At 38.2% G+C, this 144,179-nt stretch overlaps 1 protein-coding gene across 2 annotated transcripts; it reads left to right on the top strand.

Moving 5' to 3' along the window:
• The first annotated feature begins 70,811 nt into the window (after positions 1 to 70,811).
• Positions 70,812 to 109,877, top strand: LRIG3 (leucine rich repeats and immunoglobulin like domains 3). 2 transcript variants are annotated; one of them, XM_064701836.1, is made up of 19 exons: positions 70,812 to 71,235; positions 78,335 to 78,406; positions 78,678 to 78,752; positions 91,148 to 91,282; positions 91,887 to 92,045; positions 93,972 to 94,115; positions 94,431 to 94,574; positions 95,011 to 95,154; positions 96,395 to 96,475; positions 97,138 to 97,209; positions 97,603 to 97,674; positions 98,843 to 99,006; positions 101,903 to 102,223; positions 102,743 to 103,024; positions 103,496 to 103,948; positions 104,158 to 104,316; positions 105,410 to 105,553; positions 105,639 to 105,914; positions 108,473 to 109,877. In XM_064701836.1, the coding sequence occupies exons 1-19, from the start codon at positions 71,048 to 71,050 to the stop codon at positions 108,715 to 108,717; spliced, it is 3,330 nt and encodes a 1,109-aa protein (XP_064557906.1). In that variant the 5' UTR covers positions 70,812 to 71,047; the 3' UTR covers positions 108,718 to 109,877. The 2 variants fall into 2 exon arrangements, with proteins under 2 accessions (XP_064557906.1, XP_064557907.1); XM_064701837.1 differs by having other exon boundaries at positions 70,813 to 71,235; positions 91,902 to 92,045; positions 108,473 to 109,876.
• The last annotated feature ends 34,302 nt before the right edge of the window (positions 109,878 to 144,179 follow it).

The raw sequence follows: 144,179 nt of genomic DNA, 5'->3' as shown, positions 1-144,179 counted from the left end.
CCTGAAGAAAAATTGCCCTTCAGAAACATTATTATATAAGAAATGAAGTGCCTTATGCAGTGGTTGGGCTTGAGGTTTTCTCCTCATTTTTGTGAAGGATTAAGTCTATGTGATTATAACTGCTGACACTAGCTTGAGTAGGTAGATTCTTCTGATAAATTAAAATAATTTTTTTTGTCAAATAAGTAAAATGCTTGTACTTTATTTGTTTATGTTTATAGTTGAAAGATTTTAATACTTCCAAAATTACAAGTGATACAAAAGTCAAATGTGATTTTTACTTTGTTTCAATTATAAAAGCAATACATTTATTTCATATGAACTAAAAGGTCCATTAAACACCAGATAGTGTTTGATCCCTAATCAAAATGGTATAGCCAAGTAGCAACAGTAAAATGACTGTGAGGATGACAAATATATTTTTCATCTTTGATGCATTTTTCCAAGACATATTATGCACTGGGTTTTTTTCTCAAATTTTGGGGTTTTTTACATGTAAATCCTCACATTCTAAACTATTATTATGCCTTTCATAAATTAATAATAAAGGTAATTACCTTAATAAAATGAAAAGCACTTAACTGGAGTATTTCTTGGTTTGTGAGATTTTTCTGAACAGCGTGAGTGAATGTAAATAAAACAGAGGAAGAAACAACTATGAAGTAGAAAAACAATGTACAAAACATTACTGAGACGTGAACTGTACAGAAAAAACTCAAATCCTAAGCCTGACCTCCTGAAACTGATTGTGGCATTAATATTATCTTACAATTACTCATGAGAAGATAACAAACTTTAACAATTGACTTTCTGGGAGTTAACTGTTAAGTTTCTCAAAGTAACAGTGATATGTTACAGGATGCAACATGTGAGTGGATTTCTTACCTTCATGGAAGCCCAAGAATTCTTACTAAAAACCAGGCCTGACTTTTATGATCTGCTGGGACCTTATCATCTAGTGAGGAAAACACAAAGGATGAGCTGCTGACATTTACAGTTAGGCAAAATTCTTTCTTGCCCAATATTATTATCCAGCAATGACTCCAACACTGGCAAAATCAAAATTAAAGTGTTGCAATATCTCATATCTAAAATCAGAAAGCATTATTACTGCAAAATCAGATGAAAATGAAACTAATTAACAGACTTGGAGTTAAAGCACTGCAATGAGAGCCTATCATTACAGTTCTTCCTTTTCAGTGTTCTTCTCAGTCATTACAGAGCCCAGTCCAGATGAAGGTGATCACAGGTCTCATTAAGTAACTCCATTGCTAAATTAATCTTCAGTTGTCATCAGGAATATAATAAACCTTGCTCATTAGATTTTTATAGCCTTGAGACCCTCTTGAAAAGAGGTGTTCCCATACTTACCTGCAAGACCAGTTTGCATAGTGCAAATTTAATGATGTAAGATCGTTTGTGATTCAAAAGAGACAGAAAACCATATATAAAAATATCAAGGTGATTTTCATCTTTGAGGAAGAAGGAAATTAGAAAGCACTGAAGTGATTTCACATAGAATTTGTAGAAATTCTCATTTGAAATAAAATATAATGGGTTAAATTTTTGTATTAATTGACCTGAGTTTCTCCCCATTCACTTGCCAATTACTACCACTTGTAATTCCTATACTATTTCATGTATTTCCAACTGTCTTTTGATGCTAAACAGTATATGAAAAGGGAAGGTCCTGTTAGCACCATGTGCTCGTCTAGGTCTTCATGGACTGCAACAGGATGCACTACACACCACCAGCAACAAAGAGCTATGCTCTGAAAACAGATCTGCCTGAAATTGTTATTTTCTTTTATCACTGGAGCTTTCTTCACATGAGTTGTGCGGATTATCCATTTCAATCATGTAACACATCAGAAGTTGCTATATTGCTTTCATATTGCCTGTTCATGTCAATAAAATGTCAGTTTAGGCACTTTGTGTCCCATCTTCAGGGACTCCTGGGTATCTGCAAACAATGTTGATTCCAGCTGGAATCCTAGTTGTTCACCACTCTTCCTGCATCTCCATCAGTGCTGGCAACAATGGGAGTTCTAATGTAGACAAGCTGTTTGCCTTTTAATGACCAGTGCTTACTATACAGCAGTAAATCCGTATGGTGAAGTGGAACAGCTGCCAGGACTTTTTGCACGCTCAAGCTGATGTCACCACTAGCTCATGTTAGTCTAACAGTGGGAAATTCTGCTAAAAGGCTCGTTGTAGACATGCTTTTCAATACTGTACCTCTGCTCAATAGATCATTCATGAGCACCCAGCCCCCTCTCCAGAGAGCGTGTAGAGTCGAGTGGTGAGCAGGAAGGGTTGGAGACAAGGCCGAGTTTCTTACTTACAGCTCAGGCTTGGAGCTGTTTTATTGTCGCCATGGCTACAGGCCCCACATGCCTCCAGTCCCTGCTTTATGAAAAGAATGATGCAGTGTCTAGCCTTACAGCTGAATATATAAACTAAATTAGTCTACCATGCCTCTACCTGTTTTGCGGCTCACAATGAAAGAAGTAATGTATCAAGCAATCAGTCTTGTAGCAGTTATATTCTGTAAACACTAAGTCATTACACCCAGACTTTTTTATTTGCTCTTTAGAGCCCCTTCTCAGTATAATAAACTGCAGGTTTCAATAAGAAAGCTAATTCAGAATAGTCCTCTGTGATTTCTCAGAATTTCTGCAACATACCAGCTAAAAGTTACAATTCAAATCCCCTTTCACACTCCATTTTTGCATAGTCCCACTCACTAAACAAGATGCAGAAAGACAATGATGAATGTCTTTTCCAAACCTACAGTGCCAGCGTATTACTAGAATCAAACTATGCCTAATATAAGTAAAGAAGAGTTATATAGTCCTGCAGGGAACTATTTACTCTTCCTGAATACAGTAAGAGCCTCATATGGTCCCATCTCTGCTAGGAGATGAGGTAATCCCTGAATGGCATTGAGACAGGGCAGTGAGGGAAGGTGTGTCCTGTGGTACTGCTGTTGTCAGTGTTCTTTAGAAGAGGGGGAAAGAAGGGAAGAAAACTTTAGAAGTGTGGTCTCCATTGAAAGATAAATATATAAGATGTGGGGAAATGGGTACCAGAATAAAAATGTGTAAATCTCAGCATATGACAGTGTAGTTGGCATACTAAGGATTTGGAAAAAAAGGTGGTAAGAGGGAAAAGGGCTAGCATGAAGAGTAGGAAAGGTGCAAATTGTCTTTTATTTCCATTTCATTATACATTCTTTTTTCCCTAGCTTGTAAATTTCACCAGTTTTGATTCTCTACATGCTCATTTAGACTGTACGTGTCAGTAAATGGAGAAATGTAGTCACATGGTTCACCATCTTTTACATTCTATCCCTCTGTTTAGCAAAGCGGGCCTTATCCTCACCTCCAAAATTCCATTAAAGTATTTTGGCAGTGTGGGCTACAGGAGACATTTATAGCCAGGGAACTGTAAAGAGTTCTCAATGCAAATGAAGAACAGAAGAAGATGTTGTGTTTTTATGAAACTGAAGTATTTCTTAAACAAATAAAGACAGCTTTATTACCTATCAGGGAAGGAACAATGTAAAAATGCATAAATTGAACATAGTCCACCAAATTAAATTCACCCTGGCTACAGCAAATTGAAATTATATGAAACTTCAGCAAGGCACTTCTATTTTTCTCACATTGTCCAATCTTATTTACACAAAATGTTTAGTATTTGGGCAAGTGTTCAATAAATATCAGCCAATATGACCCAGTGCAGAAACTCCTATCTATAAGAGGTATGAATCCTGCTCTTTTGGCCTTCAAACAGGAAGTGGTTTAGACCCTCAAACCAGTACTGAGTTTCCTGTTAAAGCATCTCTTCTTTTGGACATTTTTTTTATTATTTAAAATGTGTTATTGTCATTTCATGCTGTAGAAGAAATTATAGTAACACATACTACAGTAAATAACAGTAAAACATTTGTCACGTAAATTTAATAAAAACAGAAAACTAAGACTATGTAACAAATGAGACAAACATATCAATATTCTATTTTACTGTTTCATTGTACAAATATTTATAATGCATATGTTGTATGGGGCAACATAATGTGAAAGCAGAATAGCTATTAAGTTTCAGAAACATTTAGCCTGTGTTCTAAAGATTAAGTGAAACAAATTCTTTGAAATTCTGTACTTTCAGAGGTTTCACATGCATTATATTATATTTTTCCTTTCTTTTACCAAAATGATTGAGGTATGATCTACGTACAGAAAAGAGATAACTTTGTAAGAAAAACTATACAAATAACTGCTAGTGGCTTGCCTAGTCTGTAGTTTTAAACACAGTTAAGACATTTAGATCATGTATTCCAACCTCCTGTATTCACATCCTCCCCTTCACAACCATTTTGCCCAAATAGCTTATGGTAAGGCTAACAAATTGAGTCAAACAAAAACATCTCATCAGTTTTGTGCTGAAGCAACTGCCTTCTCTCAGCAGCAAACAGCAAAGACCCAGGTTCCACCACAGCCCGGGGCTCCTTGACTAGCGCAGAGCTCATTAAGTAAGAAATGTTCCAAGGATCTGAAAGATATGAATCATAACCCATGACAAGGAAAATCATAAGTAAATAAACAACTTCTCATGGACAAACACAAACCAAGGAAACATTAAAAACCTAGTCCAGCCTGATCGTCAGAAAAGAAAATGTATTTTTGGTCTGATCAGTTTGAGCTCTGGCATATGGATAAATACCAACCCATGTCATACAATTAAGATTCTTTGTACCATTTTTGATCCCTTAACCTGACATATATTGAACTGTCTGCAGCTACAAAATAAGATCTAGCCAAACAAAGAATTTAAAAAATACATCTGTCACTCGTAAAGTGAAATTAAAAGTGATTAATTTGCTCTTGCACATAAGTGCCTAAAATAATCAGGCATATTATGTTTGATCATAGTAATTGCCATGTTTTTCTTGAGTCCAATGCAAAATGTATTGCATGAAAATAGCTTCTAAAGTATGTTCTCTTTTTTCTAGAGGAATGTAAAGTAGAGAAGACTTCCCCAAAATGGAAAATAAAATGTCAACATCAAGAAAAGAGTTGTGATCACATGACGCATCTCCATTTCTGTTTTCCTTCCAGTAGTTTGACTTCTTTTCCTTATGAAAGAACCACAATCTGGTTACAAAAACTACAAATGATGCTGTATATCCTGCCTTTCTACAGGTATTTCTGCATTTAACTTCTGTTATGAAAGCACCTTCCTTTATCATTCAGTTTGCCTGATTTGAGATACATTCACTAGAATTTTAAACATTTTTCCTCTCTGTTCATATCAAAGCTTTCCTCAGTATCACCTGAACACAGGGGCTGTCTTCTATAAAGAAAGAAATTTACAGAAACTGAGCTACTTTTAAGTTTATAATATAAAGCTTTATACTCTCAAGTTCATCTTCAGGACTGATTGAAATTTTTTATATATCGGCATTCTTTTCAAGTATAGATGATAGCACTGATGTGCTAATCTAGTATAACAGTGCTATTTATAGACGTAATATGGCTTGTCTTCTTCCATCTTGTGTCTTGGTTATCTCTTAAATAACTAAGATTCACAAGGATTCTTTTTGCCGTAGTCTTTCACTCATAATTTGCTCATGCCAAAAAATGTTAATCTCTCTGAACACTCAAATCTTACGTGCTTCATTGCTTTCCAAAATAGTTTTCTGTCCTCTTATGCTCACCTTTACTCTTGGTTTCCAGCTACACTACCTTGCCTTTGGATACTGAGAAAGCTCTTGGCTGAAGGACACCCACTTAAATTATATATAATTATCTGTAATCATAACTTGATCTCCCTCCTCATTATTTCTCCTCCCAAAAACTCTTTTGCACCTGCAAAGGTTGCCATGAAAAATATTATCACCTTCTTAATAACCAAAAAAATGCTGCATGACCTTTACAGCAAAATAGTTTGAATCCAAATGGATATGACCATTCATAGTATAGAGTGATGTGTAACTCCTGATTCTTGATCATAGCTGTATAAACCTGGATAAGTTCAAAGATATCAGTATGAAAGTAGAATTTGTCACCAAGCATGTACAAGAGCCTAATTGTACATCAAAACATAAAATCATAGAACCACAGAATGTTAACGGGCCTTAAAGAACATTTAGTCCCACTGACCTCTGTTATGGACAGGGACACCTCCACTAGATTAGGTTGCTCAAGATTGCGTAAAACTTAGCCTTGGAACACTCCCAGGGATGCGGCATCTGCAACTCCTCTGGGTAGATGTTCCAATGCCTCACCACCCTAACAATAAAGAATTTCTTCTGTACAGCTAGCCTAAATTTGCCCTGTTTCAGTTTGAGCCCATTATTCCTTGTCCTATCACCTCAATTCTGGATGGGGAGTGTCTGTCTGGCTTCCACATAGGCCCCTTCATGTCACAGCATATGTCACAGTCAAGACAGCCACGACACGTAGAGCATCATCATACGGTTTCAGATAGCTTCACCCCAACCAGAGTAACACCAAACCACTTCTAAAGGCTTCAGGCATCTGCCCATACAGACTAACACCACACCACTGCAGAAGGCTGCAAGTGTCTGCCCTTCTTGCTCTTCAGCCCAACCTTTTATGCCCCTCCTGTTGATGCACTGCCCCTGTGAGCCCTCTGTTCCCTTTGGTGGTGGGTCAGTGCCCTGGGCACTCCCTGGCTCATTGCTGTCAGTGCTGCTCACCTGCTGCTCACAGCTGCACCCACTGGGGATGGGGCTCAGCCACAGCCCCATCCCAATCACCACAGACGGTGTGCCTATACCCGTTCAGACACTGGAAGGTTGCTCTGAGGTTTCCATGCAGCCTTCTCTTCTGCAGGCTGAACAGCCCCAACTTTCTCAGCCTGTCATTGTAGGGGAGGTGCTGCAGCCCTTTTACCAATTTGACAGCCCTTTCTAGACTCACTCCACCAGTTCCATCTTCTTCTTATGCTGGGGGCACCAGACCTGGCTGCAGTACTGCAGGTGGGGTCCCAGGAGAGCAGAACAGAGGGGGAGAATGACCTCCCTTGACCCAGTGGCCATGGTCCCTGATGCAGCCCAGGATTTGGCTGGCTTGCTGGGCTGCTAGCACACACTGTCAGCTCATGGTGAGTTTTTTATCAACCATCATTCCCGGGTCCTTCTCCACATGGCTGCTCTCACACAGCCCTGTAGGTGTGTCTGGGACTGCCACATCCCAGGTGCAGGACTTTGCACTTCGCTGAACTTCATGCTTGACTACCCAGAAACTATATAAATAACTATATAAACAAATATTTCAGTTTTGAGATTCAGAAATAGAAAGGGAACTGCAATGAGGGAAAAGAAGGCAAAATCATTAAGTTTATTTAGGATCTCGGTGCCACACTTTACCTGAATTTCACAGAAAGGATTATATTATTGTAAATATTCTGAATATACACTCATCCTGAAGATCCTAACATTTTTCATAGTTTTTTTTTTTTTAAATCATCACCTGAATTTGCCATAGTAATATCCTCTTTGTGGCAGTAGAGAAAATTCTAGTAAAATTGTACTAAAATGTATTTTATACAAAGCCTATGCTGTTTCATTTTGCTTATTTTAGAAATGTTTATGCATGTTTCATCTCTTCAAAAAGGGATTGCAAAGACTGAATGAATGTACTTTGAACCCAGTGATCTCCTAGTAGAATGTAATGTTGCCTAGGTTTCCTGGGAATAAACCACAGGAACAGATGAAGATAATGTGGTTGCATATTATGTGATAATGAATATTCTGACTGATGTACTCACCCCAAGGTACACTGGAACATCTGTTAGTTTATTTAGGCGTGACTCATCATTCTTATTTTAAAGATATTTAAGTGGGTGAACATATCTCTCCTTAAAGACTATCAAATTGGGAAAAAATAACAAGAAGCTCATGGGATTATGTAGTAGTGATGGCACAGAACATGCATCCAGGTGAGATGTTCTTTAATTCTGTCACTGTTCATTGCCTTAGGAACTTAGGTCTATATTTGAGGAAGATGTTGGCCTGGCTTGTATTGATTACACAAAGCACTGATAACACATTAAGAGCAAGTTTTGTAGCTGTGAAGCCTTGCTCATTACTGCACATATTTAAAAACAAGGTTGATAGATCACCAGTAAAATACAGTACAGTAGGGGGTAGTATCTTCTCTAACATATCAAGCCTTAAAATCTGGTTTCAATGATTTTCTAAAATAGTGGACATCAAAAAAAATTATGTGCAATATGAAGTAAATTACATGGTGAAAGATTCTGTTCTGTGTTATACAGAAGCTAAAACTAAGGGACATAATGGTCCTCTTTCATTTGAAAGTACAGGATGTCTAAATCATTTAGGACTGCAAATCTACCCACTGCACTATAGGTAAATATAATGTTGGATCAAAGAAGTAGTACATGTGACAGTGTGAGTGGCTTCCTCGTATTCTGTGAATGACTCCAAATATAAACATTGTATTACACAAGCACCATGTTATCAGCTGATTCTGATTTCAGAATACTAGTGTCCTCAAAACTTTTCACCCACTAGTGGGAAGAGATTGAGTTTTCCATGTTAACCCAGTATTATTTAAGTCTGATTTTTCTGGACTTTAGCAAAGCCTTTCAAAATAAAGTTTAGGAAAATTGGAGACACACTGCTGTACTGAGTATTTTTATTTTATTTTGCTTGCTAGTTTTATTTTTGTCAATGTACAGTTACAGACACCAAGAAAAGAAAAAGGCTAAAACTGCTAACAAAGTCACATAGAATACTTACACCTTTCACAACATTTATGTACTGATCCAACCTTTGGGATGTACTAGACATAAAACATCCTGAGCAGGAAGTGAAAGGAAGTCTATCTTTAAAGATCTCCAGGGATGAAGATTAATTGAACAGTACTGGTCCCAGTAAAGATGCCCCCAGGGACACCACTTAACACTGATTTCCATCCAGACATTGAGTTGTGACCATTCAGCCAATTCCTTACCCACCAAAGAGTCCATCCATCAAATCCATATCTCTCCAGTTTGGAGAGAATGATATTACTGGGGATCATGTCATAGACCTTACAGTAGCCTAGACAGTGACATCCTTCTCTCTTCCCTTGCCCCCTAAGGTACTCACAGTTTCTTCCAGCCTCCAGCTAACACACATTTTTGCCCAAAGCACATGCAGCTGAAATTGAGCTCCCTGCACTATCTGTGCTGGGCTATAGTTATTTCCACTGCAATTCAGATGTATTATGGCTTTGAATCTACCTTCTGTGGTTTAAGGAGTTACTGTTCATGGTTGCCAATTCCACACCTTTTCCAGCAGGAACACTGCTGTAGCATGTTTGGCAGGTGACGATATGTCTGTGTCAACTGCTCTTTCAAAGTATATGCTGAACCAACATTTTGCTTTTAAATGAGCAACAGCGTCCACATACAAAAGCTCCCCACCACCACAAAGATTGTTTCACAAAACAATCTGTGCAAAGTTTTCGTAACCATCTTTTCAGCAGAATGTATCCTAACTCCATCTAACCTGCAATGTTGCAGCCTAAAAATTCAGTTAGCCTCCCATAGTCTAATAAAATGATCTGATGGATGTTGCTTCTCCATGATCCTCTCTTTCATCCTACCTTTTATTTAGGTGTTATATTAATTTTCATTCTCTCTTCTACAGCCTTTACCCTGATATTTGGGAAAACTTATATCCGGACAGGTGAATTTTTTGTATCCTTTTTATGATGTCAGTTAATAGGAGATGCTAAGGAAAGACTAAAAGATAAAGAGAAATATACAGTGATTTTTATCTCAGAATGGTAAAAATCCCTTTACAATGACAGTGATTTACACTTAGTTTCTCTAAAACTTCATTCATATATTAGCTGTTAACATTTTTCTGGACACTTGCTCACAAACTTCCCTCACACCTTCCATGGTGCTCAAAGTATCCCCAGGCATTACCAGTGTATTGGAGGCAGCTGATCTCTACAGCTGAGGGGAAGCTGAGAAAGATGTTCTCAGAAACCTTGCAAATACTATGTGTATGGAGAGCAAGAGCAATAAACTCCAAAGAGTCAGGGGTAGTAGAGATTACTTTGGAAGCTGGAGACAATGCAGAACTGTGAGCAGGAGTGCAGCTGGCTGGAAAGTTTTCTTTGCATATTAAAAGGGAAATACCAAAATTGCTTATGGCCACCCTCTGATTAAATTCCCAAAAACCAACTATAAGGTACGTGCCTAACACTTATGCAGACTGAACAATTCAGGGTGAAAAAAATGTACATTGAGATCAGTTTGCTGCTAATAAGAATTACATCAGACTGAAGCTGAGAGTCTATTTATTTTGTTGTTTCCACCAATGCTGTTTTTCAGCATATTTTATCACATTTTGAGCCATGTGCTGATGAAAGTGTTCATTTGTGCCTGGCAAAATCTCAAGCATCCACACACCCAGAGGACTAAACACCTGACTCCTAGTATTTGCTGACACATTTGGTTCAATACCTTGGGGCATTTTGACAGTTTTTACATATAGGTAGACAGGCCAAGCACTTAATGCAGGCTTGAATACACAGAAACAAATGTTTCTTAAATAAAGTCTTCTTTCTCTTGCCCCCATTTTCTTGCTTTTTCAGCCTCAGCTTTTCACTATGAGATTATTTTTTTATTTTTTGAGAAAACGAAGATTGCTTAAGAGCATATGGGGAAAATTTGTGGATATTTTAATTTGGTTTATTATATTTTGAAAAATACAGAAATGTCATTTGCTCAGACTTTGCAGAAACAGCAGAACTCACTCAAAACCTGAATGGTATTTTTAGAACTAATTTTTGGACTGAATTTCTATCCTCAAATACTTTTGAAATTATGCTTTGGAATAATATAAGGTGACTAATCTCTTACTATTTAAAGCATTGAAAGTATGTAAAATAATGGCATAATGATTACTGGTTGAAACTGAACCATCTCTTCTAGAGGTCATTACCTTGATCTGTAATGTCACTGCAACAAACCACAGTAGGTGAGTTTGGTTGAGTCTCCCTACATTCTTCTTTCATATAAAGGAAATAACAGCATGTTTCTGCTAGCCTAGTTTAATATATCACTTGAAAAAACAAACTACATGCAATATGAAGAAGGATAATATGACCTAAAGGAATACAGTAAAACACAGTCCAGATAAATAAAACCAGAATTGCCAGGGCTTAGCATGCCTAGGCATAGAAACTATACACTTATGCCTCTAGAGAATAGCTAATAAATTATTTTCAAGTTAAAACTTCAAGTTCATGCCAATACATGGAAGAAAGCCTAGTATTCAAAGTCAGGACTTAGTGTTAATGAAAAGATTTCCTTATCTAGCCAGAGAAAACTTGGAGATCAACATATTTAAGAAACTTAGAGTCATATACTATTACTTAGATATACTCTTAGAAACTTAGAGGCAGACACTCATATACTTCAGAGTCTTAAGTTAAGCTCAGCCTCTGCTTAGATTCAGCTTAAATGGCCATTATATGAAAAGTTTAGGTCTTGGCTGGTATCTTTGAAAGTCTGGTCAATCAGAGGCCGTTGCTTCTCATCACTGTTCAAAATCTTGTTTTCAGTTAAAGTTATGGAAGAAATGAGCTCTTCTGAAGGGCTCGTCTGAAGCAGCTGAGAAGTGCCTGTTAGCCAAAATCATCCTGAGGATCTTAGGCACTTCCTGTTGGCAGTATTCAAAACTTTGCTGTACATTCAACATTTGATGAATTTCTACAGGACTGAGAACATGGCACTGTGCACAGCCTCATGCATGCAGCAAAGGACAGAGACCGTTGGAGAAAACTGAAGTAACATACAAACCAGAAGCTGAGCATCATTTTTATTTATTTGTCCATGAAAGCAAACTTGACAACATTGTACAAAGGGGGGATGTGGGGCTTCTTTTGATGGTTTGTTGCTGGGGTTTTTTGTAGGGTTCTTGTTTATTTGTTTGTTTGTTTGTGGTGTGTTGTTTTCCCTCCGAAGCAGGTAATTCTTGCTTTCTAAAAGCTGAAACCTAAAAACTCTGACTTAGATGACCCTGATATATAACTCCAGCTTCTGGCCTAAGCTGAAATTAGTCTAAACCCTTAATAAAGCAAATTCAGGCAGAAATCTTGTGGCATCATTAATTAATTTCATAATTTTCAAAGCAGTTTGTGTTTATGAGGAAAGAAGCACAGAGGAATGTAACAATTAACAGTAGTTTCTGTAGCCAAAATAAGTGAAGGTCTGCAGCCAACAGTCTGCACCACGCATTCCCAGGCATGTTGATCATACTTTCAGAGTGGAAAAACAAGAACACTGTAATCAAAGAGGAGGAAGTTAAAGAGAAGTGGGAGAACAAGGGAAGATGGATGACAACAGGAAGAAAAGGGGAAAGTGAGTATCCCCTTCTTCACATATTTTGCAGCAAAGAGTAAAAAGTGGAAGATTCCCCTAGTATAACTCCTACTGTTCACTCCTCCCTCAACATCTTCAAATGTATTTGTATTCGAACAGTTGCAACACACTTCTCCAGCTCATTTGCTACATCATTGAGCTCTCTTGCATTTGGCCCTGATCAACTAAGCTCCCTAGTCATAAACTTTCTGACTCATTCTCACACAACAGCCTAGTTTCTATGGTGTAGAAACACCAAAGAACAAAAGCCTAAGGTGATAATCCCTCCTCTCCATACTTAAGTCCTCCATGAAACAAATTCCTTCAGCTCTGAATCTTTGTGCACCTTCTGACACACACAAATTTTATTTGAAATCATCATATATATATATATATATATATATATATATTTATGACCTTATTGAATTATGAAATCCCACCTTAATGTCAGAAACTCTGACATTTAGCACTAAGAGCCTCAGAAGATTTGAAATGCTGGATGTGAAAAAACAATAACAGAAAATGCCACTGTTTTGGTTCTGTGCACTAGAGTGAAAAAAAGCCTTCATATTAGTTTTTTTCTCTGATGCCAACAAATATTAAGCAGAGAAAACAATTTTTTAATGATTTTTTAGTGTTTTCCTTGTGGTCTTAGCATGAGAGGATGGAAAAAGCAGAAGGGCCAGTCAGCTGAAATGCAACTTCAAGGATTAAATATGCTATGGCATCATCTGTATTCTTTTCTGAAGATATACACTGTCATGAGAGCTGCAAGGAATATTGATTACATTATTTGTAGCCATTGTTTGTAAGTCTCATGTTTACTCTGGACTTTCTGAGTTATCAGAATAACTCTGACAAGCCTCAGCTCTGTCCTTGTGATCAACAAACCACTTGTGTAGTTAAAGGCTCGTTATTATGGAAGAAACAATAAAAACAGCTCCACATAGAAAGCAATTTTGGCTTTACCTAATCTCTTTTATGTAATGATGCTTGTTTTCAACCATGGGCAAATATTAATTCCTTCCAACGATCTAAAGTATCTAGCATAAAAAAACCCTAAGATCAATGAAACTTTGTGCAATTTTATCTTTAATTTAATTTCTTTGCACATGAATCATTTAAATTACTGATTAGAAAACACTTCCACTGAATGACGTGATAAACAAAACTTCAAAATCAGTCTGGCTTGTCCCAGCAGGAATGGTGGAAAAATGTCCACGTTAAGGGTTCAGAAGTATTAGGGAGGATATGGAACACAAAGATACACGTAATAGAAAATAGTCATGATATTTTTTTTCTTACTGACAAACTCTTCAAAACTCTTTCAGGTAATCCTAGAGTTTCAGTAAGCTCTATTGATTTAAAGAATGATTCACAGTTGGACTGGAAATGAAGGAGCTTTTAAAGTGCAATCACCAAACCCATACGGTTTATTTCACATCTCACCGCTCAACTTTAGAACGAATATAATTCAAATCACAATACAATGATGATTGATGTTTTTCATCAACACCCAATTATCATTCCATCATGGCACAAGACTTTAAAGTAGAGTTGTTTGAGCCAAGTAAAGCACAAAGTGAGCATCTGAAAATCCAGATCTGTGCTCTTGCAAAATTACTTACCAAACCACATTAATTATTTTCTAACATGTTAGGTCATGTTAGTTGTGTGTGGGTATACAAGATCAGGCATTAATTTTAATCTTATGTTCAGATATCTCATTTCACTCTTTTCTGAATTCTTCAAAGAAACTCCTGTTTTATTTTAAACCAGGCTAGAGCTGGAATACTTAGCTTTGGTGGGATCATATCTAATTTTTTTCAATTTCACTGGACTTCTCTAATTATTTGACACTGTGCATTCAAAGGCTATCTACATATTTTTCTGGGTACTTCAAGATGATTACAAATCCACTAAACTGTGGAGAATATAAATACATGCTTTACATATATATAGATATATATAGATAGAGATATAGCCTAGCACCTAACATGAAACAGAAAAAGAGCTGTCTTACGCCATCTGACATGACCTGACATGATTGTAGTTGAAAATTAAGTTCCATAATTCAGAAGCCGGTTGTTTGGGGTTGGGTTTTTTCCAGCACTGCACAGTAACAGCAACAAAATTACGGGAGGTTATGGGAATAGGAGGAAGTGTTTAAAAAATGCAAATACTTCGAAAATGTAGGTGCTAGAAGACCTACTAGTAATCTATGAAAATTGTTACAGTATCCTAGATTCTACATTTCTTTTAACCACAATAAGTATTATTTTATTTTCATACTACAGCTTATGTGTAAGCTGTACTTGGATCACAGTACACATTTTGTCCTCAAAGTTACATAATAAACACTTCAAATTTTGATAAAATGCTGTCACCTCAGGTGGGCATAAAAGCCCATACAAATGCTAAATGATTTTTTAAAATAACACATACCAATAAGAAAAAGATAGATAATACTTTTAAAAACCCTATAGTGTCTGTTAGCTAAGTGCAACATAGTAACCAAAATTGGATCTTTTCTTTTGCCTTACAGATACCTCAAAAAAGATAAGCATTTTTAAAATTTTCATCTGTGGAAAGGATCTTCGTTTCATCTTGCAGCTCAAAGTATGTTATCTCCCATACTGTACTTACTAATTCTGAATTTGTGGTATTGTGCTATAATAAGTGTTTGATGGTTTACAGATTCTTCAGGGAAGAAACAACAGACACATTCTAATGGAGCATGGGGGATGTCATTTTAATGCACTTGAACTTTGCAGCAATGACATCTAAAGTAAAATAAAAAAGTTGCTTTTTAAAGATGTCTTTCGATTTTCTTTGTAAAAATCCAACAAGTTTCAAAAAGCATTCATTTTTTTTTTGTTTAATTTACCATATGAACCATATTAGACTGATTCAAGAGTTATGTGTTTTTTTCAGAAGGAAAACTTATTTCATTCTCATTTTCATTGGAGCAGAAAGGGAAATGTGTTTTAACACATTTTCATTTTCCAGTGAAGCCCTTCTAAAAGAAATTATATGCCTCAGTCTAGAAGAAATAGAAGAATGAAATCATACGCAAAGATAAAATGCCTTCAGGCACATGCACTGTGATCGTAAGAACATACTATCACCACATCACCCCAGACATATGACACATACCTTCTACATTTAGTTGCCTGTTCTTTTCAGATAAACATTTCAAACAAAATAAAACCCACGAACACACTTTCATACAGAGGTTTACAACAACTTCCTTGACTAACTGCTTGAGTGACATTTTGATTCCAAATCTATCTTGATTTGATATTTGTTTCTGTTATACTTCCTATATTTTATCTTGAGGAAGAAATTATTAAAGATAATGCCTGTTAAGTTCGGCTTCCTATCTTATGAAGTCAATGTGAATATAGTGTATTTTCTCCTAAGATCTTTGGAAATTTCTTCAAGAATTTCCAAAGGCCCCTTTATCCCAGTCTGGCACTATAAACCTGATGTAAAGTGGATGCAAGAATATTAATTTCCTTTAAAGACAATTTGCATTGATTACACAAAATGTAAACGAGAACCATGTCCCAAAATTTTTGTTTCCAACAGATTTTTGTTATTTGTTCAAAATTTAATTCAAACAAAATCATTTATGTTTTGTTAGGAGTTTGTTTACCTCAAAGAGTTCTATAACATAACACTCTAATTTTTATAACTCTCTTTCACTTATGCACATTACCAGATGTCTGTTCACACTACAATCCTGTGGAAAATAACTTAATTATCTGCAGGTAACAATCCATCATTACTTACCAATTAGAAAATCATGAGAGACTGTGGAAAGACTCTACATTCAGTCTGGTTGCTTACAGTGTGTGAGGTCTGCCTTACAAAGAACAGTTCAGTGTCAGAGTTCTGTGCTGTGCTGCCATCCTGAATGACAACTCTTCTGTTGCAAATACTCACTCTCCTCTTTTGACATATATCCTAAAGTATTTAATTTGGGATCCCCAAATTGAAGGTTGTGGCACTTAAAAGAGGAGCTTACTATACCGATAGAAATTATTTTTTTTTTCTGCTCTTATGAGCATAGCAAATGACATTAGCTTATCTATCCATGCTTGGTTTGAGACCAACATGGGAAATGGCACCTCCTGGGTGAAGTTCATAACTGTAACTGGAAGTGATATCTTCTAAAAAATGTGATCTTCTAATTAACAGCAAAACAGATAAAGAGTGAGCAGTGAGGAGGAATAATTGCATGGTACTAAATTACTTTCAGGAAAATTGCTTTTCCTGCAATCTAGGAAAAAATGCAATATGGCCTCTTGAGAGATAAGTACAGTTCTTCTCAGTCTTTGGTCAATGAACCACAGGTGCTGATACCACTTCTTTTCATGGTCAAAAGTTAAGTGATGCGTTAACTATATATGCTGCTAATCATTTAGGCCAATGCCTTATGCATATATTAAGAAACCTCTTCTTTCACACTGAACAGTAATGGGTGTCAAATGTTGCAGAAGAAAGCAGACAGCGCTTTTGTGCCCTGTGTATTCAGGTGGGATACAGTTCATTCAGAGCCCAGGTCATTCCTAGGTGACAGTCATCCATGTGCCTCCTGGTGCCACAACCACAGGTCAGCCTTCATCTGCTCTTTTGAAGGTACTGCACTCTCTTACCCTGGTGCTTCAGCCAGTGTCAGACAGACACCAGCCTTCTCTAATTTTATGTGAACTAGTTAAGCAGGACAATATTTTGATTCTCAGGTAGGTCTAAAGATATCTTCACTTATTATATTTTCAGGGCTAGTGTGGGCGCTAATTTTTCAGCAAATGTTGATAAATGCCTTGATATTTATATTGCCACTGAGTGAACCTATTTTTAAGAGGGGCTTACATGCAAAGCTGTAGACAGGTAATGTGAATGATTACAAGATTACTGTATAGAAATGTGCATGATAACTTAAGTGCTGTCTGAATATGTTCAGGACAAGACAATTAACCCTAAGCAATGCAAATTTCAACACTGGATTGTGAATAGTTGCTATATTGTAAGAGAAGAAACCATGGTGTGTCCCCAAGCTGCCCACTGTTTGCACAGTGCACGAGCTGTGGTCAGGTATTAGCACATTAACACACTTTCTGTTCCAGGGCATATTTACGAAAAAACACAATGTATGATGGAGAACTTTCAAACTGCTCAGCTGCCAATCCCAGTCACAATTTCCTAAGACTATTCAGTTCATGATTGCAAGTGAAAACACAAAATTGAATATCAATACTGCCTAACTACATGTTTAACTCTAATGGCATGGTTAAGATACCCAGTTAAGTTTTAAAATTAGTGCAGCATTAATCAAGAAGCAGCTTTTCAATGCTGTATTTTACTCATTTTAAATTACTTCTAGAAAGCACAAATTTATATGCACAGTACGGTACACAGTACGGTACACTGTAAAAACATTTAAAACAATTTAGTAAATACACATTCACAGAGGGCCAAAATTAACAGACATATTTGACAATCTGTGTCTTGATTTTTGAAACCTTAGCAGTACGACTTTAATGTGCTGTTATTATGGTTTGTGTCTGATTGTTTGAAATAGTTTCTGGGTTTGTATTTTCTAAAGAAAAAAAATTCTGCTGTTGAATTGTGCAATCCATCAGCAAAAGTTTACACATTTCATAAATGAAGACAATATTATTTTCCTATATTATTATATTAATTTTTTTTTTTGCGGAAAATCAGTGGACCTGAGGACTGTAACTTTTATATCTAAGTAGATGTGAATTCAATGTGAATGGAAACATCTACTCATATATTGTTCATTATTGTGTTCAGTGGTTCAGTAGATATCTTCAAAGATAAATTATTTTGTGGCAGCCTTTGTTCCATATCTCTTTTGGTCTTGGAAATCTTGCCATTAATTTCAGCAATATTTGCTTTTTAAAGTGAAAATCAACAGATGTCCTCTACTCTCAAAAGCAGCAAAGTGCAAAAAATTTCTTTTGCTTCCAGGTGCCAATGGGAGGTAAAAAGCTGCCTTACAGAGTAATATTTGCAACACTCAGTACATAGCAAAATTAAACTCAACACTCAGTCTTTATCATCAATGTACTTTCTGTACTCATATTTGTCAGTATCTATGATAACTACTAATTCCAGGAACATTTATACGACAGAAAATATTACTTTTCCCATGTCTTCTCTTGGAAGTGGCAAAATGTTTTAAAACTAAAGAAAACAAAGAATACTTTATGGAAAATAAAAAGGTACAGAAAGTGGTATTTAAAAATAGTAGATGTTTGAATCAAATTGGGAAACTGACGCAAGCACAGAATCCAGTCTAATACCACTGGTGAATAAACTGTGACCAGAGGATTAATAGGACTTGTCTTTGTTTCTCTTCCTTGGACTTTGGGCTAATGGTTTCAATTACATGATTTAGCTGAACTATTACACTTATTTTAGAAATATAGCAAGTGCTGACTTTAAAACACAGGTTGAAGAGATGTCCACAAAACACTTAGTGAATTGGTTCCAGTGACTAATTGTCCTCATTCCTAACTATTGTGTCTATTGATTTTTCTTGGTTTTAGCTTGCTTCCACTGGATTGTACCATAACGTTTTGCCTGCACATGTGAATACAGACCCAGATAAGCAAATAGGAAGAAATTACTCACCTTAGACCAAGTTGTGACTCCTGAGGGATCTTGCTTTAGGAGTAACTGACAAAGAACAGCCTCATATTGTACATAATGTTTTAATCCATTCCTTAGACCTTGTATTTATCTTTTGTCATTTAAGCTTTTGGCTGAAACACAAAACTGTGATATCAAGCAATGTACTACAGAAGTCTAGTACAATGTAACACTGATTTGGACCAAACTTAAAATCTCAATAAAACAACTGGCTATTTTGACAAGATAACATTAAATGATCCTCTAAACATTCTTTTGATTGCTTATTGAGAATTACCCAGCATTGAGTGTATTATTTACCATGTCAGATGTCTAGCTGCTTAAGATTTAAGAAAATGTACCTAGAATAAGATGGCTCTTCACTCTCTTTTTTCAAAACTATCATTAGAAACATTAACTTTATTGCAATTTCTGAAAATGTTCATGGTTTCTCCCAAATTATTAGAAAGCAGCCCATGCAGATTGTAGATATGACTTTAAATGATCTAAAAGATCCGTATTATCGGAAAAACTCCTACCAGACAAAAGGTTATAATAGAACCTATTTAATAATGTACCTAGACACAGATGGGAATAATAAAAGAAAATAGTAATAGTCATATGGAAAATACATATAACCTATCTTTTTTGTCCAAATGCAGAAATGGATTATTTGTCAAACTTATCCCTAATTTTCACCCCACTCCAGTCAGGAAGAGCTAGGTTGTTTTCAGCAGATTATAAATGGACTTTTAGATAACATGGATCATTTTGACAGAGGATGAGGTGAGCATTGGGAACAGTAAACTGTGGAAAAGCATATGTGGTCCAGCCATAACCAGTGTTGACCCTGTGAGGTGCTGGCCTAGAGCTCCAAAAGCTGAACTTAGCCCATGACGTTTAGAAGCAAGGACAGGCTTTTCAATGAGCTCCCTAATTATAAATACACAGAGAAGGCAAAGAAGGGAAAAAAGATGTGAGTGCAATCAGACCAATTCCAGTTACAGCAATTCTTCTTAACATCTCAAAAAAGTCAGGGTGAGAGTGTTAGAAACAAAAGAAAATAACAACAGAGATTAAAGCAGCAAGCAGTTGAGTAACAGACATATAACTAAAAATATAAGTGATACTCATGACTAGAAGATGTCACATTCTGCTTTTGAAATACTGCCCCACATCATACAGGCCTTGTGAGTCATGTGAAACCTGTAATCAAATTCATAAGAATAGTAAATTCTCTTTTGTTTTTTTATCCCCTTAACTCATATGTATTTATTTAGGAGTTTTGGGTTTTTTTCCCCCAAATCAATCCATTTAGTAGGTGGAACAGCCCATCATTTTTTTTCTTTTTGTTTTTTTCCAGGGAGAATTAGGCTTTCTGAAGTGATCCAAGCTAAAGGGTCTCAAATCAGGCACACAACAAGTGAAATTAATGGTTTTAGGTTCAAATGAAATAAATATCTTTAGAGCTGGTGTTGGGGTTTCTTGGGTTTGGGTTTCTTGGGGTTTTTTTGGTGTTTTGTTGTTTTGTTTGGGGTTTTTTGGCATAGACCTGATAATGTTACAGAAAACAAAACAAGACATTCTGCTTTTGTTAAAATGGTTAGGCAAAATTTAAAGTATCTTGCGGGGAAAAAAAAAATCTACTGACAGTTACACACATTCACATTCGTCCTAGGGTGGAACATCCTTTGGGCAGATGTATGTTTTCAATATCTCTAATTTCTTCTGAAAAGATAAAAAATAGTAAAAGCAGCCAAATTCCTAATTTACAACCTACTAGTGGGGAAAACCTGATTAGAGAATAATTGCAGTTCACCATCCTTGCCCTGGCTACTGCTATGTTGGCATGACCTGAAAAGGAATGAAACCCATCTCAAGCATTGCTTCTGTTCTTTAACACAGAGGCTTTGGAAAAGAAAGAGCACATTGAAGAAATCATGACATGCAGTAAACAGGACATGCAATTACATTGCTAATGTGGCAATACATAAAATATATTCTAGAAATTAGATTAGGGGTTGGATTTTATGCTTCTGTGAAATTACTTGACTACTGGCTAGTCCAATGTTCTAGCAAGGCAGATTATTAATAATCAGGATGAAAACACCATGCCAGGTATTCATCCTTTTATCTCAAACATCAACAAAATCTTATTCCTTCATTTCAGGATTGTTTCATCTGATTGCCAGTTATGTAAACTAAGGTAAAGTGTGGTTGTTTTCTTGTGCACAGAAGCTTTTGAAATAAGTCCAACTTCATTCTCATTCTTGGTGGTCTTATTAGAAGAACAGCATTTTTAGTCACAAACTTTTCAGTTGTAAAACTGGCAGCACTTACTTGGAGGTACACTTACATTTGGATTTAGTAATTGAAAAGTATGGGGTGAGCATACATAATGGGATTTTCACTGCTAAACCCTTTTCCCATCAGTTTGCTCCTGCAAGTGGATACTAAAAATGCATATGGGGCATTTTACAGCAAATGGAAAGAGAGATTTCTGTGGTCTAGCTAATACTCTCCATTGACCGTATCATGAGCTTGGATACTTCACACAATCTTGATAGGCTCCTACTATTAAAAAGGTCCTGAACTAATTTCAAGACCATCATCTCATGTAAAAATGCTGGGAAGTCTGGGCCCAAGTTAGTTCTGTAAATGTCTCCTAGTACTTGTCTGCATCTTTAGATGGTGAAGTTTAGAAACAACTTCATTTCTGCATGCTGGTTTGAAAATCTGTAAATGTATTTAGAAATGTATTACATAAAAATGAATTTATTATTGATCAACAGGTCTTTTTTTCCCTTTTTTTATTCCTCAGATCTCTGCGGGCAGACCTTTTATTACTAAATTATATAATAAGGTGAGAGTTTGGGTTCACAGCAAGCAAGCACCTGAATCCTTATACACATGACACTCCCACTCTTACTCATGCTGGCATGTCCATGTATCAAATCAGCTCATGGCTTTTGTGTGTTCCAGAAACTTTTTAAGGTGTGAGACATTCAATGAGTTACTAACCTGGATGTTTTATCTTTCTATTCCAGTCTTTGTTGTTGTCCTGATGAATTGCTCACTTAATGTCTAGAAAAAATAAACCCATCAATATCAATAATAGTGCCAATGAACTGTGGCAAACTAAGATACCGCAGGTTAGCAATATTGCATGTCAGAGGCTTATGATATAATGATGATGATGATAATTGGAATACAAATTTACCTCTACAAAAATAATATTGTAAACAATTAGAATAAAAGATAACTTTCAATTATATGTAGCCTGTTTTATCCTTAGTGGAGTATTAACTATAAAGTTATAGATGAAAATACAAAGCACTGCAATTGTTTATTACACAGATGCAAGGTAAAACCCAAATTAAACTTCCCTGTGCTATTCATAAGTAATATATATTTTAAGCTACAATATATTTGATGTATAATACTGTAAAACTTGCACTCAATTTAAACAAACTTCATCCAACTAATGTTTGAAAACGAACAAGTTGAAGAAACGGGTTTACCAGTAAGATTATTTCTTTAATTTGGGAATTAATGCTATCAGTACCCTATCAGAACTGTCTTGTTTAAATCTTTTAAGAAATTTACCCCAGTGATGTGGTAAATACATTTTCATTTCTGCTGCTGATATAAAGAGGGAAACTGTCTTTTTGTCAACTTCTGCTTATTCAGTATACAAAAGATATTAAATTACTTCAATCTCTGTTCACATCATTGTATAGTCACTTTCCAGTCAAATGAAACCAAAGTTTGAAGCATGTGTTAGCACTCCCTTCTGCCACGCAGTAATTGGTCTAACCTCCCAAATGAAATTAAATTTACTTTTCTTTTGATGACTCAAGTCTGAAAGGAAATAAGCATACCCATATTCAAAGCTCCTATTTACTTTTCCCTTTGTCTTCTTAACAGAGATAATCTGGAGCTTTGTCCTAGCAATATAGATGCTAATTTTACTATCTGGGAAAATCACAACTTGTGACTCTATAAGACCACATAAAGACCACATTTCCTATTGTTGGCATCCGTAATAAAATTTTGTGAACAATTTTCTTTTTTTTCTCTCCCTCTGACTTTTCTACAATTCATATTAGTAAAGTTTTTCCTTCTCAGCACAAAGTAGAGAAAAATATATGAAAGCTGAAATGACTAGGAATCTGGAAAAGTTGCTTTATCTCTAAAAAAGACGTATGTATCAGGTGACCCTCTATTGAAGATGGAGGGAGAGACCTATCTTTCTTGATCAGCATCTGACTCCATTTATTCACTCAATCAATCACTTTTTATAACCGTGTTAATTAAGTTCATGCATATTGCAAACCCGAGCTCACAATAGGTCAGAGATAACACACCAACTCCTCCTTATGTTTCCAATACCAAGATTTGGGTTCTCAAAATTATTTTTGCTTTCCCAAAACAGCCAAAGATAGAATATCTACTTGTTATGAGAAAGCTGCCTGAGAACTCTGGTATGCAAGGTACTCAAGGCCTTCATGTTTGTCACTTTTACTTGTAATTAAAAACAACCTGAGAACTTCTGCTGTTTACAGAAACCGGTTGTGAGAATTTTACTCCTCACAACTGCCTTCTAAGCCATTTCTGAAAAAATCTCAAACAACCCCCCACCCGGTAAACATACTATAAGTTTTTTATCAAGAAGTCTTGTAACCTGGGAATTACAAACCCAAAAGTACACCCTTAGAATTTACTCCAGGATGATGCCTTCTTCTGAAATTGCTTAGTGAGATTCAGTGAGATTCAGTCTCGTCTCAGCAATGACTTTGCTGGCACACAGAACTGGCACTGCACTTTCCCTTCTAGGCAAAGTTAAGACTGAGCATATTTTTTTAGACACCTATTGCTCATTTGACCCCAAGCTCCATCTTTTAATTCCATTAGACCCATCAGATCCACCAAGATAAAGTGCTAATGTACTTCATTTCTAACTTACTTGGTCAAAAAGATCCAAGGCTTTTGGCACTTAATCTGTTAAAACTGATATGCGCATGGCTGAACTGGTTAAGGAGCAATTGCAGAAGCAATTGTGACAATAGATCAAGGGTGGCTGATGCACACCTCATACACACCAACCCATCCCAGTTCTTTCATTCTCCCTTCCCCAGGCTCCCCCTGGCCCTGGCAGAATTTGCTGCTGCTTCCAAGTCTGCAGAAGAAAGCCCCATGCAGGATCAGCCAAAGTTCAGGTCTGGTAAAAAGGAGGTGACAAGAAAAAGTACTCAAGAAGAAACAGGAAGGAGAGGAAAGGTTGAAGGAGAAAGCCAGAATCTGGGAGTAGCAGAGGCTGCTGGGGACAGGGACCTTCTCAACCTGCCTGGAGGCATTCAGGATAGCAGAGGTGACAGACTGCAGAGCATTTGTCCCTGCAGTCCCTAGTGCTTCTCCTGCCACTCTGAGGGGCATTTGGCAATAGTTTCAAGGAGACCAGATTTCAGCATGGAGTTCTGAAATAAAAGGAGGAACTTCCCACCTAAGGTATTTTTATCTTTGAACTCCCTCCTAAAATTAGGGCAAGAGCAGATGTTTTCTCTTTTCCCCAGCTGGAGATTCCTGCCCCAGGCCACCTGTAACTGACTGAGTCTGTGGGGCAACTCCCTACCTCACCCCAAGGAAATTCAACCAAGTTGATGCCAGGTGTCTGCACTGCTAGAGCTATTCTCTTTTGTTGTGCCTGAAGCAAATTAGTGTGTTTGGGCTGACAGCCTGGAGAAGGTAGGTATGAGCAGCTGCTGTGAGCCAGATCTGGCACCCCTGGACCCAGCAGAAAGCTTCTGTCCTTGATTGCAGGTCCCTAAACAGCCCCATTCTCACAAAACACAGGAGGAGGAGTGTAATTACCCCTCTCTTATTCTACAGTATAATGATTAAATCTCTCACCTCAGACTGGGACACAGACTTCTAATACTTTTCCTGTACAGGGTAATGTGCATCTGCATGTTTTGGATGTCCAGTTTTCAAAATTACTGAGCATTTCAGAGCATGGTAATTTGCCCTTCCCTCTGCAGTGAAATCTAAAGCAGGATACAAAAAACCCTTACCATCATCTAGTGAAATTCTTGTCATCTAGAGCTTGTTCAGCCAGAATAGGAAAGAGGAAGAGTCCAGGCTCCCTCCACCTCCCCTGTATAATTTGAACACAAGCCTCTTCCTGCTGCTTTAAAACACACCCCAGACAGCAGTAGTTTGACACAGCTCTCTGTCAGAATGAGCACCTCATCATCCACTTGCTGAGATAAGCACTCAAGCAGAGAAGGAAATTAACTACAGGATAATGCTGTAATGCTGTAACCACAAAAGTAAAAGGCATATTATGTCATCTGGTCTCACTTTAAATGAAGAGCAGAAATTAAGATTTGATCTGAGTCTGCTGGCTGGTTTAGGCCCTGCCAGCCAGCCAGGCAGAACGATGTCTGATTTATATATACCTCAAATATGCTTGAAACCTAAGCTAAAGGCGGTCACATGATGACCTTGGCAACTCCAATGTATGAGCAGTTGCAAACTTAGACATGGAAGAAATTTAACTGATAAAACCTTCAGTTCTTATAGTAATCAACCTCTGCAGAGTTAACTGACAGCCAAGGAGGCCCTTTGAGGCTATATATTTTAGGCTTTGCAAGCATAACAGCCACTCTGATACCTGAATCTATTTTGTACCTCAATAATAAAATATCCTGAAGCATGGTCTCACCACCTTAGAGGACCGTGCTAGTGTGACAGCAAGCCTCTGGCATGTGGTTTCAGGGAGGGCGGGAGTAAGGAGAGATCTGGGAGACCTTGCTGGTGCAGCTCCTCTCTGCCTTAGTCCTTCACCCCTCAACAGCCAGAACTTGAAGCTGCAGTGACCAAGAGAAGTCCCACCCTTTGAGGGTTGTGTGTGAGCAGCTTGTTTACTAAACCTCCAGTCCTGGCTTACTTTCTCCTGCCAGGAGTTTTAGGGTCTGTTTTCCACCAGCATTCATTAAGTTATCAAACAGTGTGCCAAGTTTCCAGCCCAGCAAAAACTTTTTCAGTTCCAAACCCTGTTTTCCTGATGGCAGTGCTCTACACTGTTAGACTTTCAGAGCTGTCTTGGCTAGAGAAATGTGCTCATGAAGTTTAGTTTTCCTAAGAAGCTGATGGGAACATACACACTCCAACAGGGCAGAAGATTACTGGCCACAGGGACTAGTGCTTTCTAAAATCAAAACTATGAGGGGAGAGCAGTTAAACATAAAAAGACAGCCACAAAAAAAGCCCCCAAACTGTAGACATATGTAGAATTTTGAACAGAGATGCCCAAGGCTTCAGGTCCTATAAATCCAAAGACTAATCCTAACACTGTGATCCTGAAATTGGTTTAGTTTTCCTGAGAATCAGGGAACTAAATCTCTCCAGGTCTTATTTGGAGATGAAACAGAAATCAGTAGCAATAAATGTAGCAAATAAAAATCTTTCCTGCCTGAAGGCGGAACTTCAATCGTTCTCAGCACATTCTGTGAGTATGCAGCTATCCAACTCCCAGTACAATTAACTAAGTCCTTAATTCCTGTCCACTGAAGTAAACAGAGGTGAAGTCATTGATTCAGCTGGGCTCTCAGCTTGCCTCAATCCACAGACTGCAAGGATGTGACTGTAATGACTAACTGCATTGCTAATACCTGCTTCTTTCTTCTGTGAAGGAAAAGCTGCTCAGAGGCTGTTCACTGGGACAAGGGAACTGCTCCAAGTAAAGCAGAATTTTGCAATTGTTTTTACTACACAGACGAGATCTAGAAATCTGCATCCTTTTTTTAACTACACAGCACAATTAATGACAGGTTTGGGTTTTTGGAAAGGGAGTTGGAATTACTTTATGAAATGGCACAGGATCTCAACAACAGAGCAATGAGAAGTAGTCATTGCGACAAGGATTTTTAAAAACCTTCCAAAAAGGATTAAGGAACTGCAGACTATGAAATCTTACATTCATATTAGGAAAACTAGTAGAAGCCTTCATAAAATATCCAGTGATCAAACAAAAATTGATAAATATTTTATAGTAAGGAAGAATGGACAGTACTATTGCAGAAAAAAGTTCTAACTTACAAATTTATCAGCAGTTTTGAAAGGTTCTCAAGAGCAGACAGACGTGGGAAATATGGGTTATGTAGTGAGTGTACACTTAAACCTTTTTACAGCATTCATTTCCAAGAAAAAGCTGGAATATAGCATGGAAGATCCCATGAAAAATTCAGATCTGATCTGAGTGTACAAGAAAAGAGTAGGAAAAACCAACTGATTTTACAAGAAAAGAAGATGCCCAGGATCTGTACTGAGGCTTGTGTTATTCAGTATAATAATAAATTATTTAGAAAAGGAAGATAATTTTACAGTTCCTGTCAACTCAAGGTTTTAAAAATGAATATTCATAATATTTTCTGGCTGGGTCAGGAATTGTCAGGGGAAATGTAATGCTTATAAATGCAGGATCATAACCAAAACCAGTTCTAATGAGATCTATATACTAGTGGGCTGAAAACTAATTTAACTACTATAGAAAGTGATCTTGGAGTTAGTGAATAAATTTGTAGAAATCTATTCAATGCTCAGTACTGGTTACAAAGGTAAACAGTAAAAGTCTTAGAATAAAGTAAAAAAAGCAAAATTATTGTTATGTGATTATTATAAATCTGTCAGGTTGTCATTCTGATTATTATTTTCTTGTTTGTGTCAAAAGAAATAGTGGCATAAAAACAGGTTCAAAGGCAACAATTATAATCAAAAGTACTGATTTCCTTTCATGTCAGCACAGGTTGACCAGAACTTGTGTATTTGGAAGAGAGGAGACTCAATGGATTATGCTAGAAGTCACTGGTGAAAGTCGAAAGTCAGTGAAGATGAAGACAATGTAGTTATTCAGACGTTTATAGACAAAACTAAGGGGCAACAAATGAAGTTATCAAGCACTAGTGTGCAAGGAAAAAGAAAGACCTGTGCATGCAGTGTGTTTAACTACTTAAATTAGAGAATTCACTGTAAAGAGTAGTAGAGAAGCCAAAATATGAACTGGTTAAAAAGTAATATAAAAATTATATCGTAAAATAATGCATCCATGGCCCTAAATTACAAAGACAGAGCTGTGATTTCAGGAAATCTGTGGACTGCAGAAAGCTGGAAAAAACAGGCAGGTGAAGAATCAAGCACAATGCCTTTTCACAAGGCATGAACTGCTTTCCTCAGGGAGAAACAAGGTGCTTCACTCTGACCCACTATTGATTGTTTTAATACTATGTGCCTTATTAAGCTGAATATCTGAGCTTCTGTGGGAATCACATAAAAAGTTATTTGCTTCTAACAATAAAACAAAACTTTGAAATCACAAGAAATGCCTCAAGTTGGAAATTTTTTTCCCAGGACACTTTCAGATAAATTTCTTTCCATTGAAAGCAATTGGAAAATGTCCAGTGATTTCAATGCCTAATTGTCCCTTTAGCATCTTTATCACACATATGTCCACAGTATTTTAAATAATACTGAATAGAGAAGACTCTCCCTGGAGCCTTTTACAAGTCAGAGACAAAATTCTCATTGATTGCTGCAGGTTCAAACATTGTTAATTCTGCAGGTTCAAACATTGTTAATTGTAATAGGAAGGGATTGGCTTTTTGACAATTGATTTAAAGGCAGGGAACTGGAATATGCAGGTGTTTATACTTCAGTGCTAGTTCTGGGAACCTATTATCATAACATTTTACTACATTGCTTTCTTATTACTAAGTGTGGGCAGGACTACAGTGTGTCTTAAGCGGCATGACACTTTCCCACAAAAAATTAGCATCACTGTTTTTCTTATCTGGGAGCTTTGCCACTGGTTACTGAGCTGATTACTCCACTGACCACCAGAGCACACTCTGTACACTGCTCTTATTAACCAAGGAGTAACATTTAAATAGGAAGTTTACTGGAATTAGTGCTTCAGTCCTGCCAACTTTACCAAATCTGGTCCAATTTTACCAGATCTGTGAAGAGGCCACCCCATATGGATGGGTATTCTCATGAAGTCTGCATAGGTGAGGAGACCACAGAATTTCAATGTTACTTTATGCTACAAGAATCAGACTTAAGAGCTTATAACAAATAACCTCTGTTCTACTACCTACCTAGCCAAGACTGAATAACAAAGAGCAATCTTGCTAAATGAAGATTCCTTTCCTATCATTTGAGTGATAACTTCTTACTCCTTGGGGCAGGCTACTACCTTCTATGCTGACAGCTGTGGAGAAAAATCTCAACACAGCTGTGTATCCAAGCTCTTTGAGTACCCACAGTGGACTGAAACTTTTCCTAGCCCTGCATGAGACCCCTGCTGCTATGCAAAGCTTGTTTTGAACTCTGGAATCTCATGTCCCAAGGAGTAAAGCACCACACACAGCAATGTCTGAATCAGCTAAAATCAGTAAGGTTAGTTGGTGTCTCTTAACAAAGGCATTGCTGTAAGGACTTCATGAGTGATATTGAAGAAGCTGATCCTTTGAGTTCACAGAAGAATCTTTGAAAGGATTTTGGAAAACATTGTAAACTCATTCATGTCCTATAAAAAGAAAAAAGAAGGAAAGAAAAAAAAAAAAAAAAAGAGGACTGGCTGAACACAATAGTCCCTGTAACTTAATTTATATTCTCATTATAAAGATTTAATAACACTATACTATACTGATCCGTGGTTATAAATTCAATGGACTTTACTTGGGTCTTTCACATAAGAGAGAGAATTAGGCAAAGTTGTAAAAGCCATGTGAATTGGATGGCAGCAGCTTATATTACTATATAATGAATGCAGCCAGTACCTTATAACTTCACTATACCTCTCTACAGAGATAGCAATGCTTCAACTGAATGCATCAAAGGAAACAAAATACTAGGCAGGAAAATACTTTATGATCCTGGAAAAGAAACCTAATCCATCAAAAGTCCTCCTTTGTAGTATTCTATTAAACATAAAGGTGTTTACAAAGTACTTAATCATACATATTGTACAAAGGCATGGTGATTTAGAAGACACTGAGGAATTCTCAGCTAAGACAGTAACTCTCATTTGGCAAAAGAAATGGGGAATTCAAAATAAAATTTTTCAAATACCATTCCTTCAGACAGGCCACACTGTGAATTCTGTGTATTAGAAAAGCTAGCAGATACTCAAAAGCTGTATGAATTACAGAAGGGCAAACAGAAAGAGTGGACTTGTATTAGAGAGCAGATCAACAGCTTCTACCAGTTCTTACTGCAGCTGGTTAAATTGTGGCTCCTGCCAGTCCTCTCCACTCCTCTGCTGCATGATGAAATGGCTGTTCCTCTTCTGACCAGATTTTCATGGTTTGTGTTCATCATCTAGTATTTATGACCAAGTTCAGTAGAATTACTCCTGTTCTCTCCCAGAGACCTTGGCATAGTGGATTGGCCACCATACAGCTTTCATGCTGGGGAGTGTCTCGTATCTCTAATTTTTGGACAAAGAGATATTAGAAAACAAGCCATGAGAGAGCCAATTGCACAAACCTTCAGTTTACTGTGTGTCAGTAGCTGTAAACACAAATTCATTAAACTGCTCTACTCTCTTTGCCTGTCCTCTCCATTCTGCTTCAGGCTGGGGTTCTCTCTCCTACTTATCTCATTAAAAAAAATTCTGTGTTTATCTGGCTTTATGAATCAGGGCACCTTTCCCAGAGGGTGGTGTTTTCCCAGGCTTGTTTACCTGTCTGAGGAATTTGCATTATACTCTAACTCCAGTGATCTGGGAATATTATACAAAGAACAGTGTTGAAAAGAGAACTTTTTTTTCTTGGGGGGGGGTGGGAGTGTTGAATTTTGTGAGGGTTTTATTTCTTTGGGTTTGTTTTTGGTTTTGTTTGGGTTTTTTCTTGGTTTGGTTGGGTTGGGTTTTTTTGTGTGTGGTTTTTTTTTTTTTTTTGGTTTGGTTTGGTTTTGGTTTTTTTTAGGGCTTTTTTTTGGGTTTTTTTTGAAGGGGGGTTGCATTTGCATTTGTATTTGCCAATATTCTAGCATACATCTCAGTATAACAGTTTTTGAAGTTTCCAGGTTTCCAGGATCTCAATCTGAAACAAGTTATCACTAATTAATATAGATAATATAGAAACACTTAAAGGCTGAGGAGAATTACATGAGAGTTCCTGTCTCACTACCTATTACTATCTGCTCTTTTGTGAGGAAGCAAGAGATACAGCCAGTGAACTAAATCCATAGATGTACAAAGATATAAATTCTAGCAGAAGTCTGAAGCTAAAATATTAAAATATCATAATATCACAGGTAACATACATTCATAAATCTTGGAGGAAAAATATAATATTGTTAATTATTTCCTCTGATTCTCTAAGACATACTTGCTCAGAACAAGTTCCATCTAAAATGTAAAATGGATGTCTAAATTTTGCCACAGAATCAGAGAAAAGTACAGCCTGTCTTAATTTCCAGGGCTGTCCCAAGTAAACTACGTAAATTCATTAGGTGACGCCCTTTTAGCTTAAAAACTTCTGAGGTATTTACCTTTAGTCTCCCACATATACTCAGAAGTGGAAAATGGATGCTTATTTCTCCCCAAGTCCTCTCCTCTAATGGTGAGTTGGATTGGTACTTGAACTCAGTTAAAGTCCCCAGAGAAGACCCAAATGTTAACTGTGGCCAGGACTACAATTAATCACATCCCATCCTGTGGTAGCAGAGAGTGCATAATTGCTTCGTTGCTAGAATACCCACCAGGAAGTTCTCTCAGGAAGTAAGAGAACTGAAATTCATTTCTGAGTTATCCCAAGGGAGTAAATGCACATCTCCAGCACAGCAGTGGCAAGGTACCAAGCAACAGGGTAGCTTGGAGAAGATCACATCCCCTGGGATGTGCAGACAGGAGTGACAAGGCTAGAAGAGCAGATTGGAGATGTCCTTGCTGCAGCCCACGTTTGAAGCTGGACCCTTGGGTTGGAGGGGCAGGGCTGGGCTTCTATCCTTGCCACCTGTGTTCACTAGAGAGTCACAGTTTAATATAAAACATCCACACATTTCAAGATTCAGCTGCATAATATCTGTTCTGAGCTGACCACTCTTAATGCATCCAGCACAATAATTTTTCATCTCTTCTTCGTAATATAGAAACAGGACATGAAATGGATAAGTGCCTAAGGTATCTCAGTTTAATTCAGTGGCAGAGCTCAAATTTAAATGAGATCAGAAATCAAACTTAAATTATGAACTCAGATCCACAACATAAATTAATGGCAAAAGTGAGTTAGAATAGATCAACTGTTGGCAGGATTTACACACACAAACCACTCATACTTCTGAGACATAACTCTGATTATGCAAAACAATGAAAATGTCATGGAATGATTGGGATCATTATAGTAATATTTCTAAAATGTAAAAAAAAAATCTGAAATTTATAGAGGCCAAATGCTTAAAATATGGGTAGGATGCTTTGCAAAGTGACAAAGGTTTGATTAATCCTGAAACACCAATGTCATCAGAATCCTGTTTCTTTTGTTTTACCTGTCATGTCCAACTGCAGCCATATTGTGCCACTAATACAAGGTCTGATATTTGTCCACTTCAGACCACAGAGGGAGCAGCATACCTCTCATTTTTTGTACTGTGTCACAGGCATCTTCTGTGCTGTGCAAACAGCAAAAAAAAAAAAAAAAAAAAAAAAACAAAACAGACAGAATCCTCTTACCTGCTTTTATATTTTCAATTTAAAATAGATATGAAGAATCCTACACTCAATATTAGCACTGAATTTCATAGAGGCTGTTTTTCAGATCTGGATTCAAGCACATAAAATATTTGGTGACAGCATGTAAATCCAAGGCTCTGTATCCAGAACCTGCTGCAAAAGCATCCTCTGTAGAGGTCATGCGACTGAGGTACTTGAGAGAGGACTTTCATAAGATGAGCATCCTTGATCACAGGACAGAGCAAAAGTGATACTCTACAAGAAACTATTTTGCAGGTATGTCCTTGAAGGTCCAGGGAAGCGTAAGTTTAGCTGCAGCCAAGGGAAGCATAAGTTTAGGTCCTCTGTTGAAGCAGGACTTGGTGCAGCAAGCATATTCCTGCAATGAAGCTGCAGCATTGGTGCTGGAACTAAGCTGTGAACATTGCAGTTGTCAGCACTGTGGCTGCACAAATCCTCATACAGACAGTCTAAATCTTGTTATTTAGTATAAAATAGATGAGTCAAAAGCCAGGATACCTCTTTCCATATGACTGACTAACCACCAGACTCTAAAGCCAGGTTTGTATGGCTCACTGGCTTGTGAAATTGCATGCTCCAGATCCACAAGAAGGGTCTGTGAGCACTTTGTGCGTCTCGCTGCTCTGCCCTTCATCCTCTGCCAGTGTGTGGCTCGGGGGTTCACATTTCCCTGGGAGGGAGGTGGCAGATATGCATATGAATTCTTTCAGGGTGAGAAGCAAAATTAATTAAGTGCTTCCTTTACAACTGGTATAATCCCCAGGCTTTTATGTAAAAAGGTCCTTGTCCAGTCAATAACTTTCAGAAGAAAAGCTGAATCCTGCTCAATTACTTAAGGGAATGGTTTCAAGTTTCTACTACAGGGGGAAGGAGAGCAAGTGGCAGGTCTCAAACAGACAGAAGCCCTTTTGGCAGACATTCATTGAGCACCTCAGTGTATGTCAGCTTAATATATATGTCTGACTTCTTTAGTGACCCTGAGCAGGTCTCTGCACAGTATAAGGATCTGGGGTTCCATGTGAAGTATCTATTTCCCCAGGCCTGTCAAGGGAAATTAACTGAAACTTCTGGATTCATTCTGCACTTTGGATACAAACCAGTTAAGAGCTATGGTGCCCCATTTATAAATAACTGCTGACTTTCTTCAACAGAGATATTCTTTTAGAGTATATCAAGCACAGTGATATATTTGAAAATAACAAACACTGATATTTTAGAGAATTAAAATAGAGGTCAGATAATATATATTACATATATTATATATATGTAATATATTATATTGTATTATTCATGGCAATTAACATGAAGTAGTTTGCCAAATCTTCCTTTTGTGAGAGATAGGGAGAGAGAAGATTAAGCCAGATGATATGAACTGTCTGTCAGTGCCATTCTCCATGTATTGCCCACCAATGCATAGGTTAATTCAAGGAAGCAGAATATACCACAGACTGATTTGTAGGTATAAAGTCATAGTTGGGATATGTTTGTGAACAGCTTATATTAAAAGCAGGTAGCTTTAAATAACATTGAATACATAGTAATCAACTTTTTGAATCAGAAAGCCAGAATCAACAATTTTCTCCTCTTTCAGCTGACTCTTAAGAGTCATTTGTCAAAGCAGACAAATCAATAAGAGAATCATGTTTTCCAAGTGAATTTGTTCTATTCACTTGGAGTACATTTTCTCAACAACCCTTCATCCTAATTACCTCAAGGCATTGTTTGACAATACAGTAAATCCAGATTAGGGATTTTAGTACCACATTCTAAAAATATCTTGGCTACAGAATAAAAAAAGCCCTCTAACATAGCCTGAACTCAATCTACTGCAAACTTGTTAAAACCAAACCAAAGCTGGGGTTCTTGTTATGCTGTCAGGCTTTATGCAGGATCAGGTATTGTTTGTCACTCCACTCTAACTTTGTGCCAGATCAGGTAGCATTTTGCAGCAGCTGCAACTGCCAGAAAGTCTGGATAGGGGCACAGTGTCAACATACTTTGTTTGTTGTGTGCTCTGGGTAATTCAGCATATATGTGATTGTTTGCACAAAACTAATCCATATCCTATTTGTACTGCAGAGTCACCTGGTAAAGCAGATGCCCTGTAAGAGTTATCATGGAAGCAAAATATTATTTACCCACCAAGGGAATGGCAAGGAAACACAACAGTGTATAAGCAAAATAGAAATTAATTATAAAACCTACAGGAGCTAAAGGATGCCAGCAATATCTTTTATGAACATGTAAACTCAGTGAGATTGCGCTTAACATACACCTGGTGCACACACTCATAGCCACTGCCTATAGCCAGAGAAGGTCCAAGGAATTGGTCTTGCCATGCAAGGATATCATGACTGTCTGATCCAGCATGTCTGGTACTGGACAAATCACATGCTGACTCTAAGGATCTTCTCAGAATAGCAGCCCAAGCATTTGCCCACAGGAGCCATCACTTGGAGGGCATCCTGCGAAATACCTGCATGATTTGCCCTTCACATTTGTGTATACGTGTGGTGAAAAGTCCTATTTCACTAAATCTAAATTGGAAGAACAATACCCTCTTCCTCTTTTTAAAAAAGGAGTTGGATGGAAAAAATTAAAAAAAACCACAACCACCTTTTCAGAATTATACACATTTAAGTATTGACTGCACACTGGTAGAGGGAATATGTTTTTTTCCTTATTCTTTGTGGCAGTCTTATTTAAAATGCTTTGGAGTCTTGGTCCATTCGGTACGAAAATCCCTTTTATTTTCTAATGAGGCTTCCTACTGTTGTAGGACAATATCTCATTTCCCTCATCTTTTTTGTCCTCTCTCTCCCAAATACATCCTAGAACATTTCTTCTTACCAGAGAGGCCAGTGCATTACTCCAGTACTAGTTTTTAATGTGCACAGCTGGGAAAGTGCCTTAGACTGGCACACTAGTGGATCTGTTCCCTTCTAGATGAAGCAAATCAAAGTGAGACAAACTTCAGTGCCCTGCTGCTTTGGCTTCTGATCATTCTTGTATTCACAGAAAAAAGAAAAAAAAACCAACCAACCAAAACCTCTGCTAGAAGCCAGTTGAAGTAACTCACTCAAAGAAAATATAGTTTTTTCCAGTGTGCTGAATTCATTTAAAGTTAGTGGTTAAATATAAAAGATTTGTATCAGAGTTTCCACTTAATGACAGTATTTGTGTGGATGATCTCTGTTTAGTTGCTGTTAGTAGGAATTTTACAAGATGTAATTTTCAACAAAGCAACAGACTACCTTATTGAGACTATTATCAAAATTTCTTTAAATTAGGGGTGTTGACTGTAATACAACATAACTGTCATTCCTAATTTCTTATGTTTTTTTCTGTGCTGGAAGAGGAATGTCTTACTGGAGAAACTAATACATCTGATGTTCCAAGAATACAAATTGAGTCTAATACCTGAATATCCTGTACATGTACAAAATAACTAACTATATAATCCCATCTCATGGATCTCATCTCTTTCTGTACATGTAATAATGTACAGAAATAAGAAAAGGGAGAAATCTTATGGGTTTTCTGTAATACATTTATTGTGGCATCATTAGAGGAGTCCAGACTTAACACAGTAGAGAAATGAGGAATTATGTAGACATCTCTTTTATATTCACAGGAATTACTCACATATACCAGTGTCTGAGCGTGCAACCCTGACTGTCAGGTGGAGTTTCTGCCTCCACACTCCTGTCAGGACCACAGTGCTTCCTCTCCTGTGCTTCCCAGGGAGTCATGCTGTTAACTTGAGGCTCTGCTTAAGCTGGTCCTGTTTAAGCCCCTTTAAGCCTCTTTAAGCCCACCATTGCCCATACTGCCCTCAGTCAGATTCTTTTCTTTGTATCCCTCCCAGGTTCTTGCATTGTCATAGCTCCAGCCTGTCACCTCTGCTTTCCCTTCTCTCTAAAGAAAAAAAAATGCCAAGAGGCAATTTATCTACAACAGCAATGAAGTATTTAATAGCAAGTGAAATTACAGGTTTGATAAAGGTAACAATGTAAATAAATCAAATATTATTTGACAGGACACCACACAATGTTATGAACAATAAACTAGAAAGCTGTAAAGTCAATAAAGCACAGAACACAGATTAAAAATCAGCAGCTCTTGAAATGCAACTATAAACATGGAGTAATTTTTGAGTAAAGTCCTACAGGAACAATCTTTGACCCTAATTTGCATATATATTTTAACTATCTAATTAAATGAGGGTAAAAAAACCCAAGTCAGATATCACTATGGTTTGCTTTTGGCACTTTTGTGAGAGGAGTGGTGGAAAAATGCAAAAGTGCAGCTTTGCTGGCATTGTTTTACGTCATTTGCTTGGGTAACCATATGATTTTTGTTATGATCAAAAGTTAAGTCATGTACTGAATCAGAAAGACTAACCAATTGTTATCCCTAGACTGGAGAAGGGGAACCAAGAGGAGGAGACTTCGACTGGGCCTGAGCCCCTGGCAAGTAAGACTTCCCGAAGTGATGGTTGCAAAAAAAGGACAATAGAGCTCAGTGAGATATACACAGGGGGATAATGGATTGAAGTGGGAAGATTCATCTGTGGTATGCTGCAGTTGAATCAGACTTGAAGAAGTAATTAATATACAGCAAACGAGATGCCTTTGTAATGTATGAGGTCAGATGAAGAGTCCCTTCTGGTCTTAAAATATATTAATTTATGTATAGGGGAAAAAATACCCTCACAAAGCTTTATGCAACCTGACAGAATCAGTGGAGTCCACATGGAATAGTAATTAATTTTCTAGTTATTATTTTAACAAGAAAATTGCAAAGCAAATCTTAACAAATTTTTAGATAACTCAAGGGTTTCCAAACCGGAAATACCAAGACTTCAACTATCTGAAGCTTTGTATTCCTGTCTTTTCCCTTTTCCCCTCCCTTTCACCAGTGAATGAATGATTCTCAGGGATTTCACTCCATTTCTAGTTCTCTTTCTCCCAAGCCCTTCTCTCTCTATTATTCTCAGGAATTTCTCATTTTTGAAAATGTTACGGAGCAGTTCTAGTAAAACTGGAAGTCTCCAGTGTCCAGCCCCTGGCTGTTTCAGCTCACTCTGAGCAGCCCTGCCTCCCACCAGCTGCCAAAACCCACACAGGGCAGCAGCCAGACACCCACAGCCCCACCGACACCTCCTGCCTCCCCTCTGCACCCTCCCTGTGGTGGCTGGCAAGAGCTCAGCTTAGGAGCAACCCCTGCAACCCACCACCACCTGCACTCTTCCCCAAGGAAAAGGATCTGGAAGTTTTATGGAGCGATTCAAAGTGGCTACAGCAGTCAGGAAAATCTGGGCATCTGCATTTCTCTCCTTTTTCCTGTCTTCAATGAGGTGTTATACGGCAAATGCAAATTGTCTTGAAGAGAAAACACAAATGAGGAACCTTGCAAGTGTTCATAGAGTGAAATCCAGACTGCCTGACAAAAGGACCAACAATAAGTTAATGAGTGCTACAAACCAGGACTTAATCATGTACTCACAGGTCATAAAAAAAAAAAAAAAAAATCAGTGTTGTCTTCAGACAATTTGCTAATTCTCAGTGTGCAAAGTTTTCTTTAGAGTTGTCTGGCAAGCGAATGGGGGAAATGCAGACTCACCATTAGAGACATTTAGGAGTAGTTTTATCAACAGCTGGATTATGAATGTGTGAAAATGTCTCTCCTATCCTTTCAAATTGCTATTTAATTGGTATTTAATAAAAACCAAGACATTTAAAAGATGAAGAGGTATCACAGAAAGAGTTTTCTTAAACTAGCACAATCTGGCATTGAGGAATTTGGAAGGTGTTTTATGTTATGAACAAAAATTCGGTTAATATTTTTTTGGTGAGAAAAAGTTACAAAAAGGCAGCCAGATCTCTGTCCCTGCCAAGCTTCTGCGTGTTTTGTTATTGTAATCACGGGTCGTGGTAGCTTATCACCCCTTTTGTATTGGTAAAGGCCCTGGCTGGGGTGGGGTGATGGCCCTTCCCCAAGGCTGTGCTCTTTTCCCAGCATAGTGAAGACACCTGAGGGGGGGGGGGGGGTTTATGCAAAGTGACTCCAAGACCAGAATGCTTTGTGGGACCCCGACTCCAAACCCACGGAAAAAACCCCAAAAACAACGAGCCACCCAAGAATTGAGAGACTAAAATGATGTCTGGACATGAGGAGCCGATGGCTGAGCCTGCAGAGATGCGGAGCCCCTCTCGCCCTGAGCAGGGAGTGGTTCCAACGCCGGGACTAGCCACCTGGGAAGCTCACAGGATCAACATCTGACGGGGACCTCACGCCCTAAAGCTCCCACGAGGACTGGATCCCCCGGCTCTGCCCCTAGTGGACGGAGCTGCGCTTATCCTCCTCCTCTGAGTCGCCCTGGGAGACGCGACGGGGACTGCAGCCCTGCCGAGCCGCCCAATCCTGAGCTGATCACTTTTAATAAAGGCATTATAAAGGAGAAGAAGTCTCCTGGCCCTGTTTATTTCAGCTGGGGGCGCTCGTCCGGAATAGCCACGCCGCAAGAAGACTCAAGACTGGCCATCTTGGACTTCAGGACAGCTGGCTACCAGGACCAGAGGGATCAGCTCAGGAGCAGCGACGCAGAGGAGCACCGGAACACCGGATTGGTGAGAAAGCCGGTGGCGGGAGCGGGAGACGTGTGCATGTGTGTGTGAATGAGACGAAGGCCGGCAGCCGGACCTTCGAAGCGAGAGCGGACCTCTCAGTACCGCGGTTCCGGACTCCTGCGAAGGGGCCGGCCGGGAACAGGGGGCGGAGCTTGGAATTAGCGTGAGTGAGTCGTCTCCCAAGGGGGAATAAAGGGCCCCCCCCCTCCGGGCGTGCGGAGGGAATATTTGTATGAGTGGCACGCACCCAAAATAGGCCCTGACAGAGGGAAGTCAGGCAGATTTGTCAGTCCCGAGAAGGATTCGGGTAGCAGTTGTAAGTCTCGAGAAGGATTCGCGTAAGATTTTGTCAGTCCCGAGAAGGATTCGGGTAGCTCATAAGCCCTGCAGGCAAAAGTAAGTCCTGGCACAGGAACCAGGCAAAAACCCCAGCGAAGGAGGCTGTGATTTGCTTTTAAGTCCTGATACGGTGAAGCCTAAAAATTGGTGGGTTAGGCAAACTAAAAATCAGGCAGTTGTTTTTCCTGACTGAGGGAGTCAGGCACGACCCGGATTCTTAGGCCGAGGTTTCGTGTGTTCAAGTCCCGATAGATGTAAGACCTGACGTGGGGAAAGTTAGGCAATCAAGAGATTGGGCAGTTGTTTCAGTATAAAGTCCTGAGCATCAGGCAGAAATTTGAAGTTTCAGTGGAGGAGGCTGAAGCTCCTCAAAGAAGGTTCTTTTTGAAATTACCGGTCAGTAAAGGCACCTTTGGGATTTTTTTACTATTGAGACCTGTAAAATGGGAGGGTGTAATAGTAGAAAGACCGGTAAGAGACTGAGGTATATTATTTTCTCCAGAAGAGGTTCAGATGATTAGGGAGGCTAGCATAAGAATTTGGGAGAAGGATAACCGTCCAGGACCCCAGGTGCCATCAGGTGAACAGAAATTGCCACTAACGGATCCCAGCTGGAACCCTAATCAGGAGGAGGGGAGGAAGGCCATGATGGAATATAGGTCTTTGATAATACGGGGGATCAAAGAGTCAGTTCCCAAAGGAACTAACACCCAATTGGCATTTGAGGGTACACAGGAGAAAGATGAAGCTCCTGCTGCCTGGCTTAATCGCCTAAGGCGGAACTTCCAGTTGTACTCTAGAATAGACCCAGACACCCCAGAAGGTCAAATGCTACTAAAAGTCCAATTTGTTACCAAATCTTGGCCTGATATAAGGAGGAAACTGGAAAAGATGGAAGAGTGGCAAGCGAAAGACATAAATGAGTTATTAAGAGAGGCATTGAAGGTGTATTTAAGGAGGGAGGAAGAAAAAGCAAAGGCCAAGGCTAAGATCATGGTTGCTGTAGCCAGAGAAAGTGCAGGGTGGGCAGGACCACCACCGGGAGGAGGCAAGGATAGGCCTCTTGTACTGTCAGATGCAAAAGGGATAGAGACACCTCAAGTCCCTTTGAGAGGACGGCAGTGTTATTACTGTGGAGAGCCAGGACACACCAGGAAGTTTTGTAGAAAGCTCAGTCTCGATGTGGCAATAGCCAGGGAACAAGATAATTTAGGAAGGATCCTTAGAGGTGATGAGTAGAGGGTCAGGGGCTTTATACTTTAGGGGACCCAATGCAACATCTAGAAGAGCCCTTGGTAAACTTTGAAGTGGGACCTTTAAATGAGGAATTTGAATTTTTGGTTGATACAGGAGCAGATAAGTCCTGTCTCAACAAAGTAACATCTGAAGTTAGAAAAAACAGCTAGGTAGAAAGGATATCCAATAGCACCAAAACTGGCCAGTAAAACTAAACTTGTAATAAGTGGTGTGAAAGTAAAAGGTACCTTATTGTTGTCTTGTTGTGTGTGTGAGAGTGAGTTACAAGCAAAGTCAGCCTCAACTTCCCGGGCAGGTGGGAAGGGGGCTGTGACCAAAGTGTGTGTGTGTGTGTGTGACCTGCAAACCAGGCTTGTGTCCCCCGGGTGGGTGGGGGCTGTGACCAAAGTGTGTGTGTGTGTGACCTGCAAGCCAGACTAGTGCTCCCCAGATGTGTGAGGGAGCCGTAGCTGTAAGAGCGTGAGTGACACGCAGGCAGCCTCACAGGTGAATGTGCACCAGAGGCAACCAGAGTCTGGGCCCTTCCAAGAGGCCCAGAGATACTGAGACCTGTGGGCCAACCCCAAGGTGGCGGGGGGGCTATAGGGACCTGTGATTTTCTAGCAATAAGTTTGTGTCTTAAAGGTGTGGAGTAGTGTGTGAGAGTGAATGAGAAATGAAAAAGTGAATATAGATGAGTTAGAATAGAGGTAATGTAGATTGTGCATTACAAGTTTTACCACATCTCCTTAGAAAGAAGTGTATTGTGCAAAAGAATGGTGTAAGGAAAAATTTAAGTGTAAGGGGGTTGAAAGAAATATTTAAGCTGTAAGTGAAAGTATGAAACAGAAGCAAGAGATAGATAAATAAGATCTTGAAAATAGAACAGAAAACCAGTGAATTAAATACACAGATATATAGGAGAATAAAAGTACTTTGAGAGTTAAGCTAGCTGAGAAATACAACTCCTTGCAAAATACAGAGTATGTAGAAGTTGATGAGAGAAACATACAAGCTATGGAAAAAGAGAAATTACTGATAACATTAAACAGAGAAGCTGAGTTTTGATAAAATCATTAACAGTAGACCATTAATGCCTGTGTTTGAAAGCCCGTTTCAGGTATTCTTCATTACTGAGACGGTTGGACTCACATCACTCTCACCCCTGGTATTGGACCAGGATTCAACACCAAGTTTTTCCCTCTGGCATTCTGGTATTGGACCAGACTCCACCCCTGTCTCCTGCTGGCATTGGGCCAGACTCCCAGTTTTTACGTCTGGCATTGGGCCAGACTCCCAGTTTCTCCTTGTGGCATTGGACTGGATTACACCCCTGTCTACTTCTGGCACTGGGCCAGACTCCCAGTTTTCCCCTCTGGCATTGAGCCAGAGTCCACGCCACTCACCTCTGGGCACTGGATAAGGATTCATCCACATCACAAGTTAATTCACCTGGGTATACTGTGATTTAAAGTTGACTCTCAGGAGGAAGAGTCAAAAAGACTGAACTGTATGGGAAAAATTAGTATCAGAGTTCTAATATTGCTTAAAATGTTTCAAAAATTGTTTTGTGTAAATTATGTTGGTAAAAAGTTTAAGGCTGTAAATAAGTAATTCTAGTTTAAGTTCCCCAATATACTTCTAAAGACTCCAGGTTAACCCTCTACAGAACACTCCCCTGGGGGGAAACTAAAATTTGTAGGGAACAGACCAAGAGAGGCTTAACCAGAGAAGCGGGTAGAAGGGACTCTAAAGAGCTTGGAAGCTTCTCCTCAGAAAAAATTCCCCAAGAGGCAAGGCCGGGTGGGCAGGCTGTGCAAGATGACCCATACCGGACTCTTGGGAAGGGTGGTACTGATGGCTCTGATTGCTGGTGGTGCTCAGGGAAGCCCAGCTGAGCCGTGCAGAGAGTGCTACCAACCCCTCTATGAGGAGGAAGTGAGCTCCTTGTCGAGAGTCCACATCAGTTCTAACCCTGATTGTGTTAACCTCTCCCAATTGGTCCTTTATCAGAAAAATAAGAGAGTGTATTGGATAGCCCAGAATACTGCCACTTTTAGGCAGCCACTCCTAGGAGAGTGCCCTATAGAGGAAGCCTGGCTGTGCTTTGAATGTGATGCTGCTGGAACAAGCTCAGCAGATCGAGTAAAAAGCAAAGAAATGGTGAAAATGGTAAGAAAAAAATTGTTTGTTACAAGTATTTATATGAGTGTACTGGAAAAGAGATAAACCCCTTTTGGAACACGTTTCAGGGGAGCTCTAAACCCCTAAGTTTGATCTCATCTGGCAACTGCATTGCTAGAGTGATAAAACCAATTTTCTTATTACCCAAAGAAACTGGATCAAGTTTGGGAGTTCCTATATATAATGATTTGGGAGAAATTAAACAAAACCGGGAAAGTGAAATAGAAATTGGGAAAATCCAAAATTGTAAAAGCCAAGTTCGGATCCCAAAATCTGTGTTGAACAAAGTCATCCGGCTCCAGGCTGTGTTAAAAATAAAGAATTCAATTATTAGGGACATTTCAAATGAAATAAAAAGATTGGCATGTGTAAATAATCAAGATCAAACTCCTACACTTGATCCCAGTGGGTGGGAGAATTTAGAGATTTTCAGAAAATATGTATGGGAAAAAGTGGTTTTTCTCGCTGTGTGTGTACTTGGAGGATTGCTCTTTTTACTATGCTTATTTGTCTGTTTTAGTAAAACAGTATTGGCTGTACAAACCAATCTGGAAAAACCAAGCAAAGTAACAAGGTTAAGTAAGCATGATTACCAAAGTGCACAAGAGATTTATAGTAGATTCAAAACAAAAAATTGTGAGTTGATGCGAGCTTAAGAATTTAAGCTCGATCAAAGAAAAAGAGGGGGGACTGTTATGAACAAAAATTCGGTTAATATTTTTTTGGTGAGAAAAAGTTACAAAAAGGCAGCCAGATCTCTGTCCCTGCCAAGCTTCTGCGTGTTTTGTTATTGTAATCACGGGTCGTGGTAGCTTATCACCCCTTTTGTATTGGTAAAGGCCCTGGCTGGGGTGGGGTGATGGCCCTTCCCCAAGGCTGTGCTCTTTTCCCAGCATAGTGAAGACACCTGAGAGGGGGGGGGGGTTTATGCAAAGTGACTCCAAGACCAGAATGCTTTGTGGGACCCCGACTCCAAACCCACGGAAAAAACCCCAAAAACAACGAGCCACCCAAGAATTGAGAGACTAAAATGATGTCTGGACATGAGGAGCCGATGGCTGAGCCTGCAGAGATGCGGAGCCCCTCTCGCCCTGAGCAGGGAGTGGTTCCAACGCCGGGACTAGCCACCTGGGAAGCTCACAGGATCAACATCTGACGGGGACCTCACGCCCTAAAGCTCCCACGAGGACTGGATCCCCCGGCTCTGCCCCTAGTGGACGGAGCTGCGCTTATCCTCCTCCTCTGAGTCGCCCTGGGAGACGCGACGGGGACTGCAGCCCTGCCGAGCCGCCCAATCCTGAGCTGATCACTTTTAATAAAGGCATTATAAAGGAGAAGAAGTCTCCTGGCCCTGTTTATTTCATTTTATATGGATTTTTGTGGGTTTTTAGCTGGGTGGCTAAAGTATACTACATTAATTTTCAGTCTGCACTTACAGACTGCAGCAGAGTGAAGACAAAACAATTAAGTTTGTTTGCTCTCTGAATTGTGATACTCTTGGCCTTTCATTGATTTAAAGGTATGTTGATCATATTTTATGCTTTGATAGCACCTGCCAATCCAAGATCTCAAATGCTTTATAGTAGTTAATTAGCAAAACCTACAGAATATTTCTGCCTCTTTAAGGCAGATACTGTAATGCTGAAAATGCAAATCCTTTAAATGCACTAATGAAAAAGAAAATGCATGATAGTGAAAAAAATCTTTTGCTGTGGCAGGTGTTAGGAATCCTATTTTGTTTACAGAGGGGAAAAAAAACAGTAGAAAAGTTGATAGTCACAGTCAGTTAACAAGAATGCAAACATGTGAAAACTGCAACCACTCTAGCAGTAACCACGGCTGGAATATGGATTTTGAGAGGTGCTCAGTACCCAGTAATTCCTGTGCTCCTTCAAGTAAATGCCCAAATAAAAACAACCAGAGCTGTAGCTCATATACATAGCCATCTGCTAGTTCCCTTCTTTACCTTCTAAGCAAGTTTCCTCCTAGTCAGAGATTACAAGATGTGAAAGGCTTGTTTCTGCTGTGATGGTAATGGGAAAAAGTGGTAAGGAGAGGCCAAGAGAGAGCATGTGCTGCTCCAGGCAATGCTAATGAGGGGGCCATTCATTAGCACAGTAGCCTCCCCTGACATAAATCTGCCCTGATCTGTTAACATTTGCTAATATGTAGTTTACTGTAATAAATTAGAATAAATTGTACCAGCTAAATTGCCTGTGAAGTTGCAGTTTCTCTTTGCAATACCTGAGCTGCCTGTTCGCTTCACTGGTGTGTTCATTTCTCTGCTCTGGGTGGCTCCCTGCACCACCAGCCTCAGCTCCCCCCTACAGATCCACATGCACCCAGGAGCTCTAAGTAAAACAGAATCCCAGCCCTTGAGTTTCACTTGGTTTCATTCTGAAATCATGCAAAACCAGGCATCTAATTTTTAGAGAAGGTATTGAATGAAGTTCACAAATGAGTTTTCCAAAAAGCTTCCAGACAACCTGGGCTGAGATTTGGAGCAGGTAGGTCCAGACTGAGATGTTAAGCCAAGACAGCACTGATCAGAAGACCAAACTCTTGTGCAAGTGGGTACAGTAAATTGTTGACTCATATGCTGCTATCAGCACTGTTGACCACAGAATCTAGTTGAATAAGTAGAAAAATTAAACAGTTGCTCGTTAACTTGTTCCTTTTTTTAGGATGAAGTCTGACATGGGAGACAACAAAAGGAAGGGGAAATTACTTTTTGCCATTGGCTGTGAATTTCCTTATACCACTGATGCACGTGATGCATGTGAGCAGATTTAAGAAGCTAAACAAAAAGAAAAATATAATTTTTTCCTTCCATGAGTTTAGTATGCTGATGATCCAGAAAGCTGAACCCAGTTCATGTAAGAGTAAGATAAGTCACTCAAGTGAACAAAACCATCAGTGATTGTGAAAGAGGAAGTGTGCTGCTCCCCTTTCATAGGAGCAGAAGGAACATAAGTTTAGAGGTCTTTCTGTAAAGCAAAACTCCACCCTCAAAGATCCTGCATATTATTTAAACCACTAACATCCTTACATAAAAATCATTAATAGAATCTAGATATAGTACCACAGAATGGCTGAGGTTGAAAGTCACTTGGTCACTTGGTCCAACCCTTCTGCTCAAGCAGGGATGCCTAGCGTTGGTTGTACACAACTTTCCTGAGGAAACTTCTGTCAGTGCTCTATCACCCTCACAGTAAAAAGTGCTGAAGTTCAGAGGGATCCTTCTGAGTTTCAGTTTGTGTCCATTGCCTCTGGTCCTGTCACTCAGCACTGCTGAAAAGGGACAGACTCCTTTTTCTTTGTACCTTTCCTTCAGATATTTTTACACATTAATGAGACCCCCCCCCCCCACCACCAGGATGAACAGTCCCAGCTGTCTTGGCCTTTACCCACATGAGAGATTGCTTACCAAATTCTTTGAGGAAAATTGTTTATATTCCTTCTCCTGTGAGGTCAGGTGATAGAAGACAGGATACAATGTGCATTGGAATCTATTTGATTATGTTGAACTGTCTCTCTTCATAATAACTTGAAATCTTGTGTGTGATCAACAGAATCTAAAGAGTGATTCATCCCATCTTAAAGTAACTGTCTAAAACAGGTGAGATGAACTATGCTCTAAAATTCCCTACTTCAGTAAAGAAGGCATAGTGCAATTATTCACAGTGAAGGAGAATGAGGTTAGACAAAATTGTCTCTTGTAAGTTACAGAGACCTCTAAAAAAGAATTTGCTGCAACATAAACTAAAAATACAACTGATGTGTTTATTCTGCACAGAAGATATGCAGGAGGTATTCTAATGTGCTAAATTAATACTATGGTCCCTAAAAATGACATTCAAATTAGTTTTAAAAAATCTGTTCTCAACAGCAGAAATCTTATGTCATTGACATAACAAGATACAGAATTTTCAATCTTTAGAAACAGTCCCTGGCAAACAAATCTACTACAAATATGCTATTATGTGGTTCATAGGGAAATATTACACAAGCTGGCCTAGACCACAAAGGTTTTTTTATCAGCTGCTGTTTCTGGGGCAATTTATAAAGCAGGATAGGACATGGGATAATTGCCATTGTAAGGAGGTATTTAATGTATTGGATATTGATCACATAGCAATTTGCTGTAAAAATTCAATTTCAGTACACTACTGTATTCTTTTTGTTTAATCAATAGCCTCAGGCTGGTCTGAAGCCTTTTGCATATGAAAGTATGTACAGTGGGAGAAAGGAGAAATTATGGATGAGCTTCAGAGGAGCTTTGATAGGATACAGATTCAGCTTCCTTTTAATCATCTGGATATCATCTGGACAGTCATCTGCTTCTTCACAAAAGAAAACAAACACCAGAGATTTTTGGCATGAGATTTAAGTTGGCTGGTATTAAACAGCAGCTGTAGATCACATTGCTCCATAATAAACCCTCCACCCCTCCCTCAAAAGTGATACTAATTTTAAATATTTAGGTTTCCATGTAGATGAGATTATGTACTTCTGGAGACATACTCATGCATTTGCTTATAGAAAAGGGGTTGAGATGAAATTAGGTGTGTTTTATTATTTGAAGACTTGTTATACTGTGCCTGTCAGGAGAGGTTTAGCACTGTAATTAATGTTTCCATGAATTAAACACAGAAGTCTGGTACATACAGTGACAGTATTTAAGTAAAATATATGGTTAGTCTATCATCTGTTTAACAGACTTTGTCAGTTCATAATTCATGTTTATTTTGAATATCAGTCAATCTCTGATTGTTCTTCCTCTAAAATACCATTGCTGCATTACATAGGAAGAAGCATAAATCTATAGTACTACAAAGAACAAGACAGTCTCTTCAATATTCTCCTGGTACTCAGAATATTGAGTTTAGGTACTGATATATATCTGGGGCAGCACCTCTGTATATGCCTTATTGGTCCTGAAAATATTTCCAAACACTGAGAACACTGAAAGTTGAAACAATACTTTATACATCCTATTTCACTTCAAAATGCTGCAAATAATATTTTAAATATTTTTGCCAGCTTACAAGAATATAAACTAATAAGCAAGTAGATAAACATGTTTTACTGGAATATCTGAATTCAGATTTTCAAAAACTTAAGGGTCTGAAAGGAAAAGAAGTTATCAAGATAGTTCAGATACCCACTTTCATTATTGTCAGTAAGGTCTTTGACAGGTGGGAAAATTTTAAAAGTCCCAGTACTTCAGTACCTATGGTAATGAGAACTGCTAGATGGATGTTTAGAAAATCCATTTGATAAAGTGAATGATCCCTCAGTCCAGCTGACAGTCAGTGCACACTGATCAGAAGGATAATTCCAGTTTGGCTTACTCTCACTTCTTCCATTATCCATCTGCAAATTGGGTATTGAAGAATTTGTGACTTCAATGTTTCTCTGACATTGGATCTGGAATAACTAAGAAACTTCATGAACTAAAATCTTTCACCCAAGTGAAGGGGACTGCAATCAGACATTATCTTTCAATATTCTGAAAGAAAACTCTGCAGCAGCTGAAAGCAAAAGGAATGCAGAGGAGCCCACAAGCATCACCCAGAAGGGAATGCATACAGAAGATGTCTTAAGAGGTCCTACCATTCAGAAGCTAACCACAATGTTATTTTCTTGATAGCAGATAAGTAAGAAGCATAGTAATGACATGCAGGAAGACAGGGTCATGAAGACATCAGGAGATGGATTTTGGGAAAGACAAATGCAGGAGAAATATGGTAGATTACAGACTAGCAATTAAGATAGAAAACCACTATAGAATATAAGGAGAGATTTCCTTATTTTACCATTTCAACATTTTTTAATGGTTCAAGTCCTTTACTCTGGTTCACAATGCAGGGTCCAGATAGTTTAAATGAGAGAGCTGAGTGTATCTCATCACAACTGCACTGCTCCTAAGATGAAGAATACAGGACTAGCTCCACAGACCATTCCTTAGGGTTATATCAAATAAAGGATGTTCAGAGATAAAGAATAAACCTATTTTATTCAGGGAGATGGAACTACTGTGCTTTGGAGTTTTTTAAGATTTTCATTTTCAGAGAAAATTATGTGACATGATACACTTAATATTTCTAAAGCTGCTTTCCAAAAGTTTACATGAACTCACACAAACCAGTTTTGCTACTTACATTTAGGTTTTTTTTTTTACGATTGAAGCTTTTAACTAACTAAACCCACATTAAATTAAGAAGCTGTAAAAAGATTTACACATCATTTATTTTGAAACACAAACTTAATTGGACATATGTTTTTACCTAGAGAGGAGCCTATTTGTTTACCTGTAAACACACAATGTGGTGAGATTGCCACATAAATGGAGCAAGTGAGTGATGAATTTGGTCTCCAATATTTCTGACTTCTCATTATATCAGTGAGGAAAATATAGAGATCAAAAGATAAATATATATACAGTATCAAGAGATATACAGTCAAGTGAACTTATTCCAGACAAAAACAAGTAATGAAAACTGGAATAAAACAGAGAAATAGGTGAAGATTTCAGAAGAGAGAATAAAAATAATTTCTTTACATCATTTATTCCTTACATTGGTTATGACTTTTTATACTAATTACTTTTCAAGGCCAATGTTTAACTCTCCCCATTTTAATCAGGAGAAATGTAAAAATCCCATGATTAAATAAATCAATCAGGTACCTTTTTAACTCTTTTTCTACCAGATCTACCACTGAACCTTCTACATGACAATAACGGGTCCCTTGAATTGCTGACCAGTTTTTTCTTAAATAGCCCATGGGGCAGTTTAGTATGTGCAGAATATTATTCACGCTGCATATGACTTAATCTTTCTAGCAACAGACTTTTCTGAACAATATTTTATAAACACAAGCCATTCTGTTATTACTCCAGAGGCAAAGAACCAGATATAGCTCTAGAATGTACAGGCAACTCTTCTCTTCTTTTGAAATGTGCAGAATCAACAAAAACTTGCACCCAAAAACCTGGAAATAGGGTTTTTCCCACTGTACAGTGTTATTGCATGGCTATGATCACACATGCTGAAGTTAGCACATTGTTATGCCCCATTCTGCCCAGTGAGTTTGGGGAAGGAATGTTTGGCTCACTCTGGGTGGTGTGCAGGAGAAACAAAATTCTTAGGAGGTTCAAAACCAAACTTTTATGTGCAAACTTTAGAACAGTAAGGCAGAATAAAGAACTAGACAAATTTAAAAATTTTCTTTGGTTAGAAGTGCAAAAATACAAAACCATAAAGATAACACTTCAGAAAATGTTTAAGGGTAAAGGAGGAAAGAGAAAGAAAGGTAAATAATCACCAGCCATGGGTCCTGCAGCAAGAGTTGGTTGTTGCAATTCCAATGTCTGCTGGTCGAAGTGATTGATGCAGTCTTGGTCTTTCGGGGGTGGAGGAAACACAAAGTCCAATGGGTAAATATATTTTCAAGTATAGGTGTGAACACCCAGGTACCTCTCCTGGGGTGGGGAATTTTGTACTGTATGGATATGTTCCCTGTATGGGAATAGAGGCTAATTTAAGTGATTTGAATAACTTTTTGAAGATATTGTATTAACTGTAACAAAGTTAGTCTTCTACTTTCAGTGCGTAGGTTTGAATCACACCCAAACTAGATACTTCAAATAGCCAAAGCTCTGCTCCAAAACACTCTGGGATCTCTTTTGGATGAAAAAAATTACAAATCTCGGACTTTTTATGCTGAAAAAGTCTCTTCCACAACATACCTGAAGACTGTTGACATTAGAATAATTCAGATTTATTCCATTATGGTAGCAATAATAGAATACTTATAATAAATGGACCTGAAATTTATTACCATAAAAATAATTTTAAAAATAAACTTGTTAAAATATTTTTAATTGGACTACATTAACATACCCTGTGTTTCTAGAGCAACTGCAGTGGAGGGATCAAAAAGGGGAAAATATCCAAATATTGAGAGTTTAACTACAACTGATTTGCCAGATGGTAGGTAGAATGAACACAGCAGAACCCTATTAAAAATTGCTTATAAACTGACTTGATTTAGCCACAAAGTGAGCCCCAAAAGGATATTTTACAATCATTTATTAAAGAAAAACCAGTGGTTTGCATTCACACTACATGAGCAATTGTTGTGGATGTGTAGAAGAAAACTGATGCTGTACATATTTCAGAGATTCATATTGGACTACCTCTGCTCTGATTCTATGGGCTGAATACCTATGTCTTTGTTAAAACTGATAGTAGGTCCAAAATGATAGGAGGTGATCATAGAGTGTCTGACTTGGAAGTTACCCAAAAGATCATTGAGTGAAACTCCTGGCCCCGCACAGGACAACCCTAATCCTTGATGACCTGACAGACAAAAATATGGAATGAATGCTCAGTCCTCTAAACTTCATTATCTTAGAAAAATGTAGAATAAAGTACCCAAAACATTACCAAAATCACTGCAGAAGTCTCAAAAAAGTATCTACTTAAAGTAAGAAATACACATTCTTTATATGCTTTGCAATCAAACCTCAGGCTGCCTCACCCAGCGTGTGAGCGCAATGGGACACTGCAGATGTTTTAGCTGGAGCCACTAGCTGTTAAGCAAATATCTTTCTTTCAAACTATTCACTTCCCTTTTGGTTTTAAGTTACAAGGGCAAACAGAGCTAAAAGAACGAGTTGAAGAAGAGAGGCACTGAAATTCTGCAAAGGAACCAATCAGAAAAAGGCATTACTTCATTTTCTCATATTCGCAGAAATGGAAATCTGAAAAGTGACATGCTAATGGTACTTTCAAAGTGTTGAGTATCTTGGGCAATTTAAATCCTTACTGCAGAGAGAAAGGCATTTCCACAGAGTTATTCTCTGCCAATATCAGAAATTCCCCTTTATTAAACAAGTTCAAGTAATAGCTCAGTGTTTCCAAACTTAAAGAAAATGTGAGCTGTTATGTTTTCCACAGAGCAAAAGAGACATATTTTCTTCTCTGGAATAAGTAATTTTACATTAAGTGAAACAACACAACCAGAAAAATATATTAAAAATAATAATAATAATAGTAATTAAAAAAAAGTTCCATGTGGAAACCACAGCTAACACCAGAAAGAGTAAAACCCTGGAAGCATATCCCACATGGAAAATGGAATTTTTACTGCTGTATGTGACAGTTTCATGTACCTCTGTAATGGCACTTCTGTTGCGTTCCTCTGGAACTAGAAAATATTTTACTCCATGATTCAAAAGTTTGATTGTATTTGGTATTCCTGACTTTTTATCAGAAACAGTTCCTATTCTAGAAGATAACAAAATATTTGTTATAAACACATCATTTATGTAAGAATATAGTATGGACCCATCTAGAAATGATGACATTAACAAATATGACTGGTTTGAAACAAGATAATTTCTTAATCTATCTAAGAAAATAACAGATTTTTTTAAATTAAGGGGCCAACTTTTTTACCTCAAATTCCAATTTGAAGTTATTCCTAGAGAACAAGCAAGGATAAAGAAATTCAAGAGAGAGACTGACTGCAAATGTCTTGGCTAGGATGGTATGATTCCATACTGTGGAACACAAACCAAAGATGGGAAAAAATTACCTATATTAAAAGTATGAAAATCAGAACTTCATTATATCTTAATATCATATTAAGAACTTAGAAAGCAGCAATGCATTCAGTGATGAGTTCACTGATAGACCTGATCCATGATTTTTTTAAATCTTTAGGATTTTTAGATGATTTTCAGAAAATATTATATAATTTCAGATCTTTGATGAGAGATAAAATGTTCCAAATGTACAGGGCAGCTAGAATTGCACTTTCTGGTGCAGTAGTACACTCCATGACAACCCAAGTTCATGTTCCCTGGAGAGGGATAAGTTACTTGGACGCATGGTCTCATCATCATTAACCATCACAAGGAAACCACCACATGCTACAATTCACTTTACTGAGATGCTACTGCCAGGATAAGGAACAATTCTCTAGCAGCATTACTAATGTCAGAGATAAACATCAAAGCATTTTTTCTGGAGACAAGCATCCTTACAGCTCTATAAAGCAGAAAATATCTGCAAAATAAAGTACTTTGTTTGTCTGTTAAGAGTGCTGAGAATGGATGAGTTTTCATACTCCAGAGGTAGCAATATCTCAGGAGAACGCCTCAGGAAGTTAGTCCCTATCATGGATAAGCCATAAGATGGAGTTTTGTTTAAAAAGGCAGGATAAAGCAGCAGCTCTAGAGGATTTGGAAGTTGGCACAAAAGCTTGCATCACATGTTTGAAATAAGCTGAGGCCCATCACCAGAAGAAATGCTAAATCAGTAGCATACACAGATTTATGAAAAATTGTTCATAGTCAAGAAATCAGCAGAACAAGGAGATCTGTGATGTATCTTTTATTTATTAAAAGTTACAGAAATTACAAGATAGCAGCAGATTAATACTCCATTTTCTATGAAGTGTACTGAATGGAGGGCAAAACTAAGGTCATAGGCAAAGATGTTTGTATTGCTTATAAAGCCTATCAGCTGGTTGCTCTGGTTGTGTTGTGACCTAACACCACTCTGACCAGGAGTTTCTTATTTCTTTCTTATTTCTTCTTTGCACTGCCCTATCATCATTTCTATTTGTGTGCACTGATTCTGGCTTACAAATTCAGGCAGAGACTCCTTTGATCTTTGAAAGATGTGTAACAAACCTGACTTGCTGAGACAACAGACCTCCATGCCCCACGGTAGAACACAAATCAGTCAGTGTCAATAGGGAACTTAAGCACAAATTATCATCTAATAGGTGCTTTGTGAGCAAATGAAGACAGACTTGCAGGACATTCTAGATTGTCACAGCGGTTACCAGGCATACAGTTAAAGACCTCAGAAAAGAAGGCATCAAATAACAATGTTTTTGTTTCACACTAGCAGGAGAATGAGCGACAGAACAAAAAAAGCAGTAAAATACAGGGATGATAATAATCCAAGGCCCATGTACTCAGGTTATCACATCTGAGAACAGTCCTCAAGAAGTACTTTTAAGTACTTTCAATTAAGAATGCAAAACCTAAACTGCATTGGAACAAACTGTATGGGTGACACGCAGTAGGCAAGGCAAGTAAGGAAGAGTTATCGTATGCAAGTTTGTTATCATAGCTGCAAGTTGTCATATGCAGCTATGTCATGTATATGCCAGGACCTGAACTTAACAGGACTATCATTGGTCATTGACACCCAGTGCTTCTGATTTTTCCACAAGATTTGCAAACAACATCAGCAGGAATTCAGAGATTACAATTAATAGAACTCAAACAATCACATAGAGAAGTTTAGTACAACCATAATGATGTGAAGTGACAGGATAGATTCCTGGAACATCTGTGCACTGTAAAGTCTGGCTCCAGAAGGCTTTCACAGAGAACACCAAGTAGTTACTAAAGGAACTTGTGCATACAGCTCAGATCAAGGGATATGGCCTGGAACTGTTCCTTAGTTACTTCCTAAGATGTGAACAGATGTTCCCTTATAACAAAGCTACTCATGAAGTACATGCTCACCTCATACTGTCTCAGTGGAGAGAAGTCATGAGCAATATGCAATGAAGACTTTATATTTTCTGAAAAAAGTATTAAGTTGTGCATTCTCCAAAACCATCATCTTGGAAACACCTCCAAACCAGACTTGGTGCTCTCTGTTAGTGCTAAGAGAGGATTTTCCCTGGGTCAGTCAATAATCCACCAGACTGCTCTGATGGTCATGTTGGAGGCAGCTAATACTTTTCCTTCATCACTTTTCATTCTTCATCCAAGGTGAAAACAAGTAGTATGAAAGCATCCCTTATTAAGACAGAGTAAGTTATTATATGTGTATTACAGTTTATGTTACATTGAATCAGATATATAGCAACCAAATTTGACTGATAAAACTGATAAAATCAGTGGACAGATACAGGGAGATGGCTAAGAAAGTCACTGCAAGTTTCTCAAATGTTGGCTGCAGATGTTTGTCTACAAGTAACTGTAGTCCTTAAGAATCTCTTAATCCTCACTTGGTGAATTAACTGCTTGCCAAAGAAGGAACTATTCTCTGCATGTTGCTCCAGGCAATGTGAAATGTGCACTAGGGAACCCCTGCAACCAAAACCCAGGCAGGATTTTGATAACAGTAGTCTCGGGATTAGGAACAATTTAAGGTACCTGACTGCTGCTATGGGCCCAAATCACTTACTCTACAGTATTTGAAGACAGTGGAAACTGAGTTTTCACTTATATGCTAGAATTTTCTGCTCAAGCTATCCTTCTGTGGCTGAATGGAAACTGAATTTACCAGGTTAATAATCTAGAAAATATATGTGGAACATTACCCTTGACCAACTTAACACAGAAATAAACTCTCTTTGTCTTTTTTTCTGAGAGTGATTTCATTCTATACATCACCTTTAAGTATGTGCTTTTTAATTGTTTTTCTTTTTCTTTTTCTTTTTCTTTTTCTTTTTCTTTTTCTTTTTTTTTCTTTTTCTTTTTCTTTTTCTTTTTCTTTTTCTTTTTCTTTTTCTTTTTCTTTCTTTTTTATTTTCTTTTTTCTTTTTCTTTTTTTTCTTTTTTCCTTTTTCTTTCCTTTTCAGCATTTTGGGAGAGAGAGGAAGGGAAGGAAGAGGAGGACACCAGTAGTTCCCTTTCCAAGTCATTTTCCAAATACAGATTTTATTTTTTTGTACATAAAATTTTGATCAACTTGTAGCATCCATTTTGCCTGATGCTGATAGTCCTTTCTGCTTATATAAGGGAGAAAACTGAGAATTATGGGATTTGTCTAGAGACAACTATAGTCCTTCTGTGACCTTATGTCTTTTCACTCTGCAGAAGCTCCTGGCTTTGGACAACACAATGTTTTGGAGCAGGAAAGCATAAGGAGATGGAGTCCATCTGCTAGTAACAACAGCTTCCTCTGACAAGCTCTAATATTTGCAATTGGAAATCCAAAGAAGAGTTAATGCCTGTCTCAAAGCCTGAGGCACAGATAACTTCACTTTCACTCTACCTGGCCACAAACCAGAGCTGCTGGCCTTCTCATTATGTGGCAGCCAGTCAGAATTGAGTCTAAAGTGGACCCTAGCTTTCCTCAATCCTGTGAAAGAAAGAATCACAAAATACTTACCTATGTCTACACACAAACAAAGCTTCTATTCTTATTGACATTTGACAACATTATTCCAAAAAAGAGCTCACATGTCCACAGGCAGTGTGATTCTCAGAGAGCTCCAATATCACTGCACTGAGAGACCTAATTTACTATATATAGTTATAAGGCAATTAATATGTATTTATTACTTATTATTTTATTATGTGTTTATTTTGGAAAGGCAATAAACTATCTGCAAGGCTCTTTTTAAAGATGTTTTATATCTTTGACTTGTCTTGGTTTGAAAATTACCAAATTACCAATTTTGCAGGCAAGGAGAGTGGGTCTTGTTTGGTTTGAAAAAAATAGTTCTCTTGTCTCAGGTACCAAATTCCAACTCAGGAACAGCAAAGGAAGTTACTTTTCCTACTTAGTTCATTAAGAAAGCAAAAGATATGTTTTGTCCAGCTTTGACAAGTTCCTATGAAATCAGACTATAAAGCTGTAGTCCTTCCATGAATTCCATTATGTAGTCACAAAACGTGCATGGAGTAAACGGGCATCTGCCTAGTCACAGTTCATAGCCCAAGCACAGGGGTTGGTTTATGATCTGCTTTCCATTTGTTTCACAGGCATTTCCCACTGCCTAATGGATAGGATATTGGGTCAAAAATCAAGGAAATAAACTAGTTAGAACTGAAGCACTGCAAGTTCCTGACTGGTACGCATTGTTGCATTTGCATTGAGGGTTTTGGTTTTTTGGTTGGTTGGTTGGTTGGAGTGGGGTGGGGTTTTTTGCTTTACTTAATTTTTGGGGTGGTTGTGAGTTTGTTTATTGGATTTTTTTTTGTATAAGCAATTCTGTTAACAAAAGTTTGGGCACTCTTTTTATTCATTGCTTAAATGCAAAGCCTTGTTCCCCTGAATAAAGTCCTTTCCATTTGAAGGTAGAGTGGTAAAAATTGAAACACTTGATTAATATATTCCTTGGCAATTTCCCACCAGCACAACCAGAGATACGATTGTTTTCCATAATAATCTTTTCCCTCAATAGCTCTTAGTAGAGGTTCCCTTTAAACCTTACCATGGCTGAGCCCTGGCAGTCCTCAAGAGCAGTTGGTTTTACCATGCTTCTTTAGGAATGTAAATGAAGTTGTTTAACTATATTTTGTTGTATTCCTTAAGAAAAAAAAATTAGAAGTTGACTGCTTGTAAAAATCCAAACAGTGACAACCATCCCATTGACTTCAAAAATTTTATGGGTCTAATTTTCTCATTCTATTTTATTTCAATATTTTGTAGCTATACTAAATTAATTTTTTAATGAAACAACATCTAAAAAGTGTTTAAAGGGTTTTTTCCCTCCCCTTTCTTTGGCAATAAACATCTTGAGACTTCACAATAGGTCTCTCGTTTTTTTTGTTAAAACAATCTTTATTACCTCTTTCAGCTAACATGAAAAGGTGCAAGCATTTCACTGTACTAAAAGCTTTTTGCTGTGCTGAGGTCAGAGGAATAAACAGACTTGAATGTAATAGTGATGCTCTTAAAAAGTAATTACCGAGGCGCTTTCTGGAAGGATTAGTGCCATTTAATATGCTGATTAATCAGCTCCTAAATCGTGAATTTGTAAAATCAAAAGCAGTTAATACCTGAAGCGTGCTTAATTGTACAAATAGAATTCTTTTCAGAAAGAAAAACGTGTTTGGTAACATCTTTACTGCCTACCTATCCTGTCTGGCCGAACATTTAATTTAAGGGTTTTCTTATTCTGTCAGTAACAGGCAATAAGCCCCACAGACTTCAGTGACACCCCAGGGACCGCGACACCAGGGATGGTGAGCAGGCTGGCACCGCACCTCGGGCACCCACCCAGGGAGTCAGAGCTAATCGGGCGGCTCTAATTCCTTCTGAGCATTGGAAAGGGCCCCTGAAAGCTTCTTAGGACATCTCAGTCGAAAGCAACCTCCAAAAGCAAACGAATAGCAGATAAATACCTTATAAATGCCCAGTTAGAATTATTATTCACTGTAACATAGGAGTGCTCTGCCTCTTTCTTAAAAGCAAACATAATTTGCAAATGCTTCTTAAGCGGCTTGTCACACCCACGTCTTCACATGAACTTAATCAAAGTGTCAAATGTCCCGTTGGGTGAAACAGATTCCAAACTTTCCCCTGTGCTGCAGCTAAAGCAGGGCACTTCTCTGGCCTGTCACTTCTACACCTACTTTAATCTGAATTTTCTTGCATGCTAAGTAGTCTCCTTTATGGCAATACAACTTTCAAAGTACACTTCACTATATATATGGATTTAACGTGTTGTGCAAATAATCTCCAGAAAACACTGTGCTCCTGTCTTTTGTGACTTCAGATATAGGAATAAACTGATGGAATTAAAAAATCCTCACACTCTTAAAATTAAACAGCTCTATAATTGTTTGAAGAATGGAGGCTTACCTTACTTCTTGTCTCTAATATCTACAAGTTGCATTTATTATTTGCTGTCCTTTGTTGTGTTTACAATCTTTACTATTTTTTTTTACCCATTCTTTAAGGCTGCAATTTAAAACAAAGAAGACAAGCCTTGGCATCAGGAGATGATCCTTGTGGGTCCCTTCCAACTCAGGATATTCTAATTCTATGATTCTACAGGACATCTTTCACCAGTGTCTCTTCAAACCCTTTGCTGTTCTTTACTGAAGTTTTCAGCTGAAAATTTGATACGTGACAAATCAGTTAGGGAAAAAAAAAAAAAAAACAAAAACAAACCGAATCACCACATCAGATGTAATGATACAGTGATATTGTCTATTGACCACTCTTGCTTAATTTACCAGAATGGACCAAATCTATTTCCAAAATAAATCACCAAATCCATAGCAGCTGTAGGACTGTGCTAGGGTCACTGGTAGACAATATGAGATAACACTATAAACTGTGGGACAGAACAGCATCTTTCTGTTGATGAGAAATGTGTACCCTTTTCTTTCATGTGGAGAAGTACCAGCCTTTTTAAAACCATGCAATAAAACACCCATTAGCTGCAATGTAATCCTCCTTACTTGACGGTTTGTTTGTTTTTGTTGTTGTGTTGTTTTTGTTTTTTTTTACTGTATGTGTGGCAATAACAATATTCCAAGTTTAGCATCAAAGAGACTCAAAGTTGCAGTTGTATAACAGTTTGGTGCATTTGGAAGAGTGAAGCAAAGGTTTCTCATCTGGGAACTTCTAACGCCTCAGCAAGGAGGATGTTTCTATCAACACTGCAAATCACAGAAATCCGTGGGGTGCAGCAGGATTTGCAGGTTTTCCTGCCAGGCTGTTGAGCCTGAGGCTGACAGAGACAGTCTCAGTTGAAAGCTGCACTAGCTGTGCTTGCAACCTACTGTACTTGTGACAAAAGCACACGCAGTACATGAAGTTAAATATCATCTGCAGAGAAGGTTAAGTTACATATAAAACATAATTATGTGTATATATGAATTTACAGGTGCAATATAAGAATGAGTGTCTGAGTATTCAAATCAAGAAACCAGGACAAAATTGTGCACTAAAGAACTGTAGCATGCATGGAAACTTTGTGACTTTAGACAAACAAATCTTAGACAGCACTAGAAATGGAAGAACTTAAAGTACAAGCCCTGATGCATGCTGTCAGGTTTGTTTTCAAGTATTTTTCAAATTTTGAGCCCCTACACATGATTTACTGGCATTATGAATACCCGCCAGGCTTATGAAAATGAGCTTGTTTTTCTTGTACTGTGGGTTCCATGATCATTTATACCACACCTGTGCATTACTGGAGTAAATGGAAATGCACATTGGAGATAGATCAGGTTTGAATACACAACTGCATTCCGCCAAACTGGACAGTAAGATTTTTAATTCTGTCTTTAGAATCTTATACTAGCTTTTTCTGAGCTACAGATCGATACATTCTGATCTTGCATAAAGCAAAAGCAAGGGAGACAACATTTGTGACAGCAAAGCTTCAAGATCAAAGATGTCTATGAAAAAAAACTGAATTAGTTTGAAGAGGCAGAGTGGAGTTTTTAAGTTCAAGGGACTGTTATGTTTCTAGACTCAGATTTGGTGCACAAAGACTGGATTTACCACCACAATAAATGGTACTCTTTAGGGCATAATGTATTTGACACACTCTTTTCAGAGGTAACAACCATTTAAGGTGCACCTAGGACCCCTAATGCCTTGCTACTGGTTCATATAATGGTAGCCAGCATCATTTGTGGGGCCAAATGACAAACCAAACAAATGAACAGAGGCGGGTTAAAATAACTCTAACAAAAAAAATAATGATCTGGCTTCATCTAAGGCACCACAGGCAGCTGTGCTCACACTGTGCAAAGGGTGGTTAGGGCAGGTCTGAGCAGGCAATGTGCTGGATGGGAAAATCTGAAGCCATCGCTGCTTGAGAAAATTGTGTGGGGAGCCATTCATAGGGATACTTATTCTGTTTGCTGTCCACTGCCTCAGCCTGTCAACCTGAAAACTTGTCTACAGGTATGGAAAGGTCCTCAGGCCACAGGCAAAAGGTTATTCAGGCACACCTGCTCTGCTGAGGGAGAAGTGCTAGAGACAGTTTAGGGAAACATGCTCAGAATGCTGGCAGCTATGATGATTTTCCCCATCGACTGTATTCAGCTTTGTTACAAGTCTAACACTCAAGTCTAGTTCAGAAAGGGTCCTCACCATCCATCTTACTGGGCTTAGAGTTCTGAGTCCAAACCTCCTTCTTAAATACATGCTCCAGGACTCTTTGAGTAAATGACATTTTTCAATAGTCCAGCTCTGGAAATCAGTGTATGCTCCTAAATAAAGATGACAACAAAGGATTGTTTGCATTTGCAAAGCAGCTTCTCTGGTAGAATTATTCATTTCTGTGAACTGCTTTTACATATTTTATAATTAATTATACACTTAATTTTATCTGTTTAAGAAAATTAGAGAATGAAGTATTTGGAAAGCAGTAGAATAAGTTCAAGAGATTTAAAATGCAAGAGAAGTCAGGCAGCTATACCCAAAAATTTTAAACAAAATTCTACCCTTTTATATTTAGCTGTTGACATTTTTTAGACAGTCACATTTAGTTTCAACTTTTAATGATTTCTTCTTGTTGATTTTATTTTAACATACTTTATGGTTTATTTCTTATGACATCCATTCATATATATGTGTAAAAAGAACATTTATTTATAATTGATATTAATTTATATACTGAAATATACACAAGGCTAAGTTTCTTCACTAGATCTCTTTTGATCTTATTTTTTAATAGTATTAGTTTACAAATAAGATGCTAGTCCAAGGGTTTAACATTGCCCCAGGAGAATTAGTCGCTGAGGAACACATTGCTCACAGCTGCAGTGAAATATCCATCACTGAAAATTTCAGCACTTTTAATTCCATCTCAGTGACATCAGTGGGATATCTGAAATATTACTCACATGTGGTACTCAGTAAGGGCATGTATGATTTTATGAAAATTCTAGACAAGTAATTTTGTGTTTATCATTAGCAATTTTTTCTAACAAAAAATCAGAGCAAAAAATATTACTGTTGTAACATGGTGCATTTGTGGTGGAATTTTTTTTTCCATTATGATTACAATAAGACGTAATTTTCCCAAAGTTTAAAATTATCAGCAAAAACCTCTTCCTGTTTACTTTAATTTATAGAAAATGATCAGCAAACCTCTTCCTGTTTACTTTAATTTATAGCTTCTTTCTTTTAATCTCCCCACAAAACTGGGAAATTCATACTGTAGCAGTAGCTTAGCCAACCTTATGGAGACTTACTGATAATTTCCCAGAATAACTAGGTTGGAAGACACTTTCAAGATCATTGAATCCAACCCAGCCCAGCCGTAACACCTCAAATAACCATGGCACTGAGTGCCACATCCAGTCTTCTTTTAAACACATAAGTCACTCAAAGGATAACTCAATTATTGAGCGCCTGCAATTCAGTGAAAGCCAAGGTTTCTTAATCACCACTGCCAGATTTGTGCCCAGCCTGACCATCCACATGTGAGATACCACCGCTTTAAGTTTGACACTGCACATGTGCACCAAGGTACACAATGTCCCACGGTGTGGCACTATGCCTTCTCATCCTCAGATCCTCATACCTCAGATGTGGTAGGATGCTGACAGTGTTGTTGATATCTTTCTAGAAAATTGTTTTTTCTAATGCTCAGGTCAGTTCTGTCCACGGAGAACCGTACACTAAACTATTTGTCTTGCGGCAATGCTAATGCATTGCACCCTTGCATCCTATTTATTTCCTCTCCACAAGCTGAACAGGAATAGAGAACACAAATGCAAGGACAGTCCCTGAATCAGATGTTCCTTCTCTGGAGATTACAGTACAGTACCAGGAAAGTATCTGAAGACTCGACATATACAACTCTCTGCCCTCCTAAATATTTTGTTTTATAGATTGAAGAGTGTAGAGATGTTAGTGTAGAAAGGGTGAAATCACTGAGACGAGATTACTAGGCTTCAAACATGCAAGGGAAAACAACAAAAGAAAAACTTCGCAACTGAAAACAATATGGGAAATGTATGCTGTTAGCTTAGCTTGCCCTAGCAAAAACCCACTTGATAAAGTTACTTAGAGTCAAAAGAAGAACCACGACCATAAGGAAACTGACAAACCTGAGTTTCCCTGTGTTCACTGGCAGGGGTATTTGAAAGTGACATCTCCATTTCAGAGACTTCCCAGACCGTGTTGCCTCAATGTCAGAGATGTTCAAGAGGCCACAGAAACGTTTGCTTGTACAAAGTTCTCCAAAAGGATTCATACCAGAATCCCTTGCAGTTTCTTCTGATTCCATATTAAGAAGATCAAAGTGAAGAGTGTGCTGCAGACCATTGTTCACCCATCTGGCCAGCTGGTGCACAGGACTGGTGTTTGTTGTAACTCCTGCTGGGATGTAGCTGGCACCCAGCCCATTCAGATGTACAGGCTGTGTGCTGCTGTTGGAACCAGCCTGCTCTTTGATGCTCCAGCTCAGAAAGTCAGACTTTATTGGCAAACACAGCTATTTCAAGTAACCACTTGAACAGCTGTGGTAGTGGTGCAATGTGTGTTTGGCCAACTCCTCACTGGGATAGTGCTTACTTATTTTGTTGCATATAATCATTGGGAAAGCAAGAGGCAATAGACAGCAGAAGGGGGGGACCAAGCCCAGATGACACTATAGTGGGCTATGACTCACTGGTTTCCCAATGATGGCCATGGGATAGCTTTGTGCAAAATATCAAGTGTTACTTGCTGTACTGCAACACTGGCTATTCATTTTGTGAGAGCTGGAAGCTCTGTCCTCCTGACCTTGCTCCCAACTTTTTGTAGCCTACTCCATTCCTCTCCTTTAATATGTGACTTCCAAATAGTACTTCATCTCAGTCCTCATCAGAACACTATTTCTTTCTCTCACATAGAAAGATCCAAGTGATATACCACAAAAAGTTTCCTTTATAGTTATTGTTGACACATACTTATTTAGTTTGAGATGCACTACTAATCTTCCATGTTTCCTCATTTTGTATTAGTACACGATACTTCATTTATACATAGCACTTCCCCTTTGGTTTACTAAGTCTTGTAAGATTTAACCTGTTTATAAATCCTTAGTAGAACTTGTTACATCAGCAGGAAACAAAGTAAACTATTACAAGGGCATAATAAAATTTAAAACTACAATTCATATTTGTGATAAATTTTGCTTACTATTGTTACAATGATATTTAAGGTACTGTCATGGGTTGATGGTGGCCAGATGCCAGGCAACCACCAAAGCCAGTTACTCACTCCCTTCTGTAGCTGAACAGAGGAGAAAAAATACTATATATGGGTTGAGATAAGGACCAGGAAAGAATCAGTCATCAAACACCATCATGGGCAAAACAGACTCAACTAACAAAATCAGAAAAGGATAATGAGAAGTAAAATAAACCCTAAAAAATGCCTTCCCCCTACCCCTCCCTCCTTGGAACTCTATCACCTACTCCAGTGGCTCAAGGAGGCAGAGAATGGGGTTATGGTCAGTTCACCACCTGAGGTTTCTCCTGCTGCTCAGGGAGAGGAGTTATTCTCTGGCTGCACCATGGGGTCCCTGCCATGGGAGACAGGTCTCCATGAACTTCTCCAATGTGAGTCCAACTCACGAGCAACAGCTCCCCACAAACTGAAGCAATGTTTGCCCACCGTATGGGCAATAGTCCTCCCAAAACTGCTGCAGCATGTGTCACTCTTCCATGGGGTGCAGTCCTTCAAGGACAGGCTGCTCCAGCATGGGAGCAGGGCTCCTCTCTCCATGGGGTCACAGCCTCCTCTTAAGCATCCACCTCTCTCGTGCAGGGGTCCTCTACAGGCTGCAGGTGGATCTCTGCGTCCCCATGGACCTCCATGGGCTGTAGCAGCACAGCTGCCTCACATGGTTATCACCAAGGCCGGCAGGAATCTCAGCTCCAGCACCTGGAGCACTCTGTCTCCTTCACTGACCTTGGTGTCTGCAGAGCTGTTCTTCTCACATATTATCACTCCGTTCTTCTCTTGCCAAAATAAAACTATGCCAATACCTTTTTAATCTTTCTTCTTAAATGCACAGAGGCATTATCAGCATTTCTGATTGGCCCAGCCTTTGCTAGTGGCATGTCCATTTCTTGAGCCACCAGGGACTGGTTCTGCTGGACACGGAAGAAGCTTCTAGAAGCTTCTCACAGAAGCCGCCCCCATAGCTTCCCCACTACCAAAACCAAGCCATACAAAACCAATATAGGTCCCCATTATAGAAAGATATTTGAGATATATGTTCCCATATTATTCTATTTAGCCTTATGTGTATACTTGAAGGAAGACACTCAGAATCATCTGAAAAAACAGGGTCTAGATTAAACTAGTCAAAAGGCTCTTTTTATACAGAAGGAGAAAATCTCCAGAGACTGATTCACTCTAAATTCCTTGATTGTCTATTTTAGAAAGGTAGTAATCACTTCCTGGATTTGTATTTTTCTACTGACTACAGAAGAAGCCAATACAAACACTTTAGAAGAGATACCAAACTTCCAAATTGCTAAAATTACACAAGATGAGTCCCAGCTGCAGCTCATTCTCCACCTAGAACAATCAGACATAAAGTCTTTAAAGATTTAGGGCCTAACTCCCATTGATTTCTTGCTGTGAGATTCTTTAAGCAGTTGACTTCAAGGAGAGCTACACACCTAAAGGTAGTGAATACTTAACACTGAGACTGCAAAATACTGATATAAATCTTAAAAATTGGCCTGTGACTATTTAAGCAGATAAAGCCTTCAAGCCCTTTTTCCTGAGGCAAAAACTTCCATCCCCATTGCAGAAAGGAACTTACGTTTGAACATCAGGTACCATAATCTCCCACGCCAGGGAAGGGCAGCAGGGAAGAGCCAAAGACATCACTGTCTGGAAGAGCCAGTGCTAGGTTCAACAGAGCACACTTTCAGATTCCCTTTTGGAGCACTTCTTGGCCTTTCTTACCACAAAATGTTTACTTATTTTAAAAGATTATTTAAAAACCCTCAACAAACTAAAACAACAGGTAGAACAGACCTTGCAGGTGTTTTATTACAGTAGCACCATCCTGAAATTACATCTACTTATTTTTATTCAAATTGAAAACATTTCAACTTGAGTGTTCCTTAATGACATAAAACTAAGTCATTTTTTTTTTCTCTTTGAAGTTACATCATTGTAGCTGTTGATTGTTTAATTGTCCTTCCAATCAAGCACTTAACTTCCTACTTAGCCCCACACAGGACATGACTTGAAGACATTAACAATCGTCACTAATGCGGATTGCCTTAGGATGTTTTAAGTTTATTTGTAATGGAGGCAAACACTCACTGTTTGGATGAATTCTATAAAAGCTGAACATTTTCTGCCCTAGGCAAAGTTTTCAGAAAGAGTTCATATGGTTTTTCTGGTTGTAATCAGTGCATTCAAATTATGTATAATTTGGTTTTCAGGGTTTCACTGTTGGATCACATAAAGTCAATTATAATTACTACCAAAAATAAATGTCTGTATGCACCTTGGAATATTCACTGTGGAGTTATGACACACTAGAAGGAGATTCACAATTACTGGGAAATTATTTAAGAATATTTTATTATTTTCCTCAAATGCAAATGAAATTGCAATGGTTAATCACAGGGTTTGAAATAAATGGTCATGAAGTCTTAGTGCTACTATAAACTAAAAGTAGTATCAATTGCAATACCAAATGGGCAGAAGTAAAGGAAGGCAGAAAAGCTCTTCATTTAGAGTAATTTCCATGAAAAATATTCCAAGATATTGGATGTGACACACAAGGAAGTGAAAAGGCTCTTCTGCATACAATACAGAGGTTTTGTGGGACTCTCCAGTAACTTCCAGACAGGTGCCTGAGGCAAAACGTTCTCTTGCCTATTGCAAGGTATTTCATGTAGGCAAGCAGCCTCCACAAAAAAGCATGTCCTGCTCCACGTTTGTTTTATAAGCAGGATGGGTCTCACTGGTTCATCTCTCCCTCCAGCTGTGGTTTTAGAAAAAAAAAAAATTGCTAGCCTTAAGATTATTATTTTAATGGACTAAGCTGGTGAATCTCCAAAAGACATAATGATCCTGAAAGCATGAACTCTTCATTTCCTTCTCTCAGATAGCCCTAAACATCTTCTTTGACAACAAATAAAACTGAACTGTGAAAGTTTAGGAATAAACAGACAGGACATTAATTCTGCCACTGCTCATACAGGGCCATTTACTGACAGGAAAGTAAACAGATGGGCCATTGGTTTCTATCTCACTCTATCAGAAGTTAGGTGTGTCAGAGTGTAAGCAATATTGTTCTGCTTTGCTTCTGCTTTTTGCTGCTGAACCCTACCCAAATCACTTCATTTACCCATGAAAACAGAAAAATCTGAAATGAATACCAGACACAGATTTGGATTACAAGGTGATCCAGGAGACATGGGGAGTACAGGAGACTCCAGTACATGGGGAGACTTTTAATTCCTGAGGTGGCCTTAGTGGACAACATCATTTAAAATTTAGTAGATGTAACTGTTCATTTCTTTTGACCTTCTGATATTAATCCTGCAGATCTAACTACACATAACTATATACAACTATATGTAATTGTCTGATGTAATGACTTGAGATTCCTTTGCAAAATGCATAAAAAACCTGTAATTAGATTAACTGAACTCTTACTAATATTATGAAAGATGTTCTAATTTGAATTCAGAACAGAAAATGTATAGTACCTTATTTAGTTTTGCTGAATTTAGCAATAGGTAAATTATTTTAATAATCTGCTAAACCCAGTTATATTTAGGGTTGACCTTTTCTGGAAGTAGATTATTTGAAAGTAGTGCCTGATTTCAGGGCATTAATGATATGCAAAAAAAATCATCATACTTACACAGCTTCTGGGTGTGTCTTTTGCCTGAAGTGAATACATATTTTAAACAACATATGTTTGAACTTGACTCTGATTTATAATCAAAGACTGAAAATGATACCATTAGAATCAAGCCATAACATTCAAAACAGGGGGTTATATCTCACTATACAATCCCCTGTCCTCCACTACCAACTCATCCACAGGACTATGCTTGGTAGTGTTGTGGAGGAAACCAATCTCGTTTGCCAAAGAGAGAGCTTGAGAATCTAGTTTTACAAGAATTTTTCTCTCCAGCCACGCTCCCCTCTCCTCAACATCATTCCCCCAGGCTGACCTGTATTCAGGCTGTCATGGAAAGGATGTGTCTTTGCATAACCACAAGGAAAGTCTCTTCCTTGTGCAGCTACATGGAAAACTGGATAAGGAAATTTATTCCAGCTCAGAATTAAAGAAAGTGTGTTTGTGTGGGGGGGGATGTTACTATTTTTAAGGGGTTTCAGACATATCAGTCCCTAATCCTGGTGAATCCACCATTATGTAATGCCAATGCCAAAGAATGGTCACCAGAAGTTCCTTGCTACATGTGGATATAACAGGGTAGATGAATGGGAGACCTTTTATTTTGATATAAGCTTACTTTTAAGCTTATCAGATATAGTCCAGCCAAACTTGTGAAGGAGTGACGTGTATTTGCTCATGCACAGTCACAGCGCACACTCAACCTAAAACCAGTGACGAAGACACTCCTGGAACTAAGGGTCACAAGAGCTTGCAGTGCTCATAGGAGGTGGAGAACCAGTCCCTGAAACTTCTGAAGAGAGCAAATCCCCCTGTGGGAAGAAAGACTTTCTGTCATGGACTCTGAAGTACACACACATATAAGTATATATAAGCATTGTAGGATTCATAATATTGATTATTTTGAGAAAAGAAGCTGCAAAGACAAATGAACTAATTTTCTGGATTGATTTACCTTGCTTAACTTAAACCAGCTTCATATATTACTAGCAGTAAATATGCATTAGGTTTTTCTAAGGACACAGTATTCCCTGTCTGCATGAGTGGTTTTCAAAATTACAAAACCAGAAGTTCCTGCCCTTTTCATCTCTTTTTTCCCCTGCTTTTGTTTCTCAGATTCTGTCTTGCTCCACCATTCACATAAGCACTATATATATTATTGACTGCTATGATAAATTAAGTTCATAATGCTTTGTTTCTAACTTTTCTTTTCCTTGGATGTTAAAACTGACAGCTTAATAATTCTCTTGCCACCTACTAGTGAATCACCACCCTCACCAACACTCAAGATAAGAGAAGCTCACTTTTCCCAGAGAAGTGAGGCCCTTCGCTGTGCACTCTGGGAACTATAATACAAAGCTTAGTTACTTTAAATCTATTTTAATTTTTTTAGATCCTTCAATAATTACCTGGAGCAACATAAAGATCCTTCCCTTGAATTTTTGATTACTTTGCAAAATTAGCAAGTATAGCATATCTTACCTATATCTAAATACAACATGTTCACTTTATCTTGGTGTTACAGTGTGAAACAATTGGACAGCTAGAACAAATGTTTGAACTTGAGAAAAGAAGCTTTCCCACTGACTACTATGGAAACAGGTACGGACTAATCATGGATAGCTTCAAAAATCCAAACTGGGCACTGTCCTGCTGTCTGTTTAGAACAGCCTCGTGTTTCACAGGCTTTGTTGATCTAATGTCACCCTAATGTTTTCCAAAGGAAGACTGGAAAAGAATCTGTAATACTGACGTGCCAATGGTACCAGGTCAGTTTTCATACACTTTAAATAAAAAACAACTTGTAAAGACATACTAAGCAATTTTTATCCTATATTTTGTTCTTTTGCTGGTTTGCTTGCTTTTATATGCAGAAAAAAGTGTGTTCCTGCAGCATTTGTTTGTTTTCCTATGGCAATTTCCTTAAGGAACACCAATGGTCAATGGAGCACAAGCTGACAAAACATTGCAGAGCTCTGCACACCCTATGCATCTGAAACAGTCATGCTGACAGTGGCACATGAATGTTTGTAGTTACTTAGGACTTGTCAGTCTTGCAAACTCATGACTTCTGGCTAAAATGTAGTTTTGTTCCTTTAACAAAAATCCCTATATCATGAGATATACATGGAAACAATAAAAAGCGGGACAAAGCTTCAGCCTTACAAATCTTGATACTGGAGCTGTCAAACTTCTTGAGGCTCCAAGTTCACAGTGTCTAAGATGTCTACCATCTTTCAGGTGCACCTATGAAGGTGGGAGGGAAAGCAGTGTTCCTGAGCAATTTGATGGCAGCTGCTCCTGCAGAGTAGGAGGGCGTGAAGCCTTCAGTAATTGAATCCTTTGCAGGGTCCGCGCTTACATATGGAACTTGAACAATAGGTATTTACTTACATTACATCGATTACCTCAGACATGTGGAATCTGTAGGTCCTGCCCACTTCCCTGAACCTTTGGAGCCAGGATCCTGTGGGGAACATAATGGGCTTAATTACGGTGTCTGGACTAGCCATGTAGGACCCGGAAGGCAGGAGTTAACCTCACCTCACCTTTTACATGCCAGTGACCCCAGGCTTGGCTGGGAAGCCTGGGGCCTCTAGAGCAGCTTCTGGATTACCACGATATACACTACCTGGTGTGATGACAAAGGGAAACCCCATGCGAGCACGGCCATGGTGCCCGTGCCATCTCACCTCGGCCCGGGCGTGGTGGGCGACGCTCGGGGCACACAGGGCCCGCTCCCCGCTCCCGCCCGCCCATGGAGAAGCCGAGGACGGCAGCAAAATCCCACAGTAGCGCCCGCCGTACTGCGGCGCGGAGGCCCGGGGCTGCCACCGCCAAGGCCTGGCAGCAATGGGGCACGATGCCGGCCCACCCTAGCTCGCCATCCCACACGGCAGCCCCGCGGGGCCCGACCGCGGCTGTCACATGGCACGGGGAGGGGGCTGCGGCGGGGCGGGCCGTGCTCGGGGCTCCCCCGGCCGCGCGGAGGCGGGCTGAGGTGGCGGAAAGTTTGCGGAGTGGCTGGCGGCGGTGGCGGCGCTGCGGTCCCCTCCCGCTTTCTTTACTTTTTTCTACACACCCGTCTCCCACCGCCTTCCCCCATCAGCGGTCGCTCCGGGGCATGAGCGGCAGCCGCCACCCGCGCTGAGAAGCAGGAGGTCGTGCCGCGCTCGGCTCTGTCAGTGGGGCGAACGCCAGGGACGGGAGCGCGGGCAGTGGCTCCGAGCCCGCCATGCTCCGCCGGCTCGGCTCGGCGCTCGCCGTCCTCCCGGTGCTGCTCCTGCTGCCGCTGCTGCTGGGCGGCCGCCCCGCCGCCGCCCGCTGCCCCGCGCCTTGCCGCTGCGCTGGGCACCTCGTCGCCTGCAGCCGCCTGGAGTCGAGCCGGCTGCCCGAGCGGCTGCCGCGGGGGGCGGTGCAGCTGTGAGTATCGGGGCGGCGGGCTCCGCGCCGGGCTGGGGGCACCGGTCTGCGTCCGCCCGCGCGCCATCTTCTGCCCCCGAGGCCGCGGACGGGCGGGCTTTGAGGGGAGCGCGGGTGTGGTGGCGGCAGCGAGGTCAGCACTGGGGCTGCGGCCGAGCTGTCAGCGGGACAGCGTCCCGTGGGGCGGGCTGCGGCCCCGGACGGTGGCGGCGATAAGCGCCCGGCTGAAATGGGCCCGGGAGCGCTGCTCAGTGTCGGAGAGGGCGAGGAAAAAGTTCTGTTGACTTTCTTAGACAACGTGCAGTAATCATCGCGTTAACGCTGATCGGTGTGTTGGGAAAGCTCCTATCGGTTTTCTTCGTGCAGCTCTTCATTCCTGGGCAGTTTCGGCGCTGGCGATGGTGCGGGCCCGCCTGGGCCGGTGCCGCGCAGTGACCGAACCCACGGCAGCGCGAACTCAAGTTCCAGCTGAGGAAAAGTTACTTGCAGTAACAAACTTATATAGAAAAAGCATAAATTAGGTCAGCTGTATAAAAGCTTGAAAATGGCCGAGGTACTTCTCACATTTGTTTTTAATAGCTTGTCACTGAAAGATCTTCTGTATTAGTCGTATTAATTTTCTCTTACATTTTCAAAGCAGATCGAGATAAGGGCTTTAAAGTAAACAGGAAGACTTTCAATTAGTTGTGGCTAATTCTGTTCAATTGCCTCGTCTGGAGGTCATGCTGCTTTACTCATGAAATGTGGATGGCTGTATTGACACCATATGGAACTGAACACAGGCATGGCTCTGGGAGTTGAATATTTCCAGGACTGGTATACGAAAGTGTGAGGGGAAAGAAACTTTTTTTTTTTCTTTCTTATGTGATTGAAACATACAGATCTACTACTGCATCTGCTTTACATTCAACAACTGGTTTTGTTTTCTATTATATTTCATTCCTCTGAGTTTTTGAAGTGTTTCAGTACGCCCCCTTAAGTTTTCTGAAAAAACCTAAGGATTTTGTTTTGATATAAAGTAAGCTTTATAGTTTAATTTCTTAGTTTAGCATACGTCAATGCTGTTGAAATTCAGATGAAGTAAATAAAAAGGGGAAAATCACAGAACTTTTCATTTTTTTAGAGTTGCCTTAAAATGCCTTAAAAAGCATTTTTCATTAGCAGTAATCCAAATTTGTTTTTTCCACTTATGTTCCTGAGAGACAATAAAACACATTGCAGGGCTTTTTTTGTTAGCAGGAGGGACATTTTTCTAATTAGAATTCCCTTGGTAGTGTAAATTGCCCTTATGTAAGTTCACATTCCTTTAAAAGTGTGAGAAAATAAGTTCCGCTTGTATAAATAAGCTTTGGTCTGTTGTGAGGAACCCTGCTGTGATTACTCATTGGACAGCTGTGTCCCTTGCTTTTAAACTCACAGAGGTACATCTTTGTAGGTGTCACCAAACCATGTGGTCTGGCCGCTTTTGTGTAAATATTTCTTTTGTTTGTGACAAATGCCTTAGAAGTACCCAGCTCTTTCTTCCTTCCCCTTTTAATAAGAACAAGGAAGAGTGTGGCATTGTCTGTTACCTCCAGCTACCCCAGTACTTGGACCTGGGATTGTGCAGTTTGGTAATTAATGAGTTCAGCTTTACATACGCAAAAAAAAGGTTTGACTAGTTTGGATTATTGTTGCAACAAACTGCGCATTACAAATTGTAAAAGTCTGTTTATGAATTTTATTGCTATATGTCTGCTCCGTTTTCCATGAAACTCTATAGTGGGTATAGCCAAAGGCTAGTAGTTAATTGCAGGCTTTCCAGTCCTCTTGAGAAAACAGCAACTTTTTTTACCACCTGATTAACATACACAGGCGAGACCCCCAAGCAGGAGAGTGGGAGCTCTTCTGCCTGAGAAGGTCTAGGCCCGTGTCAGGCTTTACACCTTCCTTTGCCCATCTGTGCTCACCCATGTGGAGAGCAGGTTTTTGAAACTCCTACTGCATACTTTCATGCCTTTTTTTGTTCACACTCGCTGCTGAAATAAGAGTTACCTCAGAATGGACAAAGAGAGGGGAAAAAATGAACCTGACTTATGTCCCCCTCTTCTTGGTGGCAGGTGTGAGTCTACTGTGTTGTATGGAAGTGTTTTCCAAAGTGGAGTGTAAACGGGCTTTAATTGCCTGCTTCACTGTGACTTTAGCTAAAAATGCCTTCTTCTATTACCTTGCCTTCATGAGAGGTAACAGTCTGCTGAAAACTGTTAAATATTTTTAATGGCTTTGTGTACAGATAGTTTTGAAGTTGGATTTCCGCTTAATTCCAGGATGTGTATCCTGATATTGCAAGAATGTGGGGTTGTTAGAGCTGGTGGAGGCGGAAGAGTGTTGGGCATTGGCCAGAGTCCTCCATGTGTGCAAACTCCCACTGGCACTGCAGAACCCTTTGCCAGGTTCACTCAGGAATGCTACAACTGTCGGTGGGGCAGGAGGGAAAGTCTGAAAAATGGTTTTCACTTGTGTTTGTATTACATCTTTAGTATTTACATTTTATAAATCCTCTAGTTCTCTACCAGAATTGCCAGAAAAAAAGCTGTATGGTTTTCACAGCTGTTTTTCAATATTTTCCAGACTAAAGCTTGAGCATAGCAAGCTGATTTATGAGTCACTTTGGATCAGTGTCTTAAAACAGCTACAGCCTGGCTTTTTGTTTTTCAGCTCTGCTGATTTCTGCTGAATTAGCAGCTCTATAGGCCCCAGTGGGACTGATTAAGGAACTGTTGCTGGATTTGCATTTTAAAATTTGACTTGGGGCTCAGGTTTCTGAGTTCTCTAAGGAAGAAGATGATAATTGTGACTAAGTGTTGTAAATTAAGTTAGAGTCTAAAAGTTATATCTATAAAATGTGTGAAGAAGCACTTACCTTCTCCCTCCATGCATTAGGCTTCCTTTCACTTTTTAATCACACAGGCATTGATGTTCAGGGTTCTTTCAGCTAATGTTGGGACTTGTGAGTTACAAAAGATGGTCACACAAGCATAATGGAAAAAGAAAATAGTTTTTTTCATAGAACAGGTTCTTTGAGGGTAAAAACTATGGCATGCTTTCTCAAGTAGAGACAATTCTACTTAAATGTCCAGTCACTTCTATTAGAAATGTGAGCTGAACAGGTATATATGCTTACTATTGCTATAAAGACTTTCTTAATATGTATCTGATTTCTGACTTTTCAGAGTATGTTCTATCTTCTATGACTTTTTAGATTCTAGTAGCAAAGGTAAGCACAGAGGGAAGCTTCTCCCCTCTTGTAATTTGGTTTTAACATACAAAGAAAATTCAGAAATGGAAAACACATAGTACTAATGTTTGAACAATGTCAGTTCCATTTCTGTGAAGGAAAAATAGAATTTAATTTTCCAACTTTTTCTTCATACATTTTTTAAGGTATGATGAGAAATGCATTGGACTAAAATAAACTTGTAGCTTTTCAACTGGGATGATAGATTTTTATGTTTCAGAAAAAATTGTGCCAATCCAATGCTTGTAACTTTGAAGAACTTCTACAGGCTCAAGCTTCACTTAGATTATTAGTAAAAGGCAAATATTTTAACTCTTGGTTCACTTCCAATGACTCTGATTGAACTTAAAATGTAACTTGCAAGGCTTTTTTTACCAAATTTTCATGAAGTTTCCTATGCCAGTAGTACTGAAGTAATGTTTAATAAAAATTTATAATATGTATTTAATGCAATTATTGGTAGACAAGCATATATACTGTATGAAATAGGCAATTCAGTATTGTCTGGAGGGTTGGGCATTTTTTGTTGGTTTTTTGCTTTGGAATTTTTTTTTTTTCATCTTGTGTTTGACAACCTGGTGTAAGTAAACCAGGCATAAGAAATTTCTGTGTATGTATTTTTTAAAGTAGGTGCTACTTGGAAAATGTGAATGTATCTTTAGTGTTAAAAAACAAACACCCAAAAAAGTAGTTTGAGACCTAGTGTTAGTTACGCTCACGGTTGCCTTGATAGACTCCAGATGGATGTGAGCTTAAGCTATGAGTGAAAGTGTCTGGCTCCAGTGTGGTGATCATGCACAGCAGTGGTTGTAATTGCAGGATTTTTATAGTTTAAGGACTCTGCCAGATTTTTTTTTTTTTTTAACATGTTTTAACTCCAGCAGAACAAATCTACTCACGTCTGTGACTGTCTGGTGGGTCCTTTAGGCAAACTTGCCTTAAATAAACCTTTTGCAGAGTTTTTAGATGAAATGAAGAAATTCAGGTTTTTAGCACTAATGTTGAAAGCTCTTTGTTGAAATAATTACTGATTCCTAAGTCTTGTCTGAAGCGTGAACAACAGTAACATGTTAGGCACTAACAGCCATAACTTAACTGAATTTTGGCTGTTTATTTGCATAGTTCTTATAATCCCTACAGACTAAAGCCAAATATTGAATTAAGTTTAAGGGCAAAAGCTGTCTCTACTCTGTCTTTAAGGACCAAGTTAGATTGCTGTCTAGATTTTTGTAGCAGCATACTTTTTCAGTATTTACACTTAAGAATGCAGTGTGAGAATTTCAAACCTGTGCAGCTAATGCCTTCAGATCTTAAACAAAGGGATTTTTCTCCAGTGTATGGTCTGGAGATTGTTTGCACTAGATTTTTAAGTAGTAAAAGATGCAGTCCTCTAACTTTAGTGTGCTTCACGTAATATACGGGAGAACTCAAAATCATAATAGTGGAACTAAAATTAGTGGGCTTTGGGAAACATTGACACTGTATTGGTTTTCCATTGTTACGAGGAAAGTATGTAGGGGTTTAGACACCTGAAAGTCAAGGCACAGATATATATTAGGTGCTTGAGTCCAGAGCTGAGTCTCTGAAAACATCCCGTTTGTGGCCACCTGGAGGTGGTGGAATGTGTTCCCTTCTGTAGGTGGCTCTCCCCCAGCCCTCAGCCCCTTCTTTTGTTCTGGAAAATGCCATTCACACCTGCAGCTCTGCCCTGTGCAGTCCTGGCTTGGGAAACCCAGCACATCTCTTTTCCCTGCCTGTGGCCCTGAACCAGGCTCTCATGCCACAGCTCAGCAACTCGCTGGGCATGGTCCAGTTGGCTGGCTCAGAGCACACCTGCAGCTGAGTACTGGTGATACCCCTCACAATACCCATGTGTGCCTGGGATTACTTTTTTTACTTAATTCTTATTATTACTGGGGGATTTTTTAATTGCCAGCTGTAGAAGAGGAGCAAAAGTGATGATGAAACTGTCCCAGCAACATTGAACAAGTCAGTTGGGAGAATCTAAACCAGAGTTTTACTATCCACATGTTCTGCTAAGGAAACCTAGCCTAGGTGCCTGTCTGGGTTGCAGAATTACACCTGTGTCTGAGGATGGATGCAGGGAAACTGGATTTCTCTGGATCTGTGGGTTTTCAGGGCTTAGTCACAGAGCAGAATGCCTAGCACAGACCCTGAACTTTGCTTTATTTAAGCCAGCTCTGGTCTGTGTGCAGCAGGGATATGCTGTTCATCAGCTTTCTTCACTTCTGGAACTTTGGATGGAGAGCAGACATGTCCATGGTGCTCAGCACAGATGACTCTGCTGAGTCATCTTACCCGGAAAAAGTGAGGAATCATGTAGTTTCTACATAGATTCAACTTGAAATGACACTTCATGCTTGTGTGACTTGATGAGGACCCCGGGTATGGTGGATGACTCTTAAGTGCTTAATTAGCGTGGGGAATAGTATCATGGAGTGTGAGCAATTTTTTTTCAAAAAAATGGAAAAAAACACCCTTTACCTGTTACTATAGCTGCTCGCTGCTGAGGTGCACTGATTCATTTTTTTATGTGTCTGCATTACAAACACGAGTGAATTTAAGAACTTACTAAAATAATGTAATTTTTGTTAGTTGGCTTGGATAAATGCAGTGTTTTAACTTGGGACAGATGCTTGCAGATGGCTGGATTGATGCTGGTGAGGTTGTGAGTCTGTAGTAGGGGAACAGAAAAGTGGACGTTTTGGTGGATGAGTGACTGAGAAGGGGGAGGCCTTCAACAGAGCTAGTCATGGTCACAAGATGAGTTGTGGGTCTGTACTACTTGTGCAGAGGTTAAAGTGCAGGTTTGAGTTCCTGCAGATAGCTTTTCTGTCTTTTAATTTACAGTAACTCTTACTTCTGTTATGTTTCCAAAACAGAAACATAAAGCTGAGGCTACAGCAAAAATTTCTTAGGCCTCTTGTATGATGTCAGGTGTTTGAGAGGGTAAAGATGCATGGCACTGTAAGAAAAAGTATTTCTTGTGGTCAAGAAGTGTTATATTTTTAGTACCTGGCTTGTTTTGTAACTAATGCTGCAAAGGTGTTAACAATTGTTTATAAGCTGCATCAATATATACTGGGATCTTCAACATGGCACAAGCTAAGGGTTCAAGCTACTTCTTCAAGGGTCATTAAGTGGTGTTAATATCACTAGTATACAGACATCTTAAAACTCAGAATTAGCCCTTGCTATGTCCGTTTTCTTCTGCTATTTTTTAAGATCTCTATTGAATTTGGTTATGTGGGAATGGTGTCTGGAATTTTGTGGAAGCATGAAAATACAGTTGTGATTTATGGGTGGTCCTCATTATGTATTTGTGAGCTATGCATTGCTTTTGAGATGCATGTGAAAAGAGTGAAGTATTATGATTAACCCAAGGAATCAGACTGCAATGACTATGGTTTTTGAATTTTCCTTGTTGAAGGAACCAAGAGGTTGTTATAGCCATATTTTTTGTTGTGAGAGTATGTGGGAAAGCAGTTGTTGGTTTATCTGAGTCAAAATCTTAAGATGTTTTCCATGGGTCCTATGAACATTCCAATGAACAGTTCTATATTGTTCAGAGATACTAGGAATTCCTTTGACACTGCTAGCAGTGATCAAGGTATTTGCATTTGTATTTGTATATTTATACCTTGTGCAAGCAAATGAGTTTCTATTCTAATTTTGCTAATAAAAAAAAATCCTTTTATGTACTTGGAGACAAGTGAGAACATAATTTGGATTGAAATTGCACTGCTTTACCTGATATCGTATGGCAAAACTGACAGGGTGTTTATTTTTGTAACCTCATAGGGACTTAAGTCACAACAAATTATCTTCAATCAAGACCAGTATCTTGGATCACCTTCATAGTCTTCAGGAAGTGTAAGTTAATTTGTCTTAATTAAAAACCATACCAAAACATAAACCCCAACCAAAAATACCCAACGTGTGTTTGTGTATGCTAATTGTATAGTTGTTTCTCTAGGGATGGTTGCTTGAGCAACAAAGAGTCTGGCTGTTCTGATATTTTACATTAAGTTAAACTGAAATTATTTTTTAATTTTGAGGTGACAGAGTTCAGCAGTTTAGCAAGTCCGATGTACATAGTTCTGATTAAAATTTAAGCTAACTTTCCCTTTTGTAATATTAATAGGAAGTTGAACAACAATGAACTGGAGATCATTCCAGATCTGGGACCAGTCTCAGCAAATATAACTCTTCTGTCTTTGTAAGTAAATCTTACTTTTGTCCCTGTTTAGTGGAGCTAACTCTACAGGGTTCATGGAAATATGTGTATTACAGAGATTAAAGTAAAATAATTGGAAATAGAGCAGCTTATGGTTAGGAAGTCGATTATGTCATATTGTTTAGTAGTTCTTTAAAATGTGTATAATTGAGCTTAATCCTTGTAGTTTTTGTGCTTCCCAAATACAAAGACAGCATTAGAATTAATTTATGTTGTGGTAGTACCCAGAAGCCTCAGTCCTGTTGTGCTAGGCACTGTATGAGCATCTGTAAATGTTACACAAACTTGTACAGTGCTGTCTTTAAAACAAGACTTATACTTCATCGTTATGCATCTTGGCTGAGATCCTGATGTGTTAAATCATGGCTGAATTCCATTAATTTCACTGGACAATACAGGGAAATCCTCTTGAGATGCAGCTTCAGCACAAGTATCTAGGTCAGAAGATGTTTTGCCAACGTTGTGAAAATTTTTTTTGAGCCCATTTTAATGTGTGGCACTTTTTTTTTACTGCAGTTAATACATAAAGTTATGACACATGATTGTGTCCATGTTCATTGCATTTCATGAAAGAAATGAGTAGGTTACTTGGTGTTCATGTGTAGTACGAGTATAATGTAAAAGGCATACAGAACCCATAATAAAAAAAGCTGATTTTAAAGGGAATCTTATTCCTGATGTTTTAATGATAAATTAGTTGGATTTCTTTTCTGTGATTTAGTTTCAATAAACTGTTGAAGGAAGATGTAGAAAAGTAGCTACTATTATACTGTTAGTTTAAAAAAAAAGACCTGATTTTCATGTGTGGGATTTGTGTTTTATCAGTGGGAATCTAAAGTGTATAAAGCTAATAATTTGTAGCCCTCTGGTCAAATCCTGTCCTTGAATACAAATTGCAAGTTACCTTTCTTGAAGAATCCTGAAGGGTTAAAACAATACAATAAACTTTGGAAAGCTGTTCAGTTAATTAAATTGATCACTATTCAATTGCTTACATCTGGTGATTTATAGGGGTTTGTTTTTACTCTAGGCCTAGGTCAGCCAAGTCAGCTGGTGCAGCCGCTGTGTCTGGGCTGCTCTGTTTGAATAAGAACTAAGTGACATTTGATACTGATGTGGTTTCTTACAGATCAGAATCAGAAAAGAATGAAAGAAAAAGCAGATGGTGTCTGACAAATAACTGTTGAATTTAAGTACTTATTTTATTTTGTAGTAGCTTTGACATTACTTTTACACTGGCATAGCATTCTGTAGTTCAAGCATCTAATTGATCTAAAAATTTTATTTCTTTTATATATATATATATGTATATATATATTTACCACCTTGCTAAAGTCCTTTTTACCACAAGGCTAGAAATATTAGCATAATAAAGTGATTTATGTAGTCTTGCTTTTTTTTTTGAATTCTTAGCATTTCTCCTTTTCATGGAAACTCAACAATTCTTGTTTAGAGGAAGCTAAAATCATTCTTTTGCAGCTGTGCAAAAATTTTGGCATTCCTTTGAGAGAATAAATAATTTTCAGTCACTGTTGAATTGTTTGTTCCATATCCTTATGTCCCTGGCTTGGGCCATTTACTCAGGAAGTCAAACATGGAAAAATCTTTGCTATACACTGTATATGCTAACACTTGAAAGAAAAATAAGTACTTTCTAAAAGCTTTTATCACACTACTAATGCAGTTAAAGTTGCTCTGGTTGGGTGTTAGCTGGTTTTCATTCTAATTCTGTGTGTGAGCAAGGAGATTACTGAATGTAACTGGGCTACACTTAAGGTTTAGTACCTATTCTACAACTACAGCAGAGATTCCTGGAGTTTAGTATGGCAGAAATAATTAATGTTTTGTGTTAACTTACAAATTCCAATCTACAGTAGTTGAGATAATTGTTTGTTCTGTATCAAAACAGATGAACATAGAACATAAAATTAAATTGTGTTGTATTGTATTGTCCAAAAATAATTCATCTTGTCTCTTTTACATGGCTTTTCTTTAAAACCTAGATAGAATCATAGAATCGTTTTAAGTTGAAAAAGACCTTTATGATCAAGTCCAACCATTAACTCAACACTGTCAAGGCCACCACTAAATCATGTCTGTAAAAGCCACATATGCACATCTTGTAAATACTTCCAGAGATGGTGGCTTAATCCCTTTCCCTTTGCAGCCTGTTCCAATGCTTCACCACCTTTACCATGATGAAATTTTAGAGACTAGTAAGGTCTCTCCTGAGCCTCCTGTTCTTACTGGTTGGATATTATTTATGTAAAGATACTAAATTTAATTTCATAGAAAATAGTATAAATAAAGAGAAATAAGCATATAACTGCTTGGCATAAAAAATATATAAGGTATTGTGATAGCATAAATGGACAAATAATCTAATGATACTTGGTTTTTTTAGATGTGAAAAAATATGTGCATTTGGTTTTTCTGTGGTGGATGTTTTTTGAAGAGAACTGATTTAATGTGTCTTAAGTCATGTGAAGAGAACACATATAGAACAATTAGAATATAAGTTTTAGAATCACTCTTTAGAGAAACATCTGATGACCTTCTCCAGGATTTTAAACTTCTATAAGAAAGGCGGTTGTGAAGCCTTTCCAAAGCAAACCACTGTTTCCATGTTGAGTCTTTGTTCTGGCTTTCAAATGATAGCAGAAAAGAGAGTGATAGTCTTCTAGCTTTGATTCCACTTCTTATGAGATACATATAAGTTGGTTCATTACTATCACTTGACAAACCCAGCTGGTTTTTTTCCAAGGAATGCTGTGGAAGCAATACCCTCTTTTCTTGTCAATATCTGCATTGTTGAAGGAACTCTATTATAATATTTTTTTCTTTCACTTCTGAAGAATTCTCACTGAACTGGGGAGCCTTAGACTCTTACCTCTTCTGAAAGAATTTTCTTGCCCTGCAGAGGAAATTACACTGCTGGTATGTCTCCACAGTAGCAGGTATCCCCACACAGCCATGTATGTCTGAATTCTTTGAAGGATATAAACAAGCATGGGTGGATTATCATGTTAGTCCAGTTTCCATTTCTGGAGCTACCTCATTTCTAGCTATCTAGTTGATATTTTATGTAAATGAGATATTTACGTACTAATGAATTATTCAGGATAAACATACCCAGAGCAGGAGATGATCCCAGTCTGTCTGTAACATGAAACAGCAGTGCTAACGTTTTGTTTTTACCAATGCCAGGTGAGGGTTGAGCATCTTGGGAATTCAGTATCAGGCAGGCGCGCCCCCTCACCACCACCCTGGGAGATGTGTCAGTGTGAAGGCACACTCTCATTACGTGGCTGGAGATGTATCTATGATTTTATTCATGTGATGATTCTATTCTTGTTAGAGCTTGTGAGCCTCCTGGGAATCTGGATACTACTGTGACCTATGTGGGTGGTAGTTTGGGGTATATCTGGTCAGGGGGCCTAGGTCAGGTCTCTGAAAATTAAATTGCAGGGTGTTCTTTTTGCACAGCCACCAAGCCCTTTTATGTACCTTCTATAAGAGAAGGCATGAAGAGAGCAGTATATGGAGGTGGAGGCAGGGAATTTCGGGTATTTGCCAGAGATTGTCAGCACAATAGCTCTAGCCAGGAGCTCAGGTCCCACATGTGCTGGCAACTCTCTTGAGGAGAGTATTGGATTTAACAGCTGCTTAAAACAGGTATATAATGTGCAGGCGGTACACCTAGTAGTGTATTTATCTATCCCTCAAAGTAAAATATGTTAGAAGTTTTCTAGTTTGCATTCCTGAAGTAAATGTAAAAACAGTTTAATTAATGGAGAACTGCTTCAAATTTTTGTAGTAGAGAATTATTCATTTCTTGGAGAAAAAACAGTTTACATTTTACTGCTCCAAGATAGGTGGATTGCTTTTGTATCAGGTACAAAATTGGGCACTAATGCCCTCATTCCAGGAGAACAAGTGGAAGTTCTGAGTATTGTTTCCATTCCCATGACATTGCTTATCCCAGATGTACCCGTTCTGTCCTTTTTATCCTAAAAATCTGCCTGAACCAGTGGTCTTGAGACATGAGAAGAAAACTAAATACTGCCTTTCAGGTCTATTGTAGTTGTAGTTGTAGTTTTCAACCTAGGGGAAAAATCCAGAAACAAATTGAAACCAAATGGTGTAAGTACAATAGCCTTGTCTAGAAGTCCTGTTTGGTGTTTTACCTACCAGCTACTATTTGCATAGGGGTTTTACTTAAAAATTCTTCTGAAAATGTTAACTACTTCTGATGTTACCAGTACTTTGTAAGGAAGAGACTGATTTGCAAATTCAGCAATGTTAGGTAAGATTTTGTATAAGGATATACAGTTTAAATAAGAAACCCATGCTACTTTTACTTGCAGAATTTGAAAAAATACGTATTTGTATACACTGTCCAACATCATCAGTGCACTGTATCCTTCAGTACTGTGAAGTATGGAAGGTAGCAGTGACTATGAAGAGACAGAAAAGCTTGGAGTATTGAAGTATCCTGTCTCTCCAACTAGAATTTATTGTTCTTATCAAAACATGTGTGTAGAACTAGTATTAAAGCCCCCATGTTTCTTATTACCCACATCCAGGAAATGTTCCATAGTAACGCACTTGTAATCAGTAGGAACTATAAGAGCTGTACATGCCCAAGTCTTTCGTGCATATAGTGAAATTCTAACATTAGACTAGATTTCAAGAATGGAGTGTTTTAAATAGCCATGTAATTTTGCATTTTATTGAATAGGAGACAGTTTATTTAAAGGCACTAGAGCATATGGTGTCGGTGATTCAAGTTGTTAGATTGGAAGGACAGATCATGTTAGTCTAGAACACAAATACTTGCTTGTAGTAAAGTCAGAGAGGAACATGTGGAAGTTAAAGGGTGCATGAATGATTCACAGTTCAGGAATGTTTTTCAAGTCTTACAGTAATGTGTGTTTTATATTAGGTTCCTGCTTCACTACTCTTTTAGAACGTGAAATCTTCTGTTTATGAGAGACATAACGAAAATGTGACATGGTAGAGATTTTTCTATGCTGTGCTGGGGGAATCCTCCAACTCTATGTGTACAGGAAGCCTTTAAGGCAGGGACTGTTGGACTGTTCACTTTTGAGTTCTGAGATACTTAAAAGTGCTGCCAAAACTGAGGCAGTTTTTTTGAAATGTGGCCATGTGTTTGTTAGACAATGAACAGAATCCACAAGCCACTTCTCTGAAGGTTTTGTATAGCCTTTAGTTTGTAAATGTCTTTCTGTCAATATGTGCTGAATTTAAATTTACTGGCTTTGAAGAAGTGTCTTGTCCTGGATGCTTAAAATGGTAAATGAACAAAAAGTACTAACAGGAAAGGTCAGGAGATAAAACAGGACAAACAAACTGTAAAGTAGCCAGTCCTAGGTGACTGCAAAGTTTTCATAGTAAGAAAAACTATTGTAGCTTTAAATTTAGCTTTCTAATCAGCCACTACAAAATTAGCCTGATGACTTATCTTACTTTATGCACAAACATAGTTACTGAAGAAAAGTGGCAGTTAATCCCTTCTACTATTGTGAAGGGATTTTTTTTTTTTTTTTTTTTTTTTTTTTTTTAGTATTGTGTGTCTCTTTCTGTTTAAAATGTAGAAGAGTGCATTTATGTATGTGATTTGATAATGGGCATCCCAGATCAGGCTTCAGATAGTTAAGATATTAAGAAATTAAGATATTAAGAAATAAAATTCAGCTAATTGAAGCAAACACTCAAAGTAAATCATGCATTTGTCCCGTCTGACAGTTTAGAATTAAGAGTGATAGTTTGCACTTTGTGGCAGTAACTTAAACCCTTGTGAAAGGCCTTCAGTAAAGACACAAGGATAGGTATGAGAAGTTTGCCTCTGTGTCATCTCACAGTGGTCTGGGAGTGAAAGCTGTTGTAAAATCCAGGAGAGCACTGTCTCAGGAGGCAGTTAGAAAGCTGCAGTTGCAAGAAAGATGTTTAGATGAAACTCCTGAAAATGAAAGCTTACATTCACTAGCAGCCTTTCCCCTCTATGCTTGCCAGAGAAAGTGGTATTGTTTGTTTATAAAGCTAGCAAACTAAACTGGAGTCTGGATCCCAGTATGAAGAAAACATTGGTCAAATATTTTACATCCTTGTCATCTCTTCAGCTACCACTTTATTATGGGAAGGATTAAGATTTGGATGCTGCCTGGAAGAGTTTGTTTTGAAGAAGGATTGAAAGAAGGGATAGAGGAATGCCATACTGGGCTTCAGCCATAAGGCTGCTTGGAGAATGTCCCAAAACTGGGAGTGGTGGTAAACCATGTCTGACTTGGTCTGAAGTTGTGAGCAAAAAGCTAGAGCAAGGAACTTGCTGGAATTAGTTCTTGCAGTCTTTGACATTTGGTGTGGAGACTTAAGATGAAGTAAATGAAAGAATTTGAAAAGAAACCTGACTTACTCAGGCTTACAGACATGGAAACTCAATTTTTATGACAGCAATTTAGGCTGAATGATGGGAAAGAGAAGTACATAGAAACCCATAGTTTGTTGTAGCAAAAATTGTGTGAGTGAGAGCCTAGATTAATGCTTTTGCAATGAGAATGGAAAAGAATGCAAATTTTATGAGCTATTTGCAGTGGATAAATCTGTCATGATTTTCTGATCAGAGTGGTAAAGGAAAAGGTAAATTAAAAAGAATCATAATGGACTACAAAAATAGAGAACACTGTTCTGATATGACAGTATGGAAGAGTGGCAGGAATTTTACAGAGGAGAGTGGCTTATGGAAAATGGAAGAAGTGAGAATGAAATTGAGAAGTCAGGCATAAGTTTGGATTTTAGAGAATTGGTGGTGGTGATTGCAATAGAGCTGTGAAATCACTTGTGCCTTGAGTGAAAGAAAAGTGGATGGGAGACCATTGCTCACCTTGAATGATTCAAGTTAGGGGTACGCCTAGGGGAGTGTGCAGTTCAATCTGCCTAGACTTTGGTCTTCACCCTCTAAAAGGGAGGATTGCTCTGTAATGATAAAAAATAGGTGTTTTTACTTAGGAGCTCTGTACATTAGATTAGAAAGATGAGGTATAATACTCTAGGGAACTATACTGATTTTATCTAGATCATATTTAAAGTTTTCCAAGATTTTAGTTTTAACTAACTGCCACACAGCTCACCAAGTCTGCAGTGGGCTATTCCTGTTGTCAGCTTTTGCCAAAGTAGCTATGCTTGAATTGCTTTTGTTTCAGTTGTTAAAATAAAGGGATGAACTTACACATTCACTTGCCTATCACATACTAGGTAACTGGTGATTATTTTGGAAAAGCTAGAAAACTAAATTGGAAACAGACATCAGGGTATTAAGAAGAGAGTTTGGAAGAAAAACTTAATTAGTTGCATATTGGTACTATGACTGGAATCAGAATTGTTATGGAAGTATCATGTGTTTGAAAGTTTGGATTTGTCTCTTCTTTTTAATGAGGAAAATGTATCTGATCACTGTTTCAGTCTGCATCTTTTCCCCTTTCCCAGTTTATGTTTGATTTGAGAACCAATAAACCTTTGGTTTCAAGTTTTGGACAGGGTATCAGTATCCTACAGAGTTCTGAGTTTTCATTTTCTGTTATGCCTGTGTAATATAAAAACACGAAATAGAAAAGCAGAGTCTTTCTGACATCTGGCTTGAAAGAGGAATGAGAGGCATGGATAATGAAATGGAGACCTTCAAAAGAAAGAACTGCTTGCCACAAGGAAGGCAAGAAGCTCATGTGTGAGAGAGGTATCAGACTTGTAAACTTACCAGTGGAACTGGAAGTGAGCCAGAATCTAGGCTCTATTTCTGCTGATTTTGTCTTGGAGAAAAACAGTTTCACTTGCAATACTTCTATGACTAACACTTACAAATATTAAAAAAAGAAAACCAACAACCCAGACTTTCTTAATTCAGTCCAGTTGGGTGTCTTAATTGTGAGAAGAGCATGTAGTCCCATTCATATCAGAGGCTGCTTTTTTGGTAAGGGTAGTGTTCAGCTTAAAAATTCAGTGTTTTAATAATGTAATTGTTCATTACAATGTTGCTCAGTATTCAAATGAGTAGAAATTGAAGAAAAAAGAACATTTTTGCTCTTCCTGAAGTAGTAGTTACTCAGGCTCTTCTAATAAGAGTTCCTTAAAGTTGTCCAGTCTTATCCTAAAAGCCATAAAGTATGTGTCTTCCAGCACTTCCAATTACAGTCTTGATTCTTTGTATTTAATATAATTTGTTTTTTCCTTTTGCTTCAGTTTTCTTCCACACAGTGTGTTTACATCATTGCTCCCAAAGGAATTTGGGAGGGGAGGAGGGGGACTGCAAGGAAGAATATGCCAGACATATGAATATGATGTCAGCTAGTGGATGAAGGGAAGAGCAGGTGAAAAACCCAGAAAAATTTAAAAGGAGGCTGTGAGTTGTAGTGGCATGCAGTGGAGACCACTCAGGACATGCTCAGATGTGGACAGTAATGTTGGTTTTGTAAGGACTCTGATATGGCTGCCTCCAAAAGCTCTACTCTAGTCAGACCATGCATCTATGAAATGCCATGTCTTGGCCTCAGCACTGGTCAGAAAGATGCATCCAGTCCTAGCAGAAGACACTTTTTTTCCTCTTTACTCTTGTTTTCCAATAGGGGATTCCACTATGGTTTAATTTGTCTTTTTGTAATTCAGATTATTCTGCTTCTCAAGGTTTAGTTGAAGGACAGGAGATACTGTATTGGTCCAGTTACACACATATGTTAAGACAGAACATATGTTACTTGTTATGCAGAGCAGGTTGCATGGACTCTTCTCCAAAATTGTCTGTGTTGTTCTTGTTCTTTACTAGCTTGCTTCACCTCCAGGCTCCTACACATACTCTTTGCCAGTATAGTAGGGTGAGATCCAACAAAGAAGTTTTCAAAACATTGCAGATCAGGATACAGCTGGAAGAAAAAGTTATACTGGAAGTGCAGGAGTGTTTTTTTGTGCTGAGATTTCAAAGAGAAACAAAAGATGAGACTTCAGGTCCTAATCTGTTCCTGCCTTGGATTTTCCATGTTACAGTGTGCACGATGAGTTATAACTCATCAGGACCATGAAGCTTAGGTGGATATTTTTCTTAGGTAGAAAACATTTCCTACTGACAATCTTAATCAAGAGACAGTATGACTGTCTCATATCTTTAAAAACTGGGGGGTGAAGGGGAGGGGGGGTGGATGTTGCAGCATTTAAGAGCTTTTATATCTGAAAGGCATTTAACTGGATGCTCAACAAAATGAATACAGAAGTTTCTGACCTGCTTTGTATTTCCCCGGAATAAGGAAAGTAAAAGTCATTATGTCATATACATGGCAGCTGGTTATATAGAATGAATCTTAAGATCAGGATTCAGAGGGCTGTTACAGGATTTCTGGCCTATTGGTACACTTAAAGTCATGAATGTTGAGAAGGAGAGCTAAGGTTTCTCATACCCATAATGAAAAACTGGTATTCTCTCTTAAGCTGGTACTCACACTTTTACTTCTGTAAAAGTAATTAAATCAGGCTGTATGCACTCCTGGTCGGTGGTTTGTGGGGTGTTTTGCTGCAAGTCAGGATATAGGCACTCAAATTGCAAAAGGCACGTTCAAATTCAAGTAGATATTTTTGGTGGGTTTATCTGCATTCCTTGGTGCTCCTGCTGCTTTAGCTGTAACAGGAGAAGTTGTAAGAAAGCTACAGCATGTTGCTGGTACTTCCACATGAAGAAATTGTTATCATATTGCTGCAGGTTTGTTTCTGGGCAAGCTTGATGTGCTGGTTTTCTTGTTGCAGGGAATCTCTCTTTCTCTCATCTTGCCTTGAGGGTCTGTGAAATTAAACCAGTGAGTGTATGCAGCTCCTTTTATCTGAACACAGCAGTAGTACCTTTCACAGGAAAGATTTTCTTTTGTCTTTTTTTACCCTCACCCTCCTCTCAGTGGAAGAACTTCTATGTCATTATGTCCACATTCGTGCTCTTTGATTCTGTCTTGACAGTTAGATAGGCTTATGTTTTCAAACATGTCCTTCTTGACTAATTTTGATGATGGTTTGGCAGTTATGAGGAGGGTGATACTGTTCTTTTCAATTTGCTTAAGTGAGGATTGTGAAGAAAAATCAAATTAAACTGTCTCATTTTAAATAAAGTTGGGTCCTGAAGTAGAATTATTTGGATATCTTCAGTGCTGAGGAATCTTCCAGGTGTGAATTATTATATTTACATTATTTTGAAGAGAAACTGGACTAGGGTGTTGAAGCAATAGAGAGTGAACCGTTCAACTATTTTGCAACTGAGTAACTTGTACAAATATGATTAAGCAGGAAGGTGCAGTGAGGGCTGGTTTGATTTCGATTGTGGTATGGAGTAGGACTACGATGTGTAGTGCAGTTTCAGTGAGCAAAAGAAGTTGCTCGTCACTCCTCAATATGGCCTTACCATCTCAAAAAAAGAAAAGTGTTCCTGAAGCAAACAAGCTGCAGGTTTTTTGTTTGGTTTTGTTGTAACTTGGTCTGTGTCAGGTAATTTACCAGTTGGTTTAAGTGCTACTCTGAAGATGGTGTAAGAGTTTTATTTGGTTCCATTAGGTCCAACTAAAGTTTGTAATACAGGGGCTATTATCCTGCCGGTTGTGAGGAATTTCTGTTTTATGGAGCAATGCTGACACAAAGACAGTACTGTGCAAGCCGTCTTATAACTGAACACTTTCACACTGCAATTTAGGAGGCGGGCAGTTCAGGAAATTGCTGGCTTCTGCTGGAGCACACTTTTACTGCAAGGAAAATTTTATTCGTCACTCAAGTAATTGGCAGTTTTAATACCTTGTTAGTAATTACCTTGTAAACAAACTAATGCATAAAGGCAAGGCTCTATGACCTGTTATGTTATCTAACTCACATTCTTATTTGGCCAGTGGAACTGACACAGGGTGGTGGTGTTTGTTGTTGTTTTTTATTAAAGTAATTTGTTTCCATTTATTATAAATACTTTCAGCTAAGAGTTAAAAAATGCAGTGTACCTATACCAGACAGCCTAAGGAATGAAACATGATACAAGCTCAGCATTGGAGGGGCTGCAGGATCACTTACCCATTCCCATATGTGGTCAGAAGGCCCATTAATCTCCCTTCTGGTTCAGTTTGTGAGTTAGGACTTTTTTGTCTTGAGCAGTAGTTCCCCCACACCCTTGAATACATGAGAGTTGTCCATGTTGTCCTAATGTGTGGCTTACTATTTGATCCAGAGCAAGTATTTCCATTAAAGGTAAACACTTTCCAGAATTAATATTCTTGTTGATAGTTTTCCTAAAATTGCTTTTACCTGCAATCTCTAGGATCTGGGAAAAGCTCCTAAATTTTGTTAATTATTGAACAAGGTATAGCGTGTACCACAGCTAGAATGACTTGAACTTACAAGGTAACAAGAATTATTTCAGGTTACATTGTTTAATTGTTTGGAATCTGCTTTCTCCTATGTAGTGGTAGCCCTGAACAATAATGCTGCTGATGTGTGGTGTATGATTCTGTACGTCATGCAGCTGAGGTGGAAAAACTGGTAGGTTGCTGGGTATGAACATGAAATAGGGTCACTGGAAAAAGTTCATGTGTGAAAGTGAAAGAAGGGGTGTTCCTCAGAACAGACTACATTACCCACATCTTCAGATTGTTACATACTTTTTGTTGTGGAATTGGGTGTGATGCTGAGCTGAAGTTTGACCAGATATGAAGTCCAAAACTCCTGTAATGACCTCTAATATGCAGAATTTTTGTTCTTTGCTAACTCATTAGAAAAATCTGTAGATTGGAATACTAGGTCTAATTTCACAATTACTGAATGTTTTTCAGGGGGCTGTGTTATCATCCATCCTTTATAATCTAGCTCTGTGTTTTTTTCTGGAAATTCAAATGGACTTCTGTGCCAAGGAAGCTTTCAAAAAACCCCAAGCACTGTGTTTAGCTACTATGATAATTATTTGCTTAAAATAGAAAACAGCTCTAACTTTATTTCATTAAAATGCTGTGGCATAAAGTTTCATGCAAGTGTCAGATATTTCTACTGTTCAGAAATAGGTGATTATAGTGTTTTGCATCTCTTTTTAAAAAGCCATGAATTGCAGTAATTTGATTATATTGCATTTTTTTTCATCATTTCCTGGAATTATATTTTAAAAAGTATTAACGAAAATTTATTTAGGCTATTTCAATTTGTGATTTTGGATTAATATTATGCATAGAGAACATACCTTATTGTTTTTCTGTAATTCAAAATTATTTTCAAGTAGAGGAATTATGAACTAATATTTGCCAGGGTTGTGTAGTTAAGATGTTTACTCTGGAAATGACATTTTGACTACTGCCCTTAAACTTCAGGACCAGTAACAAGATTGCCAACGTTTTGTCTGAACATCTGAAGCCGTTTCAGAGTCTAGAAACTTTGGACTTGAGCAACAACAACATATCAGAGCTAAAAGTTTCATCATTTCCATCGTTACAACTCAAGTATCTGTAAGTAAATTTTTTTCTTTTAGGTTACTTTCAAATATCTTGTTGGATAATTTAGATTGGCAGCTGTTTATTAAGTATTAAATCTTCTTTTAATTAGAATGACATTAATATTCCTACCTGCCTAGTTTAACATAAGCTACTAACTTGAATATATGAGTTGTTACAATGAAATGTTTTAATTCATTAAAAAAAAGCTAAGGCCATTATCTTGAGATGAAACAAATAGATGTGTCTCTTGAGAGAAATAATTATGTGATAAAATTAATTTAAGTTCCCCATGGATAGTCTAGTTTGTATTTATATGGAGCTGGATAGACTTGTTGTGAATACACTTCAATTCTTATTCAGGAATATTGGAATGCAAGATATACTGACTGATAAAACAGTAACAGGATTGCCACATATTATCTTCTTCCATTATCACACTCTGGCAGAGTAGACTAAAATGGTGGTGGTGAAATACTATTTGACTAGAGAAAAAGCTGTCAAGAGCTCAAATTAATATGAAAAAATCCATTTATAAATGAGTAAGCCCCACAAGAGCTTTGTGTTTCACTGTTTGGTGTTAAGAATTTATTAAATAACTGTAAATTTAACCTTCCAGACATTGTTTCAACAGGTATATTAACAGTAACCGAATAACCTCTATGGAGCCTGGTACCTTTGACAATTTGTCTACCACACTTCAAGTATTGAAACTGAACAGGAACAAAATTTCAGCAATTCCTCAAAAGATGTTTAAACTGTCCCATCTGCAGCACCTGTAAGTGTAACCTACAATTGACTAATTGTTTTCAGGTTTTCCAAAGCACTCGCAGTGCTTGAACTTTAGCCTTTAATTTAACCAGAGGCAGAGTGAGACAGACAGAGAACACATATTACTGCAACCCTTACTAACTGCAGCATTGTACTGAACAAAACTAGTCTTATATGTTGGTGAGATGTGAACAGTCTTTGTGTTTAAAATTGTGTTTGCCTATTAAAAGTAAAAAAAAAAAACAAAAAGGAGCAATATTTCTGTAAAAAAGCATCAGGAAAATAGTAAGTAAAGTAAACTTATATAGTTCACTGCAGCAGTCATTTACTTTGTGCTTTCACAGTGGAATGAAGGAAATTCATTTTCTTTCAAATGGCATGACAATAAGCAATATGCTTGAATAAATAGACCTTCAGCTTTACTGACACGTGCTGTCCATAAATGTTTTACCAAATAAATAATAAAGTTATATGAAGGAGACTGTGGGGCTTGTCTTAATTGGAAAACTTAGAAAGTGCAGAAAATGGACAAAAGAATGGGTTGCACTTTGTCAAATCCTGGATAATTACTTTCCATATTAGATAGTCAGAAGTTAAAAATTACAAAGTCTCTAAGGTTAGCCTTGAAAGTGATAGGTTATAAGAACGCTGAAATATTAGGGTGCTTGACACTTCTGGAAAGAATGACTGTTTCTTCTGTATAGGAGTGCTGGAACACTTTTAGTCAGGCCTCAGTAGAAGAGTCTGAAAACAGTCCTGCAAAGCTCAGGATTTGTTAATGATTTTGGTAGACTTTCTGATCTTCAGATTCACCTGAACTTTTGGATGTTGTTTATATCCTTGCCTAAAAATGTTCCCTTTGTTCACAGTTATTATGCTGACTGAGTTATGTTAGGTAGTTTATCTGCAAGGAAGCCCAAAAATTTGTGTTATCACCTGAAAGTATTCAAAGAAGAATCCTGAAAGTATTCAAAGAAGAATGAGGAAGAACTAAAGCCTGTTCATACTGAATGTTCTTCACTTTTTATTCATTATTTAAACACAGGATAAGAAGTAGGGCTCTCCTTCAGTTCTGTTATCCGGTAGATTTTGTGTCAGACTGCCTGTAGAGACAAACTGAATTCTTACAGGGTTGTGACTGTGAAAAATAAGGATGGTATAACTGTGGGGAGACGATTATTTACACCTTTACTTTGCATGAGGAAATGAGTTTTGAAATGAGAGATTCTTCCTAGTTTGGTAGACCTAAGACTTCCTTGAAGGGGCAGATGATCACTCCTTTTATTACCTTTTGGTAATATTGTCTAATCCTGTGACTGCATCTTGCCCTCCTGCTAGTTACACCCTACATCTCCCTCACAGGATACACATTGCTCCCAGTTTCTGACCTGCACAGGATGAGTGTCGTGGCAGAAGAGGAAGTGCCAAGACCACTTGAGAAAGAGGAAAGGCACTATGTGTAACTGGTTGTGGAGAAGGGAGAGATGTAATGAGTGCTTGACTACAGATACAGAAATAGATCACCCAGGATGTTCAATTTTGTCTCCTTATCACAACTAAAATGTAACTTTTTTTTTACTGTTTATTGACTGCAATTACAAACCAGCCTTAACATCTCCGCTGCTGGATAAACACCGCTCTCCATTTTGAATTTGGGAACAGGATTAACCCTGACATTCTAGGTCTGCAGGGATTCTTTAAGTCTGAAAATCAGGGAACTACCAAGTACTCGTTCTCAGTATCAGAAAGGCAGAACAGTATTAGCATGGTTGAACATAATGTGTTACAATAAAATATTTTATTTTTATTACTTCTTGTCTTTGTTTCATGTGCAAGAGAAATGTTTAGATAAAGTTGGTTCCAGAGAGGGAAGAAAGGTTGTTGGCATGTAGGTAAAATTACTGTGCTGTAACTGTAAATTCTATTGATGCAGGGAGCTGAATCGCAACAAAATCAAAAAAATAGATGGACTCACTTTCCAAGGACTTCCTGCTTTGAAATCATTAAAACTGCAGAGAAATGGGGTTACAAGGCTTATGGATGGTGCTTTCTGGGGTTTGACCAACATGGAAGTCTTGTAAGTATCAATATTTTGCTGATAGGTTCTACTGATAACATATTAAGTAGATTTCCACAAAATTAATAGAATTGTGTGATAAAAATTAAAGATGTTTATTAATTGAATTGTTTTGTTGTGATGTGGAAAGGAGCAAACAGTCAGTAGAGAATGTGTAGAGCAGCACATTTTAAATGCATGGATACAACTCAAGATTTATATGGAGGCTCCAGCTCTCTAGCCAGTGTTGTGAGGTCAGAGGTGGACCTGTGGCATAGCATGCATGCTGCTGAGTTTCTAAACCTTATGTCTTTTTCTGTTTGTGGGTGTTTGTAGGCAGCTGGACCACAACAACTTAACAGAGGTAACCAAAGGCTGGCTTTATGGCTTACTGATGCTGCAACAACTCCATCTCAGCCAAAATGCCATCAGCAGGATCAGTCCTGATGCCTGGGAATTTTGCCAAAAACTCAGTGAACTGTGAGTATCTTTATTCTCTTCCAGTTTCAAAAGCCAGGTACACAGCAAAACATGAGCTTCTTAGCACTGATCTGTGAATTTTTCATAGCAAAGTTTCCAAGATGACTACAACTTTGCTGTATAAGACAGTTATATCTTGTTGAAAGAATTTGGAAGTTAACTGAGATTGCTCCATTTCACTGTAGCAGTTGTACTAAAGCCGTAACACAGTAATTTTCAAATGAGAGAAATTTATTCTGCAGTAATTTGTGAATTGTTCAAAACAATGCGTAATGCTTTGTGGTCAGAAGTGGTATAGTGGGTTCTGTGATAATCATCAGGGAAAAACTGGTGCATCCCCCCAGAAAATTCACGTGGGTTGAACTAAGTTAAATAAGCACTGCAGCATGAACATTAAAATGCTTTCCTCCCCCCCCCCCCCCCCTTAAATTTGCAGAGATTTGACATTCAATCAGTTAGCAAGGTTAGATGATTCAAGCTTCATTGGTTTAAGCGTGCTGGTTGGACTGTACATCGGAAACAACAAAGTAAACTACATTGCTGATTGTGCCTTCAAGGGACTTTCCAGTCTACAGATTTTGTAAGTTAACAAACTCAATTTGTAAGGTTAAAACCTTAAGAAAAATCCTGTGTTTATAGGTTATTTCTTTCCTTTATGAAAGAGACAGGATAATTTTGTTAACTTCCCCTGATCAGTGTATGATTTTCTTAGGGTAAGATTTCTTTCCAGAATAATTGAGAAAGGGAAGAGTTCCTCTTTTGTTAAGGCCGTGCACAATGAATGGTGGTAACAGTGATGCAGACTTCCAGTAGCATTGCTGTGGGAGAGGCATATTTCTTGAAGGCAGCAAGCTGAGCACTGCTACCCACAGTTTTAGGGATCTGGATCATAGTTGTGTCTTAACTGAATCATTTTCTTTCACAGCAGAAATAAGAAGACAAAAATCATTGTCATGACTGGACAATTGCTTTAAGTATCAGAGTGTGTTTTTGAAATAGCATTTCTTAAAGGAAGGGAAAGAACTAATCTAAATACATTTCTCTTCATTAAAACCTTCCTGTTGCATATCACTGACCCATCTGTCAGCCAGATGAGCAAAGCCTCTAGGCTTTATTTTCAGGGGTTTGCTCACATACTCACACTTAGGGTATCTAGGAAAGATGCAAATTAGAGGAGTGTACACCATGTTTTTTAAGAATATAGAGAGTTGGAAATCATAAAGAAAGGAACTTAGAGAATTGTGACCTGTTTAGGTATTAAGTATTAGGCAATTTCTCCTAGATTTTTCTTTCTCCCTCTGCTCAACCCTGTAGATTGTTTGCAGACACACTATTCTGTACACAAATCTGTAATCTCTTTATGCTTCACAGATAATTAAACAAGTCTTTTGGGATGTTAAAATGACTCTCTGGGTGTTAAGGACTTAAAACAACATGAGGGGGTTCCGTTTCAAACGGACAACAGTTGCTCCTTTCCCTTCCTGCAGTGCATGTTTCCTTAAATAGTCCTGTATCTGAATACCTTTGGAGGGATATGTGGTTTAGTTTGCTCACAGTTCTAAAAATTGTTGAGTTTGTGATCTTTTCAATCAGTGGGAAAAATACTAACAGTCTTCCAAGTCTCTCAGTAAAAATTGAAGTGATAAAGTTAATCAGGAAAAGCTTCTCTTAACCCACAAAAACCAACTGAACCAAAATCCAACCAATCCAGCAGAAAGCTGTTTTAGATTTTTTTAAAGTGATACATGCTGTTGAAGAAGTATGTACCTTGTTCTTTTTAATAGCTTTTGTGATTTGATTTCCCCTCCCCTCTTAAACAGGGATCTGAAAAACAATGAAATATCATGGACTATTGAAGATATGAATGGTGCTTTCTCTGGCCTAGATAAACTTAAGAAGCTGTGAGTATTGCTTCAGTGTTTGTATCTCATCATGCCTGAAAGAAAAGAGCTTATTATGTGTCTTTCAAAGGACAAGGCCAACACTTAAGGATATTAAATTTTCCATAGCAGAGATGATTTTTTTCTCTCTTAACACTTTGTTCTCTATAACATCTTCCTTTTCAATAAAAGAAATTCAAGATTTTCCAAGTCAAACTAATCTGAAATACTTTAAGTATTGTTAATATTTATGGACATATTTATCAAAGAATTAAGTTTTTCCATACTAAAAAATAATAAGTGTATCATATGATAAAGGCATACTGGCAGGCTTAGTCTTCAGTAAGGTAAAGCAACATGCAGTGGAAGTGGCTCCATTGCATTGAAATTTTCAAATGCATATTTATGAAATTAAAAAGTGTTTATAGTTTTACATTTAGAATAATCCATATCACTTAACTGCATACCTTAAATGTCTTCTAAAGTCATTGTAAAATCTAGTTATTTATTCAAGGGGAATAAATTAGTATCTTTTAGATGTGATTCATTTTACTGCATTGGAAATGGGTGAGTGGTGAATACTAGTCAGAGTTGAAAAATAAATGCTAAAAATGCAATTATTCAGCTCAAAAATACTCCCATTTAATTTCATTTCTTTTGCATCATGTGCTTAAATTTTTCAGGATACTCCAAGGAAACAGGATTAGATCTATTACAAAGAAAGCATTTTCTGGTTTGGATGCACTTGAGCACTTGTAAGTAGTAGACATTTACATTTAACCCAAAATGGGAAAAAAATGAATTTTGATACTAGCTGAATTTAAAGGAGAGGTAACAAGCTTTATTTATGACTTGGGATGAAAGTCATAAATATTTGATTATTTGATTAACCTTACCATGGTTGCAACTGTGATCTTCAGAAGATTTTTCAGTTTTGAAGTTACACTGAGTGTGAATTTTGGAATTAATGCAGAAATTCTTACATATTAAACATGCTGTGAAACTCCTCATTTGCATCCCCTTTTATTTTGAGCTTAAGCACCCTTTGTATATCACTAAAATAGCAAATTACTGCTTGAGTCTTAAATCCATTCAGTTTAATAAATCTATTATTTTCTTCTAATCCTGTTTTTCTTTTTTCTTCCTAGAGATCTAAGTAACAATGCAATTATGTCAGTTCAAGGAAATGCATTTTCACAAATGAAGAAACTCAAAGAATTGTAAGTTCCTATCAAAAAACATAATCTCTATTAAGTATATAGATATTATCTATACATATAAATGTATAAATAAAAGCCTTGTAAGACATCACCTGCTGCAGTGATAAACCCCTGCTGTAATCTCTCTGAAATAACATAAAAAGTTTATGCCAGTATTTTGGGGTTTTTTTCTATTCTTATATGATGGGTGTATTTAAGTGAGAGAGTGTAGGCTGGCTACATTAAATTTCTGCTACATTTGTTGTCTCTAAATCCTTATTTTAAATTAGGTGATCTCTAACAGGTTTTAGATAAGGGAGACTATAATGTAGCTTGCTCTAAGACCAGCAGTGCTGGACCAGTGAAAAGCAGTGCTGTAATTCTTTTGCAAAGACCTGGTTGTCACTGCTTGTAATTGGCTCCTTCTCTCCTATAGCAGCAGAGAGACAGATCTTCAGAGAAGTCATGAAGTGGTAACTGCAAAAAATGTATTTTAGTGAGGATGAGTTTTTGTCCTCTCACTCTTTCTTTCTTGATCAATGCAGAGCAACACTGGCTCACGGGCTGGGTGCCGAGGGTTATACTGAAAGGGGTGACATCAAATTGGCAACCTGCCACTGCTGGGGTTCAGCAGGGCTCCATCATCAGCCCTGTGCTCTTCATCAGTGACTTGGACTTAGGACTCAAAGGGGATACTGAGCAAGTTCACAGGTGATGCAAAGCTGGGAGGAGCTGTTGACTCCCTGGAAGGCAGGGAGGCCCTGCAGAGTGACCTCAACAAATGAGAGGGCTGGGCAATCAGCAACTGTATGATGTCCAACAAGAGAAAGGGCTGGATTCTGCCTCTGGGGTAGGGCAGCCCTGGGTGTATGGACAGACTGGGAATGAGAGGCTGGAAAGCAGAGCTATGGAAAGGGACCTGGTGCCCTGGTCAGTGGCAAGTTGGATATGACTCACCAGTGCCCTGGCAGCCAGGAGGGCCACCCATGTCCTCGGGGGCCATCAGGCACAGCATCACCAGCTGGGCAAGGGAGGAGATTTCAGCTGAGCAATATTGCCATCATTCTCTTGTAATATGTGTGTTTAACAAAGAGCCTTAGTTTTGTTTTGAAAGTGTGCTCATACAGATCTGTATTACAAACAGAAAAGAGCAAACAAACAGGCTTTGATTTTAATTGCTTTTTCTTAGGCACTTCAACACATCAAGTCTCTTGTGTGACTGCCAGTTGAAATGGCTACCACAGTGGATGTCAGAGAACAACTTCCAGAGCTTTGTAAATGCCAGTTGTGCCCATCCTCAGCTGCTAAAAGGGAGAAGTATTTTTGCTGTCAGCCTGGATGGGTTTGTCTGTGGTGAGTGTAGCCTCTGTTTCTCATTCCATAAAACAAATACTGCTGTGTGCTTGGGATTTTTTTTGTGGTTCCTTGATATGTTGTGATTTCTATAACAAAATTGAAAGGATGTAATACTTAGTAACATTTTCTTCTGTTCCCAAACTGTGATGTAGATGCTTAAAGCTTGAGGGCTTTGTACAAGACAGGGAGTGATGATATTTTGACTTTTATACCAAGTACAGCTTGCTTTCATAGAACATACCATGTTCTATGCGTGCAAGCGAAAGCTCAGTACTTTGTGAAGGTAAATGTATGTGCCTCTAGATTTAAAAGATATTGTTTTGATCACTATTGTTTTTAAGTGAGACATACTTTGACAAAATTAAGATGTAGTTTTTGGGTTTGGTTATTTGTAAATTTTTTTTCATATTCCATTATTCTTGAGGTTATTCCATGGCTGATAAAATTTCAAGGTAAAAAAGCTATATTGGCCTCAGCTCTGATGTTTTTATATGTGCTTGTGGTGTGCTTTAAAAATTATTTGGAGTATTTAAATTACTGCCTTTTAAACTGTGTTTAAAAAATACGATTACCACAGTTATGATACTGGTATTTTTTATTTCAGTTTGCCAGAGAGTAAATGCTAGCAAAATATTTTTACTTTAGGACCTGAGAATTTGACGTGATAGCATCTGCTTTAAAAATAAAATTTTTCTATGTGTGTTTAGTAGCATTAATGAACACCTGTGTTAGGTTTTCTGTTTAAAGCAAAGTGAAGCTAAGCATTCAGGTAAGGACATGTTTGATTACTCTGATATATAAAGTAGAAACTTTGAAAATACCAGGAAATTTAAAAGCTGACTAACTGCATTTCATGTATTTTTGTTGAATAAGTTTTATTTTTCTTACTAAAGAAAATTCAAACATTGTATTCTTTGGAGACAAAAAGATAAGTGTCTTCTCAATAATTTTGTTTCATGGCAAATATAACTGGTTAATTTTTACTGTTGCTACCCTTTTCCAGTGGGAAAGCAAGTCCAGAATATAAAATAGTGTACCAAAATGTTGGTTGTTCCTTTCCTGTTAGCAGACAGATATTTAATAAATAATCAGCAGATTCTAGCTACTGCCGAGAGGCAGAGGTTCACATAATGCAGGGAATTAGAGCTTATTCAGTGGCTAGAGGAATATATATGAGGTAGGCGTCCTAATTTATGCGAAACACATTCTGTCAAAAAATTAACCTGGAGATTTAAATGTATGTCTTCCGTTTGTTAAATTGGAGGAATTGTGATCTTTCTTTGGGCTACTGAATGCTATTTTTAAGTATTTAGTTTTCAGCCATTTAAGATGTGTTAGCAAAAAGAAATGTACTGAATCAGTTTTTGTGCTTGATACTTAACACAATTGCCATGCAGAAATAACTAAAATCTCCTAGTAAAATCATTGAGTGTTTCAGTTACATCTGTAAAGTCTGTTATCAGTAGACGTTCCCGTGTACCCACCTTGCTTACAAGTTTACAAGGGCTGCTTTTGCTTTTATAGAATTTTTAAATGGAGTGTGTTGACTCCTGTCTGAAATTAAAAGGTGTGTATAAATGTGGATGTCTTTGTAATAATTCCTTCAAATATGCTCTTGAATTATTCTGTTCTGACAAAACATAATGCTAGTCTTATCCTAGTGTGTTCTGTATTCTGTACTGTATGCTTATTTGAGTGACCTTTGTATCACCCCTTTCTGTCAGGTAATTAAGATTGAAGTATGTTCTGCTGTCCTTTCACAAGGCTAATTTAAGTATTTAGAGTGTTTTACTTAGTTATTGCCATGCAAAGTCAGTGAATGTATTAACTCAATTTGCAAATGGCAAGGCACGGGTATGAAGCATGAAAAGCAAATAGCCTGGGATGTTCTTAAAGTCCATGCTTAGAGTCCCAGATCCATGTTGCCCTGTCACTGGAGCACGGCGTCATACCTGCAGGAGTTTTGCAGATGGTTCAAGGTTAGGCTATCTGCACATCCCATTTTCATTTGTAACAGAGTGGAGGTTCTTCAAGGAAGTCGCACCTTGACCCCATAGTTGTTCCCAGTCATTTGAGATGTAATAAGACAAACGTGCTAGGAGACAGTAGGATCTGCAGGGAGGAATTTTTGGGGCACAGGACTTTTCCTACAGTTCCTTTGTCCAGAGATTGGACACATCTTGAAAGTTGGGAATATACTAAGGCTTTTGGTTTTGGGAGACCAGGCATTTACTTTTCCACCTCTTTTGCACATGCAGTGTACACACAGTCCAATAAATAATTCAGAAGGCAGCTAATTCTGTAAACTCATAACATGGCACTTCGAAGGTAACATTCCTATAGTAAAGGGACCTCCAGGAATTCTTGAAATTCTTGTGTTCTGCCCTGCTTAACTGACCTTCCATCCCCTTTGGCCCAAACAGACGCACATCACTGGATCACTGACTTTTGTACATGATTTTTTTTGTGGGTTTGGGTGAAACTGTAGCTTGCAGTTTCTGATAGCAGAAGAACTATGCATTCAATAAAAACTCCCAGCAGCCTGAGGTGTTGTAAAGATGAGAGGTAGGCTTCATGATTGATGTTCAGAGTAGTTCTTATGGATGTCAGGGAGTAGTTCTTCTATCTTTAGTGCTGGTATTGAAGAAGCTATGCACACAGTCTGCTTTTAAATGTGCTTTCTTTTCAATAAGAGAAGGCTTGGCACAATAAACTCATAAATACGGCATCTTTAAATGCCCTAAGGCTAACAAAATTTAAAACAAAAGCATTGTGGATCCATTTAATAAATACCTATCTGACTCTTCTCTCAAACCTATAAAACAAGGCTTACTAACTCTCTGGAAAGAGTCCTCAGGCATCACATGTATTTTTTTTCTTTTCCTCTGTGCAGATGATTTTCCTAAACCACAGATCACTGTCCAGCCAGAAACCCAGTCAGCAATTAAAGGCTCCAATTTGAGTTTTGTGTGTTCAGCAGCCAGCAGCAGTGATTCCCCAATGACTTTTGCATGGAAGAAAGACAACGAATTACTGCAAGACGCTGAAATGGAGAATTATGCACACCTCCGGGCCCAGGGCGGAGAAGTGATGGAGTACACCACCATCCTTCGACTGCGGAATGTGGAATTCAGTAATGAGGGGAAATACCAGTGTGTTATTTCAAATCATTTCGGTTCATCCTACTCTGTCAAAGCCAAACTTACAGTAAACAGTAAGTACGTTTTGTTTTGCTTGTGGACTTTGAATGATTTTAATCAAGATAAGGATTCATAGATTTTTCATTCTTGTCATCTGCATCTTTTAGAAGATCCATAATACGAGATAATTTCATAAAATTTATCCATTTCCAAGGTCACTATTCAATTTTACCTCTGGTCCCAGTGTAATGAATCATAGTGTAGGAAAAAACAATATACCTAATTCATAGTAAATCTGGCAAAATCAATGTTACAAGATGGAAAAATGTTAACTTCTTCTCACAGGAGGTAAGTATATGCTCTGTTTCAAGATGCTATGGAAAGGTCACATAGGAGGCTGTTAGCAAAAATGAGATTTTGATCTACGTGGTCTCACATATTTCACAGTCCCCTCCCTTTCTGCTGGCTACTGATCAATTTAGCCTGTATGTTTCCCTAGTGTTTTTAGGCCCATGAGGGGTGTTCAAGGAAAGACTGTACAAAAGAGAAGTATGTTTCATGTATTGATTTTGGTATCACCAACTTTTCTTTAGTGCTGCCTTCATTTACAAAAATCCCCATGGACTTGACCATTCGAGCTGGGGCAATGGCACGTTTGGAATGTGCTGCAGTTGGGCATCCTGTCCCACAGATTGCTTGGCAGAAAGATGGTGGAACAGATTTTCCTGCAGCACGCAAGAGGCGCATGCATGTCATGCCTGAAGATGATGTATTCTTTATTGTTGATGTAAAGATCGAGGACACAGGTGTTTACAGCTGTACAGCTCAAAACACTGCTGGAAGCATTTCAGCTAATGCAACATTAACAGTACTAGGTAAGATATTGGCAAACTTTAACAGCACAATCAATATTATGACTCAAAATAATAAAAGTCAGTGTTTCTCAGTGTATACACATCTGGTACGCATGGGATGGAGGGAAGAAGCGGCTTCTGTTTTCATTTAGAGACTGTAGATTTGTTTAACTTTTGATTTCTTGAAATTTTGTTAATTGTTTTTATTGTAGTTCTCTGCATCTTAAGTATGTATGATGTAGCATTTTTACCCTGTAAAGTAATCAAGCATGTAAATTGGACCACTTGACAAGTAAATTGTAGGCTTTAAGTACAAATTCTTGAGTTTCTTCTTAGAATGAGAGTAAGCTTTATTAGGCCTTACTGATGCATTTAATTCAGCTTTTCCTCTTGAGCTGTGAAGGAAAGGGACACTTTCTTGCTTATTCTTGCTTATTCTTGCGAGGTCAGTAGGAAAAAACATAGAATATAAGGCTCGTGCTCTCTTTTCAGAAACACCATCATTTTTGCGGCCTTTGCTGGATCGAACTGTAACAAAAGGTGAAACTGCCGTCTTGCAGTGCATTGCTGGTGGTAGCCCTCCACCACGACTGAACTGGACTAAGGATGACAGCCCTCTCATGGTAACAGAAAGACACTTCTTTGCTGCAGGCAATCAGTTACTAATTATTGTGGATGCAGATGTAGAAGATGCCGGGAAGTACACTTGTGAAATGTCTAATACACTTGGAACAGAACGAGGCAACATCCGACTTAATGTAATTCCTACTCCCACCTGTGACTCTCCTCAAAACGTTGCCCCATCACTTGATGATGATGGATGGGCCACAGTTGGCATTGTGATCATAGCTGTGGTTTGCTGTGTGGTGGGCACTTCCTTGGTGTGGGTGGTCATCATCTACCACACCAGACGGAGAAATGAAGATTGCAGCATCACAAATACAGGTGCGTAAACTGAAGGTTTACCTTGGAATGGAAAACAAATGTTTGTGGTTGCCTTGCAGTGACTTTATTGTAGGAGCGTTTGTGTGCTTTGACTCAGAGGCAGAAAGGTGAATTATTTGTTGCTTTCAGTGCTTTGCTGACAAGTTTAAAAATGTTTCTACAAACTGAAGTGTGTTGATGACTTTTGTATGTGTTTTGCTCCCCCACAGATGAAACAAATTTGCCTGCTGACATTCCAAGTTACCTGTCATCCCAGGGGACACTGGCTGAAAGGCAGGATGGATATGGCTCATCTGAAAATGGCAGTCACCATCAGTTCCTCTCATCTTCTACAGGAGGGTATTTCCTGCAGCAGAGGGACAGTAATGGTAGGTAGAAAATGCTAAACAGATTTTTCATGTGACTTGAGGAGCTGCAGTTTGGCTATTGTCTTTCTAACTGATAAAAAGAACACTAAAGAAGCATCTTTACACAGTTTAATAGAGGACATGAAAATTATTGCTTGGGATTTTTCAACACGATAATAATTTGGTTCTGTTCATCCAGATGATGTTATGGTGTTTATTTAAATCAGGAAGTTTTTCTCTAGTCTCAAGGGTAAATTTAAACTGAAGAGGACATGTGCAGAACAAGAGCATCAAAAAGAAATTACCATGGCATGTCTTTTCTCTTACAGCTTGAAAAGGGTGCTTTTAGAGGAATGTAAAGCATGTGTAGTAATACCAGTGGAACTTTAGTATAACTCTTTAAACTTGCTGGTTAAAAAAAAATCATTACAGTCAGAGTCAATAAAGAATTTAAGGTGACTGCAAGTTAAAAGCTGCAGTACTTGACATTTCTACCTGTGGCCCCAAAGAATCCCGTTTATACTTGCACTAGGGAGGAAAAGGCACCTTTCTGGGAAAGGGCTTGGGGTTGAGACACTCAGGAGCTGGGACATGTGGGAATGGAGTGGTGGTGAGATAATTTTGCAGTTGTGGGGTAGTGAGAGGAACAGCCTCTTTGTGGATCAAGAACTGGAGACTGTGTGCAAAGCTTTCAGGAGCCATTGAACTAAAAATCTTTATAGCTGTTTAGGCAGCCAGTGATTCCCTCAGATTCTTTCAACCAGGACTTTGACATTGACATTCTGCTTTTGAAAGAGGCTGTGAGACAGATAATGAATTTGTCTAGTGTGCTTTGGAAGAAGGAAGTCCCTGGTTCTGATCCCTGTAATTGGTTTTGTTTTGTTTTGTTATTCAGGGATTGTACAGTGAAGTGACACATTCTCTGTCAAGCTAATTAATCGAACAGTTGCTGGAGTTAGGATTGTCATCCAAAAGTTAGGTTAAACCTAGGCAAACTCTAAACTACCCTATGAAATGTCATTGAAAAAGACGACATTCTTAAAACTTACTCAAGAAACTCTAAGCTGGAGATTCAAAAAAGACTGTGTGCTGACACATCAATTTTATTTTTAAGGCATTTGCCATCTAGATAACAGCAGTGAGACAGACTTGGAGGGTGTTGCGGATCCATTTCTTTGCCACTATCTGGGGACTTCGGGAACTTTGTATTTAAAAGGCAGCGCTTACAGTTCTGACGCATTTGAAGCATACGGTACAAGTAAGTTCACTGGGGAGAGGTTTTAGTCCTAACTCAGTCTTTGTTAAGATGAATCTATATAAAATGAATTTTTCATTTCCTTTAGGTTGCAGCCCTGACCAGAGAACAGCAGGCTTGGGCCTTTACGAGTCTGGATATTTAAAGAAAAAGGAATGCTGTCAATACTCACCTCCACAGGAAGATCCCTTTGACCAGTGTGTTGGCATTATTGGAACACAGGCTACAAGTAGCAGATTGATGAACTCTATTTATACTCAAAATGAAGGAACGGGACTGAAAAGCAGAAGTCTCAATTCAGACACATTTGACTTAAACAGAAGTTTGGAACCCTCATCTATTATGAGTAAAAGCACTTTCATGGGTATGTTCTAGCTGGTGTTTTTTATTTAAGCTGCCATTGTCTTTGCTGTCTTGTTTCCTGCCTACAACACCAAGCAAAACTGATTTCTCACCTTTTTCTTTCCCAAATGTTTGATGCTGAAGAACAGAAAAGTGACTATAGTAAAACTGTGTAATGAGGATATTTAGATTACCAGATCTTCATAGCTCACACTTATATAAAAATCTCATCAATTATGTGATTCCTATCTTCTGTCTTAATATAGCTGGCAAATTTCTGTAAACGTTAGCATAGATAGCTTAAATACACCTTAAGAAACTTCAGGCATACCAGAAGTTTTGCCCGACAGGCAAAAGGTATGTAAGGAGGGCTCAGTGCAGGTGGGGAGAATTGAACTTGTGTGCATATGTATTGTATAATACTGTCAGCCAGAACTATTTACCCTTCAAAATAAGGCAGTATGTAAAAATGCCCTCCTTTATTCCTCCTTTGTCATTTTCTCGTGATGTGCATGATAAAAGAATTCCCGAAGTTTAGTTTAGGGTTTACAATTTTAATCCAGATTGCAGGGAGAGGTGGGGGAAGGAGAAAAGCATTGCTTTTTCCTTGAAGCTCATTAAATTTTGGATGTTGGTTTGGTTGCTTGGTTTAAAATGCATACAAAACCACATATTGCTTTCATCTTTGTGATATCTTAGTGCCAAAACCAGCCCTAGTACCATGGATTGTCTCCCGGCTGGTGTGTCAGCACTGGCTGATCAAGATCTGGGTCTGCTGGCTCTGAAGGGGACTTGGGGGAATGTGCATCACTGGGCTCTTTGTTCTCAGGGGGTGGGGAGGGAGGCACAAGCTCTGAAGTTTTCCCCCTTCAAAAGCCAGATGTTTAAACTGTAAAATGTTGCAGATGCCAGGACATCTGGCAGAGACCCTGGGACTGCACACGGCCGGCCTCCTGGCTGCCTGCCACTATTGCTGTGGTGGGACCATGCAGATAGGGCTTTAGTATGTCTCCTGCAGAAAGCAGTCCAACTGTATGTTTGTATATCCATCAGTTAATGTCACCCCAAGGGTGCATAGGCCTCAGTCTGCCCTAAAAATCTCTGCAGAGTTACTTCTTTGATCAGTTCTCTGAGCATACTACCCCACTTATATTGCATTGTCATTGCCTTGGATGCTTCATAATCATTAGCACTCTTCCTTCAAAGAGCCTATGGCTAGATCTTGGATATGGTAGCTGTAGAAGAAGTTGTGATTGATTTCTTTAGTTGCTTCTTCAACATGGTCATCAAATTCAAGCCCCATTTTGCCTGTGCAATCATAGTGAAGTCGACAGCTGGCGTTAGCATCACAGTTGACGCACAAGCCAGAAAGTTCCTAGCTTGTATTTTTGTTTTTAAGACAGCTCATTTGTATCTTTGGTGCTGTGAGGAACATCCTTTCATACTGCATTAGGTCTAAGTTAATTTGTATCTTTGGTGCTGTGAGGAACATCCTTAGACCTTTCATTCTGCATTAGGTCTAAACTGCTCTACAAATCATTGATGGAAGTAGGAGTTTTGTCCAATTCCTTTTTTAGTAACTTCTGAGTTCAGAGTTTTACTTGAAACCTTTAGTTCTGACAAAAGTAGAAGTGTTGCATTTTGGGTTCAAAATTTATTTTGAAAGGTAGTGTTCAATTGTTAATAAAAACTTGAGTTCTTCAAAGTCAGCCTGTGATACCTTGTCCTCTGAAAATAAGTCCTTACAGACACTTTGACTTAGGATGGGTATGTCTTTACTCACTTGAAAAAGGAGGCCCTTCTTGTAGAGGTGTTGATGCTAACAGCTTCCCAGTGATGGAGAATGACACGAACTGATTGTTTACTGGCTAGTAAATACAGATAATTGTTAATTATAGTTGAACTGAAATGTGTAATTCTCTTTGGGTTGCTACTGTTCTCTTTGCCCACAACTGACTGGATGATCAGTGGTGAATGCAGCATGTGGCTGTCTGCATCTTTATTATTAATGGGAGATGCTAGCCAGAAGAAGATTCTGTTAGCATTCAGATTGCACTACGGGACAATATTGTATAATCTGATAGGGGTTGTGGGGTTATATTTTTTTTAAATTCCTAGTTCATTTTTTCTGAGCTGCATGGCAGATTGCATGTGCCATTCATTTATTGAAGAACAAAACAGGGAGTGACTTTTGCATTAGAAAGTGTCTTATGATGTGTTTGCAGGTTGATCCCTGTTCCTAACTCCCCCCTCACCACCCTCCCCAAAGAGAAATGGGTAAGAAGGTAGTCATGAAAACACAAGAAATGAAGTTGTAGGTGGCTGTGCAACTACTTGGAAATGTTTTTAATGTCTCTTGTGGCAGAATCTTGCCTTATGCTTGTTATCACATGGATGTTTTCTTTAAAATGGTGGAACAGCATTTAAGTAAAATCTCACTTTGGTGAATTTCCTGTCAACCTTGCATTTCAATGTCAATTTCTGTCAGTCTTGCCTTTCAATGTCACTTATGTACACTAGGGTGAGACACAAATCTTTTTACATCAATATTTCTGTGCTCACTCTTTTACTGTCTTTCAGGAACATTTGGAAAGCCTTTATGGAGGCCTCAGCTGGACTCTCTTTCAAGCTGTAGACAGCCTGCAAATTGCCAACCAAAAACCTCCCATAATAATCATCATGTCTCACTGGACTTTGATGCAGAGGCAGATGAAGAGGGAAAGGAAAGGACAGTTTCTAGAGGAGAAAATAGCTTTTATACTTGCAAACAGTCCTTTGAAAACTTTAGGACTTCTACTTTCCAATCCTCTGATTTGGATACGTAGCTCCTTTTGGAATTAATGATTTGTGGAACCAAAGAAATAATTTTACATACTACTACCTCAGTATGGAACTTTATTTAAAAAGGAAATAAGGAGAAGAAGGGAAGAAAGAAACCCCATGATGCTCTGAAATCAGAAGAAAAAATATATTTTTTTTTCCAATAAAGCATAATTTCCAAGATGCTCTACATTGGTTATACAGGAAAAAAATCCTATATTTGTAATTATTTTATAGCCTTTTTTAAATGCAAATAATATGTTTTGTAAATTAATGGTGTAAATAATACAATGTGTGTATTTCTATGTCAGACTTCATTTTCTTGAAATGAGTAGTAAGCATTCTAATTTTGTACTGTTTCTTGTACCTTTTTACAAATGGAAACTACATGCTGTTTGCATGTACCATGCATCTTATTTGCACATTACTTTAATAAAATATGCTGCCATGTGGTCTCTGATCCACATTAGTGTATGAAGAATGAAAAGTGTGAATTACGTTTGTAGGCAGTGTTGCAAATGTAGGTGCTTTCTGATGCGTGTTTGCACCTTCATTTGACTTAAACTTGCACCTTTAGATTTACTGTGTAAAATATGTTCATCTTCAGAGAGTGCGTGTGGTCCTGCCACAGCTACTGGTAGGTGGGTTGCAGCTATATGAACCAAAACAAGGCTGTAAATCCTCCAGTTTGTGAATTCCCCCTGTCAGATGTGCACACACATGCTCTAAGTTTTCATGCCTATGAGGCTGTAGTACCAGCAATTTCCCTGTGCCTTTGTTAGTGAGCCTGCATCTGGTGTAGGGATATACACACTAGATATACAAATTCATATCAAGCTATTTAGCAAAAGAAAAAAAAAAGGCACTGGATGTCTGCCTGGTAACCTAGCTTTTCTCCGAGTGGCTTAGTGTCAAGTGTTTGCCAAATACACAGTGCATGCCTGAATTCCTGCTTTCCCATACCCTTTCTCCCTCTTTTTTCCTTCTGCAGCCACTCCCTGCTTAACATGAGGAGGTAATCCAAGAACACAATACTGGGGGTTTTTTTGTTTAATTCATGCTTCTGTTCCTTACTTGGCTGCCCTTCTCTGGTTACAGATGAGATCTGTGCTTTATTTAATTGCTCAGTCAAGTTGAGAAATTGTAGACACTTGCTGGATTATATTTGTAGTAATGAACCCAGTATCTTTACCTATCCAAGACGGAGAGGATTGCAGATTGCTTACTATAAAACAGTAGTTAAACCTGAGTGAAAACAGTCTTTATTTTGTGTTTCCATGTACAGATGCCTGTTGTTTAAAAAAAGCTGTGAATCGTGTTGTCATCACTGCACTAAAACAGCAAGACTTCAAAATGGTTAATTCTGCAGGACATTGGCTTTTTAAATGTGCCTGCTTTGAAGGTGCAAACTTACATGGTTGCCAAATAGCTTCTTTTAAACTAAATTAAAAGCAGCTGTTAGAGTAGGCCATCACAGACATCAGGGCTAAAGTGGGAGCAAAGATTTTGTTGCCTGGTGTAGCTGAACTAAGGGCTTGTAGTTGTCTGCAGCCAGAAACCTGGTACCCAGATTGCAATGCAATTTCCCTTTAATTTAGGCACCAGTATTAGAGACAGGAAGTTAATCCATCCTTAGTCACTGGTGGTCTAAGCGTACAGAATGGATCTTGCGTGCTTTAGTTGATCATATTGCCAGATTTTTTGACTTATTGTTAATTTATCTTCATTGCTGCCAGATGTGCTGATGTGGTGAAAGACATTGGTATGGGTATTTGATTATAATTAAGTGCATTTGAAAGAGATTAATTTTTCCTCAGTTAAGCACAAACCTGTAGGTCAATAGGGCAAGAATCTGACATTTGATTCACTCAATATCTCTCCTTTTTCTCTCCCAAACCCCACTCCCCAGTGGCCCTGTTTTTAGGGAGAGGAGAGCTGTGATAGCTCCTGTTTATAACCAGACATTGCTTTCTGACATACTAAAAAATACCCAAGTTAAAAACAGCAACTCCAGATTTAGGGTTTATCCTTAAGAACTCTGTGTTAAAGGTCCATCATGAAAAACAAGTTTTAAATTCTGTAGTGGGTGAAGGTTGAGAACAGTGGCAATGTCATTCCTTTTTCATCTCCTTTGCAAAGATACTAATCTTCCAAAGGCTTGGATATCTGTACCTAAATAAATGTTCAGAGTCAATGGCCGAATTTTAAGTGTTTTTTATCAAGTTGCATTTAGCAATCTAGACATAGGAATTACTTAAAATTTTATTTCATGCTTTAAATGCCCAGAAATTGAAATGAAAGCTCCCAAGTCTTTTCTGCTAGTCTGACTTTTTATGTTTTATATGTGGATTGTGCTTAAATATACAGTGGGTATCTGTAAAGTGCAAGATATACTGTAAAGTTTCAATATCTTAGTAATTCTTTTCAAACCAATGATATTACCAAACGCCTATTTTAAAGGCTTGGAAGTTTGCTTATTTGTTTTTTTGTTTTTTTGGTTTTTTTTTTTTTTTTTTTTGTTTTTTTTTTTTTTCCCTCCCCTTTAAGATGCAGATGTTAGTGAACTGGTAGTTGGGTATTTACTCAGCTGAAAACTAAATCGTAAGTTGATGTGATGGGGAAATAAATTGCAGCCAACCCTGAGTAAAGCTTACACTGCATCTCAAGAGTTAGAATGAGAAACAAGTGTTGTGTTGCTGAATGACAAAACAGACATTTTTCTGTTTTATGACCAGGAGCAGCTGGAATCTTTCTGTTGGCTCATTTAAGACTTATAGAATGTTCTTTAAGGGCAGTAGCCACTTAATGCTTTACACAACAGAATGTTTTGGCTGTTGAATTCACACAAGCAGTTGCTGAGGTATAGTTTCTGCAAGACTTAAATAGTTTAGATAAATAGAGTTAATAATTTACCACAATTTCTCTGGCACAAGCATTTCCTAAATGAGTAACCTAAATGGTGTCTGAGATGACACTAGGGATACTTGCATACTGAAGGGTGTTACAACACAGCCTTACGAAGTACAGCTGTAATTCAGCAGCAAATGCTTTAATTTAGAATTCATAACTTAAGAGGATCTTGAAAAATGGCAAAGCTTTCTCCAACTGAGGGCTCATTAGTGTCACCAAACATTTCTTAGTTCAGTCTTGGGGAGCTCTTGAACACTTAAGCCTTATTCCTTGAGCCGCTTCAAGGAAGCTTGAAACTAAGATTTAGCTTTTTACTTCAAACACTTTTGTTCTGCCAGCCTTACAAATTAGGACTATAATTGGCCATTGTGTTTCTTCTTGAATATATACATAAGAAGAAATTCTATTAGCTACCTGCAAGATTTCTTCTTGGGGGTGTGGCACATCTCAGAGAATTATACTTTCTCCGTGAAATCTTGTTTTTTGCTCACTTTGTTTGTGTATTGCTTTGTCATAGAGAATGTGTCTTTACTAGTTGGATGTTAGTTTAGAAGTCTTGTGAAATTATTTCATTAAAAGAGCAGAGAGGGGAATCTCAGCCTGTTTAGTGAAGGGAAAAAACAAACATGTAGAACAAGATGTAGTTTGTGTACATACCATTTTACTTTGATTAAGAACTTTCCAGATACCTTCTGTTTTTATATTTCAGGGAACTGTTACAGGAAGGAATAAAATCTACAATGTCTTGACTCACTGATGTGTGGCAAACAGTGCTTTTTCTGTTTGTTGTGCTTAATTATTAAGGGCTCAGTTATTCCCCTGAAATAAATATATGCACACCTGATTTCTTACCAAAAGGCACAGGTGGCCTCTCCTGTTTCCCATGCTGCTCTTTTTCTCATAGCTCAATACTGCTCCCATGTCCTCAGGGGGACCCTCTTTGCTCACCTATGCTCCTCAGTTTCCAGTTTCTCTGCTTGCCCTGGCACTGTGGTGAGAGGCTGGGACAAATGGTCTCAGTTTAGAGAGCACAGTGCAATTGCAGGCAGTGAGCAGCACTTGTGTGCTAGAAGAGAGGAGGGGGAAGTGTTGGAGAGAGAGAGGCCCCAGCTTTAGGAAGAACTTGGTATGAGTGGGCAGAAAATGCATAATTCAGGAGACAGGGATTAAATATTTATAGGACAATGTTATAAGCATAATAAAGAGCATTTTTGTACTTTACAAGCTTTACAATGCTTTTTGTGTATTTAATTCCACTCACCCTCTATGCTTTCAAGTGCCAAAAGCAGCAGTGCACGAAAGAGCACATCATCTGGAGATTTACCTCTTACTGCATCTAAAATCTCCTTTTCTGGTAGACAAGAAACAAGATCCATTTGTTTTTCTGTGTTTGGGTTCAAGACTGAATATTGCTGGTGCAGTGCATAGTTTCCCAGTCATGTGGTCTGTGGGGTCCACTGTGTCAGAATATGTGTAATCACTCTGACTCAAGAATGCCATGGGACAGCAGGACCTGAGGGTGAAGTTGGTAGCAGTTCTAAATTCACTGCTTGTAAAACAAATTTAGGCCTTTTTTACTTCAGAAATTTTTTTCCCACACAGCAGAGAGCAGAACCATGAATTACTCTAGATTAGACTACTGGATAGCACTTCTACATGATCCCTGGACCTCAGTCATCAGCAAGGGCACTGCTGTTATTGCTATTCAGTTTGGCTGTTGACCGTGGGCTGTTGACCAGCAATTTCAGTGCAGGAGTTTGCAGTCTGAGTACCTCCATGTACTCTTTTCTGAAATTAATGGTGGCCAGTTTTAGGTGGCCATTTCAAATATGGCATTGGAAATTAAGATCTAATTTAGCTTACAGAGGTAGTAAGATCCTATGGATATAAAACAGGCTTTGGGATTTTGTAGGCCTGTACTTTGGAAGGCTGGTATGCAACATTGTCCAAAGACACACTCATTTGCCATAGCAATATGGGATGTTCTTATTTTCAACACTTCCTTTGTAGGTGTGCGTGGACAAGCCATGACTTATGATTTGGGTCTGCTGCTGGATTATCAAAATTCAGGTATTGATTATAGAGACATGTGAAATAACATCCTTTTAGACAGTGAAGCTTCAGATTCTTTTATCAAAATCATGCAAAGCTGCATCAGTTCCTATCCAGTTAAAGAAGTGACCTTTGGTAGTATTCCTGGTGTTCAGCTTACTTATTCTATGAATCACTGAAAAATACTGTCATGGAGAAAAAGGCATTGATGTCCTTTGGTTGCTTGCAAAATGTTTGCAAAATGCTTGCATTTTGTTTTGCTGTGACATGGAGAATTCGGGGCTCCATTCAGCCTCTGTTTATCAACAAATAATGGACTGCTTTCATCCTGATTTTCATAGATGTGCCACCACAGACATACCTAGTTCTGTGTTGGGCTGGCATGCTACATGTTAAGGGAGTAGTCAGAGCTACTGTAAGGCAGAGCTGCAGAGATACCATAAAAGGAATTCAGGAGAGGAGGGCAATAGTTCCCCTCTATGGAGGGGTTTTGAATAGTTCACTTGTTCCAAGGAAGTAACTTGTGCGGGTTTTAACATTTACTCCTTATAATTCTATAAGCTTATCAAGGAGTTAAAGCTGCCACTTTATTAGCCCTTGAATGGGGAAAGTGTACATTTTCTGCGAGACAAAGTACAATGGAGTTTTTGGAACTGCTTTTCAACTTCTTTGTGATTCTAGACCCTTAGAAGTAAGCAGAAGGACTTAGTACTTCCTTTGGCATGAGGAGATCCCTCGCGATGTGCCTTACTACATGCAGAAGAATTTTGCAGTCTGTTGAATAACCAGAGAGCTCACAAAAAAATTTGATTCACTGGTACCACATAATAATTTTTAACACATCTCCAAGTGAGTCTTTTGTTCTATATTTTTTAATCACTGTGGCTGACTGGCGCAGCAATGAAGAAGCTGCTGTTTGAGTAAGCATATATAATTAAGCTAACTCATACCTGAAACTAGCCACTCTCCTGGCTTAGAATAAACTGTATTTGTACTGCTACCTGCTGTGGGTCTGCACACCAGCAGCATCAAGAAAGCATCAGTGCTCCAGCAGCCAGCTGCCCATAGCCTGGCCTCTGCCACAGAGTGGTTGGATTCTTTATTAGTGTAAAGTTCTTTCTCTATTAACCTTCCCTCAGGAAAGGGGAAACATGGCCTCCATTGTAATTAGCTTACACAGCCTTCCATGTAAACTGAAGAATGGAAAGTGTCAGGGGTGCTTGCAGCAGCCTCGTGGGTATTTGCTGTTAGCAGGGAAAAGTTAATCTGCTCTCAGATTTTGGCAAGGACACAAAAACCCACGTGTAAAAATGTTCTTAGAATGAATTAAATTTCACATAAATGTGACCACACGGTAGGTAAAGTAGTAAAATGGTGGTGGTGATGGAAAATATGACTAATCAGAAAGCTGCATTAACTTAATGAATAAAATTATCCTTTAACATAAACCAAAGTGCCTTATTTTAAAAATGTGGTTGTTTATTGTTCTGTAGCTTGTAACAACTGTGTTATTTCAACTAGCAGCGCACTTTAGCAGTTTGGTCTGAAACAGCTTTTACAATCAGAGTATGGGGGTTTTCTTGAAAAGAAAAAACGATAACTCAAAAAGCAACTCTGTGACCCTGAGTCACTGAACTTGTTTTACTAAGTAGTTTAAATCAGAACATGAAAAAAGTGTGAAAAAATATAAATTATTCTGATTTTTCACTTTGAAATTACTTGTCTCAAAATTATTTTCATTTTTGTTTTTGAATTCTCCCTTTGCCATTTGGAACTGGAATACAAAGTGCAGACCTCCTTGGGTTATCAGGGCAACACAGACCAGGCACACAGCTGGAGCACGCAGATCTGTTGCTTGTTCTTTCCCTGCTGCACATCCCTCTTCCCAAATCCATTTGATCTGAGTTTGGCAGGTCCTTGTGGATTGATTCTCCTTCTTACCAGAGCATGTTTCTCTCCTTGATTTTTTCTTGAAAGTACTGACTCAACAAGTTTCTACAATCATAAAGAGTCAGGCCTGATATTTTTCTGTGTGATTAGAAATGTTCTGCTCCCTGTGCGCTTTGAGAGCTGTAGCAGGCTGGTCCCAGGGTGGATTCTGAGCAAGCCCCAATGGCCTCTCAGCGTGGCTGTGTGTGCTGTTGTCAGGGAAGTCACAGTGGCAGCCTTGCTCTCCACCATTCCTACCCTGGGGATGCCCTGTTCCAGCAGATCTCAAACAGCCCCTCAGATTCAGGAGCTGTGCAAGCAATGCCCAAATCATCTCTTCCGTTAAACTGAAGTGCAAATAAAAGGCTGCATCAGATAGTTATCTCTCAGACAGGGCAGCTGAGGGAACATCTTGGAGTCTGTAATATCTGGGCACTGATCAGGTGCAGAGGCTGAGGAGAGGGGTCTAGGAAAGGCCTTCCTACCTCTTTCCTCCATCCAAAGCTTTCCAGCTGTTCAGTAGTGTTGGGCCTCTTTTGTCCTCACAAAACATTCCTAAATGGAAAAGTAGGTATTTGCTTTTATTTGCTCTTATAGTTCACAGCAATTACAAAGTATATATAAGTTTGTGGGATTTATAAGTTTGGTGGGATTTTTTCTTTTTTCTTTTTTTTTTCTTAATGAGGTCTTTCACAAAGGAGTTTTAAGCTTATGCATGCTTCCTGCTCAAGCTTCATGTATTTGTCAGGAAAGAAAAAAAAAGGATCTGCTTTTTTGAGGGCCAGGTGTTTTATATGGCTAACTTAAGGCGTGCCTGAAAAGGCTGTGGTTATTTTCCTGTCTGAAAAGTTCTGTATTTATTTGGGTTTTTTTCCTTCCTTTTTGTAGCATTGAGTACATAACCGTTCAAACGTGCTGTTTATTTCTGTGTTTTCTGTTTGTGAATCCCCTATGACCATTAATTTCTTTGGAATGCTGGAATTGAAAGTGGACATTAATTTCCTCCTCTCCTCAAATATTCTTACAGATGTTGCTGTAAATCAATTGCAGGGCTGACATAGCATTTGGCTGCCTGACAAATGTGCCATAATAATGCTGCTCAGTAAAATGTGGAATTTCTGAGGTAGTTCTTGAAACTTTTTCGAAGCAGTTGTAAATTCTCATCCATGTCAGCACAGGTGGAAAGACAGTCACAAATAATGTGTGCACGTGTGTGCATAGGGGGTGGGGTGTAGAGGTTGCCTGTATTTATTCTTTCTTGAGTTCTCTAGGTGGTTCACCACTTCCATTATTTAATTCAGCCACTTGAAGCAAATTAGAGAAAGAAATACTCTCATTAAACTCGAAATGATCTTGCTAGCAAAGTTTTGGAGAGAGAATGTGTGCCTGAAAATTGAAGCAAGGGGTCTGTGGCAACTGAAGGTTGGAGCTGGGCCTGGTAAACCATGACAAACTTCACAGCAGCCCCTCAGGTAATGATAAAAGGGACATTTCAGGTACCCACCATGAGTTTTTGCTTCTGGGAGGGCTGAGCCAAGCTGCTCTTGGTCTTCAAGAGCTGGTAGTTCACAGCTCTGGGCAGTGAGCTGGTAGTTCACAGCTCTGGGCAGGGATGGGAATGTGTTGTCCCAAGACCTTTTGCTTTCCTGTTTCCTTGTGTGATCAGTTCCAAGAGGTGAGATGTTTGGATGTTGTTATTTTTTCACAGCTAATCCTACTGGATGGTCCATGTAGACAAGGCAGCCCCCATTCAGCCTTCCTGAATTCTGCCTACCTGGTGAGAACTTGCTTTTCATCTGAACACGTGCTGAGCCTGGCCATCCTTTCCCCAAAAATGAGAATTTTCTGTTTCCTTTGAGTAAGACTACTCAGGAGTTATTGCACAATAGCTGAGGGAAAAACATTTGGAAGAATCTTAGAATTTGATGAGCTGCTTCTGTTGAACTACTTGTGAGGAAGCTAGGCAGAAATTCTGGGAACACTGATTTTAGAAATATTGCCTCTTCTTACAATGAATGATAAGAAGTATATTTGCTTAAAAAATAAGTAATAATCTCACCTTAGAAACTTGTTTCTTAGCTATTATTTCAGTCATCACTACAGAAACATGATTTAGAACAGAGTTCCAGCTTACACTACATAATAATATTTGTAGAGCATTGAAACGGTGACGAACATCAAGCTGCACACAAAACTAGTGCTAAAAGAATATTTATTCTCATATCTAGAGACTTTAAAATCATGTGGTTTTAAAGGTAAAACTGAGTATTTGGCCTTGTCAAAGTCTTCATGAGCTGGCTATCTTTAGCTGCTTGGAAGCAAACAATTTTCTAAATCCAGTAATGTAGTAGGTATAAGGTGTTCTCACTTCTTATATTTTAAATATAGTCCACCACTAAATGCAACACAATTTTCAACAGAAAAGGAGTATTCGAATTCAAATTTGTGGAATAAATCAGATAGCATACTTGGAAGACTAACCAGTAAGTATTCTTTTTTTTTCTCTGGTTTATGATTATTAGTGTTTATACCAGCATTTCCCAAAAAAGACCATGTTTAAACCTAGGTGCTCTCATTCATCAAAGTATTTGATTTTACGGAAAATTTATTATTCTATTCTCAACAGACTTCAAAATCAGCCTACTTTTAAAAATTAATTTTACCCTGCATGTTGCAAATTAGGATACTTCTCGATCCCATATAATTTAAAACCAGTTGATCTGAAAGGTGACCCAAAATAATGTAATTTCCCTAAAGTGATAAAGTGATGGCTCCTTGTTACTGCTTCCTGGTCCTTTTCTTGTGTCAAAAGCCACAAAAGACACATCTTGTGATGAAAAGCCATACAAGACTGGCTTCCACTTGTTAACACTCCTGCCTTGGACGTCAGGCTTTCACAGAGAAGGCAAGGGCTAAAATAAGGATGTGGTGTTGTGAGGTAGCTTGTATGGTTTTATCCACAGCTTAAGGTGGAAAGATGAAACAGATGTGGAGGGAAGGAAATGCAGGAAAAGAGAGAGAGAGGAACTATGGTGTGGAGGGATATAAGGAGTAGACCATAGAGATATGCATGGACTGGGAGGAATAGGGATGATCAAGTACCTAAAAACTCTGAGGAAGTCCAAACAAACCAGCAGAAATGGTCTGACTGGCTCATCCCTGCAGCCATGTCTGTAGGCTGGTGGTTGGGTTGGGAGGAAGGAGAAGATAAAATTGAAGAGTTGCCACAAAGAGGACCTGCTCCTCACAGTATGAGCTATTCTGAACGAATTTAAATGTCTGTCCTGTCACAGATCGTTACAAAAATACTTCCACTGCCTTGTATTAGCACCACTCAAGCCACACACCTGAAAGATAATTCTCATCTTCAGGTGCACCATGAAAAGTCCTTTTTGTACAGTCTTCAAAGGAAGTTTTTTCTCACACAAGCAGATACGGGTGGTAGTTAGGGCTTGGGTTCTTCCTGATTTCTTTTAGCTGATGGAAGGCTGGGCCTGTAGCCTATGGTAGCTTCTTTGTTTCTTCAGGACTCAGGGGATATATGATAAGCATCTCAGGAGACACTTCTCCCCATGTCTTGGAAACCCATCTGAGAAGGAGCTGCACTGCTGTTCAAGGCTGCCCACAATTCCAATGACAACCTCAGAAAACAGATCTAGTTAAAAGCTTAACTTCTGGTCCGATAGGGATAGGTCAGTAAATCTTGTGCTATAACAATCTCTGTTACTCACTAGAAATGAGAAAAGAGAGTACAGTTCCGCTGACTTCAGAAAGCCCCAAATGATTTTATAGAAGCTGCGAACAAAAAAACCCCCAGATATTTAATTGTAATTTGTTACATCTGATGATGAATCTAAGCTAATTACCATGATACCCTTTTCTGCTGATTTTAAATGCTAATAATAGGAATGGAGTCTATTTTGAGAATACTATGACAAGCAAATTACTGCAGAAAGTGTTCCTTTGTAAAAGCCAACTGTGTTTCCTCCTTCAATCCACTTAGAAAGGTGCGCCAAAATTGACTTTCTCACAAAGGTAGGAGCCTCCTTCTGATTTTCAGCCCAAATTTACCCAGGACAGATATTTGCTCTTTGGAATAACAGCTTTCTGTTGCTGAAAGTGGATGGAACAGTATCGAATATGTAGATTCCAATGTTTTCATAAAGACCAAACATATTCCTTCTCTGCCTTCCTGGTCTAGAGAAGCCACATTTCTGTACTTTCCTTTGAATATCTTGTGTCTTTTCCTTAACATTTTGGGCATCTCTTTCCTCTAAATTTATAAATCAAATAAAGAATCACTGTAAATCAACAATGGCAATCATCTGAAAAATTAGCTTTACTCAAAACTTTGAGTTAAATGCTGACTAATGTAGCTCCAGGAAGGAAGAAATCAATTTCTGTTGAGCAGAATCACAAAAAGGTTCTGATTTCTTCTAAAATGGGATGAGTTACACAGGGTGTAAGTTGGCCTTGTTTGATGGCAATGGTAATATCCTTATTTAAATTAGGACTTTGTTAGTGTTCAACAGTTAAGAATAGGATGACTGAAGGGCTGGTTACAGTGATAGGGAATACTGGGTTTGTATCTTTCTATTAAAATTATCTAATCTCTCAATAATGCAAGAAGCAATTAATTGGCATTTGCAAGTATTGGAAATAAAACAATTTGTTCAAAATTCAAAATGTGCTACTTCTCAAAAACACGAATTTTAATGAAAAGCAAGAACATATTCTGACACTTAGCTTGTCTGATCTCCATTCTAATCGCACTAAAGGTTAGTTGCTTAAATCACTTGAATAATTTTAACTACACTGTACCAATTTATCATTCTGCATTTAAACTTGAAATTAAATACACAGAAGGCAGTGAAAGTAAAAAAGCAAAGTCTCAGCTTTCCTGAGCAAGTAACTAACTCAGCAAATGAAGTTCACCTTCAGACTGCTCACATGTTCAATATTATTGCAGCTCCCTTCAAAACTTAGTGGTTTTGGGTTTTTTCCTTATCTCTGTTTTGCTTTCAGCTGAGATGCACCATGAAAGAAATATGGACTTTTCTCTGAGTTTATTATTGCTTGAATTATAAGCTTCCTGTGGGAATGGCTACCATGCTGCTATGCTTAGGCATTTATGAAATGTCTCTGTTTCTGTCTGTGTCCTGACATGGGGCAAAGGCCAAGCAGGAAAAGCAGGTTATTCTTTAAAAGGGTCATTCCTTTGGTAAGCAGAGGGACCCTCACAGCTGCCTGCAGAGCATTCCCAGTTCTAACTTATTTTACCCCTCAAGACCAGCTTTGGGCACCAAATGCTTCTTTTTTTTCTGTGATTCTTCACACTCCTCATGATTTCACAAATCAGGCAGCTGACTTGGTTCTGCAGCTGCGGGATGAATCTGCATTAGCTCAAAATGCGCTTACTTCTAACTTTGGCTTGGGTTTGACTTGTGTGTATTTGCTAAAGGCTTTAAGTGTACCATACTCACCCATGCCTGGCAGAGACTGGCTGAGCCCATGGCCTGGACTGCCCTTGGGAAGTGCCTGTGTTTCCCTAATGACAGGAAAATGTACTTGTGGCAGAGGCCTTGGGAAACTTGGTTAGCAAGAATCACTCCTGAGCTTTTGCTTTGTGTTGCTCTCCTCACGCATGAGGGAGAGAGTACTTCATCACTAACACCCATTCAGAAATGCATTTGTGTATGAGGTTCTAACGGCAAGGATTTCATTATTAAGCTGGGTGGAACTGTAAAGTCTTTGTTTAAGAACAGAAATGTGAAAACAGGCACAATTTTTATCACACATTCCCCAAAGACCTAATATATACAGTCTTATTCTGAATCCTGAGAGGTGAGGCTGTAGAACATGAGGCAGTATTGTATTTAATTTACTGTTTTAGTATGAAATGATCCACCAGGTAGATATTTATTTTGTAACTTTGAATGGGAGAATTATATTTTGGTGCTGTAAAACTCTTATGATTTTATACTACCAGCAAGATAAATAAATAAAAGATATTATATTTCTTAAGATACAGAATAGAAAAAGAGATTAACAAATTTTTTCCAACAAAAATATTGTTCCATATCGATGCAATCCTGCAAAAAATGTTGACCTTGTGAAATAGCTGTAGACTGAAACAAAGTAATTTTATTTTATTTTTTCCAAGTTTGAATGTTTCAATTTTAGTTTCCTATAGAGAAATTTCAAAGGAGTTCCAAAGCAGTATCCTCAAGTTTTCAGAAATGTCCAAATGTCTTTACCAGTTTGCGTGATGAACCAGAAATATCTGATATTATGACACATCAAAAGCCTGTCTTTCTTATATCAGAAATATTCACTCTGTATCCAAAAACGTGCAAACGTGCACAGCAAAATGAGATTTCCCCTTTGGGGCCCGGCAGAAAGATGGGAATATCTTTATTGTCTTAACATCTCTGTTTCCCTGTTCAGGCGTTATCTTTTTTTTTTTTTTTTTTTTTTTTTTTTTTGAGTGAATCAGCCAGATCCTTCTGTAATTAAATTAATATGTGCTTCTGGGGACAACTGCATTTGAGTCTGTTCCCAGTGGTCAGCTGGGGAAGGAGGAGCAGTGGTGCCCCTGCAGAGCCTGTTCACATGCCTTCAAATCAGGGATTCCAAAACATTTTATGGGCTGTAGCACAGTCCTTACAACATTGCAGGGATTGTATGTTGAAATAAAAGGGGGAAGGAAGTGGCGGAAGTGGCGGAAGTGGCGGAAGTGGCGGAAGTGGCGGAAGTGGCGGAAGTGGCGGAAGTGGCGGAAGGAAGGAAGGAAGGAAGGAAGGAAGGAAGGTAGGTTGGTTCTCAAGAAATAATGATTTTGCAGAGGTGCCAAATGGAGCCTGGAGGTGACCCAGGCTTTTTGGAAGAGTCCAGGGCTTTGTAGCAGAATTTGTCCTAAGCAGTGTGCACACAAGCCACACGGTGTCATTTGATCTAGAGCCTAGTATTGGTCCCTTGAGAGGATGGCTCTGATGTCTCTGTGATGCAAAACAAGTACTGGCATCTTGAAAGTGCAGTTTAGGTCTTTGACTGTATGAATTCCCAGCCTGATCCCCTTTAGGAGCTATAACATCATCAGTGCAGGCAAGGAAGAAAGAAGAATACCTTTAGGAATACCTATCAGTTTGGGTTTATTTGGGGTGTTTGTGTGTGTTTCCACTTATTAAAGGGGCTTCTGAAGAAAGTATATGATTACACGCTATTTTTAATAAAGCTATGTTTATGAACTTTGTTTCCATAGTGAAGGCATGTGAAATGAGAAAAGGGAAGGAGAGAGCTGTGAAAGATCTTTTTAGGGGAAAAAAAGGGAGGCTTTCCCAGCCTTGGCTCCTCCCAATGCCTTGTGGACCCCAAACACTGATGCAGAAAAGGTCAAGATGATGTGAAAGGACTGCTCAGCAATAGATAAATCATTGATGTGTTACCGACATTGGTCCAGTCACAAATCCAAAACATATTGGTCCATTCAAACTATTATAAAGAAAGTGAAAACCAGTACAGGAGGAAGAGGCACAGATCATAATTGGGGAATATTTTTAATTTTTACCTGATAGCATTCTTTTTTACTTATTTTTAAAATGCCCTTTCTGTTTTATCCCATTACATTTTTAGTTACTTCCAAGACATGCAATATGGCTTCTTGTCCTTGCTAAAATAAACTAGCATTAGACAAGTCAGCATTTCACCTAGGAACTTCTAAGGAAAAAAATACTTGTACTAAAGTATAAAAAATATTTTTGCACGTAAACCCTAATTGGTGAATTTCCATAACCAATAGAATATGAATTGGGAAAGCAAGCTCTTTTAAAAATTAATCAGAACTTTTCAGAAAAAGAAATTTGCAGAAAAGGTCATAGTTTCAAAATTTGGAAAACAGCCATAAAGTCATCTAATCAGCATTCCTTGGGGAACACTTATTCAGGGCAAAATAAATCAGATTAACTGAAATAATTGCCTTCCAGAAATAATTTGATCAGCTCTCCATTTAACTTGACATTAATTTGACCAAAAAGACAAAAACAAAGTAATGTCTGGGCTGGAACCTTCTGTTTATTGTTCCTTCCTTGTTAAAAAGCTCACAGATAATTTTTATTGGTAGCAATTTGGTGTTAGTAGATAACCAACAATTTATTACTAGACTCATGCCATATTGCTTCTTCAACTTGCAAAAACCCATTTCTTTCATCGATAAAACACTTTTTAATTTATCACCTCTCGAGAGCACTTAAGCAACTGTGATTCAATTAAACCAGTGTTCAATGTCTGTGCCTGTGTTCCACACTTGGCTGATAAAAGAAAAAGATGGGGCCCATTATACCTATTGATGGACTATATCTTATTTATGGTTTTAACCTATAAGTCTTTAACAGTCACATGAATTTTGCATGTGTGTGTGTGGAGAGTGCTGAGCTGATAAACGAAATCTACAAATGCAACCTACACAGATGAAGGAGAAACATGTTTTAATGTTTTATCTGTTTATAAACTGAATGTCTAGCCCTTGGTTTTGTCTGTTCCAAAGGGCAATTTTTCCTCCTTACATGCACAACAGGGATGCCACAAGCAGTGCAACCTTTCTGAAACTGGAAGAGCCACCAACGCTATCTTAAGGGATTTTCACAAGGATTCAGTCTGTCATCCATACTGTTTGCTTCCTAAACTCCTGTAATAGGCTTTCTGGCAATGATGTAATTTCAGCTTGTAATGTTCATGCATCAGAGAAAGGAAAATAGTCTTTAAAAAATATGCGGGTGAGGAAACTGAATCAGAAAACTGTAAACTGGTTTGTCCAAGGTCATGAAGAAAAAGCCAACAAATATATTTTATATATAAATATACACACATATATATATTGAGAGAGATATAGATAGAGATAGATAGATAGATAGATAGATAGATAGATAGATAGATAGATAGATAGATAGATATAGGTCCAAGCCCAGTTTGAATCCAGAGGAGAGCACAAAACTTCACAGGCATCTAAGCTAAGGGAATGAAGAACACAAAAATGGATAAACCCCAATCTTTTAAAATGTAAAAGGAAGGAAAAAAAAGCATTATTTTACTGTTTTCAGTCTCTATTTAATCTGCCATATTTCTCTCACAGGGAAGCTTTGAAACAGAGAGAATCTCAGAACACAAATGGAAGGATAGATAGTGAAAGGTTGTTGAAACTCTTACCCTGATGTCTATTCCACAGACTCACCTAAATAATGCCTTTTGAAGCTGTTACATTGGAGGGGGTCAGAAGAACAAGGCAAAATGTTGTTTGTGTTTTTATTAATTCGTTTGTGCAAAATGCAGCTTTCAGGGACATTGTCTCGCAGGTATAACTGCCAAGATATTGCCTCAGAACTGAAACACAAAATCTTACTGACATGAAATTTGCATGAGGCTCCTTACTTAATGAAAGCTTAACAGGCCATGGAAAAGGCTGGGTGAATTTGAACTGCAAAAAAATATTCTTGTAAAGAGAGGTTTAAATGAGCATGAAAACAGTAAGTTGGAACTGGTGGAATATTTTTGTTTAAAATATTCTTTGGCATACAAAATCTTTTAACAAACTTTAATTCTTTTTTTTTCTGGAGCTCTGAGGTTTTCTATTTTTTCCTCTTTTATAAATGCCTGTTCTGTAAACATAGAAAGGCATTCATATCAGGTTTGTTGATAAGGAAGAAATTTCCTTTTTCCCAACAATTTCATTGTGTCCAGCAGGTAGTGATGATGATGATGATGACAACACAGCAAGGATGGCTGAGCTGTCAAGTGAAAGTGGGAACCAGCAGATCCCCAGGGAAGGTGCAGTATTCCCCCAGAGATTTCTGATAGGAGTTTTTCATGAAAGAGATGTGAGAATTAAAGATTATTAACAATTTGATTTTTGGTTTTTTTATGATTTTCTCAAACTTTTCATCACTGAAAAAGTATAAAGATGAGGGCTTTCTTTATTTTGCTTTCTTGTTTGTTTGTTGGGTCTGGGTTTTTTCCTCTCCTGACTCAAATGCTCTTCTGTGTTGTTGCTGCTCTGGTGTTGTTCCCAGTTTATTTAATCCAGCTGTTTGGGTAGGCATTCTGTTTTAGTTTGTGTTGAGCTGCTGATTTCTGACCATGGCTTTTACCTCTAATTTTGTACACAATGAACAAAATAGAAGAAAAACAAACAATAGCAAAATATGTCATGATCCTTTTCATATTTTCCATGGTTTTTGTTGATCATATGCACATCATTTGTCATGCTGCCAAGAGCATCTGAGCTTCAGTCAACTACCTTTGGGACTGTAATTCCTTTATGATCTATTCTCCTATTTATTTTGTTCTGAACCATTTAGCAGTGCAACTTGGAAAAGATACAGGCAAGGGCCTTTGGACTAAGTTTCTGTGGAATTAACATACCATTGGCTACGAGCATAATGCATTTTGGGCTGGCAATTGCCCTTGAGAATACAAATCAAATGAATTTATTTTCTTTTTCAACTCCTATCTACTTGGAGAAGCAGACAATTCTTATCACAAGTTAATGCTATACTAGCAACATATTACAACTGGAGAAGGGTAATGGATACAAGAAGTTAATTCATCTGTTTATCTTGATATTTATCCTACATATGTTAATAGAATGTCTGCTATGCAGAATTCATTGTATTTGCTTTCTTCTGCTTAGTTCTGGCATACAGAAATATAACTGTATTTTTAAAATTTTTTTCTTTTTCTTTTATTATCTTTCTTTTTTTTTTAATGAAGTGAGAGAAGAGGAAAATTATTTGCGTTATTCATGGAGAAAAAATATGGCCAAGTGGTAGTTCGGGCAAATTGAAGTAAATCATAGGGTAAATGGATTATTAAACCTAACTATCTAATGTACATAAGAGCCCTGTGTAGCTCTCTCTGGCTTATGTTTCAGAAGGTGCCTTTGCAGTCAGACAACAGTGGTAATTTTCAAAATGTCTCTAGTATAGGTATCTGTATTGAAGAAATCTATATCTAATGGTATTTCAGTCTCCTTTTTCAGACTGCTATGAGAAACAGCTATTCCTAGGAAACCTCATCTCACCCTGATTAAGAGACTTAAAATATAATAATAAATGTCAGATTTGGTATTGCCATTTGCTCTCCAATAAAAATAATCCGGCTGAGTAACCCAGATGCACCTGCCTTCTGCATCAGTCTGTTGAGATGAATGCCATTTACAATTTTTATCGAATTTGAAATCTTGCACTGTTTTTTGCTATTAGGATAATGTTATGTTCCAAAGCATGACATGCTTTATGATAGTAGATAGCATCCTTTAATTATGAAAATGGTATATATTGTGTATTCAGGATCCTTAATAATTCTGCAGTGAATTAGAATCAAATATTGATCAGTATGTTTCAATACAGAGATGAGATTTAATCATATGCTTGAGTACGATCATCAAATATTTATGCATGTGGATCAATAAAGATTAAGAATAAAGTTAGCATGATACATACAATTACTTAAAAGAAAAAATACAATTCTCTTATGAAGTAAAAATTAATAGTTAATGTAGCTATGTACCCTTGTGGATATATCTTAGATAGAGACTTGCATTTGTGACCCAGCAGGTGGTGAAAACATTGCAACTGCTCAAAAATATCAAGGGTTTGGCTATGTTGCTCCTGACCAAGTCAGCAGCTGAATTAAAATCCACTTACTTAAAAAAATTATATGAAAAATCTTGAACTGAAAATCCCTGTGTCCATCTAGCTGCAGAATCCTAGTTAAAGGAGCAGTTGAGGTAGAGAAATCATAAAATTGTACAGTATGAACCATCAATGCTGGGGAGTGAGCTTAGAGCAGAGTCAGCACAGCCAGTCTCTGCCATCTGCTCCTGCGGTTTCTTGACCAGGTTGCAGGGCAGGCAGTATTGTCCTTTTTGTGGTATTAAAAGTGCCATGTGCTGTCTTCTGCATCAAGGTGTTTGATCCAGTCCAAACTTCACACATTCTGAATGGAAATTCTTCAGAGCAGACTTGGACTTAGCCATAGGACTTTATCCTACACGAGTTGTCCACTGAAGCAATAAGCTCACTAAATGTAAACTCAGGGTAGGCAGTAACTAAGCTACAAGAACCAGTCCTAAATGAGCTAAAATGTGTACTGGAAGACAGGAATGAGTGTTTTTCCTCATAGTTTTGGATCCCACTAAAGAAACTCTCCTGAACCACGTCTCTAGGTTAGCTCATTTGAAGTTAACATGGATATTTCTGCAAGGCTTTGCCCTCCTCATGCATAGCCACACCTTCAGCGAGCTTGTCCAAACTACAGCAGAGAATGTTTTTATACATGTGAAATTACTGCATCAGAAATATACTCCATGGAGAAAAGACCAGCAAAAAGAAAAGAAAAGAAAAGAATTTAACTAACTATTTTGCTCTTTTCAGCATGACCTCTACCAAAATTAAAAAGCTTGATGATGTAATTTTTAAAATTAATTTTCTCAGTATTTCTATGTACATTCAGTATATCTGTGTATATTATTTCAAAATATAATTTCTTTTAAAGAAAACCATCATTTAAATATTTAAATGTTTTGCTAAAATATGAAAAACTGATTTTATTTTTTTTTCAGACCTATATCAGGGTCCAAACATTACTTAATTATCAGGTTTTTAATGCTAAAGATTACAGCCTCACAACAAAGCTTCCCATATCATGGAAAATATAATTTTGAGGAATTTGTACTTAGTGAATCTGTGCTCTGATATGCACAAGAAATACATATTTGAAAGAAATATTATTTAAACAAATGTGTATTATATTTATAATTATACATGATTATATATTAAGAATCTATATTATATTTATAATATGTTTAATCATGAAAAGGAAGATGATTTAGGAAATCTATTTGGTGAGAAGTTTCTGTTCTTTTCTTTTCTCTTTTTTACTCTTCATAGTCTTTTCAAAACTACAAGTATCAGTACCTTTTGTAAAGAACAGCAGAGGAGGTGTGAAGAGATGGAGAATCTAGGAGGGCTCATCACTGGCTGAGTGTTATTTTAAGGGAGCACAAGAAAATGGAGAACCTTGGTTACACAAAGACAGGTTCAGGGGATGACAATTCCATTAACAGTGTAGAGAAGAGAACTGAATGAATGAATCACACTCATAAAGGATCAGAGACTGAGGGTGAGGACTCAGCCAGCATCTGAAATGAGAGGTCTACATCAAGCAAATGGAAATACCTCAGCTGCAAGTACTTTATAGCCATCCTCCATTCTTTTATTATTTTCTTTGTTACTTTATTGCACCGGGAATTGTTCCTTGCTGTGAAAACCACAGCATCTTTCCTTAAAGAAATACAACTGGTTTTGTGATGTGGGTTTTTTAATTTCATAGCATATTATAAGACTATAATTTATTTTTAATTTACAAAATAGAACAAGATTTTCAACCTGGGACACAGAATCTCCTGTAGTGGAATCTGGATATTTCTTAGAGTCAATAAATCAAAAACATTTCAAATCTCTGATGCAAAAGAAGAAGGTATTTAAAATCTAAATATATGTAAAATAGTTTCAGGGAGAAAAAAAATCAAAACCAACTAGAGCACAATTGAATTAACTACCCCCCACAAATGTTATTAGCTGCTGATGTCCCTTGATGTAATATTGTAATATGCTTTTGTGATGGCAATGATTTCCCATGTTGTGTCATTCCTCTTGATGCTAACAGCCTTCTGACTTTGTAGGATAGGATTTCCAGTTGGTAAAATGTAATCAGTCTTTTTGACTTTGAATTGTCTCTTTAAAAAAAAGATGAGCCAAGCTAATTATTTGTATTCTGAAGGCACTTTCACCTTGTCCTCCACTTTTCAAAGGTGTATTCAACTTGGGGCAAACAAAGCAAAATTCATGATGCACTGTTAGAAAGTAACTCTTCCAATGCTGTGCAGTGGTACAAGTTCCTGAGGAAAAATTAGTTAAATTTTCTCTATTTTTAAGTGGGAGACATCCTCAAAAAAATCAACATTTGTGTTGTTAAACAAAGGAAGAGGTAAACAAGAAGTTAATGAATCACAAGGGGGAAAATCCAACCTGCTGAAATTCCACCAAATTTTCGGGCCAACATGCACTTTTTTTGTCAAAGACACCAAAGGTGAGGCTAGAACCCAATGTATAATGTCAGATTCTCTTCTATGTAAAAAAAGAACATTATGTTTCTTCAGGTGAACATTTCTTAAGGCCTCATGCAACACAGAAATACAGAACACTTCCTATGCACTAATTTTATGTCTCACATTTTATGTTACATCCTTTTCGCCCAATATTTAATAATATTACATATTTTTATATCAGTTTAATTTTTTTATTATCACAAGTTTGAAATTTATTTTCAGTTTCTCGATGGTCAATAACAGACCATTTTCAACTCAATAAGTGCAGCTATTTGTGTGTGTGTGTGTGTGTGTGTATACACACAGTGGAACAAAGTTGAGCCAGTCTGTATACACTCAATCCACTTGGGTCTTTGAATTAAGGCAGTGAAAGAAGGCAGCTGGGAAGGCCTGGTGGCAGCCAAGTCTTGAAATGTTAACAGAAGCAGCTAAAGAATCTCTGGCCAAGTCAGCAACACCACTCTCCCAACTGCATCCACAGCACTGAGTGCTGCCAGCAAAGCAGATTACAGGGTTTGGTTTATGAGTTCTTTGTCTGCCAGGCAGGCTCTGTGTGTGGCCACGTATGTGACAATTAGTCCTTGGTGAAGGAAGGATGGGTAGCTATGCTAGTGTGCAAGGAGGGAATGAGCAGGTGTTCAAAAGTGCGCTTCTCTTCCCTCAGACATCACTGTCTGCCCTCCACGAGCCAAAAATGACATTGCAAGGCTGGTCTGCTCTGTGTGGTCAGAGACTCAGTGTATGCAGTGGTCATTGAGCTCTGTAATTAATGTGGCTAAACTAAAGTGTCCAGCTGCTGGGTCCCCATTTTGCCCTCAGATGCATGTGTGTGGCTTCTGTGCTCCAGTGGGAACAGGGTGTGCATGGCTGGGGAGGGGATCTGGCTCTGTGTGCACGCACTGGAGCTTCTGTGTGTACAACAGTTTCAGGGAGAAAGAGAAATGGAGCTTCCTGAATTATAATGTTCATTAGCTTCCCATTTTCTTTCTGCACCAAATGTTACTATTTGCTCTCAGAGCTGTGGACTTTGATGTGCAGCAGTCTTCTTTGGCAAAGCATGTAGGTAATTTGGTGACCCAAATTACCCTGTTTCAACCAAAGCAAAGCTTATGTCCTAATCTCTAGCTGAACCACAGCCTGAGCTGTTTGGAGAGGAGAGGAGAGGAGAGGAGAGGAGAGGAGAGGAGAGGAGAGGAGAGGAGAGGAGAGGAGAGGAGAGGAGAGGAGAGGAGGAGGAGAGGAGAGGAGAGGAGAGGAGAGGAGAGGAGAGGAGAGGAGAGGAGAGGAGAGGAGAGGAGAGGAGAGGAGAGGAGAGGAGAGGAGAGGAAGGAGAGGAGAGGAGAGGAGAGGAGAGGAGAGGAGAGGAGAGGAGAGGAGAGGAGAGGAGAGGAGAGGAGAGGAGAGGAGAGGAGAGGAGAGGAGAGGAGAGGAGAGGTAAAAACCCAAATGTTCTGTTTGTGTCTGAAATGTGAAACAGCATTGCCAAAATATCCCAGGAAGTCTATTCTTGCTGTACTACTTACCCAGCCAAAACCAAGTGCTTCTGGAAATCCTTCAAGAAATCCTATTAGAGTTATTTCCAGTCTTGCTTCCAGACCAGAGAGGCTTGGATAAGACATTCAAAAGTTTGAATGTTTATCAGCAACTTCTTCCTTTTGCCTCTCCTATGTAAACAAGAGTCCAGATTCATCATCAGCTTTTCATGGATATGTCACTTCCTTCTGCAGACATCTCTGGCTGATTCTCCACCCATACAAGTCAGAAAGTTGAAACAACTGAATTTAGGTTTTCTAATCATAAAGGAAAAACCCTAAGACTGGCAAGTTATTAAGTAACATCCTATAACTGAGCAAGAGTTGATGGTCATATTGTCCTTCCTCTTGTGTTCCCATTTGTGCACTGAAATATTTTGAACATCAATAGGTGTCCTCTTTGACTCAATAATTGCAGTTTATTCATGGTTAGCAACATGATTAACCATTTGCCTCTGGCTGTAGATGTGGTGTTGCATTTCTCTCTGTGTATCTATGTGAAGCTGAGTTTGTATTTCAGGCAGCAGCTGTGACTGTTATTTTTACTTAATTTTTTCAGAGCAGAGCTAAGAATTTGAATTACTTGTTCTCTTTAAATTTAGCAATAATCTGTCCTGATTTCATTGTTCACATAAGCATCCCCATTTGATTGGAATCTGGGACAGAGGTGGTTTATTTCATATTCTAACTAAACAGTTTTTCTCATTCCTTATTATACCAAAGAATTAAGTGCTGGAAATAACTGGAAAAAAAAGTCAGTTTGACTAAGAATCAGAAAAGAACTATTCATAGCTATTCTGCTTCCTAAAACAAAATAAAAACAAAACAAAACAAAAAAAATATATATATACTATTTTTTTTTAAAGTATGCCATCCATAACTAAGCCTCCTTATTCTTTTAGTCTAACAAATCTTTCATTTTTCATTCCTGCTTGGTAGATCCTCTCCAGTCAAGATAAACCTTTTAAAATATGATCTCTTACAAAAGGCTCAAAAATGTAACCATCTATAGCGTTACTTTGAATTATTCGAATCCAATTTGTAATTCTGTTTGGTTTGTAATTAGTTGTATTGCATGACCCATAGGTTACACGTTCAAAAATGGACCGGTGTGGTCAACGACCTCAACCTGTGACACAGGACATCAGGCTAGCCTGACTTAGATATTACTGGAGCTAAATCATGACCTTTGGAACAACCTTTTATAGGTTTATTTCCTCACATTGGTCTAAGCAGGCCAAGATCACCTCATAACTTCAAAAGGTAAAGTGACTGGATTTTTTTGCTATGAGTCATGTTTTCTTATAATCTAATTATTCACACAAATCTTCTCTGAACTCTTTCCAAATATCTATCCTTGTACTTCAGGCAAAGGAATTTACTTGAGTATTCTAGTGAAGTTTACTTTGGAAGAAAGTATTCTAGTAAAGTTAACTTTGGAAGTTATTTACTCTTTACACTTGCTGAGTAACCCCTATTTGCTAAATTCAAGGGTCTTGTTAGCCTTTCAAAACACGACTTTCACTTGAAGCTCAGATCAGTTTAGAGTAGGACCATCCCAATGTTTTTTCCCAGAATTACTCTTTCATGTGTTAGCATCTCCTCTTCTGTTGGTATGATTTACATCCTTTCTACTTTAGTCTCCCTCTCTCTTCCTCTGCTTGTTCAAATCAAAACACATACTGTTTGCAAGCTTATAGCTTATCAAGCAATAAAGACTGCCCTTTGTCAATAACATTTCTTCTTTATTATTTGCCAGACTCTAGTTCTTCCTGGTAATTGCAAACTTTGTTAACGATATTCTTATGTTACCTTCCAGGTCATTGATAAAAACTCATTAAAATATATTATGCTGGCATTGCTTATGGGACCACACTAAAAGCACACCTGCTTGATGATAATTTCTCTGATGTCTGTCAATTAGTTAATGGATAATATATATAGTGTTCACTGTGTTAAATTTGTAGCGTTTTAGACTTTTAATCAAACCGTCTTTGATATGCAGTCAAAGTTTCGACTGAGCTTTGGTCACTTATACTGATATTACTTCCTTTGTCAACTCAGCTTTTAATTTCATTAAAAAAATATCATGTTTCCTTGAGAGAACCTGTTTAGCAGAAGACTAGTTTGATGTAATGAATCTATTTTACTATTTTGTTTAGGGTCAAGGTCAGCCTTGAAGATAGAATATCTTCAGGCAGTTCATCTAGTTTATCCCATTTAAATACTGGTGCAGCATTAAATTTCTTCCAGTTTCTGAAATTATTCCAGTATTTCTAGAGTTATTGACAATAGCAATAATAGCCTAAAGCCCTGTCAGACACCTCTTAGGATTCATAACTTTTGTAGTACTTAAGTCATAGTTCATGAATATGTGAATGCTCTTGAAAACCTTGCCCAAAGACCTGGGCTGCTGAGGCACAAACTATGATTAGTGTAGGTGTTATTAACAAAGAAAATATTGTGGCTTTTTATCTTTTTCACTTTATATTTTTTATTTTTTGTTCCATTCTCCTACGATGATAGGAAAAACCTTCAATATTATGACATATTTGAAAAGAAAAATATGTATGGTTAAGGCACTTTGCTTGGAAGGCACAGAAGAGGACACATAATTAAACATCCTAAGGTACGGGTAATAGCATTATTTATAATCTCAGCTAGAGGTCTCTCAGTGCGTGCTTGCCTAAATAATTTTGAATGTGTTAGATAACATCGTCTGAAAACAGACATCCTTTACCAGATCTCCCCTGACAAAATGGTGCCTTGCCCGTATAGATCCCAGTTTCAAAAATATTTTATTATTGGCAAAAAAGATCCTGAGGAATATTCACTATGAAACCGGGAAGAAGAGGGCAGTGAGGGCAGTCTGGCCATACTTTCACACTGCAGCTGAAGCAAAACTGGTCAAGCCTTGACTAAATGGCTGCTATCACCTACTCTTGTTCTCTCTTGTTGAATTTCATCTGTTTGTTCCATGAGCTATTTCTGCTTCTCCCCTGGCTTCTGTGGGGGTCAATTCAGCAGAAAGAGGCAGGATAAAAGTTTAAGATATGGAAAAGCAGAATAAATGAGGGATATTTTATTTGGAAATAGGCTGTTATATGTGGTTTACATGCTAAAAAAAAATTTATAAGACATCCAACAAAATAAGAACACATTAGCAGGATTTGAATACATGCTTTACATTTCTAGTTGAATCTGAACCATCATTTATTAACTACAGATTAGACTTAGACTAAGGATAGTCCAAGTTGCAACCTAAACATACATATTTAACTTTTTTTTGGTCACCACTTTGAGTAGAATGACCAATGTTTTTTTTTTATTGCCGGTAACAACGAAACAACAAGAAATATGATTTAATCTAGTAAGAATTCTAAACTGCAACAATTTACCCTATGAGAGCATCAATATGAAATGCAGGAGCTATGAAAATATTAATAAATCTAATATCTCAAGATGAGAATTTCTTTGTCTTTTATAACTCATTAGCACAATTAAAGCATGGATAAATTATAGAGCTAGATATGCTTCTAAGAGAGAAGTGTGCAGTATAACAAATAATTGAACTCAGCTAGAATAATGTTTCAGAAAAGCCACAAATAAAGTATTTGTTAAAAAGACTTAAAGGAAGCAATATATAGGACACTGCATATTGTCTGCCAACACAAACAAAACCACATAAATGCAAAACTAATTTGGAGAAGCAGTTTCTACACGGTAATTCCAATGGTGAAACCTGTGATTATGGCTGCAATCCTGCAATCCCCAGCAGTTGTACTGGGTTTGTTCAAGCCAGCAATTGAGTTGGACATTCCCACATTCTGACTGTTGCTAAATTCTTCTGATTCACCACACATAAAGAGCCTGAGAGCAGTGTTTTCTTTCTTCACAAGTCCATTGTTACCACTTTTTTAGTTCTGGATTTGATAACACCTACCAACTAATTTCTAAAACCATGCAGACAGTTTTATATTGTTTGTCATAGTTTTATCATCTCTAAATGTTTTTTTCCTACTTTGATTCTTTCTCAAGGTAATGCCCTTTACAATCCCACCTTTCTGGTTTCTATGATAATGTTATCAAACCCTGGCTTAATTCGTATTTTCTACATATGACATGGTTTGCATGACTGCTTATTCGGCCCCTAAATAATGATCTGTATAATTTTCCTTTTTACCATACTCAATAACCTCTGAAATCCCATAAATTAAAACTTTATACTTGAAATGAAAATTTATGCCACCCTGCATTTGTAGACATTTAGAAACAATGCCATAAGAAAATTTTCAAATACGAGTCATAAAGAGGGGACTGATGATGTAAACTCTGTACTAGGTAACTTCTGTGAGAGAAAACTCGACTGGTGAAAATAGCAGAAAATGTTACTGGCTACAGAGAAAGAAAAGACCAATCTGTCCATCTGTCTCTACATATAATGACTGGCCCTATAGTCCTTCTGAATGCAATGAGAAAACCAGAGATGGCTCAGGTCAACCAGGAAGAGTCCATGCCATCTACACTTCAGCACAGACTGAGAAAGAAATAGAAAGAAAAAAATATCTTTGTATAAAGAGTAAAAAATAATTGTTAGTCAAGTCTGCCTCTTTGACAGGAGTTGCAAAGCTGTCAGTGAAAACTGAGGATTTTTTAAAATTATTGAAAGAGATATCAAAAAGTTATTAACTATTTGGGGCTTGCTGATTCATTTTCTTGAGAGCTTGAGGGGAAAGGAAAAGGTATATTATTTTTCTAATATTTGTGAGGCAAATTCCAAAGAGATGGAATTCTTATCAGAATATCAAATAAGTGAAATTAAAAAAAAGAGCACACAAATGCTCTTTTGCATTTCTTTTCCACTTCTTTTCTTTCATTGACTCCACAGTTTTACATTTAGGAAGGATTCAATTCAAGTAAGTTGGAAAGAGAAATGAACTTGATGATCTTTAAAATTAAGGCAATATGGCAAAGAAAACCAAGGGCCTATGCCCAACTTACAGACTTATGGAAATTACATATACCTGCCACCATAACAGGGTTCAGCTCTAAGTTTCTGCTGAGTTAATAAGCCAAAGAGAGCTTCTTGTATAACATCCTTTTTATTAATAACACTACAGCTTTCTTCAAAGAAAGCCCTGAGCAATTCCAGCATTGTGACCTGAATTCCCTGCCTGTCATTTGACATTTCAGACCAGTTGTAACATTGTGGTTTGAGACCGTCTCGTCCCTGGGTCCTTCCATTGTCTCTAGATGAGCATTTTCCTTTCTACTCTGGAAGGCTGTGCTTCTGTTAATGAGTGCAGCTTTCTTATTTTCTGGCTTGAGATGCCTCTGGCTGCTCCTTTTCCTTGCCTGGGTGAAAGTTACACCTAGCTGTCCAAAGTTTCAGCAAATTTAGCTACTACTGCTAAGGAACTTGTGGCAAACAAGTTCTAAGGGAGTAGGATACCAAATCACACAACACAGGAGTTGAGTAGGAAAATTAAAACAGTCCCAAACAGATATAGTAATTATTAAAGTATTATTGAATAATACTATATAATACAGAAAATAGCCTTGTGCTACAAAATTCAAAGCCATGTTTGCAGACCAAATTTTGGCAGTTGTTTTTGGAATAATTTTTTCTGTGGCCCTTATTTTCTGTGTATTTTTTTTTTCTTAAGGCTCATAAAAGAGCATGCAGTATCCTTCTTGAGAAAATTGTGATTTTTGTGACAAACTAACATGCTTTTCTTTGTATCAATAGTAATTAAGTGAGCCAGAATGTAGCTTAAAACATTGACTGATCTTTTATTCTCTCTGTGTCTTTACATCTCTCATCCCTACAGCACAGGTGGGTTGTTACAACTTGCTGAAACTTACTGAACTTACTGAAATCAGTTAGATGTGATGGATTTTATTAAAAAAGAAAAACCAATACACAAACATATACCAGAGAAAAAGCCTGGGTGCGTGTGATGTAAGGTAATTTATCTGTGTAATGTAATTTCCAAGTGAGGGCCTACAGTCAGTTTGTTCAAGGACAGGTAAATTACTTTAAGAAGCTGAAGTCTCTAGAAGACTTTTCCTCACATTTTTCACTCCCTGCTGACTAAATTTTTAAGTCCACTTCCTCATGTTGATGTTAAGTGCAAAGTATATTGGGTGGCACTAAAAATAACCATCCAGAAAGAAGTTTAAAATATGAGCAATAAGTTTTTCAAATAGCATATCATACAGTGGGTGGGTGGGAGACAGAGTATGGATTTAGCTTAACAAAGTCCCATGACTTTGCTTCAGAGGGTTAGGAAAAAAGCTAACTAGGTATTTTTATGACTGATAAGTTTACTAGGTTTTTCTTATGGTAGACTTAGAAGTAAATCTATTTTCATACCTTCAGATAAACAAGGATTTAGTAGATCCATGCTGTATTCAGGCAAAAGAATATGTTTCAAATAAGGAATGATTTTGCATCATTGAATTTCAAGTAAGGAAGATTCAACTGCATTTTATAAGTTTACAGTAAAACAAAAAGGGATTTTCAGCTCTCTCTTAAATGTGGGGTAAAGATAGGTCTGTTTTTGTTTTGTGTCTCTAAAATCCTTTACTAATGCAAACGTAATGCGTTAATAATATACGCAAATCCTTTTTTGATACTTGCATGAATATTTGAAGCTTGAAATAAGTCTGAAAATAAAAAATTCTAAAGTAGAAAAAAACAGTTCAACAAATACTAGGGGAAGAAATATACATGCAAAGTAAAATTCTCTGTACAGTACAACATGACACAGTGATATACATACCTCATGCATGTTATACAGATTTAATTTGGAGACACTTTCAAAAGAAGCAGGAATAAGACAAAGAGACAACAAATGCTTTCTTTCCCTTCAGCTCTTAAACATTACTTAATTCAGAATATCCACAACTGTACAGAATGACATAGGAACCAGATCCTTAGCTCTTTTTACTCTACTATAACTCATCTTTGTCAGGAATTGTTACCCCTTAACAACTTGGCTTCATTCTCAGAAACAGTAGCTGGGGAATATGATTTACTGCATCTGCAGAGGCGGCATCAGAGGGAGAGATCTCTGTCAGGGCAGTGCTCTGATGAGTGTGACATGCTGATTTCCCAGCACACCTGCCAGCATGACGGACAGACTTTCCTTTGGTTTGCTCAGCAAAGCCTGGTTTGCTCCAGTCGCTGCAGCGCTGCAGAAGGTGTTTACAAATCCTGAGACAGCACTGCTATTGTGGGAGCCTTCAAAATGCGCTGAGTGTGCCTTCATGGACACTGACCTTGGCTTTTTAGAGGTGCAGAAGTATGTGTGTTTCTGGTGAGCTCATTTACTAGATGTGACATTTAACTTCATCAGTTTTGTGCACAGCCAGCCCTGACTGACCCTGACCCTTTACGGGGCTCTACCTTCACCCACCCCATGGCCCAGGACCTGCTCTGCCCGTGCTCGGAGTGGCCTCTGCACATCTCCAGGGCTCGATCTGCCCTGGCACCTGCCAGCACTTAAAAGCGAAATAGTGAAAGTTGCTGTGCTGTGGAGAAGTAAAGTTAGAAGCAGTTTTGTAGAATACTTGATTTGGATAGAGCTCAAGAGAGAAGATGCTTAGTAGAAAATATGCTTGAAAATAGTCATCAAGCCACTGGGATTTAGCTTCCTCCCTGACAAGTGGGAGAAATATGTTCATAGTTTTCTGCATTTTCTCTCCCCTTGCTCATGCATACTGAAGCCTGTTTGGGTGTCATTCTTACTGCCTGACTGTATTATGGCTCTAATGTCAAACCAATGGCCAACAGTACTTTTACTCTGTCAGCTTTTGTGCGTAAATTCTATCAGAGCGCATGGACTTATGTGTGTATGGTGTGCCTAAGTATTCCTCAGGCTCATCCCCTTCCACCAAGGGAACTCCTTGCTCAAGATTATTCTGCTTGTCTCTGGAACCTGGGATTCCTGAAGGACAGTGTTGCTAGTAAAGACTGAAGCTAAGAGGGCTTTCAGTTCTTCAGCCATATTCTGTGTAATCGGATCCTCTGATTCAGCAGTGTGCCCCCATTTTCCACACATCACCTTTTTTGTCACCCACACTTACAGAAGCCTTTCTTGCTGTCTTTGACATCCATGAGCAAGTTCAATTCCAACTGGGCTTCAGCTTTCTTAACTTCAACCCTAGATGATTGAACAATGTCTCTGTATTCCTCCCAGGTTACCCAACATTGATTTTACCCTCTGTGTGCTTCCTTTGTGTGTTTAGGTTTGGTTGGATGTTTGTGTCTGAGTTTGACCAGTCCAACTGATGATCTTATTGAAGGACTCAGCCAGCATGAAAGTGATAATCTCCTGTCACAACAGAAAAATTTGTCAGTTAAGGAAATTGTGTAGTATCTTTCTTGTGACCACAAGTTGTTAGAGGAATTTAGGTATTAATTTATTTATTCCAAATAAATATATATTTTAGTTATGAGGAATAGACTTTAAAACAAGTTATAAAATTTTTAGAACAAAAAGCTAAACAGGACAAAGCTAAAGCTACACATTGTCTTCCCATCAGAAACATCTGTCTGAAGCATTAAGAACATGGAAGAAAGGAAGTGGAAGTGTGTAATTTTTATGTCAAGTTGAGAACTTCATCCAGAGGAACATATTTAGTTTATTGTCATCTTTAGTATGAAACTCCCTTTTCAATTGCTGCACAAGACTTTTCTCATACTGATCTAAGTTGCAGAATTTACCTTGTTACCTTTCCAGTCTGACATGGGCTCCAAGTTTTCTCCTTTACTGTTTGTTTGTGCTTTATTTTTGGATGAAAATTTTCTGCTCAGTTGTTAGAGTGGAGTAACAGTGTCTAGGGACTTCTGCAGCCTGGGGACAACTTCCTTCTGGTGGAGTCTGATATCTCACAATTTTTTCATCCATAGTGTCTGTGAAAATGGCCCAACCTATCTCAAAAGACTGAAGCAGGGAAAATGATTTCTTAAAGATCTTTCAATAATAAAGTTAAGCCATTATGCAGACATCAATTTAGGAGTTTCTTCAGCAACTAGATATTGCCTTTTCCAAGTAAAGTATCTTGATTTATCCTTTTTCTTATATTATCTCACATTAGTATTTTCTATTTTTCTGATCTTGATTTATTGTCTGGACAAAAAAGAAAACTTCTAAAGATTTTTAATGTCTTACAGCATTGTCACAATTACACAAATGACAATGAACCATCTTGTTTATTTGCATGGCATCATAACCTTGACCAACTAGTAGAAAATTTGGAGTGATGGTCATATAGTTAATTCTTGATTTCACAAAGTCCATGAATTTTGGACTTTGCCCATATTACTGGAAGAAAAACTGTTTCTCATTCCACATGTAAAATTACTGTTTACATCATTCCAAGGGCCAAGCACTACAAGGTGCTTGAATTATTGCTCATTTCAAACTTCAGGAAAGTAGAAAGATGCCTTAGAAGTGTTCAACATTTAATCATTCTTAGCTATCTAAACAAAATATTCTTTTTAAAGGCTGCACCATAAATTCAAACCAATAAAAAAGTTGTTCTTTGTTGATTTTTTGAATAGGGTTTTTTATTAGTTAGTTAGTTAGTTAGTTAGTTTGTTTGTTTGTTTTTGTCTTTTAATTATAAGTATGGGAAATCAAAGGAAAAAAAGGAGGCAGGAGCATTCTGACCTTGGAACAGCAGCCTATTTCTATCAAGAAATGGTATCACCTTCCAAGTGAGGAAGCAGCAAGATTTACCCCAAATTCTCTTGAGGGATGTGGTTCTGCATTTGGACTTAATCAGGCTGTGGGATGAGGAGCTGCTACTGTAGTAAAGGATGGATTCTTGGGTTTCCAGGTTAGGAAGCAGCAGAAATGGAACAAGGCATGCTGACAGTGGGCATTAGCAGCTCAGTTTGCTGCATGAACTGCCCATAGCACAACTCAAGAATGCTGACCATTTATAATTCACAAAAAAGTTCTTTAAGAAAAAAAGAAATATTCAATAACAAGCAATTGGATCAACCATGCAAGGACACTTATTCTGGGTGGGGTTTTTTCTAATGATCAAAACCTGTGAGTTCATCAGGTTTACGTTTAATTTCCCCCTCAGAAACAAATTTTGGACTTCTAAATTATCTTCTTAATATCTAGTTGAATATCTTTGTCTACCTAACTAGCTTATAACTTTCAGTTGCCAAGAATATGTTAATAGACCTGGGAAGATTATGCAAAGGCCTTTAAAAATCTTTTTGACAAGTTATTCTTGTTTGTTTTGTAAAAGTGGAATTATAATTGTGAATTATATTTATTGCAAGCTTCATAAACTATACACATTTTGGAAGTGATTTTGCCCCTCAGGTCCCACATAGTTGCATAGCACATGTATTCAGCTGGTTAGATTTCTAAACAATATTAGTCATTGTAAAATTTTCACTGATGTTCATATCTTACCCTGAAGTTTTGTTCTCTGTACAAAAATGTTGCAAAGCCTTATTACAGGGGGCCTGTTAAGGCAATTAAAATAGTTTCAGTACCTTGATAACTTGCATACCTGATAGGAGGAAATCAGACACTTCAAAGAACTAGAAAGCCTCCACCCAAAAGAAAGCTTGTTTGGACTTAGCCAGTGAGCACCACCAGGCACAGATCTGTGTCTTCACTCAGAATTCAGAACACAAAGGGTTTTTTCATATTTTTTGTCAGATGGAAGGTCTGTCCTAAAATACAAGGAGCCACACACCTTTAACACTGAAGGCTCCTGTTACTCCATGCTGGACATTTGAATTCAGCTCTCTTTCAGATAAATTTTCCCCCCTTTATTCCCAGGCAATGCCCCCATTACCAAGCCATAAGCCAGTCCAGACAGGTAAGCACTTCACTGCTCTCAGCAAAGTGTGGTTGTGAAGCCAATGACTATAGTTCTGGGCCAGCATGGATAAAGCAATGGGAAAAAGTGGAATATGACTCTGCTTCTCCCAGAGCTCTCCCATACTTCTCATAAGTATGCTGCTTATGAGTACTGAGCTGGCAGGTGACAGATCTGGCTTCTGGTCTGTGGAATCAGTATTATTACTGGTTTTATCCTGTCCTGGCAAAGAGCCAGGGGAAAGCTAGGGGTAGTCTGCTGCTCATTCCTTCTTATAAACTCAATAGCTCTCAAGTTCCTCTGTTCCCAGCAGCAGGTGTTTAACTGGTGGAAGAAGAATACAACTTAACAGAATACTAATAGCATCTCTGGTGTGGTGGAAATTTTAAGTTGGAATCTCCCCAAGGTAGGGAATGTGTTCAAAAAATCATTGCCAATACCCCATGTTAAGGTTCATTAAGCTATTACATAAAATAATTAGAAAGAGATTAATTTTTGCTGCTTAATTTTCTGGGATTTTTTTTTCTTAATTTTCTGGGATTCCCTAAGGACTTGCCTCAAGAGGGGATGCTGCACTGTGAGTCCCAAGGTGCATGATGTGTAGCTAAGATGTAGGGTAAGACAGACACATGCATACTGATGCGTACCTACACACAGATTTCCTTCTTGTTTTGCTCTTGGTGGATGCTTTTTTGCACTTGTTGCTGTCCAAACCACTCTGACATGCTTCTTTCTCTCCTGCACAAAACTATCTGGATAGAATGATGTCCTGGTACGGTTGTTCTGTGTGGTATAAGCATAGTCCTCTAGGAACTACAGGTGTGTGGTCATGGGAAACTGCAGCAATCTGTTGAAAACTACCTGCTCACCACACTTTTCTGTTTGGTGTGTTTGGGTTTCTTTTCTCAAAATCTGGAAGGACTGAGAAGAAACTGCGTAAGAAAATCCTAGGGTTTATCACTTTTGTTGCTTCCATAGGGCATATCCTGCGTTAAGAATTGCAATAAGCAGAGGTTATGGGTTGCATTTAGCCCTGAGTGGAAAATTCTCATGGTAAGCCAAAACTCGGGAGTGTTTATAAGGCAAAGATATACTCTGCATCATTAGATAAGTAATGATTTTCAGGCACTAGCAAAATTCTATGAAGGTTCTTAAAATATTTAGGATGTTTAAATGAATATGCCTTGTCAGTAGTATACCCTACCATATAATTGCCAGGATCATTAGAGCTTTACTGGAGAAATGTGATCTGCAGAGTCACAGCAGTAGATCTAAATGTGATAGAAGAGGTCATAATAAGATAGACCTAGTCAAGTATCTTACTGAGCAGACAACAAGCCAAGTCAGTAAAGCAGTCTGTTTGCATGAGAAGTGTAGGTGGTGGGCATGAAGGGGAAATATAGGGCTTTCAGGGTCAAGGCAATCCATAGTATAGGGAGCTGAGCTCTTTACTCAATTGTCTTTTGTTTCAACCTCAAATATGGAAGCAGAGTGAAGCCAAAGTTAAGTAACAGTGTCATTCTGAGACTCAAACATTTGATGGCTTGACAATCATTAAATATAAAAATTCACTGGTAAAATGAATCCTTTTAAAGAACAGCATCAGGAATGTGTGCAATGGAATACATTTGCATAGCAAAGAATTTACAAGGTTGAACTTCCACTAAACTGAAGAATAAAAACAAAGAACAGTTAAATGTTTTGACATAATGGGCTACTTTGGGCTAAATAGCCCATATATCCATCATGTTTGTGGGTATAATGTATCTGCAGGATACACTGTCAATAATATTGTAAAGACTTTGTTACAAAAGCTTGCTTCTTATGTTCTTATAGAAGCAAGAAAATAAATAAGTTGCATTCATTTCTAAATTTGTGAACAGAAAATCTGTCTGCATTTTGGAGGCAGAATAACTAAAATATTATTTTAAAATTAATAATAATGTTTTTAATGTTGGCATTTTTGCCCTAATAAAATAAGCATTTCAAATTTCAGTTCATGATTAAAAGTTGGCAGACTGCA

The sequence above is a fragment of the Zonotrichia leucophrys genome, chromosome 1A, assembly GCF_028769735.1.
Source record: "Zonotrichia leucophrys gambelii isolate GWCS_2022_RI chromosome 1A, RI_Zleu_2.0, whole genome shotgun sequence".
NCBI lineage: Eukaryota > Metazoa > Chordata > Aves > Passeriformes > Passerellidae > Zonotrichia > Zonotrichia leucophrys.
This window is presented reverse-complemented; position numbering and strand designations above follow the sequence as displayed.

Coding starts and splice junctions, on each gene's coding strand:
- LRIG3 (XM_064701836.1), top strand. CDS start 71,048: ATGCTCCGCCGGCTCGGCTCGGCGCTCGCCGTCCTCCCGGTGCTGCTC. Junction 104,317..105,409: donor GCAGCAGAGGGACAGTAATG/GTAGGTAGAAAA, acceptor TTTATTTTTAAG/GCATTTGCCATCTAGATAAC. Junction 105,554..105,638: donor ATTTGAAGCATACGGTACAA/GTAAGTTCACTG, acceptor CATTTCCTTTAG/GTTGCAGCCCTGACCAGAGA.